At 39.1% G+C, this 144179-nt stretch overlaps 1 long non-coding RNA gene across 3 annotated transcripts; it reads left to right on the top strand.

The window, feature by feature from the left end:
• The first annotated feature begins 65209 nt into the window (after positions 1–65209).
• Positions 65210–133034, top strand: LOC144240821 (uncharacterized). Of its 3 annotated transcripts, none has more exons than XR_013337861.1 (6): positions 65210–65333; positions 73941–74121; positions 116051–116331; positions 121281–121324; positions 123610–123843; positions 132523–133034. It is a non-coding gene; the product is annotated as an uncharacterized LOC144240821 (long non-coding RNA). The 3 variants fall into 3 exon arrangements; XR_013337859.1 differs by having other exon boundaries at positions 116048–116331; XR_013337860.1 differs by lacking the exon at positions 65210–65333 and adding an exon at positions 71842–71954 and having other exon boundaries at positions 116048–116331.
• The last annotated feature ends 11145 nt before the right edge of the window (positions 133035–144179 follow it).

Raw genomic sequence — 144179 nt, 5'->3', positions numbered from 1 at the left:
ACAGGATGGGACTCTGATTAAATATATGGGCACAGCTAATGAGAAAACGTGCTTCCAGTGGGACAGAGGTGGGAAAGAAGCATCTATGAAAGCATAAACAGGAGAAGCAAGAATGGTGGGACCTATCTAAGAATTGGCTAATAGGGAATATTAGTTGTCAGGCTTGACATCTTTTTAGTCACATTGGGAAAGTAATCTTAAGAGTTGGATGCTTTAGAATCTCCTAGCTCTTTGCCATTAAGCCCTGTTTCATCTAATTACTCTTGATCTGCTTCATGCTCACCAAACGATGTTCTCAGTTCCTCTCTGATCCCTATACACACCAAGAAAGTGTACTGTATGAACTCCATGTGTTTCCAGTGCATGGGCAGTGATCTCTTACGTAGAGAGAGTGACTTTGCAGATAAAGTGACTTTGGATTATGATTGGCTCCCAGGTAGTCTGCCAGGGAGAGAAGACTTGCATCATGCCAATGAGAGCATTCCTAGTCTGTCTGACAGATACACTTGTCAACGTGAATGAATAAATTGGCATTCTGAAAGCTATTCCAGTCCCTCATGGGTTTTGGTTAGTGTGAGCTAGGGGGTCTGATCAACCTTGGTTTGTATTCATTAGGTTAACTAATAACATTATCTGCTGAAACAGAAACTTTCTAAACATAGTGATTTAATGAGAAAAGTGTACTTCTCACTCATGGCATCCTAGTGGCTTCAAGTTGGAGCAGGTGAGAACTCTGCCCCACGCAGTAACCTAGACCTTGCTGTGAGGACACCTGAGGTGTGTCTTCCTTGTTAAGCTCGCAACTGTTGAAAGAAAGAAATTTTGCTTTTATGAGGAAGATAAAAGGAGCTGAGAGACACATATGGGTCTAGACTTGAATGATTTCAGTATCATGATGTGTAAGAGAGAAAAATGAAAAACACATTTAAAAACATTTTAAGTGTAATAAACATTTATTAAATATCGAACACTATTCTAAAATTTTTTGAATATGAATTCATTCCATCCTATGACAACCTGAGTGTTCTAATGTGGGTACTAATTTAATCCTCATTTTACTGACAGGAAAGCTGAGGTGTAGAACGGGTAAAGAGCTGGCCCCAAGGGCATGGAGCTTGGGTTCAAACTCAGACAGGTTGGTGCTAGAATATATATTATTTCTCTCTCTCTCTCTCTCTAAGATTTTATATTTAAGTTATCTCCACACCTAACATGGGGCTCAAACTTATAGCCTCAAGATCAAAAGTCACTTGCTCTACCAATGGAGCCACCCAGGTATCCCTAGAATTTTTTTTTCCTTTTAAGCTGATTTATTTATTTTTGAGAGAGAAAGAAACCAAGAGTGGGGGAGAGGCAAAGGGAGAGAGAGAGAGAGAGAATCCCAAGCAGGTTCCACAATGCCATGTGGAGCCTGATATGGGGCTCAAACCCATCAGCCATGAGATCATGACCTGAGCTAAAGTCTGACACTTAACTGACTAACTGACTGAGCCACCCAAGCACCCCCAATACATATTCTTAATCACTATGCTAAACGGCCCATCACATTCATTTTGTATTTGCAAAATATTAGTCCTGGTTGACCCTCTAACCTAAACAACATTTAACTGCTTGTCACATTTTTCCAAATGCAATACATCTAACATGGCAAGTGAAGACTATTCTCTAGCACAGGGCAAAAATTCCCAAGACCAACCCTAGTGTCCATGATCCATGATAATTTGAAAACCCAAGATCCATAAAATGTGACATAGGGAGCTTTGAAAGAATTGCAGTTTCTGAGATTTTCACCAGCTTTGAAGACTTGGGAGGAGCGTGGGTTCTTTCCCTTTCTCTGGATTCTCTCAGCTCTCTAGTCTAGAACTTTTGCACATGTGTGTGAACTTGAGCATGCACACACAGGCATCACATGCTCACTGGCAGCAAATCCACTCTGGGCAGCAAATCCACTGACAGGGACATTTTGGAGTATGATGCTCAATTGTAAGATGTCATTCAAACAGCAAAGTACAACCTTTTTGAATCCCTATTTCACATTTTAGAGATGGATGTGAGTTCTAGTCCTGAAATCACATCATTCTCGCCCACTTGCATTTTCTCTTTTATATAGGAAAGAAGGGAGAATTCCAACCAGTGAGGCAGGAATCACACAAATCCTGCAGCCCATCTCTGCCTCAGGTCAGCAAACAAACTTTACTGCTAGATTCCTCATAGTCTCAAAAATTATTTCTCTGCAAACCTCCTCACCAAAAATGTGGACTTCAGTCAGATTGCCAGGTTACTGGGCATTTCCTGAAAATTTTTAGCTTGGGGTTGGTATTTGCTCCTTAAACATAAAAGCTGATGGGGGTACTGGGTGGCTCAGTTGGCTAAGCATCTGACTCTTGATTTTGGTTCAGGTCATGATCTCATGAGTTTGTGAGATTGAGCCCCACATCGGGCTCTGTGCTGACAGTGCAGAGCCTGCTTAGGATTCTCTCCCCCCCTCTCTGCTCCTCCCCTGTTTGTATGCTCTCTCTCTCTCTCTCTCAAAATAAACATTTTTTAAAAAGACATAACAGCTGGTGATTGGCAGATTCTGTTAGCCCTTTTCAAAAGTTAATGTTTCATGGAACTATCTAGGCCCAAAGCAAAGATTTCTTGTGTGAAATAAACTCAGAAAACTCTCAATTTTCTTTTTCCTTTGAAGTTTCACAATATGGGTCATCTTATTAAAGGCTCCAGAACAACGACAACAAAGAGAAACCTTATTAATTTTACATAAAGTGCTGTTCTCCAAACTAAGATTTGATCAAGAAACCCTTCAATTTTTCACTCTGTATATTGCCACACCACACAACCAGTGTCCCATTGAGTGTTGAGAAACCGTGCCATTAATTTCCAAAAGAGACTCTCTTTTATTGTGAGAGTGTCTCCATGGTAGTTAAAAGGAAGTCACCTTCTCATTGTATAGACCAGGAGACACAATTTGTACTTGTTCACAGGGTTGTTAGACAGGTAATGACCCTCCCCACCACCACTGGAAGAGAATGAGGACCCTGTGCATGAAGATTGGAGGTCTCAGGTGATCCACGTGCAGAGAAGACATGGCAGCTTCTCTCTACCTTTCCACATCCCAAACCCCTGCTACTCAAGAATTCAAGCCCAGCTGGAGGTAGTAATATAGGATATTTACATAAAGACTCTAGCTCGCAATGTTTACCATTTCTTAGGCACCTCTTTTCTCCAAGGTAATTTATTACTGCTGTTACTAATGAAGATATTACAGAGGATAAAACACGTGGCTGCCACTTCCCACCACGGAGTTGTGCAGCATCAAATGAAACAAAACACTCCTGAAACTGACAGCTGGCGAGAACCTTGTCACCACAGTCACCATGTCGAGTGTGGCGTGACACCTTTGTGTGTGTTTTCTCTGCACCTAAGAACTTCTCTGCCAATATGGAGCAAAATAATGAAAGAAAATGGAGGTTTGCTCACACAGGATTAGCTGTACTGCTGCGGAAACTCTAGAGATAGTTGGCATGGGAATTGTGATTAGAAACATTTTCCCTCCAAGGAATCTGCACAAAGTATTTTTCTATGAAGGGTTTAAATAGAGTTACTTTTCCTCACATTGGTCATGGAAGAGAATTAGGACGTTAACTGTTGATCCAATTTATACTGCCATTTGATCCCGTAAGTGCTATACAGGACTTGGTTACTCATGGAAAATGCAGTCTGCCAGATCAAACACTCTCAAGGCCAAAGTCACAGGATTCTGACTTTACATGCTCTGCTCTGCCTCCGTGTATTTTGCCTCTTGGATTGTCATGAATTCCCTGAGCAAGGAGGTCATCCACCGTGCGGTCTAATCTTTTGCCATGAGAATTAGTATCCATGCCCCTGAGGTTCGTGCAAGGACTTTCCTCATGAAGATCTTCCCAAGTAGAATCAAAAGAGTGCTTTGCTGTATCCTCTTCCATTCTTGTCCTATTCATTCATATTTTGGAACAAAACTGAAAGCTTAACCCTGTGCAGAGGGAAATTGATCCCTAATAATATTTGGTGTGTCTTCAATTTGTGGAAAGGGCTATGAGTGCAGGCGCACATGTTTATTTAATTCTTGCACCCAACAAGCATCCTTCTTTGTGAAACACCTGTGGACTATTGATGTTTGGATGTCATCTCAGATTTAAAATTTCTACAGGGCAGTATAGTTGCCTTTAAGCCTAACTGGCACTGGATTGTGTTTCCCTGTGTTCTCTAGAACATTTGTAGCCATGAAAACTGAAGTTTTATGATGAAAGGTCTCATTTTCAAATAAGTTTGAGGAACGGTATTTTCAGCCTTCTCTTCTTAAGGGGCATAAAATTCTTTAACGCTGAAAACACCTGCTGTACCCATCATGAAAAATCATGTTTAACTTGAACTCAGTGGGTCTCTAATTTATTTGTCTATGGAATTCAAAATTCTTCTAAAAATCCACAGGCCAGGCAAGATTTGCCAACATTCAAGATCTTTGAAAAAGAAAACACATAACTGGGTAGCTGGGTGGTCTCTCTCCTTCTAATGTCCTTGCCTCTATTCTCTCCTCTCCGCCATCCTCAGCAAGATCTTTCTAACTCATCGCTCTGCTCTTACTCCTCCACGAATTAGGGTACAGGTTGGTTGCTCCTATAGAGACATCAAATGGCAGGGGCTCAAACAAAACAGAAATTTATTTTGCTTTCACCTCACAGTCTTTTCATTAGCAGTCGGGGATTTGAATGGTTTCTCTGAAAAGACAGAGACCCAGGCTCCTTCTATTTTATTCTTCTACCATTTGCAGGGTGTTTTCCCATCTATGTGGCCTGAGTCATTTCATCTCTGTGTCTACATTCCAGGCAATGGGAAAGAGGGAAGGAGCAGGGGAGGGAATTCTCCCTTTCAAGAACATCATCTGAAAGTTGCACTTATAACTTCTGCTCACATGCCACTGACCAGCACTTTATTGCTTGATCACACCCACATGCAAGGAAGGCTGGAATATGTAGTTTTCCTTAATCTGGTGGTGACTGCTAGACTACAAAATTTCTACGGTATAAGAGAAAGAAAGAAGAGCTAACAGTCTCTGTCACCTATAGGACATCCCATTTGATGCTTATCATTTTTTTGAGGTAAGGAATTTTCACCCCAAGCCTAGAGATGAGAAAACTAAGACTCAGAATGCATAAATAGTGTTGTAAGAAAGGTGAAAAGGTTTAATCTGCACATATATAATGGAAAAAATGAAATCGTGTCATTTGCAATGAAAGGAATGGAGCTAGAGAGTATAACGCTAAGTGAAATAAGTCAGTCTTAGAAAGACAAGTACCATATGATTTCACTCATTAGTGGAATTTAAGAAACAAAATGGAAAAAAATGAGAGAGAGAGAGAGAGAGAGGGAAAGAGAGAGAGAAGGAAAGAGACAGAGAGAGAGGTATAAAGAGAGAGAGACCAAAAAACAGACTCTTAACTGTAGAGAACAAACTAATGCTTACCAGATGGGAGTTGGGTGGGGGATGGGTGAAATAGGTGATGGGGATTAAGAGTACACTTATGATAGAAAAAATAAAATAAAAATAAAAAAGCAAAGGTGGTCAGTTTCTCTGTTGAAAAGACAGACCCGTGAGAGACCCATGGAGAATTTTCTCCTAGCTCACAGCTAGCCTTGTTATTTCAGTTACATTAAAAGCACTTCTTCAATTGGGGTGCTTGGGTGGCTCATTCGTTTAAGCGTTCAGCTTCAGCTCACATCATGATCTCATGATTCTTGGGTTCGAGTCCTGCATCGGGCTCTGTGCTTACAGCTAGGAGCCTGGAGCTCACTTCAGACTCTGTGTCTCCCTCTCTCTGCCCCTCCCCTGATCACACTCGGTCTCTTTCTGTCTTTCTCAAAAATAAACATTAGAAAAATTTTTTTATTAAAAAAAAAGCACTTCTTCAACAATTCCCCCACAGTATACTAAACATTACCTCCTCCTGGCAGTTCTCACCTTTTATGGTCGTTGTTCACACCTCTGGCTCTCTGCCCTAGAATGTCAAGTCCTTGAAGGCAGGGGCCATGTTTTAACTTTTATATTTCCTAGCACTAAACACATGATTTGAAATACAGAGCATGTTTAATAACTATTTTGAATCAAGCTTTATGACTACAGTATGTTAGACTGAGGCTTACCTCAGAGATAGAACACATCAACCACGCATGTTATCAGACTCAGGTAAGGTTCCTCTTGCATAGATCTCAGGATAGGTGGCCAGTTTTCACGATTCAGTCCTCAAAAGTCACTCCCCTGATCACTCTATTGCACATATCACTCTACATAAGGCTTCACAGCATTTATCAATATCTGATATCATCCTGCTTGTTTCTTTACCTGTTTATTGTCTGGCTTTTCCTCTGGGGATATAAACACTAGGACCATAGGGACTGAGCTAGCTAGTTCATTAGCATATCCTTACAAACCTACAACAGGGTTGGGCCAAGAATAGAAGTTTCATGAATATTTTTGAATGGGCACATGAATGAATAAATTCATCAAACATTTGCTAGGAACAAAATGCTTTACAGCGTCTAGGGGCCTCTGAGGAATGTTGGTACTTCCGGTGGCTGAAATAATTCTATACTAGAGTTGAGTTAAGTGGTAGAATCGCTTTGGTTGGGGCAATGGGCTTCCAGTCCTCAGCACAGGTCTTCCACCATCAGCTCGTGCTGAGCCACACACTGCCTTCACCCAGCCCCGCTGGCCACTGTGTCCTGTGCCAGCAGGCAGCTCTAGTGCCACCGCCTCCTCCCAGGACATCTTCTGGCTCCTCGGGTGGGCATCCTTTTTAATGGACACTGTCAGCTCTACTCAAGTAGCCTCAGAGACCTTACTGGTAATTCTGCGAGTCCTACAGACCTAAGGAAACTGAGTTCTTGCCATGGGGAGTAGCCTCGTGTTCATGGCTCATTTTTACTTATTGAACCCTCTGCCTCCTTTCTTCCAGCTCTTCTTCAGCCTCCCAGTGATCTCCTGCTGCGGCCTTGCCCACACATCTTTCCTAGGGATCCTTTGAGAAACCCTGTTGAGTGCCCCAGAGCTGCTCTCCTGAAACAAAGTGGCCAATTCTCTTTGTAAAAATGTATCAATACTCATTTTGTTCTTTAACCCCGACTTCCCAAACTGACATGGAGCAGAAAAAAGTCAATCATGAACAACAAACAGTAAAATGTATCAATACTCGTTTTGTTCTTTAACCCCGACTTCCCAAACTGACATGGAGCAGAAAAAAATCAATCATGAACAACAAAAACAGTAAAATGTATCAATACTCGTTTTGTTCTTTAACCCCGACTTCCCAAACTGACATGGAGCAGAAAAATGTCAATCATGAACAACAAAAACAGTGAGGGAGAGATCATTATGATTTGTTTAAACACTGACAAATGTTGATATCAATGGTGAATGTGGAGATGGGGCATGAGGGGAATGACCATAGGGAAACTACTGGTATATTTAATTGTTCAAGCTGCCATTGATTCCAAGTGAATTATGATAGTAGAGCTTTGTAAAGAAATTAAAGTTCACCTGGTAATAACCACCATCAAGCATTTTCCCATTTTTATAGATGAAAAAATTACTTCAGAGTAGTCACATAATGTATTTGGAGTCACAGCATAAGCAAATGATAGAGCTCAAGCTTTCTGACTTCGTGTCCATTGAATTTGCCCCTTCCGAGATTACTAAAGCACCGAGAAGGTGAGACCAGAAGAGCTGGAAACAGAGAATGAAGCAAAGTTCAAGCGCAGAGGTGTGAGGAAGAACAGAGTGTGGCTAGTGGGGTATCTTAACAACAAATACAACAAGGTTGTATTCAAAATTGAATATACCCCCAAACTATAGGTATGCTAACTAAAAAATTTTTTAATAGAAAGCAGCTCAGGCCCGTTTTATTTTAAAACTGTGCCAATGATAAGAATTATCCAAATCTCAGTCAGGGACAATTTGCATCAGAGAATGAGCGTCAGAAAAAAAATCTCCAGGAAAAGATTTTTGCAACTCAGATACACATTTCCTCCTAACGTTACTATAACTTAGAATTAAAGGGGAGCATTTTTGGAAGAAACAGAATAAAACTGAGTAATACCCTGAGGTAAATGACTTAAAATTTTTTTTAATGTTTTATTACATTTTTTTTTTTCAAGAGAGAGAGAGAGTGTAGGGGAGATGCAGATAGAGACAGAATCTGAAGCAGACTCCAGGCTCTGGGCTGTTGAAGGGGGCTCAAACTCATGAACTGTGAGATCATGATCTGAGCCGAAGCTGGACACTTAACTGACTAAGCCACCCAGGCGCACCAATTTAAATGAGTTTTTAACAAAAATTCAATGGACTCATTCACTTTGAGCTCGTGTTTGCATGTGTCATGAAAAGAGTGTTATTTATGACAATATACAGATGAACAGTTCTCAGGGGTTGGCTTTATTACAGTACATTAATTAAAACTAATTTGCCATCATTCCTACAGTTATTCTTTAGTCGTTTCCTGAAGATCTTCAAATACATACACGCACACAAACACATGCCTGTGCGCAGGCACGCGCAGGCACGCACATGCATAAACCTCACACACTTCCCTTCCACAGAAGAAGGGTAAAAAACATTTTACCCTCACTCCTCACCACTGGGGAGAGGACTGACATGCAGTTTTACAGGTAGGAAGGATCGAAAGATAAGGAAAAGTGGTCATGCCATGCAATGGAAAATGTATGGCCAAGGCCATGTAGAAAGGTAATGTCTGTGTTTTTCAGATATTCAGTCCCTCCCTGGGGTTTTCATCTGGGTGCTTTAAACTATAAAAAATACATAACTCAAAACTCAATAGCCAAAGAGAGATACTGTTTCAATTTAAATAAAGCCTCAAAAATACAGGCTCCTCTGCTTCTATTTCTGGTGGAATGTTGAGATTTGCATTCTCGTTTCTCATTTAATGGCAGTCTGGCATCAAAAATTCAGAGTCCACTCTAGCATTGTCACTAGATGTATTTTGATAATGTCTTTTACAAACCAGCCAAAGCATAGAATGTGTGTTGCAGGGAAGGGNCAAGAGCCTTTTTTCACCTGGTATGAAATGGCAATGCTGGGTTCTGTTTCATAAGCAAAAAAATTACAAGGGTTGGGCTGTATGTATAGAGTTAGCCTTGATTATTCTCATCTGCCAAGCCAAGAAATTATCCCGACCTTAATTTGGCCCAATTGACAGGACCTTGCTTAAAATCATGAAAAAACAGTTATAAATTTATTTTCTAACTATCAGAAAATATCTGAGAAGGAGAATTGACTCCGGAGACATAAGTGGCCTAATGGATTAATTAAAATTGTAATTAAATAAAAGTAAGTCATCCCAAGCCTACTTAGCTCTATAATTCCCTCCAGGGTTATTGTGGCATTTGAGGGAGAAGGGAAGAAGAAATTGCTTTTCAGGATTTTCCAGTGTAAGGGAATCTTCCAGACTTTCAGAGCCTGAGAAAAGACCAAGAAGAAATAAATACCAGGGTAGATGAGGCTGACATTACACCCCTCCCTAGTGACTCCTACTTCATCACTGATGTCTGCGTGTCCAAGGGAATTCACCTTATACTCTTCATCTTCAAATGCCTCATGTCCCAAATTTCTGGGACATTAACATGCATCACAACATTTTTGTAAGGATTAAATAATGTGTAATAAGTGCTATGGGATTATTTGGTATTTAGCATCACTTTTAATATGAGTAACACATCAAACAGTGAAGTAAAGAATATTCCAAGATGATGATAATAAATACATTCAGTTGGGTGTTAACCATGGAAGAGTTTCTGCAGAGAGCTGGAAGTTAAAACTGGGAACAGAGAGAGGAGGTGAGGCCTCCAGTAGCTTCTTCTCTCTTGTGTTAAGTACAGATTCTAGAAAGCCTGTCACAGATAAGGAATAGGATGATGAAAGAGGGAAGTCTAATGAGGAAAGGGGTTTCCATTCTGTGGGCCACATAACCCCTCTCCCAGTGTCCTTGCTGCATGTCTTTATGTTATTGTTTAAAAATCAGTAGCTACCACACTGACTAGGATGTCTATAATCACAATGAGAGGCAATACCAAGTGCGGGCAGGGCTGCAGAGAAACCAGAACCATCAGACAGTGCGGTGGGAATGTAAAATGGTACAACCTCTTTGCAAAATAGTTTGAGAATTCCTCAAAAAGTTAAACGTAGAGTTATGTAATGATTCGATAATTCTGCTCCTAGGTATATACTCAAGAGAGTTGAAAACAATATACATGCAAAAACCTGTACATGAATGCTCACAGAGGCATTATTCATAATAGCCCCAATGTGGAAACAACCCACATGTCCTTCAGCTAATGAATGGATAGACAGAGTGTGGCATATCTATACAAGGGTATATTATTCAGCCATAAAAAGGAATGAATATTTACTTTGAAAATAGTATGCTAAATGAAAGAAACCAAACACAAAAGGCCATACATTGTATGACTCAATTTACATGAAATGTTCAGAATAAGCAAATCCACATATACATAAAGTAGATCAATAGTTGCTGGGGGGCTGGAAGAGAAGAGGGGAGGGGATTGGCTGCTAATGGGTGTGGGTTTCTTTTTGAAGTTGATGGCAGTGTTCTGGAATTCCATGGTGGTTATGGCTGTGCAACTTAGTAACTATGTTAAAAATTAAATTATAAAAACTAAAAAGGTTAATTTATGATACATGAGTTAGATTTCAATAACAAAATCAACTGAGAGAAAAATCAATTGCTGATTTAACACATGATTCTAAATGACATTGAAAGTAAATGGGAGTTAAGTTTTACAAAGGCTTTAGTGAGCCTGCATGAGTCACACGTAACTCCTCTCTGCTTTTGCATTTCCTTTATCGGGAGGAAGAAACAACACCTGCCACCCACACTTGTGATAAGTAAGACCTAAGTATTTTTTTTTTTAAGCCTGTGTTTTCCAGCAAAAGGTGATATATAGACACAAGTCTACAAATGTAGGCAACATTGAACTCTACATAGCTTTAAATAGAGTCTCAACATAGGAACCGAATCTCAAACATATGGGCAGGTATGCATTTCTCACAGCCAGGGAGTGGCCTTAAGTTTAGGCCTTGGCTTTGAGTGGATCACTGATGAGGGCAAAGCCTGAGACACCCACTCCCCTACCCATGCGCACACACACATGCACACACGTGCATACTTGCCTGTACACACGCTCATGCACACGTACACACATATGAACTGCTTTGAGATTCATATAGTGATTCATAGTGATTACTCTAGTCATCATGGTCTCCTGAATATTAAATTCTGTTTTCAAAACAGATAATCATGACAAATTGTCAACTCTGATGACTCTTTTAGAAAAGAACACAGGACATTTTTCAATGACTGGGAAGGAAAATGATGCTGATGAGGTGCTGTTCAAATCACTTTTGGTGCAGTCAAAAGGATCTCAATCCCTTTCCTTCAGATTTCTTTTAAGATAGCAGACAGGAAGAATAAGATACTGAAATAAGGAAAGGGCACTTTACCCCATTCTAGATAGTAAACATTGTTAGCTGAGCCTTCTATAGAAGGGAGGGCAGTCTAGGAAGAGCCGTGCCTTGAATCCTGAGTTCCAAACAGCCATCGCAGGCTGTGAGTGCCTCTCCTTAATTCACTATACAATAAGCATATTTCTAGCAAAATAATCCTTCCTTCTGCTCCTTATTCAGAGTTTATACAAATGGGTGTAGATTCACACAGTGTAAAACCCAAAACAGGGAGGAGGCAGAACTGTAGTCTACTGTCCCCACACGGTCTCTTTATGCCACCCCTGTCCCTCACTGCTACCCAGAGGCCATGGAAGGGAGCACGTGCACCTTCACTGGGTAGAAGAACACATGCCTGCTTCCTGCATCCTCTAGTTGATACTCAGAGCCACCAGCTAAAGGAGAGGTAAGGCTGAATGGCATGTTGGGCTGAAAGGCACTGGATCCAGTGACCCATCTCTTCACTCCAGTCCTTTCCTCACTTTAAAACTGCCAGAGGGGGAAAAAACTGCCAGAGAAGTAGAAACGACAGACAGGACAAGACTGATGTGGAAATCTCAACAAACACGATGAAGTTGAGGGTTTGAGTCTTTGGGGACATGTTCTCTTCTTCCTGCATTCCCCTCTTAACCCACAGAAAAATTTCCACCAACACTACCCCCTTAAAAATAATATAAAGGAAATAAATCTCTTTCCCCTTTGACCTCTCTTTAATTCTTCTTCCTTATGGAAATGGACGTGATTATCATGAGATAAGATCCTGCTGCCATCTTGGATACCTAAAAGCAAATGGGGCTCTAGATTTTTACAAATGCTGAATACATACATTCAGTGATGGTGGACATCCTCTGTGCTTCAATTCTCATGTATTAAGCAGATCAAACACAGGGTTTATTGGCTGGAGATGAGAGGCTAAAAAGTGAGCAAAAATTGGGGGGTTTGTGGGGGAGGGAGAAGAGGAGAAAAAGAGGCAGGATGGAGCTATTTTTGGTTATGTGACTTACATATTTTTTTTTTGCAACAGATACAAGTTTACTTTTCTTCCTCACAAATAGTGAAGATAGGTAAGCCAGGACTGTTAATGTGCTCCACAGTTATCAGAGACTGAGGACCTTTCGATTTTCAACTCTACATCCTTAGCTTATAGCTTCTACTTTCTTTCTTTTTTTTTTTTAATGTTTTATTTATTTCTAGGAGAGAGAGAGACAGCGTGAGCAGGGGAGGGTCAGAGAGAGAGGGAGTCACAGACTGAAACAGGCTCCAGGCTCTGAGCTGGCAGTCAGCACAGAGCCCGACGCGGGGCTCGAACCCACGAACCGCGAGATCATGACCTAAGCGAAAGTCGGACGCTTAACCGACTAAGCCACCCAGGCGCCCCATAGCTTCTACTTTCAAGATCACCTTGAGGTTGTAAAGATAGCAGCTTTACTATAGCTATAGCTATAAACATTTGGAAAGAAAAAGGGACAGAAACAAAGGATACACCTCCCAGAGGTTCTGGAGGAAGGCCCACAACTTCTGCTTATATCTCATTGGCCACTTCTAACTGTAGGGGAAGTTGGGAGGTGTAATCTATTACCTTCACATAGGCTGGCTCCAGTAAAATCATATAGGTCACAGCATATTATTAGCAGACAAGTACAGAATGACTGATGAGTCTCAAGGACCAATCAGACTAACCGCATCTTATCCCCCGGGGAGATAAAAGTAGATGATGGAAAGAGAAGATTCACTCCCCAATGTATCCATGAGAGAGTAAAAGAATTGGTAAACTTTCCTTCCCCCATGATCTAAAGATAAGTAGAGGAGCACCTGGGTGGCTCAGTCAGTTGAGCATCAGACTTTAGCTCAGGTCATGATCTTGTAGCTCATGAGTTCAAGCCCCACAGTGGGCTCGCTGGTGCGGCCTGTCAACACGGAGCCTGCTTCAGATCCTCTGTTCCCCCATTTCTGCCCTTTCCCTGCTTGCTTTCTCAAAGAAAGAAAAGAAAGAAAAGAAAGAAGAAAATGGAGGGATTTCTCTGAATAAAACAGGACCACCCCGTGTTACATGTATGCACACACACACGTGCCCATGTACAAAAATGGGCCCATTTTTCAGGGGCAAACACAAAGAAAGAAACATGGTTGGGAGGGAAATTCTCTCCTTAGCAGCTGTATCTTCCAGTTAAGCACTGAGGGTGTGTGTGTGTGTGTGTGTGTGTGTGTGTGTGTAAATGCAGTCTAGCCCTACTGAGCCCCCACTGTAAAAATTAACAACCGAATTTGTTCTTATACAAGGACATTCCCAAAGAACAGATGGCGGTCAGCATTTCCCCTGGGTCCTCTCACTAAGTTAACTCCCGGAACTCGTTCTCATGGGGTGAGCAGCCCATCACAGGACAAGGCATCAGCGTGGAGGCTAAGCTTTAGAAAACAATGGGACAGAGACAGCCCAGACAGGGCCATCCGGAACACGGGCCAGAAAAATTCCCACCCCCTCTGCCAGCTCCTGAACTGCTCACAGAGGGGATTTCTGCAGTTACACAATCAGCTGGTTTATCCTCCCTGCGTGGCATGTTGAGAGGAGGCTGTTTAGGTGTCCGCCAAATCAGCTTCTCCAGCTACTGAAATAGCAGCTTTCATAAATGTAAAGCTGAAAATTACTGTTAAAGCTTGAGCTATCAGTTACCCTTTTCAGGAAAATGATGAATCATATTGTAAACAGGAATAACAAATGTGTCTGGGAAGAAATACAGCAGAGACGTTCCCTGGGACCCTTTGCAGAAGGCAATGAGACCCCTTCATGACCACTGTCTCAGACGTGAGAGGGCATCTCTCTGTAACTCTATTAATACAGACACATTACATTGTTACTGGAAGTGGGGTGTATATGTACACTTAGGCATGTGCAAAACTGGTCCATTTTAAAATGAGCAAAAGCCAAGGCATAAAAAAGTTTATGATCCATAATGGATGATGTTTATCCACTGTTTCAAAATGACACAAACACTTACATCTGTCTAACAGGAATTTAATTTTAAGAAAGCTCAGTTGCCAAATCTTATAAAAGTTAAAAAAAATTTTAATGTTATTTTTGAGAGAGAGACAGAGTGCAAGTAAGTGGGGGAGGGACAGAGAGGGAGGGAGACACAGAATCCAAAGCAGGCTCCAGGCTCTGAGCTGTCAGCACAGAGCCTGATGCGGGGATCAGACCCACAAACTGCGAGATCATGACTTGAGCCGAAGTCAGACACTCAACCGACTGAGCCACCCAGGTGCCCCACCAAATTTAAAAATTGTATAGGGACACCTGGGTGGCTCAGTTGGTTGAGTGTCTGACTTTGGCTCAAGTCATGATCTCTCAGTTTGTGGGTCTGAGCCCCGCGTCAGGCTCTGTGCTGACAGCTCAGAGCCTGGAGCCTGCTTTGGATTCTGTCTTCCTCTCTCTCTCTGCCCCTCCCCACTCACGTTCTTTCACCTTCTCTCTCTCAAAAAATGAATAAAACACTAAAAATAAAGTTGTATTAATTACTCCTGTTGGTTTTCCATAACTAGGAATGTGGGTGTTTTTCTTTTTCTTCTTAAATGTTTATTTATTTGAGAGAGAGAGAGAGAAAGAGAGAGAGAGAATCCCAAACAGACTACACACCTCAATGCAGAGCCTGACCTGTCACAGGGCTCAATCCCATGTACCACAAGATCATGACCTGAGCCAAAATCAAGAGTCAGCTGCTTAACCAATGGAGCCACCCAGGTTCCCCCAAAATGGGTGTTTTTAAGAGTGTCAGCTTTTGAACTCAGGGTTCTTATTATTAAAGGAATAACAGTGAAAGACTTGCTTCACATATTTCTAGGTCTGCAGAAACTACAATTGCCAATATAAATAAAAATAAACAAAATAAAAGAATTTACAGTGCCATGCATCTCTGACAATACCTTCAATGTCCGTATAGATTAAGGATCAGATATTCTGTGCCTTCCCTCCTACACTGCTGGTGAGAATGTAAGCTGGTGCAGCCCCTCTGGAAAACAGTGTGGAGGTTCCTCCAAAAATTAACAACAGAACTCCCCTAGGACCCAGCAATAGCACTGCTAGGAATTTACCCAAGGGATGCAGGAGTGCTGATGCATAGGAGCACATGCACCCCAATGTTCACAGCAGCACTCTCAACAATAGCCAAATCATGGAAAGAGCCGAAGTGTCCATCAACGGACGAATGGATCAAGAAGATGTGGTTTATGTATACAATGGAATACTACATGGCAATGAGAAAGAATGAAATCTGGCCATGTGTAGCAACATGGATAGAACGTGAGGGTGTTATGCTGAACGAAATAAGTCAGGCAGAGAAGGACAGATACCATATGTTTGCACATATAGGTGGCTTAGGAGGAAGCTAACGGAGGACTATGAGGGAGAAGAACGGGAAAAATAGTTGGGGAGAGGGAGGAAAGCAAACCATGAGAGACTCTTGAATGCTGAGAACAAACTGAGAGCTGGTGGGGGTGGGGGAGAGGGAAAGGGGCGTGATGGGCATGGAGGAGGGCACTTGTCGGGATGTGCGCTAAGTGTTATATGGAAACCAACAATAAACTATTTAAGAAAAAAAAAAATTCTGTGCCTTGAGTGGCTGGAATCATCTCTGGGTTGAAGTAGGCTGACCTATCTCAGTGCCTGGGGTTATCCCTCTAGAGCTCAGCAAGAATTAGTGCTCCCAACTTCATCCTGGTTATACCTAAGATTGCCCTGAGGTATAAGTCAACTAGCCAAAGTAAAGGACCAAGCTTGTCAGTCTTCTTTACATTTGGCTAAATCCTGACTATTCATTTGCCAAAGAAATGATTTGTACAAATGTAATCGATGTGTTACATCAGCAACTGAATATTTTTAAGAGATGTCCTACCTCTAAGATGCATGTTGAAGTGAGCTCCATAACACCAACTACGAGACACAGTGAGTGCTAAGTTTAGATTTTTCCACAACTGATTTAGATCTGTCCATATATAATCTCTGATTCAGCAATGTTTGGAAAAGGCCTGTGGTCTGGATGGAGGTGGAAGAGATCATCAGTTACAGAAGTTGGCACTCTGCTTCTTCTCTGGGAATTGAGTTGTCTGCAGCCAGGTCAGAGCACCAGAGTGAGAAAGTTACCATCTTTTCTTTTAATGGAAATGACGTAAATAGTTATCCTGCAGGATATGTGTTTTTAATTGATATCTCTGGGGCAGAGATAAAATGAATATACTCAAGGAAGCAAAGAACTAGGGTCCCCAAAGTTATCACTGGTCTCACCCCTTACTAGATATGTGGCCCTAATCAAGTTTCTTAATTTCTCTAAAGCTTAAGCTTTCTTGTCTCTAAAATAGGAGTCTTGGTGGTATTGCAATGTTTGAAAAAAATGGTTTAGACGCAGCCCTAGAACAAAGTGTAGAGTGCCAAATAAATGTTAAGTTTCCTTATCTCTCTTCAAGAACATTCATTAGATCAGAAGATAACTATAGCTTGCCCCACAAGGCCAAGGTTTCTCTCTAACTTATCAAATTGCTTACGTAGTGGTACTTATACCAGCATCACACGGAAGCCTTGTTAAAAACACATTGCCTCCTAGGGCACCTGGGTGGCTCAGTCAGTTCAGCATCAGACTCTTGATTTCGTGATTTTGGCCCAGGTCATGATCTCATGGTTCGTGAGATCAAGCTCTGCATGGGGTTCTGCACTGGCCGTGGAACCTGCTTGGGAATCTCTCTAAACAAACAAACTTAAAAAAAACAAACAAACACATTGTCTCCCCACACGAGGAGGTTTGGATTCAGTACGTTTGGGAGGAACCAGAATTCTAACAGCCTTGCTGATGATTGCAAAGTACCCCAAAGCTTAAAACTCAGTAGGTTAGGATGATGTCGATATAATGACAGAAAACAGTCATTTTGTTTTCTGTTGTTTGATAAAACAACAACTTTATCAGTAAAGCAGATCAAAGGATAATTAAATTTTACAACTCTAGGCTTTTAAACACTCTATGTAAATGTTGCCCCAATCCGAGTGCTTCCATGTAACTAAGCCACGACGCACAAACTATAAAGCTTCCGGACTTCACAGACAGTAAGATTCGAGTTCAAATGTCATGCCTCTGAAACCTCCCTGACAATCTTACTGTCCCTTATAGGATTAATCAAATCTCTTGGTTCTTGGCTCTCAGCAAATTGTATTTAGATTCACCGTATACATGACCCCACCAAGTATAAGCTTCTGGAGGTGAAGACACCAGACACGCTAATACCTCTTCCTTCAACATAGTAAGCATTAAATAAATGTGTGCTATATGTCACTGGAAGTTGCCTAAAGTAATTTACACTTATTTTATAAAATTACAACTATTATAGAAAATGTAAACATAACTTGCAATAATTCAAAATATTTGTTTGAATTTGCAAGTCCATTAACCTCTTTAAGAAAATGTTTCTTAATCTCATGACTTCTCTTAGAAAGGAAAAGTAAAGTAATTTGCTTAAAATCTCCTCCTGAAGTTAAATATTGATTTAGCATCTCTTAAAAATGTAATCGCCTCTTCTCTGCTGTGTGACTGTGTGTAAACGGATTGGCAATAGATGAATAATAAGCAACCCCTTTTACAAATATTTGAAGACACCAAAGAAATAAAACAAACCTAAAACAAAAACAAAAAGAAACACCCCTCTTTTCACGTTAATTTAGTGAGCCCTTATTATTCTTTCTGAGCACATACTATTATACAACACAGAACACACACAACCAGTTTTATCTCTTGCCGAAATGACATGGGAGAAGATTCTAGCAAAGTGCTTTAGAGGAACCAGTAATTGCCGACCGAATTGCTCTACACTGCGTTAGTGCCACATGGTGTCTCTACATTAGAGCCGAAAGCCAAGTGGCCGCGGCAGCAGCATTGAGTTTTTGTGGAGCTGGTCTCCCTCCTTAGGGAGCTCACAGTCCGTGAAGAAGGCAGATACATAAACAAATAATGACCAAGGACAGGTGCAGCTGTGCTAGGGGAATGACGGAAACCGAAGGGCTGCATGGGGACCCGGTTTGACAGACTAGAAAACATTTTACCTGAAACTTGAAGGATAAATAGGTGCTCACCCAAAGATATTCCTAAGGGCAGGTATTGCGTTTATCAAGTTTGCTTTTTAGGTAGTTTGGGTCAGCGCCCTCAAAAAAGAGTCTTTAACAAAATTGAACAACAAAATATATGAACTAATAAAGGCCGAAGGGGAGTAGAGTTGCCTTAGCAGATGCTAACAGCCTGGCCAAAACGTTTAGACCACATAAAATCTAATTATGCTCATGAAAATGCAGGCAGCAGGATGTCCAATTTAATAGGAGAGAAAAAAGGAAGAGCACATAAACTATAAAGGATTTATTCTTTTCCCCAATAAAGACTAAGCCCTCTCACGTGCTCTTGTTAATTCATGAACTTTCCAATTCATATTCCAGGGACTCATCCGGCTGTTTTGAAATAGCTGTTACAGATAATCTACAGGATTTTTATTTAGGCCACATGACCTTAATTTTTATTTCTACCTCATTTAGTTCAGGGTCTTCTCATTTGTTGGAGTCATAAATTGGTATTTAATTAGATTACTTAGTGACACCTAGTGGCAGAGACGGGAACCAAAGGCTATTGTAAGGGAAGTTTGTTCCTCTTTATCTTTATACTTGATCTAAGAAAGCCCTCATTTTCCAACTTCTCTTTTTAACTCATCTCCCCCTAATGAAATGTGATGGTTAATTTTACGTGTCAACTTGACCGAACTAACAGGTGCTCATATTCAATCTGATTTCTGGGTGTGTGTGAGAGTGTTTCAGAGGAGATTAGCATTTGGGTGGACCCCCGTAAGGTAAGTAGATTGCCCTCTCCCTTGTGAATGGGCACCACTCCTTGAGGACTGGAATGGAACAAAAAGGCAGAGGAAGGAGGAATTAGCCCATCCTGCCTGAGCTGGGACATTGCTCTCTTGCCCTTGGACTAGGGTTTATACCATCCTCAAACTGGAATTATACCCACTGGCTTTTCTGGCCCTCCAGCTTGCAGACAGCAGAATGCGGGACTTCTCAGCTTCCATAATTGCATGAATCAATTCTCCATAATAAATCTTTTCAGATATATGTATATTGAAATGTATCTTATAAGCTGGTTTTGTTTCTCTGGAGAACCCTGACTAATACATGATACTAAAGCAAATTTAGGCAAGCAATTTGACCTGAAAAGCAATGCTTAGAAAGAGGAAAGGAGAAAGAGGAAGATAAGAGGGAGGGAGAAGGAAAGAGATGGTTGGTTGAAAAGGTCCTTGAAGAGGAGCCAAGGGCGGCCAGGGGGTTATGTATGTATGTGTGCATGCATGCATGTCTGTATTTGGCTGTGTACATATCAAGAAATAAAAAGGTAAGCCCACTCCTTGATGCAGAAGCCGTAAGGACACCCTGTGGTAGTCTGAAGGAGAAAGGGTCAATCAATACTTTGATTTTGTCTTTTCCATTCAGAGTTGAAAGTATAAGATAAACATATATATGATTATTTTGAAGTCCAATATACATCCACATTTAGATGTTTTTTAAAAAGAAGTTCTTATTTTCATAAGTTATAACTTAATAATTTTCCACTTCTCAATTTCTGTTCCCTTCATCCATTATTTATTCACCGTATCATGTCACCCTGTTTTTTCCACCAAGTGATCCATTGAGATGTGAACATAAGTGCCATTTAGAGCAACATTGTGTTGCTCTAAAATATAAAGCAGTGACCTGCTACCCTAGCATACATTATTAGAAAGCTAATCCACCAAAGTAATAAAAAGCAAAACAAGCAAAATAAAATAAATTTTTAAAAATAAAAATATAACTAACCTACTAGAAGAAAGTGCGAGTGCATGTGATAGCTCTAAATGAGCTGAAGATGTCAATCCTAGGAAATTTTCGACCAAGGGATCTGAGGGAAATCACATGAGAAACCAGTGCCACAAATCTTTGAGAAAACACAGGGAACAGAAATAATGCAAAAAAACCAGACTCAAGTTTAAAAACTAAAATATATTATCAGGGGTGCCTAGGGGGCTCAGTTGTTAAGTGTCCAACTTTGGCTCAGGTCATNGCAGCCCAGGGAGCCCTCAACCTTCAACATGAATTTAGGGCAGCTAATTGAGCAGTGGTCTTCCCCTGATTTTTATGGTCTAGCCCCCTATCTAACAATAGCACTCACCACCTGCAAGTTGCTTCCCTGTAAGGCTCTGGGCCCATGGGGAATTTACCTGACCTAAAGAACCATTCGCCCCTTGAAGGTTCACCATCCAGAGATGGTGTTGTACAGAGCAGCCCTGATTCTGATGCCCGAATGCCTCATGGGCTCCCTTGCTCTCCATCTCCAGACAGGACACTGGCCAGTTTTCACTCATCTGTTCTTTGTCTGCATTCTTTCTTCTGTCTGAAGTGTTATGCAAAGAGCCTATTACCTCCTTTGGGAATCCTTCCCTAATTTATCCTACCGAGCTATTTATTCTTTCTCACACAGTTACCCAATTATTGTACTTGTAATATTTATTATTGTGTGTCTTTTGTATTAAATCATGACTACTATCTGTAGAGCCATTCAGTGTAGGCTTTACCTACCAGTCCAACCTATTTAGCTATTAATTGAATATTTATTGAGCATCTAGTATATACTGTATACTTAGATGGGCTTTAGGCATACAATGAGGAGTCAGATGCAGATCCTATCCTCAAAGTGTTAATAAGCTGGTGGGAAAACTAAACAGGAAAATAGATCATTTTGGTATATTCAAGTAAATGCTAAGTTTGGGGTAAGCACAGAGTTCTGGGGTTCTGCACAGAGTTCTGCACAGAGTAGGACCATTTAGTTTAAGAAAGAGTCTTGGAAGGCTCCCTGGAGGAGATGAGGGTGAGACAGCATGGGAAGGGCATCCCAAACAGTGGAAAAGCACAAAGGCACACACCAGTGCAAAGTGTGAGGCATGGTGGTCTCCTTGCTACTGTCCCTGATCCTACAAATCCAGCCCCCGCACTGTCACCAGAGTGGGCCTCTTAATATGAGATACAAAGAAGGTCTTTCTATGATTATGTTTCTTTAATGGCTCCCTTTCTCCTTTAGGAAAAACCTGGCTCCTTAAAATAACCTGTGAGTCTCATCATGCCTGACCTCAGTTTTCTGGCCCATCCTGGCACAGGGTCTAGTACAAAATATTTTTGGATGAACAAATAAATGACTAAAAGATTGAGCAAATGGTTAGTGAACTGCAGGGGGAAGAAAATAGGAAGGAATAAAAGAAACATTCCACTTTTATAGTTCATAATTCTCCCATATACTATCTTCACAGAGGTTTGTTAGGTGTCTGAATAATGTTTGTGTAGCAGAGTCAAAAATATTGATGATAAAAATTTTTAATTAATTAATTAAAAACTCACTTTATTTTGGAGATGGCTTAGAGTGCCTGGAATAATATTGATGCTTTAACTTTTGTTTTAAGCTTCCATTTCTTGAACTTACTGTATACCATAATTTATTAGGTACTTCTCAAGCATTTATCTTAGGAAAAAGTCATAAACATGCATGGAGAAGGATACCCTTGTTTTCTACAAGCAACTGAAATTTAAGGAGATGAAGGCACTGGCGAAACGTCACAGTCATAAGTGGTAGGGCCAAAATTTGAGTGCAGCTCTGTTTGACTACAGCACCCATGTTCTTACTACCCTGGGTGTGCCAGACAGATTAATTTGGTCTAGATCTTCATATGGATCAAAATAGAAAGGAGGAACCAAGATCACTTAGGTTATGAGATGGGGATTGGCTCCCAAAAGGGCGACAACTAGAAGCTTACTATCTATTGTCCCAAACCTAGGCCCCATTCACATTAGCATCAGCATGTACATGCAAGTGAATCTAATCCAATGGCTGAGCCTATGGGATGGAGAGAAGTCCAAACATAAGCTGCCCTCAAGTTTATACTAGTACTTGAGCCACAGTTTAAGTGACATATCTATATAAAGTGGCAACTCCAAAGTGAATTGAGATTATGTCACCAAGGGTTTGGCCAACTGATACAGAGAAAGAAGTAAGGGAATCAGTACTGCCCTCCTCCACATCATTAAGCCAACTTGGGATTTAAGAAACTGGAGAAATAGGCAGAGAATTAGTGTGAGAATCTAGTCCATACAGACAACAACTACGCGGGAGCTTGCATAAGGCTCGATTTAGTGCGCACATAGGTGAATCCAAGTATTTTTAAGACAGCAAAATACCAGGCAGCAAGGCTAATTCTACCTTCCACCTGTTGTAGCATCTGTTGGTGTCCCTATCCTGGTCAGGTTGTCCAGGAGGACAGAGGAAAGCAGAATTTCTTATCACTGAAGAGTCATAGCGTTTGCATAGGATCTCCCCAAAAGTCATGAAACAGGACAGTGGATTTCAGACAAGTGTGGAAGATATTTGGGTGAGAAGAGAACTACTGTATGGTGTCCTTAAATAAAACCAATACCAAAGCGCCTTATTTTATGAAAACCATCTGTTACTTATACTTTCAACTATTTAAGGGCACAAGAACAAAACTCAGATGCATGCTAATACTTTCAACTTCCTACTTTCAACTGGTGCTTCATCCTAAACGATACTGGGCAAGTAAGTAGCAATCATTTATTAATATTTTTGGTCAAAAGGTTTATATTTTCAAATTGTTATAAAAGTAATTAAATGTTAAAATAAAAATATACATTATAGTATACAGAGATTTAATGCCAGTCCTTACATTTCCTAACTAGCAAAAGATAACATTGTTTTATTTTCCTTTGAAGGGAATCTGACCTGTGGAATCTTTTCCCATAGAGTAATTTTTTAAATGTTTACCTATTTGTTTTCAGATAGAGAAATAGAGAGTGAGCAGGGGAGGGGCAGAGAGAAAGAGAGGGAGACAGAATCCCAAGCAGGCTCTGGACCATCAGTGTAGAGCCTAACGTAGGGCTCCAACTCACAGCCATGAGATCATGACCTGAGCCAAAATCAAGGGTCAGTCACTTGACTGACTAAGCCCTGAGGCGCCCCTCCCATAGACTAATTCTGAATGAAGACTCGCTTAACTGAATGACAATATGCAGTTGAAATATTTTGTCAGCATTAACATTAGTAACAGCAATAGCATTTATTAAGTGCTACTGTAAATATATTATCTGTAATGTGTAAATATATGTCAATGTGTACATATACTATGAAATGCATCAAAAGCACGGTTGATTAGGAGATCATGGGAGAAATGGCAGATGAATAAATACATGATATTGACAGCAGAGTAAGAGGTAGACTCTAGGTGGTGGGTACCTGGCTGTGTCCTTTAAAATTCTTCTAACTATGCTGTGTGCTTTAAAATTTTCATCATGATCTGTGGGGAAAAAGCATCATTGGGAAACAAAACAAAATAGTTCAATTTATTCAAAATTGTTTTTACCCAATACTTAAATAAAAATAAAAAATAATATCAAGAGCTCATTCCAATTTCAAATGGTGGGGGAAAGGGAGAGANGAAAAAAAAAAAGAGCTCATTCCAATTTTAGAAGGCCAGTATGTATATATGTATAGTATGCGTATGTGTGTGTATTTATATACATATATATAAATAATCATCTGTGAATTAATGTGTTCACCTTAATTATCTCTATAGATGTATATGTGTTATGCTTACATTCTCCCATTTGGTCCAGCTCTGTTTCATCAGTTGAAAGGATGTTGTTTCCTCCAAAGCTCCAACAAACCATTATTTCACACATATACATATACATGCATGCATATGTATGTATAAGAAGATGTAAAGAAAGAAGAGGTATTAGAGAATAAGAGAAAGGAATCATGAAAGATGGCAAAAACTTCTTAAACAGATGTGAAAGATGTGGTTTGACCCATTTTAGAATAGAAAAACAACCCCCCAAAAAGGTCCTATCTAAAATATGTTGAAGAAAATCCAGGATGGGGCATCTGGATGGCTCAGTCAGTTGAGCCTCCAATTCTTGATTTCGGCTCAGGACATGATCTCAGGGTCATGAGATCAAGTCCTGCGATGGGATCTGCACTGAGCATGGAGCCTGCTTCAGATTTTGTCTCTCTCCCTGCCTCTCTACCCCTCCCCTGTTCATTCACATGCTTCTTCTCGCTCTGTCTCTCCCCCTCCCCCCCCCTCGGAAAGGAAGGAAGGAAGGAAGAAAGAAAGAAAGAAAGCCAGCCAGCCAGCCCAGGATGAACTGTTTGGTAGCCATAATGGCACAAGATGAATATTAATAAGCCTACTCTACAGTTCTTTAAGAAAGGGCTATTGGGGTTATAGAGATTTAATATTGATTTGTTCTCCCTGGCTGTGAATCTGATGCCCTGGTGAGGCTCTAAAAAGGGACAGACACTGGAGAGTTCACGCTCTAAAATGGATTCAGGAAGTCTGGGATGGGACTTGGGCATCTGCATTGTTGTTAATGCCGAGGAGATTCCCTTGCTCAGCTGGTTTTGAGCACTGTTTTCTTGCCTCCACAGCTACAGACAGCAAATTACTTGTTAGTCACGGGATCAGCGGACCTATAAATTTCTCTTTAAATTATTAGCCTCACTGAGCTCTCCTCCCATTTTGCTCAGCTCTGTTTTTAGTTGAAAGGATGTTATTTTCTCCAAGTCTCAAAAAAACCCCGTCATTTCGCACTTGAAGAAAATACATTTATAAGACCTAATTGTGTGGGGTTTTTTCCTCAAATGACTTGAAGTAGAAAAGAGGAAGCTGATGGAATGGTGTTTCCAAAGAGGACATGAACAGAGAGATGGGAGGGTAACAGTTGTACTAGTTCACAAAACACTGGGGAAAGAGGTTTCTCTCTTGCTATTTTGAAGAAGTCTTCAAAGGTAGGAAGCAGAACAGATGGGCAGAATGGAGGGCAATCACGCATTGCCCTGCGCCTGTGCAACTATCATTGTTAGCAAGGTCCCTTTTCACTCTTAAAAGTGCCCTGGAGTATAGACTATAAATTATACGTTCACCCTAAGGTTAAGGAAGAGTATTTGGGGACTAAATTTTAAACACAGATTTGGCAAGTTTCTTAACTTCTGAGCCTTTGTACCCTCATTTGTAAATTGTGAGTGCTGTCTTGAAGACTGTCGTGAGGGTTAAATGAAGGTGAGGTGCCTGGCTGTGAGTCTGGCATGGCCTGCCTGAATTTAAACCAAGACTCCACTGCTTCTGAGCACTGTGACTTAGAACAATTTTCTTGTCCTCTTGATTCCTCAGCTGCTTATCTGTAAAAGGGATATAAGGAGAGTCCTTGTTTAACAGAATGTGTTGTAAGGGTGAAATGCATTAGAATATCCATGGTGCTTTGAACAACACCTGAGATGTTGTAAATACTCAATAAATGGAATGTATTATTATTTATCCAGAGGAATATAGATTTTTAATCTCACATTGTGGGCAAAATGACATTTTAATTTGAAGGTGGTTTTTTGTGGTACAGAAATATTTATGGTAAACCTAAGACTCAAACTATTGGCGTCCATTTTGACTTTTGCCATTCTATCTAAACTGGGACCCCACAAGGTCTACATCTGGGCATGACTTCGGGGTCCCTGCCTTAATCTTGAAATGAAGGGTTGGGGAAGGAACAAAAGAGCATGAACCATGTGTTAAACAGGAGACTGTGCCCAGCAGGAAAAGGGAAGTTGACAGCAAAGCCCTTGTTTCAACCAAAGCTTTCAGTCAAAAGGAGCTAGAAAGAAACACACAGCATCTAGGAACGAGACTTAGGGTGGTAGGGAGAAGGGAAGAGGAGGTTTAGAATTTTTCATGAAAACTTCCAAACTAAAGTTCATAACTAACATCTTTCCGTATAAGTAAAATAAGATGGTAGGCTAATATCACAGATAGAGTAATGTTTATATATATATATATGTATATGTATATCTTTCACCACATGGTCAAGTGGAAAACAAATACAATCAAATATAGCAAGATTTAACTTGCCAAGCAAAAACATTTTTATATTGTTTTGTTAGCTCACATGGAGCTATCAGTATAGCTACTTCCGCTGAATCAAATAAACATATGTGACTTATAACCAGTTTATTGAAAGAGCCAAACTTTGTGGGATGCAAGCAGAGAGGAACTTCACTTTTTTTTTTCTTTCTTTTTTTTTTTAACATATCCTTTCAACTTGCTCTTCCCTACTCCTGGATGAAACCTTGGCCACTCTCAGATAATAAATCTTCAGTTTAATTTTCAGTGCAATAAAAAATACCCTGCTGGAGTAGTATGAAAATTTCAAACACTCATCCAATTTAAAATTTCTTCCTTTCCCAGGTCTGGATCTGCTTTATGTCTGGAAACCTGCCAAAGGGGCAAGTAGGGCATACAGTGTGTTGGTTGATGTTCTGTAACAGCAAAATCCTGAAACATCAGTGGCTTAATATAATGGAGATGTAGGTTTCGCATATAAGGGTAGAATCAACCGTGGTGGGGTGGGGCACTATGGTGTCCGTCAGAGGAGGGGGTCTGTTCCATCCAGTTAATCAAAAGATCCAAGATGTCTAAGGCTCAGCTATCTTCAGTAAGATAGGGGACTGCAAAGTAGCCCTGTTCTTAGTTTGGGCTTCCCCAGAAGCAGATCCTGAAATAAGGATTTAAGTAAAAGTGTTTTTATTTGGGACACAATCACAACCAATACTAAAGGGCATTGAAGTGAGATAGGGAAAGGAAACAAAACAAGAGTTACATAAGTTATAACTGAGGGCAACTAGAGCTTAATCCTAGTGGGAAACAGCATAGAATATTTGCCTCAATGTTATCTCATCCAAGGAAGAGGAAGCTGGGGGTATTTATCCACCAACTCCAAATAGTCATTGGTTTAAGATTGTTCACCTATTGGGGGAGATGCTAATTCCCTGGCATTTCCAGCCTTCCATGTATATGGGCAAAGAAGGTTCTAGCGCCTAGAGAAAGCCTTCAGGCAAAGAGACTTAGGTACAGACCGTTGGAATATGGGTTAGTGTACACTTAGATATTAAAGGCTAAGGGCACCTGAGTAAGGCATTTGTAGTGTCTGCTACATCCTGGTTATCAATACCCAGTGAACAGAAAGGGGGAAGGGAGAACATGGAACATTTTATAGAAGGTTAATGTGGGCCAGGGTAGCAAGTAACACACATTACTTTCATCCACATTCCCCTGGGCTCAACTACATGCAAAGGGCACTGCCTTTAAAAAGCTAACCCCACAGCGGATAGTCACATTCCTATATGCTCTACTTACGGAAGTCCATCGTGGACCACTAACTAGCTGCCTCTACCACACCTGGCTGCTTCTTCTCCATTTCTTCATCTTGTTCTCCCACTTTTAATCTCCCATTCACACAGCTGCACTTAGTTTCTTTAGAGTTGGACTTGAAGGAAGGAGAGAAGGCACAGGGCAAAGACTTCTTACTTGATTGGTTCCATTGATATCTGTTATCAGTGCTCTCTGGATGTGACGATGCCAAACACTGACTTTTTCTCCATAGAGTAATTTTGTGGATTCTTTAGGGCTCACATTGCTGGTGATCTCTCACCTACAGTTTCTCTGATGTGGGCTACAACCCCTCTGCTAGGTCTTATAACTTCTCTAAGCTCCTAGTTGCTGGTGGCCCCTCTCTCTTGAGGTCAACTTGAACAAATCAACAGTGTCTTGAGCAAAGTCCCCTTCATGACCATTCATTCCCATCTGTGCAATCCATGGCAAATTCTCCAGCATTGGGACATTCTCAACACTGCCTCACCCCCAGCTCAAGAACAGCTGGCTACATATCACATGCCAAACTTTAAAAGCTTTTTTTGTTTGTTTGTTTTTGTTCTGTTTTCATTTGGTTTGGTTTGGTTTTTTCATAGACACTCTCATTTGTCTTAGGGAGGGAAAGCTCAACTATCCCTGCACTGCTCTGGAGAAGTTACGTGAAAGTTCTCAGCACTTGTTTGCTCTCACTAGGGAACCTCTCCACCAGCAGCTTCAACATCTCAATGCTGTTTTTCATCTTGTCTTATATGGCCTTACACAAGGTGGGGGAAGAGCTGTTGTGGCATAACTTACTCGGGATCATGTTCTTTGCTTATTCACCATAGGTGCCTGGCTCTTCCTTTGGAAGTTAGGAGAATATATTAGCAGGCATTCGCAGGCTTCAGAACCTCTGTGAAACTCAAGACAATAGGAAAACTTGGACTCAATATCCTGTTAACAAGCTAAGCAATTTCTCCCAGTGTCTACACTGCAAGGACATCAATGGGTTGTTGCAATAATTGGTGAAGAGAACTCTGGGAATTATTAGGTCTGCCCCTTAGATTTTATTAAGATAAGTTTCAAAACCATAGGTATGATCTCATGGAAAGTGATCTTAAAGGGGGATGTGGCTCAAGGGACATGTTAAGTCTAAAAATAAATGACATTTTGAATCTCGAGTCTCAATGATAAAATGAAGATGGCTGGGGGGAACATTTAAAGAGAGTAGTATGGTCATACAGAAGGACCTCTCTGATGGACTCATGTTTGAAAAGGACATCCTTACTCATATAAATACATAACAGAGGGAGGGGACGAGAAAGCACAAATGCAAATGAGAAAAATCAATCTATAAAAGTAGCTTTCAGAATATTGAGGCTCATCATGAATCAAGGTTTAAGAAAAGTGCTAAAGTAAAACATAGGGATCATTTTTAAAGACTACATTTGGAAAATAAAGGAAACAAGGGAGGAATAAGTCCACTGTGTAGGCAAGATAGAACTCTGTTAACAAATAACAGAGTAAAGGCAAAAGGACTGTACTGCTTATTTTATTTTAGCCAGAAGGATGCTTTTTCAACTGAAAAAAATTATAGTAAAAGTATTTTTAGGAGTAAAATGAAGACCAGAATAGATGACAAGATTGTAAGGGAACACTCAGTTGCCTTAGAGGAGTTGAAGTTTCCAAGTCTAAGGGAATTATATCTCCCAATACACAAGAACATACAGATTTGACCACAGAGCTATTTTTAGGTGCCATTGAGAAATTGCCAGGAAGCATTCCCACTTATAAGGCTTTTGAGCCTAGTTTGTTCCCTCTACTTGGAGTACCTGTGCCCCAAACATTCCCATCTGAATAATTAGTATTTATACCTGGAGGCACAACTGAGCCACTGTCTTCTATAGGAGTCCTTTCCTGGTTCCCAAGGCTAGTACAGATGTCCTTGGTAGGTGTTCCTTGACCTCTCATTGTACTGTCCTCAAAAGACCCATCACCTGACCATTCCTGTAAACTGTCTGTAAGAGGATGTTAGCTTTTCCTTTTTGCATCACTTGGACTTGGCATGGTGCCAAGGACTATGCTAAATACTCAATAAGTATTTCTCCAATGAATGAATCAACTGTATCACTGTATCCTTCTTGGTCCTTTTACAAAGAAGATTTTGCCTGCTCTGAGGCCAAAGATAAATAGATCATTTTGTCTGTGCATGGGGCCATTATTGTCTGAATGATAAAATACAGAGATATCTGGCTGGACAAATATATACTGTGCAGAAAAGGTTCTTTGGTAGCTTTAAATCTGCAGCAGTGATATCTGGAAGAATATCCAAATACTTATACCAGTCAGGATGACAACAGACAACATGCCACAATAATTTCCCCTTAATCCAGAATTTAGTGTTTCAGGACCTATACAAAATATTTTAAAAACTCTCTTAACAGTTCTGAGATGTAGACATTATTCTCTCCCATTTTGTAGTTGAGGGAATAGTCTCTGAGAGGTAAAGTATCTTGCCCAGAACGATGTAGATGGCAAGTGAGAAAAGTGGTATTCAACCCCAGTTCTGCTTAATCCACAACCTTGTACCCTGCATCAGTTTCCAAGGGCTGCTATAGCAAAATACCACAGCTTGGGGAGGGGGTGCTTACAAACACAGGAATCTATTCTCTTACAGTTCCAGATGCTAGAAGTTCCAAATCAAGGCATGAGCAGGACCATGTTCCCACTGAGACTTTGGGTGGAAACCTTCCTTCCTTCTTCCCAACTGCTGGCAATTCCTTTGCTTGCTGCTCCCTCCATCATCCATCATCACTTGGCCCTTTCCTTGTGGGTCTGATTTCATATCATCTTTCCTCTTTTTGTAAAGATACCAATCATTTGGGTTAAGGCCTGCCCTAATGATCTCATCTTGACAATTACATCTGAAACAACCCTATTTCCAAAGTCATATTTTGAGAAGATGGTGGTTAGGACTTCAACATATCTTTTTGGTGAACCCAATTCAACCCATAATGTGCCTACTCACTATTACGCTGCCTCTCTGAGAAATGGGGGAGTGTTTTAAGCCTTTAGGGCACAGAGACAAATTATTGTGAAGATGCACAGCAGAACAACACAACAAAGTAGAAAGAGAATCCTAAAAAGCACATCTAAACAATTGTATTATTTCTGCTTTCTGTCATGGAATTTTATTCAGTAAAATATGTTCTTTAAATTATTTCCATCTCAATAGAGAGGCGGCTGCCATAATGAAGCTTAACAGAAACAAAGCCTTCCACTTAAAAATGTTGACTTTTACATTAGAGATTTGACTTCAACATACAATAAAACAAGGTTAATTTGACCAATGTTGGGAGTGAAAGCAAACAAGTGAGTCAGGATTTGTGCAGCTGATTGTCTAAGTTTAATCAAAGGGTTTACAGTACTTATTGTAAACAGTGTGTTGGAGAAAGCCAGCTCTCCACATGCAATCTGTGTTTCCTCTTCCAGAGAGAGGAGTTGTCGTTCAACCGGGGATTATGTGACAGCTTCTCACCAATGGAATGTGCATTGAGTGATGTGTGTCAGTTATAGGTTTCATGATCTTATTTTCCTCGAGTTGGTTGGACGTGGGGATACCAAGGCTATAGTGGCATAAGATGGAAGGAATCTAAGGTCCTGAATTACTATGTAAAGGAGAACTGCCCTACCAATCAGGGCACTCACTGGACCACTATGTTAGTCAGCCATAACTAACAGGTTAAGGTCTATATGTTACAGTAGGTAGTGCCATTCTAATTAATACAGAAAGTTGCACCTTAACATATATTGCTACTACAACAAAAAAACATGTTACACTGGGTTAGAGGTCAAGTGTAGGCCGTGAGGAAATAAACACAGAATAAACAAAGTGAAAACCAATACTACATGTAGGATAGATACTTTGTAAAATCGCTACCTGTCATAACTCACACAGACTAAATGCCTACTGAGCCTGTGTTATTAGGGGGAGTGGCTGTAACAAGTATTCATATGTGGTGGCTTTTCTTGCTGTTTTGAGCAAGGTATCACAAAACAAGCAAAAAACCATCTTACATAAAAATTGGCTGATTGGAAATCAGCAAGTCACAAAGATGAAAAATCTCACTCTTCTCGAATCTAAAAAGAAAAAAAAATGAAAAATAAAACCTTTGAAAAACAAAGGCTTGTTCATATTCCTTAGTTAGATACAGTAATTCAGTCCCATGGCAAAAATAAGCAAAGTCTATTGAAAGTTAACCAGACCTATTATTTTGAATGTCTCCAAAACCTGACACCATCAAGCTGAAAGGTGGGGACTTGTGGAAAGGAAACAGATTAAGCAGTCATGTGACCTTACCTTTAGACAAGGAGTCTGGGATGTGATTCTTGATGTGGAGACTGACTAGAAACAAAGGGATCAGAAGTCTACGATCTTCACTACCAAGGAAACCACAAAGTCCACTGATTATTTAATGGACTTGAAATCCCAAACTTTTATGGGAAAAATATAAGCAGCAAAACCTCTACAGATCTCTTGAATAAGTCCTAATGCCCACTTCAGATGGGCCATGGAAAATATAATTTAATAAAAATAATTTTTCAGAAAATGAAGCCAGGCTTCACAGAGAAGCGAGAGTTTCTCCCAGAGAGCAGAATTAAGGATGTAATCCAGGAATTCCTTTCCCCTTCAAGCTGGCTCCTAGATCCTTTTGACATGACCCCATTATTTTTTTTATAATGTTCTACTTTTTGTGGCTCATCTTGTACTTTTCCCTAGAATCAGTTAATGTTCCAAGGAGCTCCACTTTCTCATAATGGGAAACGGCATTTGGTAACTAAAATCTAGTGTGCTCTTTGCTATGGGGGTGTCTTTATTTCTAGGCCTTTTCTACAGACATGGTGGGATGCTGAGAGGGTGGGAGATATACACACATAGATCTATTTATCTCTATGTATCTGTCATCTGTCATTCATCTGAAAATCCACGAGTTTATGCTGGTACCTCTAACTGCAGTCTAGCTCCAGACGGTTCAATCACTCTTCTATCCGTATTACAATGTAGCTCTTATTCAAAGTGAAAAATTGGCTCCCATTTCCTCAGTATATTTATTCATACCTTCAATCTCTATTTTACACCAAAAGTTTCAAATTGCTATTCCATATGACTGGGAAAAACAAACTAATTAGAATTTATTTTTTTTACACTTATTTTTATCTTCAAACTGAAGGTATAATGTCAATGTACTGTATTCAAAAATTCATTTTCTCCCTTCAGTGTGGTTTTGTTATTAATCTGAAATAGAGTCAAATTCATATGTTTCTGTTTATATTCCATTTTGGATAAAATAGAGCATGTTAACCTAATAATATAGTGTGCTAGCTTTTACATAAGGGAAATAAAAATATACATGTAGAAAGATAGATCCATACTATATTTTATTATCTTATTAAGATCAATTAGGTTTTGTGCTTTGCATCTCCATTTCCTAATATGCCATGGAAAACACTCTGTGTCCACTCTTAAAGATATTCCCTGTTACTTCTTACGTCCACATAGTCCTCAACTGTATGAATGTTACTATAGTTTATTCAGCAAGTATCAGGACAAACTGATGGTTTCCAGAGGTGAAAGCGGGAGAGAAGGGCAAAATGGGTGAAAGGGAGTGGGAGATAAATCTTCCAGTTATGGAATGAATAAGCCTCAGGTATAAAAGGTACAGCATAGGGAATGCTAACTAAAACCTTGAATTGTAACTTGTTCTGCGAGTGTTCTGCAAGATGAGCAAAAACTTCTAATAAATTTTAACTTGATAAAGGAGTGATGTCTGCAATATGACTAGTTGGGACACCGAATATCACATGATCACAACTGAGCCAATGGTTCTTGAAATTCACTTGATATATGACTGCTTTAGATTACAAGCATGTTTCCAGAACGAATTACACTCACAAGCCAAGGTTTTACTCTATAGTTAGTGGCATTCTAATAGCATTGTATGGTGATAGATGGTGGGCATAGAATAATATACAGTTACAGAATTGTTATGTTATATACCTAAAACTAACGTAACAGTATAACATATGTCAACTACACTGAAATTTTTTTAAAGACCTACTGTGGCATTAAATGGAAGAGGCAAAGCTCAACATTTAATATTGTAGGTGTAGGAAAATTTACTACTCTTAAAAATAAATATTTTATTCTTTCCTTCCTATAACTTTAGAAAGCTAGAGAATTTCTGCCTATCTTTTCCTTTGTCTCCATAGACAAAAGAATGCTAAAAAATTGTGATATCTTTAAACCATAAACTCTTGTCTTTTGCCATGGTACTAGAAACACAAATATATCTTGTTTTTCTCATAGAATAAACATAGACAATTTACACCAGTGTCTATAATTTCTCGTTTCTGTAATTTTCTGATCCCTATTGCCCTAACAGAACAAAACTGTAATACTTTTCCTGAGGATACTGAAATGATTTATCAATCATTTCTGTAAAAAATAAAATACTAGTTGCCATATCAAAAAATATATATATATATACACATGTATAGGAAGGGTAAGCAAGAGAGTAATGAGATTGATTAACTTCCATAAAGATGGTCTTTCGTCTTAAAATTCTGTTTCTTTCTTATTCTTAAGATATATACCTCACCTTATGTTTGTTGTTAATATTAGCTTTGTAGATCTTTTCCCATCATATTAGTCTCACATTTTTTTGTGTGTGGAAACCATGATAGTGCACTACTCACTCTCCCTGCAAGGAAGCCTATGGCAGGTAAGCAGTGGCCTGACCAGCTCGGCCTGCCACACCTCTAGGTCCACCACAGCATTCCCACCAGGGACATGCTTCCCCTGGGATGCTCACAGCCAAGGCCTGAGAACAGCAGGGGGTAGAGAGGATGGCCACTGAAGACCAGTGTGATCATTCTAATGACCTATCTTTACCATGCGCTCCACTGGTCTGGCTGAAGCTTTCTCAGAGCTGTGCTGTTGTCTGAGGCTCCTCCTTTCCAGCTCTCCTCACTCCCCTCTTCCTTTTGACATGTGTCAGACCTGCCCCACTGTCGGAAGGCTCTCTCCTCATGTCCCTAACTCCCTCTCCCTCAATCTTTCCCAAGCATTTCCCCCAATAAATCTCTGCGTATCCGATCCTGTCCTTGTATGTGCTTCTCAGGAAACAATGGACACTGTAAGAACATGCTGTATACCTTGTAAAATAATTTGTATCTGGGTTTCTAATCGAATGTGGCTTTTTAAAACACTGGCTACAATGTTGTAGGAGAGTCCTTATAATTACTATAGTTGGACTTGTTTCTATCCTTTTGCACTTGATTTCTATGCATCCTGCTTTTTGTAGGATTTGATTGTTCAATATCCCCCCTCCACCACCCTTTTTTTTTTTTTTTGTCATTTTCTGTGTGTGATCAGGAAATTTATATTCTATTTGTTTGTTTCACTTGAGGTGTCCAGTAGGTCACCAAATGCATATTTAACATCAGCTCTAAGATTAAACATTACTTTACTCTGCTTACTAAGTAACGCAGGAATCTCTAAACATTCCATATCTTCTCCCTGTACTTCCAATTTATTTACCGTCCCTGTCCAGTACTTGAGGTTTGCATTTTAACCTGTCAAATTAGTATGCAATGTTTACTTTAGATTTATATCTATATTTATCATGTTCTTGGTTCATTTCCTTCCACACCAGATATTCCCTCTGGGATCATTGTCTTTTCAGAGTAGATGTTTTATAAGGTGTTTTCATAAAGGTCTGCTGACGATAAAATTCAGTTCTTGTTACCGGCAATATATTTATTTCCCTTTCATTCTTAAAAGAGAGTTTTGATGGGTATAACAGTTCTTGGTTGACAGTTATGATCTCTCAACATTTTAAAGACATTATTCAACTGGCTCCTGGCTCCCATGGTTCCTGCTAAAGTTTGCTGTTGGGCTGATTCTTGCTCTCTTGTGGGGACTAATTCTTGCTCCCTTGTGGTGATTGCTCTTTCTCTCTGGCTGTTCTTCAGTTTTGATAATGATCTGTTTCATTATGATGTGTCTGGCTATACAGGTCTTCTTTATCCTGAGTAAATCTCTGAACAGTCATGATCCCTTTAAATATTCTTCTTTACGTTATTCTTTTCCTCTGAGACTCTGATTAGATATGGTGGAATGTATTCTATATTCCATAGTTCTTACCTTCTTTTTAATAGATTTTGTATCTTTGTCTCATTGCGGTATATTCTGGATAATTTATTCCGTTTTTCTGAGTTTGCTAATTTTTTAATTGTACCTAATTTGCAGATTAACTCTTCCCCTTCATTTTTTATACTAACAAATATTTATTCATTTATAGCATAACATTATATTTTGCTACTGAGTTTTCTGTTGCTTGCTCATTTTTGTGATTTTATCTTTATTTTTCAAGTATTCCAGAAGCTTCAAAATCTGAAGTTCCCAGAGATCTCAATCTGTTAAGCGCAGTTCCCATTGCTTATGGTGCCTTGCTTCCTTGTGAGCTTGGCAATCTTTTACCACTATCTCCTATTTGTCTTATTATGCAGGCCAAAAGTGGATGTATTTTCCACCAGAGCGTGTGTCTATTTCTGGTAGGACCAAGGAAGTACTACAAATCTGGAAACACTTTAACTCCTTCACTTTTTCTTTCTTTTGTTTTTTTGTTTTGTTTTGTTTTGTTTTTACTAATTGCTGTATAGACTTTAACTTTATTTTTTATTTCTTCTTTGATATGAAGGTTATCCAGGAATACATTTATTTCCATTTATTTCCAAGTATAAGAAATTTTTTTGTCACCTTTTAAATATTTGTTTCCCACTTTGTTGAATAGGAGCGGAACTGTGACCAATAATATGTATGCTAATACTTATAGTACAATTTTCTTTATGGTCAAGTGGATGTATAATTTGTATCAAAGTTTTATGAGCATTGTAACAAATGCACTGTCACTTATTTGAGTTTCTTGATAAATCAATGTATTCTATATTGTTACTTATTTGGGCTGTTAGAACCTAATTCTGAATAAGATGTGAAGATTTCTGTGTTTTTGTCATATGCTCCTTGCATTTGTAATTTTTCTTCTATATATATTTAGCTGTTGGATTGTTTAGCTGTTGGATTGTTAGGAGCAGAAAATCTGATGAAGAGTGCATCGTTTTAAAACTCTCTCTCTCTCCCTGTGTGTATAAACTATCTTGAATTCTATAAATATTTCCATCCTATCTTTCATAATCAGATTTAAATTTCCCTAAATGTTTGAAAATAAGATACCAAATATTATTCCCTGCTTCTCCCTCAGTACTCTGATGAGAACTTTGTTTGGATAACTTTACTTTCTCCTTCCCCACTGACCAACTCCTGGGTTTGTTTAATTTGTCTGTTTCTATGGTCTTATGGGAATTTTCCTTGAGGATTTTCCCCTCAAAACTGAAGAGGTTTTAGTACCTATTATTATACTCCCAGGTAGTCTATCATCTATGTAGATTTAACTGAGTTTCGTTGTTAGCTACTAGGCCTACTCTAAATATTTGTGGGACTTTGGACAAGAGTACAGATGGACATCCACACACCTTATGTATAAATAGGCATTATAATTCAAGTTAATAAACTGTTAAGTAAAATATGCTGTTTATTCCAATGTTGGAAATATATACCTATAAAATGGAAAAATAAAATATAGGTGACTCTATGGTTTAAATCACCAAAATTTAGCAAACCATAAAAAGCAACTGAATCCAATTACTGCATATGTCTAAGTTTTCTGTTGAAGAATCAGTAATATTGTAAAATAAAAACACACATGTTCATAAATCATATTTTTTCTATAAAGTTTATTTTCTTGCTTATATTTTAGAAAACTACTTATCATGGTCTTATAATAAATTATCGGATAGACTCCCAAAATGTGATTTAATTACAAATGCAAAAAATGAATAGGATTTCATCAAAATGTAAAACAAGTAAAAAATAATCTAAAATATTTAAAAATATTCTTCAAATACATTGAAATTATCTGTTAAAATTAAAAATAAAATGCAATTTGTTGAGGTTGCTGGGCACTGGGGGAATAGGTTAAATCAATGATGGGCTATTAAGAGGGGCACTTGTTGGGATGAGCCCTGGGTGTCTATGTAAGAGAGGAATCCTTGGCCTCTACTCCTGAAGCCAAGACTACACTGTATATTACCTAACTTGAATTTAAAGTAAAAAAAACATAAAAATAATATTGTACATATAGAATTTGTAATTAAATGAAATTTTTGAATCAAAGTTATGTTTAAAAGGCTGAATTTTCTCTTAAAATTTTTAAAAAATATTTATTGATTTTTGAGAAAAAAGGCACAAGCAGGGGAGCGGCAGAGAGAGGGACAGAGAATCTGAAGCGGGCTCTGCACTGACAGCAGTGAGCCCAATGTGGGGCACAAACTCACAAACAGGGAGATCATGACCTGAGCTAAAGCTGGATGCTTAACCAACTGAGCCAGCCAGGTGCCCCAAGGCTGAATTTGATTACTCTATATTTTCATTTTTTAATGTTTGTTTATTTTTGAGAGGGAGGGAGAAAGAGAGAGCGCAAGCTGGGAAAGGGCAGAGGGAGGAAGACACAGAATCCGAAGCAGGTTCTGGTCTCTGAGCTGTCAGCACAGAGCCCAACATGGGGCTTAAACTCATGAACCATGAGACCATGACCTGAGCTGAAGTCAGATGCTCAACTGACTAAACTACCCAGGCACCCTGAAATTTGGTATAATTTCAAACATTTAACAAATCTTACTCTTTTTACAAAAAAATTATTCCTGATTTTAGTATTCAGTATCTGTCTAGTGTCAATGATTTCAATATACATCTCATGCTTCCTTCATTTTATGTCTAATCTACATATGTGCAAATTAAGAAGTAGTTTGCATTGTTAATACTGAAAAATATTCTTCAGCTGTAATGTGAAACTGTTGCAAATAGCATGCTAATTTTTTAGTACTTCTAGTGTCAGGATTTGGAACAGGAAAAGAAGAAAAAAATAGACCCTTCAAACTAGTAGATTGACATTTCATATGGAAGAACTATTTCATTCATGTTATCTGAGAGGAAGGATCTGACAAATTATTTAAATTTTCTTTCCTAAGTATTTGTTGCTTATATCTTCCATGCCCTGGAAAAGCTCTGGAGAACCATTTCCCTGGACAATGCTCATCTCCAGAGTGAATATTTACAGTGATGGTTTGTACTGTGCCAGCTATGAGTACTAGCTCTTGATATCTGGTGGTATCTAGACTTAGGGGTATCCAAATGTCCTTCAATACATTTATTTTTGGTTTGCTTCTGATCAGAGGGATGCTGCAAAGCTTGGGGCCCAGATGAGGTCCCTCTCACCTAGGTGGAAGATGAAGTACGTCTCTATTTCCTCTCCTTTTCACATTTCTTTAAGATAAGAAACATGTATTTTTCAAAACTCCTCAGATGGGGTATGTGGCGATACATTTTCTCAGTTCTTACATAGTCACAGACATCTGGTCACCAGGACAGAGCAACTAACTGGGTATGGGATTTCTGAATTTTGTTCTTTTTGCTGCAAACAATTTTCTTCTGACTTGCAGCTTTGAGATAATCTAGGAGTAATGGCAACCACAGGCATTGCTGCTCTAGGCCAGGCACAGTTCGAAGCACTGCGTGTTAATGAACTATTAGTTAAATTAATTCTCATAAAATCTCATGAATTAAGGACAATCACTATCACTATTCCCAGGTATGCTCTTTTGGTTTGGTTTATTTTTTTCTCTTACCAAACCTGCTTGGAATTAACCATCTTCTTTCAAACTACAAACAGGTTTGCCTTTATTCTAGAGCATTTTTCATCTATTATCTGTAAAGTTATTGCCTGTCATCCATCTTTTATCTCTGTCTCTTTGCAGAAAACTTAGTCATATACAAGATCTCTAGACTCATTCGTGTCTTCCCATCATCTTTTCATCTTTCTATTTTTGTTCTGTTTTTTGAGTGATTTCTTTCTCTTGGCATTTCTTGTCACTAATGCAGGTATCAAGAGAGTCCATTTTTCTTTTTTTGTTTTTGGGTTTTGTTTGTTTGAAAATCATGTTTGTTTTTTCAACTCCAGAAAACCTGTGGAGTGGGCTCAAAGCAGTCTCCTCAGAGGTACTCAGGAGTGTGATTTCTCTGGGCGCCTACCTCTTTGGCTTGGTCTTTCTCTGAATGAGAGCACCGTATAGCTGTATTCTTGACTTTTCTGTTGTTGGCTTGTGGAGACTTAGGTCTGATCGTTCTGGTACCAGGTGGTGGTGGCCCATCAAGGAGAAGGCAAAGCATTTTCTAACTCTGGGGACTCCAGGAGGCAGAGGAAAAAGCTAGAAGGAAGCTCCACACTCTATTGTTTCCTCACACAGTACAGACCTAGCACAACCACTCAGTGTTCTTTCTACTTCTTGGGGATTCTGAAGAACAGATGTACTCATATGGAGCCAATGGCAGTGTGGTACCCGCATTCCTCAGGGAACCCTGGTTCTCTTCTTGCCTTGGGGCTCCCCAGTAGGGATTTATAGGCTCTAGCTTGACCCTCAGGGAGAAAGTCCCACACCAGCTTCCTGAGGAGCACTGACGTAGAGCCCAAGACCTCTCATTCAAATCCTATAGTTATTCAGGACTGGGCATAGAAGAGAAGGGGGAGGCACTTAGGTTGGCCATCATGTTTCCAGAATCAACCTCATATTCAAAACAATGTACATAAGAATCAGTAATAATGATCAGATTCACATTATATTTTCCTCCTAAGATCACATTTTCATTCATCTATTATTCAGACATCTCATGAAATTCCACTGCCTTTTTATGTCTTTAAAATTCTTTTTAAAGACTTTTTAAAAAATTTTTATTTATTTTTGAGAGAGACAGTCTGAACTAGCTCTCATCTTGTAAGCCCTCTCTGGGGCAGGCAGAGAGAAGGGGACAGAGGATCTGAAGCAGGCTCCATGTTGACAGCAGTGAGCCCAATGTGGGGCCTGAACTCAAGAATTGTGAGATCATGACCTGAGCTGAAGTTGGATGCTTAACCAATTGAGCCATTCAGGTGCCCCAAATCTTTCAAATTTTTAATCAGTTAGAATATCTTGATTATGAAAACCTTAATATAAATATACATATCCAGGAATATACAATTTAAGTGAAGATAATTTTAAGGGACAAGATCAAAGAATGGAGTAAAGAATGAAGAGAATACAAAATAAAATCTCAATAAAACTACTATAAAATTGTTTAACTTTATGCTTTCAGGGGTATTTTGCTCCATTCAGTTGTTGATAACCTTACACCTTAGGTGTAGACATCTCTCAAAATGTAAAAATGGTAAAATTTTCCAGGCCCATATAAATTAAGGCAGGGCTTAAAATTCCTGTACAGAAAGTCAAAGACTGCCAATATCTTCACCAAAAGCTGGATAACTTTGAACTGGTATCAGGATTCTTTTTGTTTTTAATGTTTTATTTATTTCTGAGAGAGAGAGAGACAGCATGTGCAGGGGAGGGTCAGAGAGAGAGGGAAGCACAGAATCTGAAATAGGCTCCAGGCTCTGAGCTAGCTGTCAGCACAGAGCCTGATGCAGGGCTTGAACCCACGTACTGTGAGATCATGACCTGAGTCAAAGTTGGACACTTAACTGACTGAGCCACCCAGGAGCCCCTGCCACCAGGATTCTTAAACAGTCACTCCAGAAAATGGGCTGATGATGGCATAAAGAATCAGGCAGAGTAGAAGAGAAGGCAGACAGAAGGGAGGGAAGCAGTGATCAGCAGTAGTTGGGAAAGGGACCCTAGACAAAGAAACAGATTATTATTAGAGGAATATTCCAATCACCGAGGACAAATTAGAAAAAACCCTATAGAATGGAGGTTTTATTTATTTATTGCCTACCTTAGGCAAAGAAAAATTGAGGAGAGTTCTTAATACACTGAATCAATCAGGATCACATGATTAGAAGTAAATAGGAAGGAAAGAAGAGAAACATGCCCTGGAAATATACATGGCTGAGCTCACAGACCTAGGTTTGGATTGTGCAGCTGTTAGCTAGTTGTCTGACCTTAGGAAATTGGCACAGCCTCTCTAGACTTCTATCTCTTCATCTGCAGAGGCTATTAAAAGGGCCTGTATCATAAGGTGGCTGTAATAATGAAGTGATAAAAACAGACCTAAAATGTTGAACACATCACCATGACTATAAGTACTCAACACTATTAGTTTTTATCTTTATTTTTTTATTGTTTTAAGTCCCCTCTCCCCCTTGGCAAGTACCCAGAATGCAGCTATTCTTCTTTGCCAACTAAATAAGACCTACTAGAAAATTAAGCTGGGGCAGAGCTGAGATCCTCCTGAAAATATAGAAGTGCTTAGGACAGGTCGTTTCTTAGCTCTATTTGGAGGTGAATAAAGTTAATATCTACATGTCAGGCCCTAGCAACATTTACTGAGTCCACTGTAAACCAGAGGTGAATGAGAAATCAAAGCCATAGAGTTTTGTATCATGTTCATAATTTTAGCCTAGAAAAATTTTAAGGAAAATATAGGTAGACAACCACTCTGACTACATAAAATCCCATAAGACACCCATGGTACTGCCTAGCATTAAGCAGTGATATTTCCTGGTATAGTGTCTGAGACTATTTACAAAATATATATCATGGAAACCAATTAGATCATTTTCTCCTTGTCATCTTATCAGAAAGGCCTTTCCACTTCCACTCTGTTTTTCTTCCTAGCACTTGTCACCACCTGACACATACATTTACTTGTTTATATGTGGATTGGCAATCCCCCATCCCAACTAGGACGTAAGCTCTGTGACAGCAGGGACTTTGTTTCATATACTGCTACCTCCACAGTGCCTAACAGAGTACCTGAGCTGTGACAATATTTTCTGAATCGGTGGCCGACCAACTGACTGACTGATTATCTGCACAACAGGTAAAAGCTCTGTTACATATTCACAAACAATGATTTTTGTTTTGAAATATTCAATTTATAACATTTCCTTCCTTCGCTGATTAAGTCCACCCCTGGACTGTGATAGAAGACCCCATCTTCTGTTTTTAAGGAAATTGTTGTTTTTACCTTTATTGAGGTGAGTAGGGCCCAAAGGTAGAGAAAGTGTGCATCAGGCTATCCAAAAGGAGTTCACATTNAAAAAAAAAAAAAAGAAATGATACTTAAAAAGGGAGGCCAGAACATATGTGTGAAAGTACCAATAATCCATCCAGAATCCTTCCTTTTTGTCCTTTCTGTCATTGTCCTGCTCCTCTTTCTTCCTTTCTGAGATCCCAGGCTATTGGGCACCACTCACTTGATACATCTTGATTTCACCATTGTAAAAGGGAAGAACAAAGTTGCCCTGTTTCAACTATAATTTTCTTCTGTCAAAAACTTTTACAATGTACCATATTATATACCAAAATAATTTATCTCAGAATTTTTTAAAAGCACTGTTTTTTTAATATTAACATTTCTCTGATGACCCAACAGCAGTTAACATGAAAGACTTATAAAACAAGTAGATCAGACACACTGCCCTTCAGAACACGATCATCTACAGAGCTTAGCTTATCAAGGTTAATTTCACTAATGTCTCAGGGAATTGGTGAGGTTGAAGCAATAAGAATTATAGAGGTTCTAGAAAAGTCATACTCTGATGGCCTTTTAAACCATTCTGGTAGAGAATCATTATTTAATACAATATGCAGATGTATTACTGCTTCTGTTAGACTCAGTTACTGACAGGTTTTTTTACAAAACCAGTAACTTATGTAAGTTAATCTTTTAAAGGATCTGCTTTCCAATTCTTCATGTATTTATGGGTTAATGACACACCAGGTCAGTTACCAATAATCTTCCATGTAGTGAAAGCAGTTAAAAACGTTGGCTTCAGAATCAGAAGGCCTGGGACTGAATCCTGCTTCTGCCATGTAGTTGCTGTGCAATCTTGGGTATATAGTTTAACCTTTCTGTGCCTCCATTTCCCCATCTACTTAACAGGATGATAATAAAAGCACTCACGTTTTTGGATTGTTGAAAAGATTAAGAGTTAATTCATCTGAGACACCCTTGACAATGCCTGGCCTATAACAGTAGAGTGTAGGGTTTTTCCGGGTTACTTTTGATTTTGCAGGAGGAATGAAAAGGCTTTCAAAACTATAATATATGGGATTACTAGAATTAACTGCATCTTCTTCATAAAGTTTCATGTAGCAGAATAGATTCTAGTTTAGGTTAACTGGTTTTGAAGTTTCCATTTACATTTAATTCCTTAAATTGTTCTACATGATTCTCTAGAAAGCAGGAATGACCCTTCTAATTCACCATTTGATTGGCAAAAATCCCCACGATCTGGCCCTGGATGGAACAGATTCTGATTAGGACAAGGATATTGTGTTTTTGTAGAAAGAAAATATCTTGTGAAGTTTAGTTAAGATTAGATGCCTGACAGAGTCATTGATTTGTTCATTTCTCCTTGGCCAATGCAAAGAAGGAGGTTACATTTGAGACTCTGGTCTCCCCAAAAGAATGTATATTTCATATTTCCTTAGAACTTTCAGATGTCTATTTAAACACACTGTCCTCTAACAACCAATTAGTATGCAATGATTTAGAAGATGGTGGGTCAGCATGGAAGTTCTCTGCTTCTCTCATCTCTGAAATGCAGCTAGATTAGCACCAAACCATTTTGTACATCTAGAAAATTGATCTGAGTATTAACACAACAATCGGCCTAACTTGAGCCACAGCACTTGGCAGGTACATGGTGCAAAGAGGTGAATTGGGGGGGGTGGAGAGAGAAGCTGTGGAGGGTAGGAAGCTGTTTTTGTGGAGAGAGGACAGAGAAACGGGGGAGAGTACAGGAAAAGCTCTCTCCCCAAAAGTAGCTGGAGAGAAAGAGAAAGAATGGAAACACCCACAAGTGACTGAATAAGAAAGGGAGAAAGGATGAAGGAGAGGGTTTCAATACCATCAGGACTCGATAAACAGGAAAGAAAAGACTCAGAAATTCTGCAACTCAGTATGTGGAGGTACTCTACTGGGAAGGGAAAATTCCCAGGAGCACGCAGTGAGGCCCAAGGGGTCCACCAGCAACATGGGGAAAAGCAGTGTCCCTGCTATAAAGGCATTTGGTAGGGGCCATCTGGCCTCCCCACAGGCACAGGTCCCAGCAGACTCCAGAGAACAGCCATGTTTGCTGACCTTGGAACAAAGACGCCAGGGTGTGGTGAAACCTGGCACCAGTTGGGTGTTGTGATTTACAATCCCTGAATCTCTGGTGCCACGTGACTGCACTAACTTTTTCTGGGGCAAGTCAGTACCCAACCAGTCTCTGAGCCTCTGCAGCAGCACGATTGCACAAACGTTCCTGGGAGCAAGCCAGCACCTGGCCATTGCTTGGTGAGACCCTCTCCCAGAGGGTCAGAGCAGGTCCATACTATAGAGCCTTCATTAGTGAGGGATTTGGAAACACAGGCCCATCTGAGATAAAATTCATGAGGGAGGTGCCACCTTGCAGGCTGACAGCTTGTACGTGGACAGTGTAGAAGGAGGGAGTTGACAGAGCCTAGAGATAAAGGAGGAGTGCTTGATTGCCGGTCAGTGAGAGTACAGTGTTCCTGTGCCAGAGACTGGAAAGCTGGGGGAAGCCATTTTCACCTCTCCTGTGCATGTGCATACACTGCTCACGCTCACTACACCTATCCACCACAGTAAGCTAAGCAGTGCCAACTAGTGGAGAACGGAGCCATTACAACAAGCCCCATCCAACTGCGCCAACCAAGCCCTAGAGGAGCACAAGTCTCTCTGCTTGCTTAGTGTATGGACTATAAAGTGCTCATATTTGACTTCTAGGGGAAACTATATGATCTCATTTGAATTTCCTTCTGTTCACTGGTCCATCTACTCATTTTTTTCTCTTGTTTTTATTTTCTTATTCTTCGATACAGAAAGAGAAAAAATTTTTATTTTCTGTTTTTATAAAAAAAATTGAAATTTTTTACTACATTTTTATTTTTTTATATTTTATTACATTTTACTTTCTCCATTTTATTTTATTCTATTTTATTGTATACATTAGTTTTAATTTTTAAACTTTTTTTTACTTTTTTCTTTCCCTTTTTTTTCTCTGTCCTATCAAACTTCTTTCAACAACCAGACCAAAACACACCAAGGATCTAGCTTTGACTTTTTTGTGTTCTTTTTAATTTTTATTTTATTAATTATTTTTCCTCTTCCAAAATGATAAAATGAAAGAATTCACCCCAAAAGAAAGAACAAGAAGAAATAACAGCCATGGACGTAATATAGATATTAGCAAGATGCCTGAACTAGAATTTAGACTCATGATAATAAACTAGCTGGGGTAGAAAACAGCATAGAATCCCTTTCTGTGGAGATCAATGAAACTAGGAGCTGGTTCTTTGAAAGAACTAACAAAGTTAAACCCCTAGCCAGTTTGATCAAAAAGAAAAAGGAAAGGACCCATATAAACAAAATCAAGAATGAAAGAGAGATCACAAGCAACACTGAAGAAACACAAACAATAATAAGAGAATATTATGAGCAATTAGAGGCCTTTAAATTTGGGCACTCTGGAAGAAATGGACAAATTCCTAGAAACATATAAATTACCAAAACTGAAACAGGAAGAAATAGAAAATTTGAACAAATTCATAACCAATAAAGAAACTGAATTAGTAATCAAAAATCTCCTAAAAAAACAAGAGTCCAAGGCCGGTTGGATTTTCAGGGGAATTCTACCAAACATTTATAGAAGAGTTAACACCTATTCTTTCAAAGTGGTTTCAAAAAATTGAAATGGAAGGAAAACTTCCAAACTCATTCTATGAGGCCAGCATTACCTTGATTCCAAAACCAGACAAAGATCCCACTAAGAAGAAGAACCATAGACCAATCTCCCTGATGAACATGGATGCAAAACTCTCAACAAGATATTAGTCACCTGAATCTAACAATATATTAAAAGAATTATTTATCAAGACCAAGTGGGATTTATACTGGGATGCAGGGCTTGTTCAATATCTGAAAATCAATCAATGTGATTACATCAATAAAAGAGAGGACAAGAACCACATGATCCTCTCAATAGATGCAGAGAAAGCATTTGACAAAATTCAGCATCTGTTCTTGATAAAAACCCTGAAGAAAGTAGGGATAGAAGGATAATATCTTAAGATCATAAAAGCATACATGATTTCGTGGTTTTTGAGTTAAGGCCCCACATCGGACTTTGTGCTGGTAGGGTAGAGCCTACTTGGGATCCTCTCTCTCCTTCTCTCTCTGCCCCTCACCTGCTTGCTTGCTCTCTCTCAAAATAATAAACTAATCCCAAGATTAATGCTTATATTCTAAAGGACGGTGTCCAATATTAAGTCCAGTTATTTCCAAAGGAACTTTTTATAATTAAAAAATTTTTTTGTGGCAAAAATACTTAACATGAGATATATCCTCCCAACATATGTTGAGTATATATTATTGGTTTGTTTTTTTTTATGTGAAAGATATGGGGGAGGGGTAGAGAGAGAGAGAGAGAGAGAGAGAATCTCAAGAAGTCTCCATGCTCAGCAAAGAGCCTGATGTGGGGCATGATCCCACGACCCTGGGATGGTGACCTGAGCTAAAATAAAGTCTGATGTTCAACTGACTGAGCCACCCAGATACCTTGACAATACATTACTGTTAACTAGAGTTACAATATTGTATAGCAGATTTCTGCAGTTTATTCTAATCTTACATAACCATAACCATATGCCTGTTGAGTAATAACTCCGATTTCCTCTCTTCCAAGTCTCTGGTAACCACCATTCTAGTCTTTGATTTTTATGAATTTAACTATTTTAGATATTTCAAATGTGATCTAGGACTCAATAAAGGAGGACAGGAGACAGACTTTAAGAAAGGCTCATTAAAGCTACTCCCCTCTGCTTCTATATTCCTATGACCTTGAGTGTGTCTGTTGATGTGCCATTGGGTTAAAATGGGTCACATGGAAATAGGAAGCTAAAATATTTACCATGGAGCTGACAAACATTGATTTTGGCAGGGGATGTGGGAGATGTTGCCCATTGCCTATCTATGCATTCCCACCTCATTTCCTCAGGTAACAGACTCCCGTCTTATGTAAATAGAGAGCTTCCCAGGAATGAACCATGACTGATCTAAACCAAGCATTCTAGTCTTATTCTTTTGGGATGTGATTGTTGATGATGGGCATGTGATGTAGTTCAGCTAATGAGATGTAAAGAACCCTAGAGAGGACTTATTTGCCTGACTAAAAAGATAAAACTCTGTGAAAATGAAAACTTTGACTTTCTCTCTTTGTTTGTCTGGAACATGGCTCTGGTTCTGGCAGTACAACAGCTATTTTTTGACATGAACAAAAAGCTTACAGATGATAGTTAAAGACGATAAAGCAAAAAGATAGAAAGAATATAGTTCCTTGATGGGATCATCAAACAGCTGAACCCATTCTATAGAACTGTCTGCTACTGGAATTTTTGTATTAGAAAAATATCAACACTTTTTTTCTTTTTTATTTAAATTCCAGTTAGTTAACATACATTGTAATATTAGTTTCAAGTGTAGAATTTAATGTTTCAACACATACAATACTGTGTACTCACCACAAACACCCTCCTTAATCCCCATCACCCACTTAGCCCATCCCCTGCCCTCCTCCCCTCTGGTAATCATCAGTTTGTTCTCTATTAGTTAAGAGTCCATTTCTTGGTCTGTCTCTTTTTTCCTATGTGTGTATGTTTGTTCCTTAAGTTCCACATATTAGTAAAATCATATGGTATTTGTCTTTATCTGACTGACTTGTTTTGCTTAGCATAATACTCTCTAGCTCCATCCACATCATTGCAAATGGCAAGGTTTTCTTCTTTTTTATGACTAATATTCCAATGTGTGTGTGTGTTTACCATATTTTTATCCATTCATCAGTTGATGGACATTTGGGCTCTGTCCATAATTTGGCTATTGTTGATAATGCTGCTATAAACATTGGGGTGCATGTATTGCTTCTAGTCAGTATTTTTGTATCCTTTGGATAAATATCTAGTAGTGCAATTGCATGACTGTAGGGTAGTTCTACTTTTAGGATCACTTTTTTTTTTTTTCTTAAAGTATACTTCATGCCCAGTGCAGAGCCCAATGGAAGGGTTAAAACTTGCAAACTTGAGATCAAGACACTTAACTGAATGAATTACCCAGGTGCCCAGTTGTTCTTTAAAAATGTTTTAAATGTTTATTCATTTTTGAGACACAGTGAGAGAGCATTCATGGGGGAGTGGAAGAGAGAGAGAGGGAGACAGAATCTGAAGCAGGCTTCAGGCTCTGAGCTGTCAGCACAGAGCCTGAGGTGGGGCTTGGACTCACGAACTGTGAGATCATGACCTGAGCTGTAGTCAGATGCTCAACCAACCGAGCCACCCAGGTGCCTGATTGTTCTTTTAACTTTCTGAGGACGCTCAATACTGTTTTCCAGAGTGGCCGCACCAGTTTGCATTCCCACAACAGTGTAAGAGGGCTCCCCTTTCTCCACATCCTTACCACACCTGTTGTTTCCTGTGTTGTTAATTTTAGTTATTCTGACTGGTATGAGGGGATATTGTCATTTTGTAGTTTTTATTTGTATTTCCCTATTGCTGAGTGATGTTGAGCATCTTTTCACATGTCTGTTGGCTATCTGTATGTCTTCTTTGGAAAAATGTCTATTCATGTCTTCTAATTTTTTTACTGGATTATTTGTTTTGAGGGGTGTACTATAAGTTCTTTACATACTTTGGATACTAATCTTTTATAAGATATGTCATTTATAAATTTATTCTCTCCCATTCCATAATTTCCTTTTAGTTTTTATTGTTTCTTTCATTGTGCAGAAGCTTTTTACTTTGATAAAGTCCCAATAGTTTATTTTTACTTTTGTTTCCCTTGCCTCAGGAGATATATCTAGGAAGAAATTGCTATGGCCAAGGTCAAAGAGGATGCTGTCTGTGTTCTCCTCTAGGATTTTAATGGTTTCCTGTCTCATATTTAAGTCTTTAATCCATTTCAAACTTATTTTTGTGTATGATGTAAACAAGTGGTCCAATTTCGTTCTTTTGGATGTTGCTGTTGTCCAGTTTTCCCAATACCATTTGTTGAAGAGATGTTTTTACTTGATATTCTTTCCTGCTTTGTCAAAGATTAATTGACCAAATAGTTGTGGGTTTATTTCTGTTTTTTTATTCTGTTCTGTTGCTATGTATGTCTATTTTTGTGCCAGTACCATTGTGTCTTGATCATTACAGCTTTGCAATATAACGTGAAGTCCAGAATTGTGATGCCTCGAAGCTTTGCTTTTCTTTTTTAAGATTGCTTTGGCTATTTGGGGCCTTTTGTGGTTCCGTACAAATTTTAGGATTGTTTGTTCTAGCTCTGTGAAAAATACTGGTGGATTTTGATAGGGACCCCATTAAATGTGTAGACTGCTTTAGGTACTATAGACTTTTTTGTTTGGTTTGGTTTTTTTGTTTTTTTTGTTTGTTTGTTTGTTTTGGCACCAACAGAGTTTATTCCAGGAAAGGAGGAAGGAGAAAGCAAATTTCAAAAATACGTAATATACAAAAGTACACACAATGCAAAATAAGAGAATGGCTATCAAGCAAATCACACATTTTCCAGAGATGATCCTGCTTACGCACTTTGTAGATTTTTTTAATAGTTTATTGTCATGTTGGTTTCCATTCAAGACCCAGTGCTCATCCCCCCAAGTGCCCTCCTCCATGCCCACCAACCCCCTTCCCCTTTCCCCCATACCCATCAGTCCTCATTTTGTTCTCAACATTCAAGCGTCTCTCATGGTTTGCCTCCCTCCCTCTCACCCCGTGTCCCCCCTTCTTCTCTGCCACAGTCCTCCGTTAAGTTCCTCCTAATCCTCATATACGTGCACACATATGATATCTGTCCTTCTCTGCCTGACTTATTTCGCTCAGCATAACACCCTCAAGATCCATATATGTTGCTCCACATGGCCAGATTTCATCCTTTCTCATTGCCATGTAGTATTCCATTGTATAGCTAAACCACATTTTATTTTTTAACAAATAGTTTATTGTCAAGTTGACTTCCATATAACACCCAGTGCTCAACTATAGACGTTTTAACAACTTTTGTTCTTCCAATCCATGAGCATGGAATGTTTTTCCATTACTTTGTGTCCTTCAATTTCTTTCATAAGCCTTCTATGATTTTCAGAGTGCAGATATTCTACCTTTTTGGTTAGGTTTATTCCTAGGTATTTTATGGTTTGGGTACATTTGTAAATGGGATTGACTCCTTGGTTTCTCTTCCTGCTGCCTCATTATTGGTGTATAGAAAAGTATTACCTTGACACCAAAACCAAAGACACCACTAAAAAGAAAAAAATGAAAACAGAGGGCAATATCTATGATGAACATGGATGCAAAAATTCTCAGTAAAACATTAGCAAATCAATTCCAACAGTACATTAAAAGAACCATTCACCACAATCAAGGGGGATTTATTCCCGGAGGTTCAATATTTATATAAACCAATCAACATGATACCACATTAATAAAAGAAAGGATAAGAGCCATATAATCTTTCAATAGATGCAGAAAAAGCATTTAACAAAATACAACATCCATGTATTATAAAAACCCTCAACAAAGTAAAACATTGTTTTCTAGAAAGTTAATGAAACTAGGCTTGCTGTTTCTTGCAACTGTATGGCTGATGTAGGTGGATTCTCTTGAAGGTTGTTGTGAGACCCCATTGCTAACATAGTGAGAATTCTGCTATTTCCATTTGGGTTTCCTTGAAAGTAGACTCTGAGACAAGGATTATGGTGCAACTAGTTCATTTCAGAATTGAAAGAAACATCAATAAGTTTAGGGAAGTGAGACAGAACGGAAGGCAGCCAATAAAAGGTGCATTATCAAACCAGCTACAACTGTGGGAAACTTTACAAACCAAAAGAAAACATATGCCACAAGGGCCATGAAGCTAGGGTGTTTATACATCAATTCCTATCGTTCATTAGTTGATGCTCCCAGGGATAATTAATTCCCTGGCATATCTGTCTACCATATGGAGGCATATTCAGCTTTAGTAGTCAGAATAAGCCCTCAGGAATAGACATGTAGGAACTGGTAGCTCGAAGTCCAGCTTGCATGCAAGCATGCAAGGCCTAGGAGATATGGATGAGACACCAATGGAATTTGCCATAAATAATGAGCTGCTGTTCCAGGCTGCTGTTCCAGGCAGATAGTTATTGAGTTAATGGTTAAAATCCCTGCATTGATCTCTATAAGGAACATTTTAGAAGCACTTAAGAGACAAACTGTCTCCCTGCTAACATAAATGTGTCTCAACTAGAAGTCATTGGTTATGGTCTTCCTTTACTTAGGCTGATGATAAAATGGAAAAAGCATGTATTCAACATGACCTTTGGTTATGAGCTTGACTTATGAACTTCAGAAAGAGGATTGAGATTGGAGTGACAGGTAAAGAGACAATTTCATCCTCCATCTGTATCCACTCTCACATTCCCTACATATCCTTTCCATCCTGGTTTCAAGAAGGACCACCCTACTGTTTCTAAAGCTTATTCATTTCTCTTCTGTCTCTCCACCTCTCCTTAACACATTAATAAAACTTGATTCTCCTGTCTCATAATTTTTATTGCATACTAAAAATGAAAACATTATGACATGTTCTACTTCACTTATGTTTTGTTGGATTTACACATTTTTTGGAAGTGGCGTGATGTATATGGCTGATAAAAAGAGCATTGGACTAGAAATTTTATGAATTCTAGTACCAAATTTACCAATACAGGAGTTGAATGGTCATATGCAATTCATTCACCTTCCCTAAGCTTCAATTTTATGATGAAGAAAATTCAAGTTTTGACTCTAAGGACCCTTCCAATTCTGAAAGACTAATTCTTCCGTTGACTTGGAGCCTTGCTGCCTCTGTCAATATGAAGTCTATTTTATTATTTGTCTTAGATTTTTTTTCCTCCTAAAAGGCTTTCTCTAGAATTAGACTCACTAGAGAGTGAAGCAAGAAGCTAATCTCATGGTTACATTATGAGGAAACTAAGGGAATCTTTTCTTCAAGTTTAAATCCTACTGCATGCCATTCTACTTAGTTTAATTTTTCACATTGCAAAGGCTTAGCTAATTTTACTAAGTTATCACATTGGGGAATTAGGCTTACTACTTAATGAACAGATACCTTAACAGCTGACACCATAGCAGAACATGGTGGGTGGGGACAATTATGACAGGTAGGAAAGTAGAGGAGCATGAACACCAGGAGAGAAAAATAAATAATGAGGCTAATAGGGAAGATAGAGGATGTGGGAAGACAAACGGCTTAATTCACTGTTATTTTCTTTTTGGCTTGACATCCTTTTTATACAATGCCCAGCAGAGTTCCAAGTCCTGTTTGAGTGGGTGATTTTTGTGGAATATTTACATGACACTTCAGACAATGGTATTTATGAAGGCCAGAATTTATTTGGAAAGAACTATGAAGTTGAATTAAAATAAATTATTTTTAAGTTTATTTATTTTGAGAGAGAGAAAGAGAGAGAGAGTTGGGGAATAGCAGAGAGAGACTATCCCAAGCAAGCTCCATGCTGACAGTGCAGACCAACACAGGGCTCGATCCCATGAACCATGAAAGCATGACCTGAACCAAAACATCCATATTTTGTATATCTACCACCAGAAACTTAATGGTAAATAAATAAACTTACTTTTAAAAAACACAGCTTTCAGCAAAATTTATATATATTTATTAGTTTTAAAGTTATTAACAAGGTCTCTCGTTTCCTTATATAACTCCTTTGCTTCTATAACTCTGGTCATTTTATGTCTAAACCAGCTATATGTGCTTCAAAGGAGAATAGCCTGCTATTTAGAGCCTCCTAGCTATCATCACACAATCAGACTGCCACTCAGCACACTGTCAACCAGACAGAAAAGAAATGCCATCTTATCTCTGCAATTTGCCACCCAAATAGCTCTCTGAAACTCCCTTTGCTGCAGAGTGAGGGTGGAAGCTAATCCACCCAACAAGCCAGACATCATTTTCCTAAAAAGGTCAACTTGATATGCTCCTAACAGAGACCATAAGTATGCCTGCAGCGAGCTATCAATAGTCATCTTAATATTCTTCCAGTACTGTCACATTTGCACGTGATATAAGAAATTAGCTCAAGCACTGGTGGTAAATCTGTGGGCTGACAGATTCTCCTATCTGCAGTGAAAGAAACCACGAAATGTATCTTGGATCCAAGTTCTATTTGTGCAGTTGGTATGAATTTTTAGTTGGCCTTCTGTTCCCCAACCACAGCCTGAAATCGTAGAAACATTTGCTTCAGCAGGACAGCTAGCTCTTCAATGAGCACACTGTTGAGCTTTATGATCATAAACATGACACTTGTTTGTCTCTACAGTACTCCCCATCTGGATTATTAGAGACAGGCAGAATGCAGGTGGAAAGAAAGGAAGGGCCCCCTCATGAGAGAAAGCCTCCCTTTCCAATCTACCTGGGCAGTGATAGATTTACTAGAAGGCTGAAACTACAGCGACCCTTTATTTTTTGGAGCTTCTTATAAATATTCAGTTACATATGCTTATATTTGTGATTTTTTTAACTTTTTTCGAAAAGAAATGATAAAAGCTTGAGGACCCACAAATTTGGTTTCATCTCTTTTACTGGGGAATCCTAGCACTCTGAATGGCCTTTGTCACTACCTGATTCCTGAATTCTAATTTCCACACTGCTGTGTAGAAACAAGAAGCCATAGAGAGAAGCTGAATTGTACAATTATCTGGTGTACTTTATTAACAGTGGGAATTGATGTGGATAGTTAACAATCTAGGCAATGTTTAATATTTAACAAAAAGTTACATATACATATATATGTATACACACACACACACACACACACACTTGACTTGGTCTATGTAGAGGAAGCTTTCAAGGAATAGTAACTGTGAAATTTTTAGATTATTTTTTCCTATGTTATGTCCATGAAAACTTGAGGACTCAAGTTTATAGAGTTTGGCAATATGTTAGAGAGATATTCATCTCCTAAGCCATTGCAAACGGGATGGGCAGTAATGATAAATTTATCATAAAACAAAGATAGTATATTAAGAAGCATTTCAAAATTACAAAATTCTAATCTATCTCTTTCACAGATTGACTGTGAAATACATCCCAATGGGGGAAACTATTAGTAAAAAAAAAAAAAAAGACATAGTATGCTGACTTTGGGTATATTTTATATTGAGCAAGGCTATTTAAAATTCTTCACATAGCATGTTCAGGCTGCATTTTAATTAAATGTCATGCAGAAGTATTCAGCTTTTGAACCATGTGATATTCCCAGGACAATAGTAAGTTTCCAGGGAAAAATTGAGCTGCTAAAAAGTCATTTATGAAATTGTCCTTTGTTCCTTATTATTTCAAATTAATGATCTTGCTACTCAAAAAATATTCATTAAAATATTTCTCTAATAAATGATCTTGTTTGATGTCAAATGTCTTTACAGCATAATATTTGCACCAAATGATGTTATTTCAAATAATTTTTACATAATTTATCTCATTTAAACATCACATCAAACCTATCTGTTTCATTGCCCTTGGTTTTCAGATAAGAACCCCGAGACTCACTGGTTAACTATTTCTAAGTCTCAAGTCAGTATATCACAGGGCCAGAATTTTAACCTCATTTCTAAAATTTTCTGTTAAATCCTCAACTACCCTTTAGTTGAATTATGAATGATCCTTTGGCATAAGCCAAATTTTTAAAGTTTGCTGCCACAAGCACTGTTGACACCTCTGTGATACTTGTGTTACTTTCTTTTCGTCATCTCAAAAAGCAAGGCTCAAAAGAACAACTTTTATTTCCAACATTGATAGAGCGATACCAAATAAAAATAATCAGAAAGTGTAAAACCAAGATAAATATCATACAGCTGTTAAAAATCATGTTTTCAGAGGGAAGAAGAGGATGAAGAGTTATGATGTAGTTGACAGAGTGTTTGAGTTCTACAAGATGAAGAGTTCTGGAGACGGATGGTGCTGACGGTAGCACAGCACTGTGAATGTACTTAGTGCCACTGACCTGTACGCTTACAAATGGTTAAATTGGTAAATTTTGGATGGTAAGTTTTAAAAGTAGTTTTTAAAAGATGAACAGATGCTCATCCTTTGAAAATTTTGAACTCTAGGGGAAATAGGAATAACTGCTAAGAGTCCTGATCCATAAAGGTAGTTAATTATTTACGTTTGGCTTGTATAATTACAGTGGAAGCAATCTTTTAAAAATCAATGACATGGGAAAATGGTCATGATGTTATACTAAAGTGAGGGGGAAAAACAAAATGCAGAACTATATTGAATAATAGCACAGTTCTTTTTAAAATTTGTACATATACTCAATAGAGATTGAAAAAAAAAGTACCAAAATAATAGGGTTAGCAAATTTTTTTCTGTAAAGAGCTAGACAGTAAATATTTTAGGCTTTGTGGGCCACAGAATGCCTCTGGTGCATGTTCCTCTGGGTGTGTGTGTGTGTGTGTGTGTGTGTGTGGAGGTGGTGGTTATTTACAACTCTTTAAATATGTAAAAATCATTCTTAGCTTAAGGACAAACAGAAACAGGCCTTAATCAGGACTCAACTCTCTAGTGATTCCTCTTGAATGATGGAGTTATGGGTAATTTTCATTTACTTCTTCTATGCTTTTCTACATTTTCAAAATATTACACTGTGGGCATGTGGTAGGTTTCTATAATTGAAAAATAAAACAGCATTATGTTATGATCTTAAAGATCTCCTCATCTTCTGTATGCAATGTTTTTCTTCTTTCTCCTGAGAAGCTCATAAAATTAGTAGGGTGTGGCTATCATCTGTTATTCTTAAGAAAATTACCCAAGATCTGCGTGCCTCTTCTGAGAGTATGAACCACACAGAGACAGGAGAAAATGACAAATTCAGACAAACTCTAGTGTAAAGCCTTTTTGGAGACTGTATTACTTTGACTCCTGTGATTCTATTAGGAAAAGGGGGAGGGGGTGGCTAGATGTCACCTTTCAACCAGGATGGAAGCAGAAGGCATAACATCTGGCTTTAGAGCTTAGCATTGCTTTCATAATAAATAAATGGTCAAGGAAATAAGCCAGAAAAACAAGCAAAGCCTTTGTTTGCGGTCTCGTGGTGTCATGAAACTCCCCTTTTACTGTGATGAGAATATGGAAAGTCAGTTTTACTTCAGATGGGGAGTGGGGGAGGGGGTCATATCATTTGGGCAGTATCTTGCCAGTTTAATTTCATGCTCTCTCTGTCCTCACTTCTGTGATGACTTCTGTACTAGACTATAGGCAACTCAGGCCTAGTTTGTTTCCTCATCTTCCTCAATCTCTCCGATCAACTTCTGATTCTCCCCCACAACTTTCTTGCTTCTCTATATTTTCTATCCTCAATCTTTACTTTCTACTTTTCCTAAGTATCCCAATACAAGTGATCAGAAATTCTTGAATCCTGGAAACTAAACTGTTGTGCTTGCTAATCCAGTTCTACAAAGGGATGTCCCTGACGACTCGGGCTCCATGGAAAGAACAGCAGACAGGAGTGGAATCATGTATCTTAAGCCCTCTGAGAACATGGGAGTGTCCATCATGGGTCTGTGGTGACACTAACTACACGGTGTCCAGACTTTCCCAGGTTTCCTCTGCAGGAGCACAAGGTTTACTTACAGCAAAGAGTAAGTGAGGAGCCATCTGACGTGGATGGTAATTAAGCATTTACTTACAGGTTCACGGTTTTGTGAGTTTTTTGTTTTTTTTTTTTTTTTGGTAATATTAATCACAAAGNTTACATGGCCCTTGTGTCACCATCTCTACTATGGGCTAAATGCTTCTCCCCCTCCCCAAAATCAATGTTGAAATTCTAGCCTCCAACATCATGGTATCAGGAGGTGGGGCCTTTGGGAGATACTTAAGTCATGAGGACGGAGCCCTCATTAATGAGTTTGGTGTCTTATGAAAGAAGCTCTAAATAGATCTCTCACCCTTTTTCACCATATGAGAGATTTGTAGCCCATTTCCACACAGTGAGGGGTTCAGCTATGAACCAGGTCACCAGAACTTGACCATGCTGGCATCTGATCTTAGACTTCAGCCTCCAGCACTGTGAGAAATAAATTTCTGTTGTTGATAAGCCAACCAGTCTATGGCTTTTGATTACAGTAGCCCAAATGGACTAAGAAAATGCCCTTGTGTGCTTTGGTTGTATAGGATCTGGAGTTTTGGAAATGCCACTATGATCAGAGGTTCTGAAGAGGACTGTATTAACACAACTGACTTAACACCACTGCCAACCAAAGATGTTCTCACATATCTTCCTCCTTGACCGTTCCTTGCCATTCTTTTAAGATCAACTCCTAATACTTTCAAAACAGCCTGTTCCTGGCCTGTGCAAGAGAACATTCCTGCTGTCGCTGTACTTAAGAAAGAGGGAGGTGGTATTGGAGGCTAACGTCAGTAGATGAATCAGATGTGGGCTCCAGCAGGCATGGGGGCAGGAGACTCCACAGTGCACTGGCAACAGACTGAGTGTAGTCAGATGGACTGTGCTCAGAGTTTTACAGGCTCACTCACAATTTGGAAGTTACTATCTCAAGCATGTCTCTGCTGTTGTCTCATTAAGAAGCAACTTCTTCCTCTGTATTTTTTTTTTTAACTGTGCTTTAAAGCTTGAAAGGGAAATCAGTTTTGTCACAGATATGCCTATAGAATACACAGTGCTTTATTGCTCCTATTTTCAATTAATCTTTGCTGCTGTGCTGGCCTAGCGGGACCGTGTTCTCTGGCTGTGTTCCAGAAGACTAAGACTGACACCATCTACCTGTAGTCGTTTCCTTGGTGGTTTATTTCCCTCTGTTTTCCCCTGGCGGCAGCAGCTCTGTTAATTGAAGCCACCTGTTTGGTGGCATGTCCTCTATTCCCCTAGAGGGGCTGCAACTCTATGTGTTACTCCATTGTTAGCTCACCACTGTCTGCGTATGAATTCGATTGCAGAAGAGGAGCGCAGGGTCAACCTGAATCCAAATGGATTCTGCTGGGGGTTTGCAAAACTTGCCATTGGAACAAGTGCATAGATATTGCTCTGGATCACTAGCGTGCCTTGATTTAAACAAACTGAAGTGTGGAAAAGCATAATTTAGAAAACTGAGAAATCTGAGGTGATGATTCTTAGAAGCATAACCTCTGAGATAAAAGGAACAGAAGCCACTTAATTCAAGCCTTTATTTAATGATTCCTTCTTACAAAATCTCTTATAGGTGACTCTCCATATTTGGAGCATCCAGTGATAAGAAGCATATTCTCTCAAGAAGTGGTTCATGCCATTTTCGGAGAGAGAATGAAATTTCTCCCATATATTAAACCAAAATTGACTCCCCTATTTATTCAGCCCACTTGCTTGAGTAGTCACACTTGCAACTACAGATGGTCCCTGACTTATGATGGTTCCATTTATAATTTTTCAATTTTATGATGGTGCAAAAGCAATACACATTCAATAGAAACCATACTTTGAATTTCTGAATTTTGAACTTTCCCAGGCTATTGACACGTGTCACAATATTCTCTCATGATGCTGGGCAGTGATGGCAAGGCGGCTTGCAGTCAGCCACGTGATCATGAAAGTAATCTACCAACACACTCACATTCTGTCCCCATACAACCATTCTGTTCTTCATCGTCCGTATTCAATAAATTGAGATATTCAACACTTTGTTATATAATAAGCTTTGTTAGATTATTTTGCCCAAATATAGGCTAATGTAAGTATGTTGAGTATATCTGAGGCAGGCTAGGCTAAACTGTGATGTTTAGTAGGTTAGGTGTATTTTTTTTTGGCAGATTAGGTGTATTAAATGCATTTTTGACTTATAATACATTGAGCTTACAGTGGATTTATTGGGATGTAACCCCATCATAAGTCTGGGAAGATTTTTGTATATGAAAATTAAAATTCTACTCAAAATTTCAAATATTGGAAGACAACTAGGATACTCCACAAATATTTTTTCTCCAGGCAAAATATTCTCAGTGTTTTCAACCTTTCTTTATAATATCATGATTTTTAGATCTTTCTTTTATCATATTGGGATTTTTTTTCTTTCACTGACAAAACTGCCTCTCTTAAGGGGTGGGTCCCAGAACTAGGCTGTAATCTGAATGCTAGATGTAGAAGAGAGCCTATCATATCCCTTAACCAGAAACTGTAAGATAGACAGAAAATATTTTTTTTATTTCAACTTTAATCAGTAATAAGTTCTTCCTATCAGCAGTTACTTGAAATATAAATGAATTAAACTTCCCAATCAAAAGACAGAAGTGTGGGGCCCCTGGGTGGCTCAGTTGATTAAGCATTCGACTCTTGGTTTCAGCTCAGGTCATGATCTCACAATCTGTGAGATCAAGCCTGACATTTTGGGATTATCAAAAATAAATAAACATTATACATATATGTGTGTGTATATATATATATATGGGATTATCAAAAATATACATATATGTGTATATATACACATATATAATACAAACACACTAATAGAGTAGCTGAATGGATGTTTTTTAAAAAGGCAAAACTATATACTATCTGCAAGAGACTCACTTTAGATTTAAGAACACACATAGGCTAATAGTAAAGGGTAGAAAAAGGTATCCCATGCAAATATTAACCAGAAAAGAGATGGTCAGACAAAATATATTATCAAAAACTGTCACAAAAGACAAATATACAATAAAAGGGTCAAATCACCAGGAAGATGTAACAATTATCAATATATACACACCCAACATAAAAGCACCTAAATATATAAAGCAAATATTGACCGAACTGAAGGGAGAAATAGCAGCACAATAATGGGAGATTTCAATGCTCCACTTTCAATAATGGATAGAAATCCAGATAGAAGGTCAATAAGGAAACAGAGTACATGAACATTATAGACCAAATGGGCCTAATAAACATACATAGAATGCTTTACTCAGAAGCAGCAAAATATACATTCCAAGAATGCAACATACTCCAGGATAGTTCACATGCTAGTTCATCAAACAAGTCTAAACAATTTTAAAAAGGCTGAAATTATACGAAGCATCTTTTCCAACCACAGTGGAATGAAATGAAATCAATAACAGTAGGAACACGGGAAAAAAATCATAAATATGTGAAAATTAAATAACATACTTTTGAATAATCAATGGGTCAAAGAAGAAGTCTAAAAGGAAATTAGAAAGTATCTTGAGACAAATGAAAAATAAAACACAACATACCAAAACTTATGGGATGCATCAAAAGAGTACTGAGAGGAAATTTCACAGTGATACTTACATTAACAAAAAACGTTTCAAATAAGCAACCTAACTATACAGTTCAAGGAACTAGAAAAGAAGAGCACAATAAGCCTAAAGTTAGCAGAAGGAATAATAAAGATTAGGGCAGAAACAAATGAAATAGAAAACAGAAAAAGTGAAACAAAACTAAGAGTTGACTTTTTAAAAAGATCAACAAAATTGACAAGCCTTTAGCTAAACTAACTACAAATAAGAGAGAGAAGACAAATAAATCAGACATGAAAGAAGACATTACAAGTGATGCCATCAAAATAAAAAAGATTTATAAGAGACTACTATGAATAATTATATGCCAAAAATTTGGATAGCTGAGAAGAAATGGATAAATGTCTAGATGTATAACCTATTAAGACTGCATCATAAATAAATAAAAAATCTAAAAAATAAACAGATCTACAACTAGTAAAGAGATTGAATCAGTAATTCAAAACCTTCTAAAAAAGAAAAACCCCAGGAACAGATGGGTTCACTGGTGAACTCTCCCTAACATTTGCAGATTAATATCAATCCTTGTCAGAGTCTTTCAAAAAACTGAAGAGGGAGGAATGTTTTCAACCTAATTTTATAAGGCCAGCATTACTCTGATACCAAAGACAGAAGACACTATGGAAACTACAGACCAATGTCCCTAATGAATATAGATGCAAAAATCTTCAGCAAAATACTAGCAAATCAAATTCAACAGCACTTAAAAAGAATCATGTACCATGACCAAGTCATGTACCCATGACTTCCTGGGATGCAAGTATGGCTCAACATACAAAAACTAATCAATGTGATACACCACGTTAACAGGACAAAAGTTCAAAAAAACAAGATATCTCAATAGATGCAAACATCATTTTGTATATTCAACACCTTTTCATGATAAAAACATTTTAAAAACTGCAAATAGCATGAAATTACTTCAACATAAAAGTATCATGTATAAGCAGTCCATAGATAACATCATATCCACAAGTAAAAACTTGAAAGCGTTTTTGCAAGATCAAGTTGAAGGCAAGGATGCCCACTTCTGCCATTTCTCCCAACATAGTATTGAAAGGCCTAGCCAAAACAATTAGGCTAGAAAAAGAAATGAAACACATTTAAATTAGAAAGTAGTAAAATTATCTCTGTATATAACATGATCTTATATGTAGAAAACGCTAAAAACTGCACCAAAAACAAAACAAAACAAAACAAAAAAAACCCACCCTGGTAGAATAAACAAATTCGGCAAAGTTACAGGATAAAAAAATTAACATACAAAAATCCATTGTGTTTTACATACTAATAATGAGCAATCTGAAAAAGAAATTAAGAAAATAATCCCATTTACAATAAATAAATAAAATACTTCAAGGACTTATACACTGACAACTATAAAAAATACTGCTGAAAAAAAATTAAAAGACACAAATTAATGGCAAAACATCCTGTGTTCATGCATTGGAAGACATCGATAAAATGGCTGTGCTACTCAAAGCAACCTACACATTGAATGCAAACTCTATTAAAATCCCAGTGGCACATTTTACAGATACAGAAAAAACACTGCTGAAATTGATATGGGACCACAAATGAACCTAAATAGTCAAAACAATTTTTAAAAGGAACAGAGATTGCATCACACTTTCTGATTTCAAAACATATTATAAAGCTATGGTAGTCAAAAAAGAATGGTCCTGGCATAAAGACAGACACACGGAACAATAGAACAGAAGAGAGAGCCTCAAAATAAACCCATGCATATGGTCAACTGAATCTCAACAAGAATGCCCAAGAATACACAATGGAGAAGGATAGTCTCCTTAACAAATGATGTTGAGAAAATTGGACAGTCACGTACAAGAGAGTGAAACTGGACCACTGTCTTACACCATACACAAAAATCAACTCAAAATAAATTAAGGACTTAAGCATTAGACCTGAAACTGTAAAACTCCTAGAAGAAAATACACAGGGAAAGCTTCATGACCTTGGTCTTGGCAATGATTTCTTGGATATAACATGAAAAACAACGAAAGCAAAAATAGAGAAGTGGGATTACATCAAACTAAAAATCTTTTGCACAGCAAAATAGTCAATAGAGTGAACAGGCAATCTATAAAATGGGAGAAAATATTTGCCAACCGTGTATCTGAGAAGTAGTTAATCTCCAACATCTATAAAGGAAATCCTACAACCGAATAGCAAAACAAAAAACTCAATAACCTGATTAAAAACTATGCAAAGGACTTGAACTTCTCAAAAAAAATGAAGCACATAAATGCCAACAGGTATATGAAAAGATGTTCAACATCACTAATTAATAAGGAGATGCAAATCAAAACCATAATAAAATATCACCACAGCTATTAAGATGGCCACTGCTATAAACTAAATGTTTGTGTCCCCCACCCCCCCGCCCCCCCGATTCATATGTTGAAGCCTAATCTTTGTTGTGATGCTATTTGAAGGCAGGGTCTCTGGGAATTAGGTTTGGATGAGGTCATAGAAGTAGAGCCCCCATGATAGGATTGGTGCTCTTATAAGGAGATGTGGAGCCCAGAGCTCTCTTTCTCTGCCCTATGAGACCACAGTGGCAACTTTGTATGAATCAAGAAGTGGACTCTCACCAGACTACAAATCTGCCAGTGTCTTTGTCTGGGACATCTAGGCCTCCAGAACTGTGAGAAATAAATGTTTGTTGTTTAAGTCATCTAGTCTGTGATATTTTTGTCATAGCAGCCTAAAATGATAAAGATAGCCATTATCAAAACAACAACACCACACCAGAAAATAAGAAGTGTTGGTGAGGCTATGAAGGAATTGGAGCCCTTGTGCACTGTCGGTGGGCATGCAAAATGGTGCAGCTGCTATGGAAAACAACATGGAGGATCCTCATAAAATTAAAAATAGAACTACCATCTGATCCAGGCAATTCTACTTCTGAGTACACATCCAAATGAAATGGAATCAGTATCTCGAAGAGATATTCACACTTCCATGTTTATTGCAGCATTATTCACAATAGCCAAGAGGTGGAAACAACCCAATGAACATTCATCTGCGCACTGACAGATAAATGGGTAAAGAAAATGTAGTATATATATGCATAATGGAATATTAGCCATAAAACAGAAAGAAATCCTGTCATATGCTACTATATGGATGAACAGTGAAGACATTATACTAAGTGAAATAAGCCAGTCACAGAAGGACAAACATTTCATGATTCCACTTAAATGCATTATCTAAAACAGTCAAACTCATTGAAGCAGAAAGTACAATGCTGGTTGCTGGGGGGCTGGTGAGAGGAAACTGGGAGTTGCTGTTTCACAACAACTAAAGTTTCAGTCACACAAAATGAAACAGTTCTAGAGATCTACTATTCGCCATCCTGTTATAGTTAACAATACTATATACTACATTTAAAAATGTGTTGAGGCCGATATTATGTTTTACCACAATAATTTTTAAAAGCCTACTTGAATTTCCATGCATATCAATAATCAATATTCCCAGCAAAAAGAGAAAGCTGCATAGGAAAAAAAATTAAAAAGCTATGGATTTCCACCATGCCCATGGATACACCAGGCTTTGTAAATAATCTTGCCATTTGGAAGCTCATTCTTAGTCTTCAAAGTACTTAAAGGCTTAGCAAAAGTGCTCATAGGTGAAACAGCAAGAAGCATCTACCACCATTTCAGAGGGAGTCTTCTGCTTCCAGGAATAAAGTCACACATTTACAGGTGCTTCCTGTTTTTTCAAACACCTTGCCCACCTTCTGCACACCAGGCTTGCATTCTGCAAAACGTCAGCCCCACAGGAAGCTGCCTGCAAACTCAGGGAGCTCTTCTGACTCTTAACAAGGTCTTGAATATACTTTCAGAGAAATGCCAGCAAAAACTGTAGTCATGTGGGGAAGAAGAAGTCTGGAAGAAAAATACACAGAGGACTAGCACCAAAAGGGTGAGAATATTTTTCTGTGAAAATGCTGTCTGTAACTTACATATTTAAACAAACACATGTGTTTTCTTTATGTTTTGGATTGCTGTGGGTGGAATTAGGAGAACTGACTGCAAGTGGGTGGGGGCTGTCATTTCTCTGTTGTGAGGGAGGAAGGGGAAGGAGGAAGGTGGAGAGTAGGAAGGAGGGCTAGATGACTGGACTGCCCCAACTAAGCTCAGGGGAAGAATTACTAGAAGAGTTTCTCTATTTCAGGACACTCACAAGCTTGCCCTGAGATTTCAGAGCCACCATCTTGAAATGAGCACACAGAGTGTTGATTAAATTGTGATAGTGTTCACAGTGAGCTTTGATTAAACTATGCTGGGAAATGTCTTCTTAACAGGTTCACAGGTGGACTTGGAATGAAAAGAGCAGGCTCCGTACTCAGTTTTCAAATGGGTTCAGAGAAGTTGTTCAAGGTCATGAATGACAAGTCACATATTATAGGCAATGAATAATCTTGGGTAATAGATTGATTTTTTGTGTGTAAAATTCAAAACTGAAGAAATTAGTAATTTCTAGTAATATTTGTTTAGCTCCCAATTTATATTTTTATATTTGCTTTTGTTTTTTCCATTTTCAATCCATATTATCAAATTAAGTTGCATTGCATAAAAGATTTTTGCTTATTAAATTGGCTCTTTGATGCTCTTTTTTTCCACAATAAAATTAAAAATCAGCAACCACAAAGGTACGCTTCTTCCGGATAACTGGCAAAAGGGTCAGATGGGAGAAGTTTCCTCTGCTGGGATTCAAACAAGTATCTGTAACCTATACTGGGTAGAATTGGTCCATGCACATCCTAAAGAAGACCACCCCTAGCAGTAAATTAAAGGAACAAAGCTAAGGCTGATTAACTTCCTTTTGCTTGTAATAACAAAGATGGAAGAACTAGAATGTATTATGCTAAGCGAAATGTCAAAGATAAATATCATAATTTCATTCATATGTGTAATTTAAGAAATGAAACAGATGAGTATAGGGGAAAAGAAGAAAAAACATAAGATAAAAACAGAGAGGGAAGCAAACCGTAAGAAATTCTTAAACACAGAGAACAGACTAAGGGTTGCTGGAGAGGTGCTGGGTGGGGGGATGGGCTAAATAGGTGATGGGCATTAAGGAGGACACTTGGGATGAGGACTGGGTGTCATATGTAAGTGATGAATCACTGGGTTCTACTCTTGAAACCAATACTATACTGTTAAGTAACCTGTATTTAAATAAAATTTTTTAAAAAGATGGAAACACTTAAATCTTCTATAACAAAACCTTTCAAATACTTTTGTTTAAAAAACTTGATACATCTAAGAGTTTGAAAAACAATTATTTTTAAATTGTAAAATCTGTTACACAAGGATTTATTTCTCTTCCTGCTGTCTAATGTAGTTTGGTAAAGCATCTTGTCACTGTGGGAGAGAATTTATTGAGAATCCCAACATGCAAATGCTACAGATTCAAAGATGTCCTTGTCCTGAGGAAACTTACTTCCTCTTTGGACATACATATAACATAGTAGAAAAATACCAAATAATGACAAAGGCAGGCAGGATCCCAGTCATTTGGCTCTGTCATTAAATGTCTCTAGGTTTCAATTTTCTCATCAGCCAAATGAGAAAATTGGATTAGGTATTCTCTGAAACCTTTCCTAGTTTTAAAACATAAGGATTCTGGGGCACCTGGGTGGCTCAGTCAGTTAAGTGTCTGACTCTTGGTTTCAGCTCAGGTCATGATCTCATGATTCGTGGGTTCAAGCCCCGAGTCAGGCCTTGTGCTCACAATGCCACCCAGACACCCTGCAGCTTCCAACTTTCAAGGAGGTCTATAGGACTCCTACTCTTTGCCCTTTGACCCCATTCTGTTCTCTTAGTTCCCTTATGATCTCTCTCTTGCTTCCAGGTCAACTCAGGCTATATGGCCAAGTATTTCTAGTATTAGCTCCCATGATCCCATTTCTTTCTTAATCTGCCACTCAACGATCGCATTACTTTCTCTCCCCCATTCTACTCCCGAGATACTGAGCACTGTTGTAGAAAATCAGGACTGTGCCGAGTGTGTCTTCCATGCATTTGTTCTTTTTAACTCTGATTAGACTGTCACTGCTACTCAACCATTTTTTAAATTCTTCCATAATCACCGTCTTAAAATTTTGGCCACCATTCATTTTCTTTATCCTCAGATTCTTATTATTCTACCTTTTACCTTCTGAAGGTATCTTCAATCCCCCAGTCTTAAAAATTCTGATGTTACCTGATACATACTTTCTCAACCTTTCCTATCATTTCATGTCAAATTTATGCTGTATCTTCACCCAGGTACCCATTTAGCTAACATGTAAAACATTTATTATGATCCATATGATATTATGATATGTAATATGACTTAATCTTTTCAACAATTTTGTGAGGTAAATACTATCATCTATTTTACAGATGAATAAGATGTGTGCCCAACATCACCCAGCCAGTAAAGAACAAAGCCAGGATTTAAATTTAGGCAACTGCAGCTCAGAGCCAACATTCTTTCCCTCACCCTGATGGGAAATAAGGGAGAAGTGTTTGTGTTTGGGTGGGAGGTGGGATTTGAACATAGATATATATTATCTCATATCCAAAATTAGTCTGTCTCTTCTACCTCTGTCTTCTATGGCATCCTTACTCATCTATTCAAGGACTTTGTATCTGCTGTGTCACAAATCACCTCAAAACTTGGTGGCTTAAGACATCATACAGCGTTCCTCACAAGTCTAAAGGTAAGCTGGATGTTTCTGCTCACATGAGCCAATGTGGCTAATTATAGCTGTACTCACTCACATGACCAGGTGGAGGCTTGCCTGGGACTTAGTGGTCTAGAATAGTCTTATTCACATGTCTGGAAATCAGCCTGATGTCAGTTGGGTAACAAAAGTGGCCAGGCCATGTGTCACTCATCATCTAGAACATCCAGGGACTATTCACATGTTAGTGATTGCAGGAACACCCCCAAGGGCCAAAAGGGAGTGAGCCTCTGTGTACAAGCACTTGACATGTCTCTTTGCCTCACGTGTGTTATTGTCCCAGTAGTCAAGCAAAGTCATGGTGAGGCCCAGAGTCAAAGGGAGCCACAACTACAAAAGCCTACAGACTTTGACGAATTATATACCATGACTTCTCTTTGATCCCTCCCATTCTACTGACTCCTTCCCTTTATCTAACAGTTTGGTATAATACACTGTTTTAGAAAATTTCCCTTCAATCCCATTATCCCCTGAGGTACTATGTAGCCGACTCCGTGAGTATTAGAGATTGACTGAATCACCAAAAGTTCTCTGAATTAACTTCCATAGAAAACAATGATATTGAAAGGATGAGGTAGTTCAAAAATATACAATTACCACACTAATCATAAGAAACTTAAAAAGACTTTCATTCAGGGAGGAATATTGTTTAGAAATGGTGGCACAAAGTGATAAGAAAGCAGAATGACTTTTAGTTGGTTATATTTCTGTTTTTATAGTCTCTATAGACAATGCGCTCTGCATTACCTGTGCCTGAGAAAGATGCTTCCTCTGCTCAGCCCTTGCACACCAGCATGCCAGAATCTTTCTCCTGAGCCTCAGTGAGGATGCAAGACATTTGACCCTGAATGTTTTTACATCTCATTACATTTAAAAAAAAAGACAAAAAACACCTTAAATTTTTTCTCTGGCTTTCACTAAGCTCCATTTAAGAGCATATATACTTTCAGCTTTATGAGAGAGTACATAACTGCCCTGTGCTTTTCCACACTGTGTGAGAGTTTCCATTGCTCCCCATTGGTTTTAATCCTTTTCAGTTTAATAGGTATAATAACATAGCATATATTTTAATTTGCACTTCCGTGCTCTGAAAGCCTTGTATACTTCATTATACTGAACACTAAAGTGAAGTTTTTTGGTTTTTCTTGCTACATCCCTCAACCTAATTTCTTTTAGGACTAATCTCATTCCTTTCAGCTGTGATCTTTCAGGTGACAAATTAGTCACCAGTATTTTTCTGGATAAATATATCTCAAAGCAGGTGTTTACTTCACACAGCAACAGAAAAGGTAGACTATTTGCATAAGTAGAGGTAATATGGCTGTGCCTATTCTAAGGTTCAGAGAATGTCTCATAATTTTGTCTCTGATTTTTGTTCCCTGATGTACCCCCACCAGCTGGTAACCACCAGGAGCAGCCAAAGCACTGTGTGGAAGGTTGTATTTGTGATATCTGCAACTCAGCCTAAGAAAATGAAGTTGCTGTAAATCTGATAAAGATGTGTTTTTGTCAGTTTCCTACCCTTGCACAGCAGTGAGGGATTTTAGACGTGAACAGAGCTCCACTGGACTTGAATCACTTTGATAAATCCAGATAAGCATCTGAGTTCTGGGGCCTTTTACAAAACAGGAACTTCTTTTCCTTTATGTTTTAATTCCAGGATTTCATTGGGCAGATGAAGGTTGCTTCATTCCTTTAGAAAATCTCCCTCTGTGTTTATGTAGCTCATGATTGACTTTCCTCTCTTATTCAGACAAGATTTGGAAGCACAAGCTGGTGTTCAATTCAGTGAAAGCATCAAAATATCCAGCAACGTCAAATCATTAAATAGAACATTATGTAGTTATCAATAGACATTTTGAAGCCTTCTTAAAAAGGTCAATGAAGAATCTTAGATGATCTACAAATGTCCATGAAATAAGGTTAAGTCAGTGTTAATTTATATCTTTATCTATAGATATTTGGCAGTTATGCTTCTATCTTACAATGTGTCTATCCAACTATCTAGAGAAAGAAAATATACCAAAATATTAACAGTGAGTATCTTTGGGTGAAGAGATTATGAATTAGTAAACACTTAAAAAAATATTTTTTCCAATAGTTTGACCACAAGCATGTATTATTTTTGTAATCCAAAATGATTAGAAGTAGTACTTATTAGTAAAAAAGATAATGTGGCAAAAGTTCTGGCAAGACTTAGTCTTATACTATAGAAGCTTTGAGGCAGTAATTTAATATGTACAATTAATTTTCCTTTTGCTTTCTTGAGTTTGACATTGGTTTGAGAGAATAATGGAATTACCAGATTTTATAAACATACCATTCAATAAATTCAGACATGTACAGGCAAGTTTGGTAGCCTGCTGGGTCTTTCTGCATGAAGGAAAGAGGGTCTAGGTAATGAAAAGTTTATTATTTTCTTGGAGTTGATGGTTGGTACCACAATGCCATCCCCAAACCCCATTCACTGTGGCATCAGGGAATATTTTAGCCTCTCAGGCATTGGGTGGCATTCCAGGTGACAAAGGCACACATCATTACAGGAGAGTTGGAGTATAGAAGCTTAGTTGGGGGTGACCTTGGGGGTAAAGAAGAATTCAGTTATACCTTCATACAATAACACCAAGTTTCCTTCTCCTTCAGAGAACAGCCGTTGCCCTCAGGAGAGGAAGCTATGAAAGATAAGGAGTTAAATTAATGCTTATTAATCAGCTGATACAAAGCAAATAGGTCAAAAGTCACTCAGTTTCATTAATATCATCAGAACACCATTACACCCATGTAGAGGCCTGTTAGAGAAGAGAGACAGTTGATGGGTGATGTCATGAGGATCTCCTCCCCTTCTTGAGTTCCTACTGTATTATATAAAAAAAAAAACAAATTCATTTCTTAGATCAAATTTAGAGATTTTAAAAATATGCTACTTTATTTTAACTTATTAAAACCCTATATATAGTTTCCTAATACTAGGGGAGAATTTAAACTTTGCAAAGCAACTGAGCATGTTTTTATGAAACGTGTCTAGCACTATACTCCATATTGTGGAGGCTAAAGAGAGAAGACATTCCCTTTAAAGAAAGATCTTAGGACCTTATTGGGAGGATAATAATAGACATGCACATGGCATACAAAATACTACACAGTCCAGGAGGTATGGTAGGATGAAGTATTGATGAAGAAAGTGGTCTTTTGCGATTTTAGAATATAAACTCCGGATTTGGCCCCCCTGAAAATCTAATCTCCCTTCCTTTTATTACTATGGGAAAGTTACTTAACCTCTGTATGCCTCAGCTTCTTCATCTGTAAAATGGTGAAAAATTAAGTCTGCTGCATAAAGTAATCCATATGCCCTGTATTCAGAAGTGTTTCTAACACATAGATGGAGCTCAATACAAACTAGCTCTTACCACTGCCAAAAAAAAAAAAAAAAAAAAACAGTTCAGAGAAGACATCTGATACTTGTAAATTATCAGTTGTCAGTGTTGGACCAGGGTTTTGACAGAAATGGCATGATCAGCTTTCAAAGAACATTTTTGGGTTTGCAGTTTATAAAAGGCCAGGAATTGTTCATTCCAATGACAGCTTCAAATCATTCCCATACAGAAAGCAAAGTGGAAGAAATAGGTCAGTTGATTATTTTCTTAAATAATCTCTGATCACTGATTTGAGGTTTCTCTTGGAAGTTTGAAAGTTTATGACCATCCATGGCTCATGATGGTGACAATCCTGAGGATATAGGAAACTCACTTCCCATGCAGGAAGAAAACATTCTATGGAAGAGATAAGAGTATGCAATGGAATCAAAAAAGGTAAGAAAATAATATCCATTCAGTCAGTCAACATATGAAGTACCTACTATGTAAGGCATGGCACTAGGATCTAGAATCTAAAATTAGCCTGTATCCTCAAGAGTTTAATGACAATTCAGTGATAAAATGGAACATGAAAAAGGTTAGAACAAGTCCATCCAGAAGGCATGCAAGGGGTATTTGTGGCAGGGATTCGGATAGGCCTCCTGGAGAAGATGCCGTCTGAATGCGATGCAGGGGGCCAAGTACTGCAGGTATTCACGATGGCTAGAGTGTCAGTGTGGGAAATCATGGCACGGAACTATGCCTGGAGACTGAAGTAGGGGCCACGTGAAGGTCTGCCTTTATTCAGACCCCAAAGTGAGTCCACTGAAAGATTTAAAGATGGGGGATGACATTTAACTATTTTCATTTCTGGAAGATCACACTGGTTGCACACTGGAAGCAAACTGGAAGGTGGAAAAGAACTGAGAGTTTCTGAATTTTATAGCCAAAAATCTTGTACCGTCTTCTGTGTGTATGAAGTCTGTAAAGTGCAGTGAGGCTCGCTCTCTTAAGTCTACGTGGCTTGCTGGTCCAGTCCGGTGCTATTACCCATCAGTCAGTCTTTGTCAGCCTCCCACTCAGCTCCCTATAATTAACGATACAGCTGCCACAGTAGACAAACAGGAGGAGAATGAGGTATGGACTTTTTTTGTTTTCCTCCTCTCATCTAGTCAATGTAAGGAATTTCACTAGGAATTTTTCTCTTTTGGCGAAAGCATTAATTTATTAACCTATCAGCTCCCCCCCCCCCAAAAATCTTAACATGGTATTATGGTCTATTTAAGTGGTTACCCAAAATATTGCATTCCTGATGTTGAACTATGTAAGAATGATCCTGCATGGTTCTTAGTTGCAATAAAACAAAAATGAACAAAAGCAACCCAAATATCTATCAAGAGAAAACAGATAAATCATCTTTTGTCAAATCATACCATAGAATTTATATATGAGCATAAGTGAGGGAAATACAGTTGCATACTTTAGGAGAGATGACTCATAGGTGTATAATGTTAAACGAAAACCACAAGTCTCTGAGGGCCACACACAGTATAATAGCATTTTTATCTCACCCAAGAACAAATCTGAATTACTTATTACTAAACAATATATGTATATGCAGGAAAAGCAAAAATAAATAGCCAGAAAATGATAATCAAGTCAGCATATTCCTCAGAAAGAGGAGGAAGGTAGGAGCACTGGGAAGGAGCACACAGACAACCTCAAGGCATTGACATTGGTAAAGTTGCAGTTCTTGCCTTTTGCAATGACATTAATTTCTTAATTTTGAAAACTGTGCTGTATTTAAATAAAGTGTTAATATTTAGGGAAGCTGAATAAAAGGTTATAGAAATTTTATATTGTATTTCATACCATCGTTGCAACTTTTTTGTTAATCTGGAACGATTTCAAAAGAAAAATTGAAAAAAATGTATATTAAAAAGAAAGAAAAGCCATTTCAAACCCCTTCCATCTGTGGTTACAAAATTTTGCTTTTATTTTTGAGAGCAAGAGAGACAGTAGAAGCAGGGGAGGAGTAGAGAGAGAGGAAGACACAGAATACGAAGCAGGCTTCAGCCTTCCAGCTGTCAGTACAGAGCCTGATGCAGGATTCAAACTCATGAACTGTGAGATCGTGACCTGAGCCAAAGTCAGACACTTAAGTGACTGAGCCCCCAAAATTTTGTTTTAAAGGGACAACTTAACTCTCTCAAAATAAGAGGATATTTTCTTCTCAAAATAAAGATGTTAAAAACATTCTGCTTTATGAAAAGGTAAAAAATATACATAGAAAGATATTATATGTATTATATATATCCTCACATTTTCATAGGATATGATCCAGGTAGTGACGTATTTTTTTCTATGAATAAACTCCTTGTGGTTGGACCCCAATGGTCATTGAGTGTCTTACAGTCTAATTTTACGTATATGTTGTTCTAGGCAATAGATCAAGGAGTTCTATTTCTGCCCAAGTCATTAGAGGTCATTGAACAGTAAAGAAGAGTTGGCCCACATGTAACGAGTACTTAACGTGCAACTCTGAAGTTTTCTTCTCGATTTTAAAGAGGAAGGTGGAGAAATGAAGAACAGGATAAAGGCCTGAAATCCCTTCTCCAGAAAGGTGAGGGCAATTTGGCCAACTCTAAGAATCTTCGGTACTCTACACTTACTTCCTATTCTGAGTCTCAAATTATGCTGAAGCTCTTTCGTTTCTTAAAATATATGTATTTACAACAAGTAGCTAATTATGATGAAAGCTTTTTAAATTCATTTTAATGAAATGTTTTGCTTTAGAGAATTCAAGTGATAACACAGCAAGTCCCCAGATTTTACCACCAGAGGGCATAAGACATTAAGAAATAGGGCAAATAAATAAAAAATAAAGCACACTGGCTTCTGAGACTCTCTGATTTTGCGGTTTGAAATCTCTAACTACTTCCAGAAATAAACTTATTCAGAAGACAAGGTATGTGCAAATGAGGACAGGAAGAGATTAGGAGGGAAAAATTTATTTTTTTTAAGAATGAAATTCTCAACCTTGTTCTCAGAAGTGCTCACCTACATTCATTTATTAATTACACTATTGATTCAGGTTAAACACTCCACTCAACATTGAAATAGGTTGGCAGTAATAAATTGCGATGTTTTCTCTCCTGGTGATGTTTAAGAAAAATGTTGGCTGGCTAATGCAATCCAATTTAGGAAATGAGGGGTGAGCTAGTCCAGAATCAATGAGGCCAAGGTCTCGGAGTTCAGTTTGTGTTTGGAACAGTGGACATCTCTCTAAATCAGGTCCACTCCCTCACTCTGACCAGTGGATGCACACTGCGGGTCACACAGGGTATGGAGAGAGAGAGTCCATATGTACAGACACCAGCCCAGCCCTGCACTGGAGAACCGAATCAAAATGAGTGTTCATCCTACTGATGTGAGGTTGAGGAGATCTCCGTATGTATGTATGGTATTTTGATCTTGAAGTTAGAAATTACTTGGAGTAAAACAATTTAAATTTTCCTATTCCTCCTACCATCATTCCCCCAACTCTCCCTTTCCTATTTCTATTTCCTTTCCCACCTAAGCCCCAACCCCCTCCTTTTTTTCCCCTTTGATTGATTACATACATGGAAAAGGTGAGGAGTTTTCATTTTAATGGTTTAAAAATTATTTCAGTCCTGCCAATAGCTTTTGCTGAAACAATGTGAATGGGCAGGTGAGAGGAGCCTTGGACTTGGACCCAACTGGTCTATCCCTATCCTCTGCATGAGGTGGCACCTTACTCAGTCATTATACTGAGGTCATTTCCTCCACAGTGCATGAAAATGCCTACTGTTCATTTCATAGATGAGGAACTTTGAGAGAAACCGTGCATGTCAGTTGGAATCAATAGGATATTTCTATATCCCAAACCATCCGTGTTGGTCTGAGGATGATCATGACTAACACTGCATTTGTATAGCTGGAAATACCAGTGCACCACATCTTCCTCCCATGAGGCTTCCAAATCTAGTAAAAGTAAACTAGAGAGCTGAGACAATTACCTTGACAATTTAGGCAAAAACTTCTCGATATAAGAGCTCAGGGTCAGGAAGGATTGTGTGCATTTATTTGTTTATTTGGAATTTATATGGAATACTTATATTGTTCACACATATTTATATTGTGTGCATTATTTGCAATTTATATGGAATACTTATTTATATTGTTCTCACATATTTGAGATAATTGCAATGTTGCTTTTTTACTTTTTCAAAAATAGTCCCAAAATGCATTGTCTAAAATACAGTAAAGTCTATTTTTTTGTTAATAGGGTTCATTATTTCATTTCTACTCTATCACCTTCAGCTCTCTAATCAGTCATAAGATTTTGTTTACTTCTGTAGATTTGAGGGTTTTTGAGCCCTAGCTCTAACTGATACACGGAAATCATCTGTTGAATCTGCCAATTCTGACTGTTATTACTGCTGTGATACCTTTAAGAGCCAAATTCCTTTTGGAGCACCTGGGTGGCTCAGTCAGTTGAGCATCTAACTTCGGCTCAGGTCATAATCTCATAGTTCAGGAGTTAGAGCCCGCACTGGGCTCTGTGTTGGAGCCTGCTTCGTATTGTGTCCCTCTCTCTCTCTCTGCTGCTCCTCTGCTTGCACCTTCTCTCACAAATGAACATTTAAAAAAAAAAAAAAACTTACATAAAGAGCCAAATTTTTCTTTAATGGAATTGAGTGGAGTTTTCAAAAACAAAACCTGCCTCATTACATTTTGGCCCACCCAGGACCCGCTGCTCAGTGTGAGCCCATGGAAATTAATCCTATTCTTCTGCTTTAAACATCTAACCTCTGAGTCCATAATGGAAATGACACAGAGAAAAAGACCATACCATGAGCTTAATAGAGGTCACTTTCCCATCCCCAGTCACTCTGTGGTCTGCCCACGTGCCCCTCAGGCATCCCGTATCACACCCTTTCCTGGACTCAGGTCAGATGGGTTTTTTCCCCTTTCTCCAACTTGAATGCCACCTTTGCTCCAGTGCTTACAGAGTTCTATTGTTTTGGGAATCTCCAAGGCTAAGTTAGTTTATAGGTAGCAACTGTTTGTAGGGCAGCAAAGTTTTGCTGACATCCAAGAACAAAATGTCAGATACTGGATCTACCTGGAGAGAACCTTGCCCTAAGGATCCAGATGGAGTTTGAAGGTGCACCCCTCACACCTAGGTAGGCTTCAATACATCCCTCAGGTAGCAGGGCTGGAAACTCCAAATACTACCTACATATATGAAGAATATGCAGCTTCTTTATTTTCTATCACAGTTTAATACTCCTTCATAAACATCACCTCACTGGGTACCAGGGGATAGAAAACACTTTTTTAAAGTTGCCAATATTATTATTCTGGTCTCTTCTCGTTTTAAATGGATTCTTCTTTTTAACTTCCCCTCTCTTCCTCTGCTCTTTCCAAAATGGGGAGGAGGGGGCTGATGTGATCACATGGCAGCAAAGGTCAAGGCATGACAAAGCCCTCTAGATCCTCAGTGAATGGTTTGGTCCCCTCCGAGCTGATGGGTCACTGGGTCTAGAAGGGTCTTTTGAACATTTTCCCGGCACATACTCTGGTCCTGACCATTTGTCCCTGGAGTGTCTTCTCCACTGCAGTTCTTTGTGCATCCTCAGGCCTCTGCCAACTCTCTGGTCTTCTAAGCACCAACACATTCACTCAGTGAGGCCTACAGGAATTTTTAGAACCCCCAGGAGTCAAAGTTCTGCCTCATCTATTTAGCAACTTGGCAAGACCCAGTTATTCAATCACTTCACATGTTGGCAAAGAGCCTTTGCCAGAATTTCAAGCAGTAATGGGGGGAAATGGGACTCTTCTGAGCAGGATGCATATACTGAAAACCTGAGTCCCTGATTCTCCTTTCTTGCTTAGCAGTCAACAGCATAGAAGGGAAAACCTCCTATTACCTGTAAGGAATTGCTTTTTAGATCTTCTTTGTATACCCTCTTTTTATGTCCTTTCTGAGGTGGTATTTTGTAAGTCGCTTTTTCTAAAGCCATAGCACTGGACAGGTTGCAGAGAGAGAAGCTAGTTGATCCACAAGGAAAGATGCATCTGGAGAGATTCCAAAAATATTCTCCCTGTCACACCTAACTTGTACATAAGCTTCAGTTTCCCCAGCAAAAGAAAAAATTATATATAGAGAGAGAGACAGACAGACAGAGACAGAGACAGAAAGACAGAGAGAGAGAAAGACAAAGAGAGAGAAAATAATACCTGGACCCACCCTCCAGGGATGATGAGCTTGGTTTCCCTCTTGAAATCCACCTGGGTAAAAAGTCCAGGAAGTAGAATTTTATAGACATCCATATCATAGAGGGTTTGTAACAGCATGTGACAGATACACACACATGGAACCATTCTCCACTTGTATCTTCCCTCTGTTTGGAAATGTCCTTCAACCTGTGTTAGGCTCAAACAGCAAGATGCTGATTAAAATTTTAATGTAGTTACAAGCCTAATGAGTTGGCTTTTCTTAAGGATTCAAAAACCTTAACAACAAAACTTACAAACGCAAGAACCATTGAAAGACAATTACTTATTCATTCAGTAAATATTTTGTGAGCATCTACTATGTGACAAGTATTGTCTTGGGTTCTTGCATACATCAGTGATCAAAATAGACCCAAATATCCACAACAGAACAAAGGAGGCAGGAGGAAGCTTTTGGAGATGATGTGTAAGTTTATAGCATTGATTGTGGCAATGGTTTCACAGGTATATACTTTCCTCCAAACACATCAAACACATCAATTTGTATAGCTACACTTTTTTGTATATCAATCATACATCAATATAGTGGTTTAAACCCTATGATTCTTAACCTCATGTTTGACAAGAATGGAAAAGGGTGAGAAAAAGTAGGCAGATGATAATATATTAAAAGTATACATATATAAACAATATTGTACATTAGGAGCAGACAAGCAGGTTAATAGGAAAAGTAGAATGCAAATTACTACAATGATAGTTATTGTTGTACCCTCGTTCAGCATATTAAAAATTATTGGCTCACTTATTCATATTTCTCAGTTAGTTTAGACCTTCCAGTGTTAAGGTAACTTTTAACCAACAGGGAAAGAAATACAGTCTCAGACCACAAACGTTACAGTTTCCAGGTTATGATCAATTAATCCTTAGTCAGGACCTGGGCCCTGGTTGACATTTCCAGAGTGATTTAAACTAATCCAGTAGCCATTTTTTGCCTTCCCTGCCTGCCCCCCTCCCTCTTTCTAGAGTCACAGGGCATTTATCTTGTCAGTGGGTCTTTTCAAGACCACATCTTTCACACAATTTTGGGTTTTGGCCATTTGTCACGTTTTCCTGAAATGATACATTCTTAAAGGTTAACTTGGCCTGCGATACATACTGTTTTCCTTTCATTATTATAATGAATTTTGGCATGATTTGTTAGCATTATGATCAATTTATGATCATATGTTAGTATCTCTTGATAATTAGTACAATCATCCAAGAAGCTTTGTTTCCTAGAAGATGAAGACTGAGTTTAATTCTGGGTAATGTGGCGAATCTATCTCCTTTCAACCCTCAATTTCTACACGTTTTCCTACACTTCTGGTCACAATCTTTCTTATTCTTGGCATGCTTCTTACTTTTTCATAACTCCTGGTATTACTCATAATTCTCTTTACCTTGCTTACATACAGGAAAAATATGTATCTAAGTTTAATAAAGGAGCATATATCCAATAAAAGAAACAGAACACTCACCTATGTCAATACCACCATTCTCTTACAATCAATAAAAATTGAGCACATCTAATGATGTTCAACCTTATTTCACATCACAATGTCTTTTGTGAACTTTACCTGTTCCCATTTTGATTATCATTATTGATTCATGGAATCATGAACTTAACTTGTTTATGACTAATCATTTTTTAATGCTCAAATGGTTTGAGTTAGATAGTGGAACTACCTCCAAACTTACTCCATTGTCCTTTCAACATTATTCTGGGTATGTTTAAAGCATCCCTGCATTCACACAAGAATTAAATGTTTACCTAGTCTTTAAAGAGCTCTGGCTCCTTTTAGGGGAGAGTTAGAAAAGAACAAAGTCCCGGACATTAAAGAGCATGTTTGACATTTATTTCTCAACCTCTTTAGTGACAGAACATGTTAAGAGTCCACATGTATATTTTTAGTTTAACTTTGATTTCCTAAATCCATTTTATTTTCTTCTAAAGTATTTTTTTCTATAACATACTTAAATCCAGAATGAGATAGGACCCTTCAGAAGGGGCTCAGATCAGTATTATTCCCCCATTCCACCCTCCAGCTGAACCTAGAACTCAAATCCTTTTTCTGCAGCTTTTTTATTTTGGCTTGGAAATAGGGGAAAGTTTCAAAAAAGAAATAACAAGAGAGCCAGGTCTTGAAGAACCAGCAAATATACCAGCAGATTGGTAGTTGCTGGGGGTGGGGTGGGGAGATATAAAAGATACTCCAGATAAAACTGACCATATATACATAGGCACATCATGTGCAGTGATCCAAGGCATGAGGGACATGGGATAGAATGATGGGAGGAAAAGGCAGTGAGATGAGAGATAAGGGCAACATACTAAGTTTGGTTAGTGCAGGAGGGATCTTAGTTTGCCACATTAAGTTAAGTAGTTTGATTTTTATCCAATGGGTGATCATAGGACAAAAGTAACTAGGTGAGTTTAAGGAACGTTCTGGAAAACTAGTCAAAGTAAATTTATAATAAATTCAAAAAAGTTATTTATACCATCCACCTTCAGTGATAAAAAAGTTCTAGAAAAGGGTTAAAGAGGGAAATTTTTATGTATAAAACTTTTAACAAATTCTTGATATTTTTGTAAGCTGAGGTTAATTAATCAGTTCTTTTTAAAAATTTTTTAGGGGCGCCTGGGTANGGAGCAGAGAGAGAGGGAGACACAGAATCAGAAGCAGGCTTCAGGCTCTGAGCAGTCAGCACAGAGCCCAACAAGGGGCTCAAACCAATAGACCATGAGATCATGACCTGAGCTGAAGTCAGATGCTTTACCAACTGAGCCACCCGGGCACCCTATGAATCAGTTCTAATGGAGATATCATCTTCTAAGACAGTACTTCTCCATCCATTTTCTTCACCCACAGAAGAAGGGATCAGACATTGTGCCATTGTGATAGGCAGATTTCTAAAATGGTCCCTGTGATCTATGCCCTTGGTGTTACATGCATGATTGAATTCCATTTTTGATCAGGTACATTATAAGGCAAGAGTGGAAGGATTTTGCAGACATAATTAAGATGCCAAATTAGTGGCGCCTAGGTTGCTCAATCCATTATGTGTCTGAGTCTTGATTTGGGCTCAGGTCATGACATCACAGTCGTGAGATCAAGCTCTGCATGCGGCTATCTGATAAGCATGGAGCCTGCTTGGGATTCTCTCTCTTTCTCACTTTCTGCCCCTCCTCCACTCACATCCATGCAGGAGCCTACACACTTGTCTACTCTTTCTCTCAAGATAAACATTTTTGAAAAAGATCCCAAATTAGTTGACACATTCATCAAAAGTGGGATTACCCTGAGTAAACCTGACTTACTTAGTTGGAAGCCCTTTAAAAAGGATCTTGGACTTCAATGAAGTCAAAGTGATTCTCCTCCTGGCCTTGAAGAAGCAAGCTTCCAAGATAAGTCCTACAGCTATAAGGAAATGAATTATGCCAACAATTACACGAACTCAGAAAAGGAATTTGAAACTTAGATGAAACCCATGACCTGGCCAATACCTTGACTATAAGTATTGTGATACCCTAAACAAAGACCCAGCTAAGCCAAATCTGGATGCCTGATCCATGGAAACTGTAAGATAATAAGTGTATACTGTTTGAAGATCTGAAGTTTCTTTTATGTAATTTGTTATGAAGCAATAGAAAGCTAATATACTTGTAGAATAGAAGGAAAGGAAATTCACATAGAATCAATACTTACCTATTAAAATAGGCTATGTGGATATAGTTAAAGGCTACATGGGTTCATATCCCAACACTGCCATTGACTTGCCATGTAATTTGGGCATCTTTCTTCATGCTTACATGTCTTGATGTCCTCATTTAGGAAAGGAGGATAAACATAGGGCTTAACCTCATAGGATCATTTTGAGGATTAAAGGACTTAATTTATGCAAAGTCCCTACAAGAGCACCTGGCATGCAATAAGCACACTATAAAACATTAGTTATCTTTATATGATGCTTCTCTACTAATTATCAATGAATCTAGATATAGCAAAGGCTTTCTTCATGCACACCCCTCTTAACTAAGAGTATATCCTATTACAAATATTCAAGGCATCTGATAACAAGATCAAATATCACTGCATTGAGTTTCCATAGTCAATTTCAGTCAAAAAAAAGTTAAATAAAGGATAACATAATATAAGGATAAACTTAACCAAAGAGGTAAAAGATCTGTACTCTGAAAATTACAGAAAGCTTATGAAAGAAATTGAAGATACAAAGAAATGGAAACACATTCCATGGTCATGGATTGGAAGTATAAATATTATTAAAATGTTGATACTGCCCAAAGCAATCTACATATCCAATGCAATCCTTATCAAAATAAGACCAGCATTCTTCACAGAGCTAGAACAATCCTAAAATTTTTATGGAACCACAAAAGACCCCAAATAGCCAAAGTAATATTGAAAAAGAAAGCCAAAGCCAGAGGCATCACAATTCAGGACTTTAAGTTGTATTACAAAGCTGTAATCATCAAGACAGAATGGTATTGGCACAAAAACATACACATAGATCAATGGAATACAGAATCCAGAAAGGGACCCACAAATATATGGCCAACTAATTTTCAACAAAGCAAGAAAAAGTATCCAATGGAACAAAAGACCATCTCTTTAACAAATGGTGCTGGAAGAATTGGACAGCAACATGTGTTAGAGTGAAACTGGACCACTTTCTTAAGCCATACACAAAAACAAATTCAAAATTGACTAAATACCTAAGTGTGAGATGGACTAAAGACCTAAATGTGAGATAGGAACCCATCAAAATCCTACAGGAGGAAACAGACAGCAGCCTCTTTGACATCAGCCACAGCAAATTCTAATTTGACATGTCTCTGCAGGTAAGGGAAATAAAAGCAAAGATAAACTATTAAGTTCTTATGAAAATAAAAAGCTTTTGTACAGTGAAGGAAACAAAAAACTAAAAGGCAACTGATGGAATGGGAGAAGATATTTGCAAATGACCTGTCTGATAAAGGGTTAGTATCCAAAACCTATAAAGAACTTACCAAACTCAACACCCAAAAAACAAATAATCCAGTGAAGAGATGTGCAGAAGACATGAATAGACATTTTTCTAAAGATGACATCCAGATGGCTAACAGACATGAAAAAATGCTCAACATCACCCATCATCAGGGAAATACTAATCAAAACCAAATTAAGATACCACCTCACACCCATAAGAATGGCTAAAATTAATAACTAAGGAAACCATAGATGTTGCTGAGGATGTATAGAAAGGTGAACCCTTTTGCACTGCTGGTTGGAATGCAGCCACTCTGGAAAAAAGAATGGAGTTTCCTCAAAAAATTAAAAATAGAACTACCATATGACCCAGCAATTTCACTACTAGGAATTTATCCAAAGGACACAGGAAACTGATTCAAAGGGGCGAATGCACCCTAATGTTTATAGCAGTGTATCAACAATAGCCAAATTATGTAAAGAGCCCAAATGTCCATCGACTGATGGACAAAGAAGATATGGTGTGGGTATGTATATGTGTGTATATGTGTATCTACATACATACATATGTGGGTATATATACATATATATACAGACCATGGAATACTCTTTGGTAATGAAAAAGAATGAAATCTTGCCATTTGCAACATGGATGGAACTAGAGGGCATTATGCTAAGCAAAATAAGTCAGAGAAAGACAGATACCATATGATTTCACACGTATGTGGAATTAGAGAAACTCAACAGATGAACATAGGGAAAGGCAAGGAAAAATAAGATAAAAACAGGAAGGGAGACAAACCATGAGAGACTCCTGGATACAGACAGCACATTGAGGGTTGCTGGAGGAGAGAGAGAGGAGAGGTTGCTGAAGGGATGGGTTGAATGGGCGATGGGCATTAAGAGGGCACTTTCCAGGATGAGCACTGGGTGTCATACGTAGAAGATGAATCACTGGCTTCTACTCCTGAGGCCAAGACTATACTGTATGTTAATTTACTTGAATTTTAATTAAGATAAGAAGAAGAATATAAGCAGACTATAAAAATAGCTAGGGGAGGCCTTACCATATCTGGAACTCTTAATGCTCCCCCAAGACTTGGAGATCCGTTTCAGTGTCAAAGTAATCACCAAAACACAAAAATAGCTACTGAGTTCTTGTGTTGTAACCGCTGTATGTCATTTGCAAGGAATTGTACAATGCAAGTATTCTATACCTATACAGTAAAATTGAAGGAGAATACTTTGGGGAAATCTACTTAGCTATGGTAGATAGAAAGCTATGGTAGATAGGTAGGTGGATGAATGGATGGACAGACAGATGGAAGGATGGAAAGACTGAAGGAAACAGATGACCTAAAATCTTGATCATGACAAGATACATCTTAAATTCCCTAGGTCAAATGGACTGAATTTTAAATAAGATATCAAAAGAATATGTGAAACTTTTTCTGAATCAGTAAAAACTGTTGGCCTATAACTTCTTTTAAAATTCAGACATAATTGAAATTGGAAAAACCTTTCCCCAAGATATACAACTAAAAGGACTTAGCAAGGTAAGGGGAAAGAAGTCAGTTGTGGAATGATGTATATAACCGTCAAACACCAGTTACATCAGAATTACTCAGGAGACTAAATTTTAAAGAATTATAGATACTTAAGCTTCATCCCAAAAATTCTAACCCAGGAGGTCTGGAGATCAGAAAACATAGCAGGAAACTATATTTTTCACTATATCTGTGGAGATGAGGCAGGCTGTAGCAACAAACAGATTCCAAAGTGTCAGCCGATGAACACAATAGAAATTAATTTCTTGCTCATAAAATGGTTTAAAGGGAGATTGCTATAGGGAGGTTCCTCTCCATACAGTCATTCAGTAACTAAGACCCTTTCCATCTTGTAGTCTCCTCCAAACCTTAAAGTTTAATTGCTTTTTTGCTTCCATCTGACAGAGGGAGAAATAGCATGAAGGAGCACATGTGGGAAGTTTTAACGGACCAGACTGAAAGTTGCATGAACTTTCCCTTTGCTCTTATTCTGTTAAGGAAAAGTCAGTCACATGGCCAGTAGGAAGAAGTGGATTTCAGTGAACAGAAAGCAGTCTGTGCCATAAGCACACCTGTGATTTGGATGCGCAAATGGTACATGGTTGAAAATTTACAGAAGAAAATATAACTTTTGAGTCAAAATAATCTAGTTTCCAAACTTAGCTACTTGACAGTTGTCTGATCTTAGGCAAAATATTTCCCCTTTCTGTGTCTTAATCTTAACAGTTCTGCATCTTTTAAATGAGGATTTGAAAATCCTACAATTTAAGATTCTTAGGAGACTGAAATGAGAGATGTCCAAACTCATTACAATTTATTCAATGAGTTATGAATATGTCATTCTTGCTGTATTGTTGGTTTGGGAAGACAAAGAAGCAAGATGTTCTATTATTTGAACTAAGAAATCAAATGTATCAGCATCAGAATAATTATTCCAACTGAATTACTGGATTGAGAACATTTTAAAAGGTAGAATCTTCACACAATAGAAGTTCATTTCTTGCTCTTGTAAAAGTTCTTGAGCAAGTGTTCACATTAGCAAGCATCTTTCTTCCATGCAATAATTCAGAGATCCAGTCTTTGTCCATCTGGTGGTTTTCCCAGTCCCTAGGTCTTTATCATCATTTTATCCAGTATGTAGAGATTAACCATGGAAGCAATAGGTGATGCGGATAAGGTGATGCGGTTTGAGCTACAAATTAGGTGTCTCAATAGAATATTTGAAGCCCACAGAGAGAAAAGTTACTCTAATTTTAAAATAAAATGAAAGCAATCTTAAAATATTAAGGAATTGAAAATGTTGGTAGTATAGCTCTAGAGCGGGAGAGTCACAATAATCTAGTTATCACATATTTTGATTCGGGTTGTTTGAGATATTTTTAGATTTAACTTTTGCCACATATAATTGTGTGCCACCAGGGGCACCTGGGTGGCTCAGTCAGTTGAGAGCCTGACTTCAGCTCAGGTCACGATCTTACGGTTTGTGAGTTTGAGCCCCACATCGGGCTCTGTGCTGACAGTGTGGAAACTGCATGGGATTCTCTCCTCCTCTATTTCTGCCCCTCCCCCACCGTCTCTCAAAAATAAATAAACTTGAAAGTTTAAAAAAAAAATAGGTACAGTGCACATTTAAGAAATTCCATGAACACCCAGGTCCAGCACTGGGCCTGAGCTTTGCACTGCTTATCCTCTGATACAAGTGACACTATCATTGATTAGCTGAATTCTGTATAATTGAAAGGAGTAATTTACAGAGTGGTTCTGAAATCTGGATTACTGTGAGGATGCGGTCTAATCAATGCAGTTATCAAGAGTCGAGAACAGCCCTTGTTCAGTATTTCCCAGAGTTGAGCTATATACAGACTTCTTTCACAGAAAACTAATTTTCACTAAGCCACAAGAATATTTCCATGGTTTCCCATCTTCAGATTCCAACCTGAGGAATATATCCTTTGGTTAAGGTTGTATTTGCTCAAAAGAACAAAATATGGCCCTGCATGCATCATCTTGGTTTCTTCATATTCTGATTTCCATGATTTCAAATCCCACTTCCTGTACCCCCTCAGCACACTCACACACTTTTTGTGCTGTCCTCTCCAACAAGCATCTCAGAACACATCCCTGTTCATCTGATCGCCTTGATTCTACCCATTTACCTCTTAGGCTTTGTTCTAGTTTGATGAACTCTTGCTGACCTGATAAACCTATCAGAACATGTGCCCTCTACCCCACATGCTTTAGTCACAATAGGGAGTCCATGTTCTCACTTCAGTACGTTTCCCTGCTTCTAAGTTCTTACTTTGGCTGGACTCCATATTAGAGAAGGGGGACAAAGGACACTCAGGGTACCGTCCATGTGTCAAGCCTCACGGCATCATTTATTGCCCTGGTGTCCTTAGGAAAATACTGGAGCCTTTCAGCTTCCTTTCCCACCTCTGCAAAATGGGAACGGTAACAATTTCCTAGGCTCAGATAAAAGCCCCTTGTTATTTAGGTTCTTACTATGTGCCTGCTTATATGGAAGTATTAAATGTATTATCTCATTTAATCCTATGCCATTCCCTTTCTTAGTATCGTGTCCACATTTTTAGATTAAAAAAATTGAGGCAAAGAAAGGGTAAGCGAGTCCATCAACCTCGGAGCCTTAGTTTCCAGTTGATATCAACCCAGTTCACTTACTTGCTTCTGAAAGTACAGTAACAACAGAAGTTATGACTAGAAGCACATTTACAATAAATAGCATAATCTCGCTGTGTGTGCTCACTAGAGCAGCACTCCTGTGGTGGTTCTTTGCCACACCAGCCCACTTTACCAAAAGTCAGGCAACACAAACATAAATTTGACCTAGTTTAATCAAAATGTGGGCTGTGGTTCAATTATTTGACAATTGGTTACTAGGAATTTAAAGTGTCTAACCACCACTATAAATGCAGTCTTTCTCTTGTGGTCTCTCTCAGAAACTAACATTGCCATTTCTCACTGCCATGTATACCATGTAGCTCCTCCCAAATAACCTGCAAATGCAGAGGGAGCTGTATCCTCACAGATCGCATATTTCAGGGGGTGGATTTAAAAAGGCATCACGTGATGGATCTTGAGACGACATTCCAGCCAATCTCCAAATCCCAAATGTTAGCGTTTATGTGTATTGTCTGCAGGGTAGCAGTGGTGGCATGGGAGCCTTGATCCTCATCAATAATAGTCTCTATTGTCTACTTCCCATTTAATGAGCAGTCAACCCCAAGTGGAGAGGAAGGCAGACTGAACTCAGCAGTGGTGGTGGTGTCAAAAGGATGGTCAGACCACAGCAAGCTGACACCCACCGGCTGTTCCCTCCGCTACCAGTACCATGGGCCTGAAGTGCAAGGATCAGAGGTGGCCTGACCTTGTGGGAGCCAAGACTCACCCCTGCCCTGCTGGCTACACCCCAGCTCAGTCTACAAGGCAAGAAGAGTTCTGAATAATAGACAAAGATTATACACCAGACTCCAATGCAAGAGTGAGCAGTTCCTGTTTAGGTCACAGGCCTCCTTCAGTTACTCTGGAAGGTTAAAACAAGCAATCTGTTTTGTGTTTAGAAAGGTCTGATGTTCCTTTATGTGGGGGTGTTCACTTTATAAGAAAAAGAAAAAAAAGCCAGCCTCCTGCTGTCAGCACTGTAGTGTGGAAATGTAGCACATCCTACTCTGACATTTCTTTTCTGCCTCCTGAGCCCCACTCGTTAGATTGTGGTTTCTAGGCTGTTTTGCTTTTTATTTCTTTCTAATTGGTTTTACTCTTCATGCCAAGTGTCTCAAGTCACATTAACTAAAGATGTAACATTTTTGAAGTAACAGGGAAAGCTGGGATCAGCCTCCTGCTGGGACAGGACGGATGGGTTTACAGAAGCTTTGCCTCATGTGAGGCCCTCTTGCTGATATTCCCAGAGTGGTGGGTATTGCTAGCATTGCCCCCTACCTCCATGGCTCCCATTCCCTAACGCCAACAGGTTAAAATCACTGCCTTCTACTGACCTCTCAGGGAACGCTGGAATCTTATCCAGACTTCCCAGACTTATCTTTTCCAACCCTTGCAGCAATGACTTTGCTGGGAGTGCCCAACATAGGAGGCTTTGAAGCTTTAACAATGGTCATGTCTACTTGGCAATTACCTCTGCTTGGGACCCTAAGCAGTTTGCATAACCATAAAGGTGTGAGAGAAATTGATATTTTTGGAAATGTTAGATGTTCCATGTCAATGCTTAAGAAAAAATTGCTGTATCTATGTCAGTCTTCTCAAGCAAATAGCATTGCTTGACTCATTTACCAAGTATTTACCTCTTGCCTGCTTTGAATGCATCACCACCATAAGAGAATAAAAACAATGCAGAACAACAGTGGCCAAGGCACTTGACATAACTTAATGCTTCCCAACCTATTGCTATTTGTAGTCCCATTTTACAAGGGAGGAAACTGAGGCCAGGAGAGGTAAAAACCTTTGCCCAACATCACACAGGACTGTCTGGCTCCAGAGTCCACACCATAACCACCATGCTAGGCTGGCTCCATAATCTCCCAGAGTTAGAACACTCTTAATTTTTTTTAATGTTTATTTTGAGAGAGAGAGAGAGAGAGAAAGAGAAAGAGAGAGTAAGGGTGGAGAGGGCCAGAGAGAGGGGGGGAAGAGAGAATCCCAAGCAGGTTTTGTACTGCCAACACAGAGCCCAGCATAGGGCTCAATACCATAAGTGAGGAGATCATGACTGAGCCAAAATACAGAGGTGGACACTTAGCCAACTGAGCCACCCAAGTACCTCAGCACACCCTTGATTCTAAGGCAGGGCATCAATCTTGAATTATTGTTTTGTTCTACACTAATGAACTGTTTGGAAGGACCCAGAAGGAAACCTACTTTGCTTCTTGCTCTTCCTGAAAGGCCTGTTCTGAAAAACTAACAACAAGCCACAAGCCTCCTGCTTTTTCCTTTCAGTGCCATACTCCCAGCCTCTGGTATCAGGGCAGCCTGCTCTGTCTTGACCCAGGCACCAGCCAGAACCAACCCTAGATCTGGCCCAAACCAGATCCCCAAAGGATCACTTCACCTCAAAGCCTCAGGAGACTTTGCCCCCTCTATTATTTACAACCCTCAGCCCTCTAAACAGCATGCACCTGCACCATTGCCTTCCCAGCCTAGAGACAAGCAGGGCAGAGCAAAAGAAGGCAGTGGAAGCCATGAGCATGGCCTTCGTAGTCTGCTGTCCAAGGACAGTTTCCACCACACAGGATTTTGGTTCCAATGTCTCCATTAGAAGTCTATGGTTCTTTCTTCATCTACCTTGTAGGAGGTTAGAACAACAGCGGTCCTCTGAGAACAGCTAGAAGTTTTAAGCCCCTTAGAGGATCTACATTTTTAAAAGAAAAATAAGCAGAAGAAAAACAATCTCGGAGAATTTACTTAATTTCAGAGATGGAAGAGTTCCAAGTTGTTAGCAGTGCAGTGTCTTATCATAGGAGTGGGTTGCCATGGTATAGAGATCGGAGCCATCAGGAACCACAGAGCTGGGTGACTCATCCTCATGAATAAGGAGGCATCCAGGTGAAAGAACATAACTGAATGGAAGGCCCTCTGCATTCAAAGGAGTCACCTTGAGTCTGATACATGACAGCCATGGGACAAGTAGAGGAAAGGGGTATATGTAGATGTGTCCATCTCAACAGGGAAGTTACTATTGGGGGGTGCAAGAGGCTATGCTAAACTCAAGGAAATGCTGCCTCTACTTCTCCCTAAATAAAGGAAAGGGAAGGAATGAGAAGAACATGTAAAACTAGCTTCCTCCAGAAAGCATTTCAAAGTAAGTTATGTCAAAGCCATGGACCTAACCTGGGCCAGTGGTTAGAGGAGGCAGAAAGTCTAGATTCCCCAAGTTGGTTTAACTTGTACTAAGTCAATAAAACTCAACAAGCATATATTTATACACAACTAATAACATCTATTATCACTTCATGTACACAATTCCAGCCTATGGGTAGTTTAATTAGGAAAGACAACTAATGGCACATAGCACAGGGGGAGAAAGACTTTGCCATCAAGTAAAGGAGAAAAGCACCTACAAAGAATACAATGAAAGCTTTGCTCTTTCTGTGGGATAACTCCTTTTGGTGAGAGCTCCCTTAGGTATTTGGAAGAAACATCGTTTGGCAAAAGAGGGAGGTTAAATGGTGTGGGACAGAGAAGTGAAAACAAAATGGAAAGGAGCTATCAAGGAAGACGACGATGGTAGAAGTGGAAACACCAAGCGCTGCTCGGGACAGCCCAACCTCATTGCAACATGGACATGTTAAGCCTTTGCCTGGGATTCACTTGAAAGCCTGTGGACAGCTAAACATAAAATGGTTGTCTTTACTGGATTAGTTGATAGCACATATTTTTCACACTTAGACAAACATTTCTTTGCAATTTAGATCTTGAGAACCAGGTTCAGGGTTTGGAATTCCAGGCAAATAGCTTCCTCCCAATGTGTTGGTAGAGGAGGTAGCTGTCAAGTGAGGCACCACAGAGTTAGGGCTGCCCTGCCTTCATTGGGCAGCAGTTACATAAAGGAAGCGATTTTCTTGACCTCAGGAGTTCTCTAAGTCTTTAAAAGGTGAGTTCACAATAGGACACTCCAAGAGGGAGGTACAGTAGGTGACGGGTCACATAGATTTCTAACCATTGAAAAATCCCTCCCTTTATTTTTCATGCCAATCTATTAACATCTATAATAATGATCTGTTGAATCCAGTTTGAAAAAACAAGAAGCAGGACCATTAATTTTATGTATTAACTTGGCTGGCCACAGCATCCAAATATTTAGTCAAGCATTACTCCGGATATTTTTGTAATGATGTGTGGAAGAGATTTACATTTAAATCAGTAAACTCTAGGGGTGCTCGGGTGGCTCAGTTGGTTACGGGTCTGACTTGGACTCAGGTCATGATATCACAGTTCGTGAGTTCGAGCCCTGCTTTGGGCTCTTGTGAGTTCGAGCCCTGCTTTTGTGTGGACAGCTCAGAGCCTAGAGCCTGCTTCATATTCTGTGTCTCCCTCTCTCTCTGCCCCCCTACTCTGTCTCTCTTTCTCTCTCAAAAATAAACATTAAAAAAATGTCAGTGGACTCTAAGTAAAACAGATTGCCTTCTATGATGTAGGTGGGCCTCATCCAATCAGTTAAAGACCTAGATAGAACAAAAGGATGACCTCCCCTGGGCAAGAAGGAATTCTGCCAGTAGACTGACCTTTGGACTTCGTCCATAGCACTGGCTCTTCCTGGTTTGCCAGAAGGCTGCCTTTGCACTCCAACTGCTGCCTTTTCCTGAGCCTCCAGCTTGACAAACTTTCCTCTCAGATTTTCCATTCCCAAAGCCTCCACAATCACATGATCCAATTTCTTAAAGTGAATCTATATCTAATTTCTGTATCTATACATAAATACAGAACCCTAACACACTAAACTACTATAAATTTGGAAAATAGAATGGAGTCTTATTTCCAGGTAGTCAGGTTGTTATTCATAGTTTAAAGAGGAAGAGGAACATATATATTTTTAATGTGCCATACAAACAGATTTTGAGATAAAGGGCAGTTAAAAATCCAGGCACTGAGACTGAATATGAAACATGTCAGCACAAAGTGAATCTTAAAAGCAAAAGCACCAATATAAGAACTAAAGGATCAAAACATCAAATGAAAAAAAAAATAAATAAAATCCTGGATTCTTCCTGAGGTCTTATCTAAGGCAAGCCAGACAGACATAAAGCTTTGAGCTGACATGCAGGCAGAGGCTTCAACTCAGTCTGGCTTATGTGTTCATGCTCTAAAAGCAAAGCCACAGAAAGGGGGATTTGGGGTCACATGCTTCTGCATGATAAAGGCACAGCCAGAAAAAAACTGAAGAGAAGCCACCTGAAGCATAGAATTGGTGTTAGGTTTAGAAGGGAAAGGCCCAACACAAAATCCCAGGGTCCTTACTGATCCCACCCAGCATGAGACAAGGAGCCAGGAGCAAGTCATCCCACCCTTCTGGGCAAAGGCTTCACCTTCTTCTTACACATGCTACTTTGAAGCCTCTAAAGATATTACAGCTTCTATTAACAATTTCTAAGCATCCACAGCACAATTCTCCTTAACCATGCTTATGGTCTACCTATTACCTGACACACTGACTGTATTTATTTGATTTCTAAACTATGTGGTCTCTTAAAAATAATTTGATGTTTATACTAAAAACATAAGGCTATGCATTAAAAAGGAGTCCAAGACAAAAGTCAACAAATAAAGGAAAAAGGGAAGATTATATTCTGTTTTTTTCTTAATGTTTTATTTATTTCTAGGAGAGAGAGAGAGACAGCGTGAGCAGGGCAGGGTCAGAGAGAGAGGGAGTCACAGACTGAAACAGGCTCCAGGCTCTGAGCTGGCAGTCAGCACAGAGCCCGACGCGGGGCTCAAACCCACGAACCGCAAGATCATGACCTAAGTGAAAGTCAGACGCTTAACCGACTAAGCCACCCAGGCGCCCCAGATTATATTCTGTTTTAAGAGAAGACAATAGAAAGAATAGCTAAATTTGAAATTCAATTCAACAAGCATTTACTATGGACTTCTCCCCCAATCTAATTTCTTGACAAGCATACCACAGAGGTTAAGGGGGCTGCCATTTACTTGCTGTGACCTTGGGCCCAGTTATTTAACTGCTCTGCAACTCTTTGTCTATCCATAAAATGGAGAACGGGGGGGGGGGGGGGGAGAAAAGTTTCCCAGAAATTAGCACAACTTCAAATTACTACCTATTTCTCCTATCCCTGACCTCGTGAAAGTTTCTGAAAGAAAAGTCGAGGAGAAAGAGGGCCAACATTTATGGTGCACTGACAATATGTTAGATGAGGTAGCTTGTGAGGTGCTATCACCAAAGCTTGTGAGAAAACATTTTTATTCATACATACATAAAATTAAGTTTTAGAAACCCCAAATCTTAGATCAGAAGCTGTGAGTGAGTAACCTAAAATCTACTCTCTTATGAAGCATGGCATGGAGTGGTGCTCCACAGAGTAGGGTCCCCAGGTCAACCTGCCTTAGAATCACTCAAAATTCTTGTTCCTGGGCCTTTGAGACCTGCTTTACTTCACGGTCTTGATAGTAGCAGAATTTCAGTCTCTTGGTGATAGTGGGTTTAATAAGCCACTCACTGCCATGATTCTTCTGCATACTCAAAAGCCATTAGTGGGGCACCTTGGTGGCTCAGTCAGTTGAGTGTCCAACGTCAACTCAGATCATGATCTCACAGTTTGTGGGTTTGAGCCCCCCTTCAGGCTCTGTGCTGACAGCTTGCTCAGAGCCTGGAGCCTACATTGTGGAATCGGAGTCTCTTTCTCTCTCTACCCCTTCCCTGCTTGCTCTGTCAAAAATTAAAAAATGTTTTAAAAAAATGTAAAAAAAGAAAGAGCAATTGGTTTATCAGTTGGGAACATGGACTCTGAAGTCAGGCCTGGTCCTGGTTTTGCTATATTCTAGGGATGTTGGGCATATTACTAATCTGAGATTTTTTTTGGCACTTACCCAAAACATGGAGATAATAGAAACTCGTAAGTTTATTGCAATGATTAAGTAAATGCTTAGTGCCAAGTTCAAGGTTTGGAACTTAGTTATTATTTCCTCCACATAATATTAACTCAATTTCCTTTTTGCTTCCTCATTTTTATTTCTTTCCCATCACTTAACTGAGACAAGCCAAGCAAATATCACCAGCAGCCTCCTTGCTAAATGCAGTGACCTCTTTTCCAATGTCATGCACCTTTGAATACATTTTATTCATCACTTCTGTATCATGACTGCATTGTGTCTGTTCTGAGCCATACACTGGGCCAGGCAGAAGGTATACAATGAACGAATACTGTGAGTTCAATACCTACCCACATGGAGCTTTCAAGTTTGTGCTGGGGATATAGATTTCAATAAGTAATTATATTTATGGATATTAACAAATGGTAGTATAAAAACAGCCTGTCCTAGAAGAAAATGACAGAAGGAAGATTTTGTCAAGGAGTGTCAGGGAAGGTCTGAAACCTGAGAAGGGGCCAGGTATGAAAATAATCATTGTCACAGAAGGGACAGGAGAATATGAGAACACACTTAGGTAGAAAAGAGCTTGTCACTTTGGAGGAAGTAAATCCTCCATGTGGCTGGACAAAAGGAAGGGCAATAAGAAATAAAGTGGGAGAACAGGCATGGGCTCAGCCATGTAGAGCTCTGTAAGCCATGATTAGAGTTTGAACTGAATTCCTAGGGCAATTTGAGGCCATTGGGAGACTTTGAGCCAGAGGATGGCTGTGATGTGGATGGATTAGATGAGGGACAGAAGACAAGTTGAGAGAATAGTTGGTTTGGATAGCTTAGATTTGGGTGTTGAAAGTAGAGGTGGGCATACAAATGAAGAATTTAAGATGAAATTTTTGATGGAAAATTGAGAAAATCTGGAGATGCCTTGAATACAGTAAAATTAAAAAAAAAAAAAAAAGAAAGAAAAAGAAAGGTGCCACGAACTATTCTGAAGCTCAGGTTTGAGCAGCTGGTGGGGTAGTAGAGCCATATACCAAGAAGAGGCAGGAAGTCACTCCCTAGAGGAAATGCCATGATCTGTCCATTTGTAGAACTCTCCCTGGTGATTCTAATGGCTAGCCCTTGTTGGGAAGAGACAACCTAGAGAGGTGGTATAGAAAATAGTAGTCAAATTTAATGGTAACAATTATATCTTTCTTTGGAGGTAGTTTGCCTTGTTTAAGTCTTGTCACTTACTGGCTATTTTGCTGGGCACGTGGTTTCTTCACCTATAAAGTAAAAATACTAGAACCTGCCTCACAGGTGCCATAAGGGGATTGTCTTCTAAATCATTTAGAACACTTTCAAGCTACCGATTTTAGATCGGTTGAATAAACCAGATGCATTCACATCTCTAAGCTCTTGCCCTGCTCTTCAGTTGATGGATTCATCTCTCTTTTGTCCATGTGATAGTTTCCTATATTCTCTTCATGGATAGCTCGTCTTGACTACTCCCCCTACCACTAACGACCCCAGCCAGTCATCTGGGCCATTTTTCCTGCTTGCACAATCATAGAACTTAACACGTCATATCACAGTTATACTTATTTGCCTGTCTTCTGACTAAGACTTTGAACTCCTGGAAGTAGCTGGCCTTATATAAATTTATATCCACAGAAAATTAGTCTAATGTCATGGCTCAAAGCCCAAAATGAATTTGTTAGATTTAAAAGAATTTAGCCGAATTAAAAGCAAAAGACCCTCAAAGAATGCATCTCACAAACAAGTCTATTGTTTAATTATACGGTATCATATGGATGCAGACACAGCAAGCACCCTAAATGGCTATTTAGGCCCAACCTTAAGTCTAAACCAGTCATGCCAAACATAACACCTTTCTTATCTGCCTCTCACCTCCGCTTTGTTCTTCCTGAGCAATGTGGGGCCCATGCCTTTCTGTAGAACAGAAGAAGGGGGTAGAGGAGTGAGGATGAAAACATACTCCTACAACTTTACAAAACTTTCCTTCACCCCTAAATGGGGGAGAGAAGGTAGAGAGAACTGCTAATGTACGTGCCAGAACAAGCACGCTCAAGTTGCTTTGAGTTCTTTCTTACCACGTGGCCTGGTGTATACAGTCCAAGCACCCGTAGGCAAAAACCAACATTAACGTTGGAGTGAGCCACTCTGGAACAAGCTTTGTAGTAGGACTGGTGTTTTTGCCATGTTCTCGTAGGGAAGTTCAGCTTGGTCTCTTTCATGCTAATGCTTCTGGAATTTTCAAACCCCAGGAAGTATGTGTGACATGCTGGCTGTGCATTTCAAACCAAAATAATTCCAGAATTTGGTCTCTCTCATGTTCAGGTTGCTGGAGACTTCAATCTCCAGACATTATGCAGGCAGATACTCGTCATGCACTTTAAAATAATTTGATCAAGGGTTTGAATTTCTGAGGGAAAAGATGGAAACGTTTTCACTCTATCCCTTAATCTCAAGGCAAATGGGAAGAGCAGGACGCAGTTTGACAGTATAAGCAAACAGTTTTTCGCACCAAACAGTCCCGTGTCCAAATCCTGACTCATTCACTTCTCAGTTCTATTCTCGTTAGAGTTAATAAAGTAGCTAACACTTAAATGTGTTAACCACATCATGCTATGTTTTATGTGATTTATATGTAGTGACTTATTTTAATCTTAAGATAAAACCATGAGGAAGATACGATCATATTTTTAAAATTTTTTTTAATGTTGATTTTTGAGAGAAGAAAGCTGTCAACACAGGGACTGATGTGGGGCTCCAACACACGGACCACGAGATCATGACCTAAGCCGAAGTTAGACGCCCACTGGACAGCCACCCAGGCGCCCCAACACTACTATCCCATTTTACAAGGAAGACAGCAGAGTCACAGAAAGGTTTAGTAACCGTACAAGCTAGTTAACAGCAGAGCCAGGATTCAAACCCAGGCAGTGTAACTCTAAATCCATGTAGTCTCCAGGTACCTGAGCCTGTCTCCACTGCGTTTCCCTGCCCCCAGCTGCCTCAGGAGCACATCACACTTTCAGAACCTCAGTTTCCCTGTCTGTAAAGAGGGACTAATGAGGTCAACTGCAGCGAGGCCTGAAGGAGATCATGTAAATCGAACCCTAGACACAAAAGGGGCACCCATACTAGGTCATGTGCCTTTAGTTTTCAACTTGTATGCTCATAACATTGTCAGAATTCTAGATAAGTTCTAATCCAAGTCAGAATCTACAGGGCCTATGAACAGCTAATGTAATGCATGGAAAGGACAAATTGGAGGCTTTAAAGTGTACTTTCCCAAAACTTGTATTAATTTAGAAGGCAGACAGTCTCTGAAGCCAACTATCTCAATACCTCTAAATAAACTTTGGCCTTTACTGACAGAAGCCCACCAATGGGTAACAACGAGCCAGAGATACGAGTCAAAAGCTTGGAGAGCCCAGAGGGAGACCAATTATTTAGGGTTGGAAGGGCCAGTTAGAAAAGTCCTTGAAGCATGGTCAGAACATTTCTAGGGGGGGAAAAAAAAAGGCCAATGTCTTGAGAGGAAGTATATGATCAATGGCACTGAGGTGTGAGAACTCCCCACGCACAGTGTTAGAGTGAGCGAGGACTGAACAGCAGCAAGAGTGAAGGAGGCCTGGGAAACTTGCCTGGGAAGAGGCAGGCCTTGAATGTCACGTGATAGAACGTGGGCTTGACTCTGTGTCCTAGGAGCCATCAAGGGTTTTTTTTTAAAGGAGAGGACATCATCAGAACTGTGCTTTAGTGAGACACATTGTGTAGTGTTGTGTGTGATTTAAGGTGAAGAGCACAAACCTCAGGGAGACCGAGTTTGAGGTAGAGTACAAAAGAATATTTGATTTTCTTTGTCAATATATTAAGATATACACCAAAATACACCAATATCTTAAAATCTTGAGAGAAGGGCCGAAAGTTACCGGTCACTGGACTACAAGTGGAAATACAACATTACAACTCCTAAGGAGGACTAAACTTAAAAATCATCATTGTTAGCAAACTGCCACATGAAATTTCAGATGTAAGAAGAAATGTAATTGTAGAGTTACGCACATATTTCCACCAGAGAACGGAATCTTGACAAAGCGTGTGACGTAAGCAAAGAAGTAAACAAAATGTTCAAAGCTCAAGAAGTGCCTTTACTTTTCACCAATAACGGCCAATGTTGTTTTCTTCGAATCAGCTTTCACATGCCCTTGAAGTGAGGCAGATAGTGTTGTGGAAAACTCAACTTTTGAGATCGCGACAAAAACTGCAACTCTACATGAGAAAACTGCTGTTGTGTCTAAGTGACAAGTTCCTGAACTTTTGACCCACACACCCAAGAAAGTGGAGTGAAAGAATCCTTCATAAGAATCAAACAAGAGTTGTAGAAAAGAGCACATCACTTCCCCACCAGACATACTGGACATTAGGGGCATGGGAGCAGGATGATTTACTGTGTTGTCCACACTGACCAGGGATTCTCCCACGCCATCCCACACGAAATACCATTTCTTCAAGGTCCCTCTCCAGACTCTCCTTTTAAGTGGTATGTCCCCTATTAAATATCTTTCCCCATATGTACTTGTATGTGCTTTTCTCAAACACGGCCTCTTAACACTTCTTTAAATATTTTATGCATACTTTATTTACTCAATTTAATTGCAAACATTTTAAGATTGGGAATATTTGGGTATATTTCTGTAATTTTATCATCATGCTTTACATGATGATAAAACAACCAAAAACAACAATAGACTAGTAAAATAATAGCTGAGGCTTTTGAATGCTAACCATGTGCTCAGCATTGCTGCAGGAGTTCTACGTGTACTAACTCATTTAATCATTACAAGGATAGGAGGTAGATACCATCACTGCCCCCCAGCTTCCACTTGAAAAACCTGAGGCATGTGAAGGCTAATGATCTTTACCACACGCACACAGCCAGTAAGTGTAAGATCTCAGGCAGTCTGTCACAAGAACTGTACTCCAAAGAGCCCTTCAATAGGTTTTTTTCTTGAATTCAAATCCTGAAAGAAAAAGAAAAATGAAAATCAGAGGGCCTAGCTACGAACTACAGATAAAATTGGAGATCAAGTAAGGTTTGGCTTTTTTAAAATGTGGGCAACAATCTTCCTATGGTCTCTGCAAGATTTTGTGGCCCGTCAGAGTTTGGGTCATCTTTGACATTGACACCAAAGGAAACATGGCTTCCTGGACCTCTGCCTTCACAGTAATGCCTCTATCTTAATTTGCTGCCACTTACTGGGATCTTAAGATAAATGTGAGTAAAGTAGATACAGTGGTGGTAAACAGAAGAAGCATCTCCAACAGAAAACATCTCTATTCTTTACTGAAATAGTGACCTCTTTTCTCACGTTCTGGTTAGTTAAGAGCTGTGGTTGGCCTGTGAGAAAAGGGAGGAGGAAGGATTTCAATAGCCCAGAAGGTTTCAGAGCAGAGAACAGAGCATCATCAGTCAGACACTGTCCTTTGGTACCAAGTCCCCCTGTCAACCACTGTAGTAAGTACTTGCCTGCCTTTGGGTCCGGTTAGCCCACACAGCATACTCCACTGGAAAGTAGGGCTGAGCTCTGAGTGCTATCAGTATGATCTCCATTCTGTCATGGTTCTTGAGACTTTGTGTTTCTGTGGAATCTACTCATTGCATTTCCACTTTGACTTCCCCAATATGGAATATACATTGGTTTCTCTCAGGTCTCAGAACACTCTCTTTAGTCCCATCCCTATGATCACTTGCTGTCCACTTGGCCAGCTACCTAGATTCTCACAAAGGGAGAGTTTCACAGTAGGGAAGATCACATCAGACTCTGGAACGATCTGCACCTTTACTCATTCTTACTCTTTCCTTACTCATCACTTACCCTCGTGGATGATGCATAGGCCTTATTCTGGGCAAAACTGGGGATAGGGAGATTGTTACGCATCTGAGGTCCTGTTTGGTAGGCCTCCAATAATGATATGATAAATGTCACATCAGCCCATTGTTTGACAGTTTACAAAGTTGGCTTCAACGATTCTTCCAATTCTTGTGCAATGTAGCTTTTTCATTACTTCCACTAAGACAGAGTCTATTTCCCCTCCCCTAGAATAGAAGCCGGCCCTGTGACTTAATTAAGCAGAAGGGGCACCAAATGACTTCAGAGTCTTGGCTTTAAAAGGCCTTTCAGCCTTTTCTCTCAGCCTCTTGCTGCCCTGAGACTACCACCTAAGAAAGCCTGGGCCAGCCTCCATGAGGATAAGACTCCAAGCCTACAGGTAGCCCTGACCTCCAGACATGTGAGGCAGGCTCTCCAGCCTCAGTCATGCTGCCCTAGGACTACAGCCAAATTGGTGACACCAGGAAGACCAGCAAAAGAATTGCTCAGCTGAACCCTGCCCAAACCATTAAAACACAGCAATTTTTGAGCATTAAAAAAATATTTTTTAAAGTTTTGGCAAGGTTTGCTTTGAAGAAACAAGTAACTGATGAAAACTCCAATGAAAATTGAGACAAGAAACAATACCTCTTCTAGCACCACGATACAACATACTATCTTTTTAACAATCACAAGTTTTATATATTGTCTAACTGCCCTTCCACTATTAACTCCTCCTCCTCCTATACACACACACACACACACACACACACACACACTTTTCAATCTCCCACCTTTTCGGTTCATATGCTCTTTTGGGCATTTCAATTCTCAGTGTCCATATTAGTGCATTTCCAACTCAGTTTTTTCTAATTAGCCCTGTTCCCATAAATACAGCTCCTCTGGTCCATGAAGAGTAGCTATCATTTACTAGGTGTTAGAAACTGTTCCTTACAGAAACCTTATCAGGCAGAACCACCATTATTCTGCTCATTTTATATATGAGAAAGATGAGGTTCAGTAGATTAAGTCTACTCAAAGTCACAGAGCTCATCATGGGGGAGGAGCTAGGATTTGAATCCAGGCAGGAAGGCTCAAGTCCATGCCCTTAAAAACTACTGTGCTGTACTATACTCTCCCCTGACCCCCAAGCACTCCAAGCCTTTTGTGTTCACAATAAAAACCATTGTTCTTCTCTCACAAATCTCATATTGCCTACTTTGTCAAGTGATTACCACTTACATGCCCAACAAAAACTCTCCCACATTTGAGAAGCCACATTCTATGGAATTTTACTCTCATCCATCTCACTACCATTGCCTTACATCAGGAGATCACGGTTTCTATCTTATACAACTTCAAGTAGGCTTGTTGTTATGTTAGTCTCTTTACCGGTGATTGAATGGGTCATTCTCCTTTTCCTTTTTCTTTTCCCCCAATCCAGGTCTACATCACTACTAAGATGAATATACATGGTCAGTGGAGTAGCTTACCTTGAGAGGTACAAGGTAATTAGTCATAGTGGTAGGATTATGATTATGTGGGATTGTTAGTGCTTGTGTGTGTAAGTGTGGGTCTGTAGGGGGTGTTCCTTGAAGACAGGATAACTAACTCATTCTAGTTTGCCTTAGACGTTTCCTATTTTAGCACTGAAAAAGTCCTGCATCTCAAAAAGACTGTTCAGTCTCCAGTCTGCAAACTAAGACAACTGGTCACCCTTCATGAGGGAGATGTTTAAGTGATTGAGTGTGGGAGGTTGTGCTGATGTCCTGCCTCCACTAAAGCCAGCTGGACTTATGGCTTTTCTCTCTTCACAAAATTAACCAGAAAGAAGAGATAGTCCTACCACTAATTTTTTAAAACCCTCATGTAGGTCAACCTACCAACAGCTTTTGAAACAGATGACTGTCCCTTCCTCAAAATATTTTCTTCACTTGGTTTCCAATCATTACACTCTCCTCATTTCTTCTAGCCTTAATTTTCAATCTCCTTTAGTGATTCCCCTCCCTCTGCCACCATCTTACTATTGGAAAGCCCCATGTTTCTATGTTTGACTCTATGATTTTCTCTATTGGTATGCTATCTATTAGATAGATAACCTTATCTAGTGAACCCTAAAGTTCACAATAAATTTCATAGTATATACAGAGTCAAAGAGAGATCATAATGTCACCTCTATTACTGGTTTTTGAAATATTTATGTTGCAGAATATAAAGCAGGCAAGGCTCAATTCTGTGTCACAACCATTGCATGTGGTGGCCCTTGTCATTCTGCCTGGAACTCTGTGAAACAATTTTCTCCCTTGAGTCAGAGTAACTAGACTTGCTACTATCTTGCTGACTCTCTTATTCAATCACAGAAATACTTGGATAACCACAGGCATCTCCCAACACAAACTGAGTCTTAAACTCCCATCATGGAAGATTAGAAAATTTATATTCTCTGAAGGCAGACATCCCAAACAGATACAAGAAAATTAATGAAACTTGGTTCTTTCTCCCAAACTCACCAATCATTTATGTAGTCTCTCTTTCCGGGAGGGGGATTAAGAGAACAGTGAAGTCAGGACTGGAAGACTGAGGAGGTTCCTCCTAGGAACACAGAAACTGGGGAATATGTGTTCTCCCAATAACATTATCGTGCTTATGCTAAAACCTTTCCAATAGATCTCCAGCTTCCATCTGTTCCCGGAGCTTATATACCCACCTGCCTGCCTACTTGGCCTCTCTGCTAGGGAGTCTAACAGGCATTTCAAACTCAACAAGTCTAATAGAGAACTTGATTTTTTTCCCCCACTCTCTTCATTTCTCTATTAGTTTGCTAGGTTTACTAGGGTAGTATTGCTGCCACAATGAAATACCACAGGCTGGGAGGCATAAACAGAAATTTGTTTTCTTACAGTTCTGGAGGCTAGAAGTCTGAGATCAAGGTGCCAGCATGCTTGGTTTCTCCTGGGATCCTCTCTCCTTGGCTTGCAAATGAGGACCTTTTTGCTGTGTCCTCACATGCCTTTTCTGTATGTATACCCATCCCTGTTTTCTTCTTCTTAAAGACACAAGCTCTGTTGGATTACAACCCTACTTTTTTTCACTCCATTTAATGTTAACTTCCCCCTTAAAGGCTTGGTCTCCAAAGACAGTCACCTTGGGGATTTGGGTTTCAACATAGAAAGTGGGATTTGGGAAAGACAATTCAGCCTGTGACTAATCCTTCTCTAGTCTTCCTCCATTTCAGGAAATGGCTCCACCATTGACCAATTGCTCTGGCGAAAACCTGAGGAATCACACAGGATACCTCTTTCCCTCACACTCCACATCCAACCCATCAGCAAGTTATGTCAACTCCCATATTCCACATCCTACCACCTCCTCTACAGACTCCAGGGTCAAACGTGATCTCATGCCTGCTCTACTGCAATAGTCTCCTAGCTAGTTTTATTGCTTCCTTTATTGCTCTGCCACAGTCTATTTTCCATATATCTACCAAAGGGATCTTTAAAAGGAAGTTAGATTATTGCCTCCCCAATTGGGACACCCAAAAGGCTTCTCATGACACTTAAAACCCCACTATAGTTTATGATCCACCATCATCTATCCCTGCTTACCTCTCTGTCTTTACTGCATATCTCTGTCCTGCCTTTCACTTACCTCCAGTCACTCTGGCCTCCTCGATTTTCTTAAAGCAAGGTTCAATTCTGTGTCCTAACCAACGTACATGCTGGTCCTACTCCTTCTGCCTAGAATTCTGTAGAACAGTCTCACCCATTTTATATGTGTGTGTGTGTGTGTGTGTGTGTGTGTGTGTGTGTATACACTCAAATGTGACTTTCTTCATAAAACATTGCCTGGCCTCCCTATTTAAAATATACCTCCATTCTCTGGACTCCCTACCTTCCTTTATTTTCCTTCAGAGCATTCACCACTACATAATATAAACTACACTTTAGTTTTATTTGATTATTGTTTATGGTTAGTCTTTTCTACTAGACTAGCTTCATGGATTTTTGCTCTCTGCTGTACTATCAGCACTGAGAACAGTCCTAGGTGCCAAAATAAACACTCAGCAAATATTAGTTGAGTGAAAATAACTTATGCAATATAAATCATTCTACTTTGAAAATCTGTCATGCCACTTCCTTTCTCAAGCCTTTCAGTGACTTATTTTTGCCCTCTGGGTAAAATCCAAATATTTTGCATGGTGTAGAAAGCCCTCCTATCTTTCAGGTTTACCTCGTTACTCTCATCATGAAGCTTGAGCTCCAGCCCTTTCAAAGTCCAGAGCTGTGCTTCTTTATTTTGGAATCCCTGGACTCCAGCACAGTGCCTGGCACATCGCCTAGCTACAAAGCACCTAGCATTAAGTGGCAAGAATTGTTACAGAAGTCAGAAAGCACAGAGTCTTGATTTTACTAGTTGATAACTACGCTGATAAAATGGTGGTAATAAATAAGATCAGCCCTATCTTACAGGTTTCTATTTTTAATCAAATTCATTTAATATTTATAAAGCACCTACTATGTTCTTGTCACTATCTCAGGTGCTGGGAATAAATTAGTAAAAATTGACAAAGATTTCAGCCTCCATGGGATTTATGCTCTAGTAAAAGAAAGACCTTTAGCTAAATACACACACACACCCCCCACAGTACAATAGAACTAAATCAACAAAGAAGGGTGAAGAGTTATCTGGTGTAATGCATATGCATATTTTGTATTTGGTCATCAGAAAAGGCCTCACAAAGAGGACTGCATTTGAACAGACATGCAAGGGGGGTTGAGGCAACTAGCCATGTGTCTATCTGGGGCGAGGGAAGAACGTTATAGTCTAAGGATACAACAATTGCAAAGCCCTGAGACAAGAACAGGTCTCTTAGTTTTCAAGGCCATATTCTGGGTAATAAGTCTCAGTAAATTTAAAGGAACTCAAATCCTATAAATTATGCTCTTAAATTACATTGAATTAAATTAAATTTAGTAAATAAAAATAACAAAAAACATCTCTGGATAACCCTTAAGTATTTGGAAACTAAAAACACTTTAAAACAACCCACAGATCAAAGAAGAAATCAAAATGGAATTTAAAAAGTATTTGAAACTGAATGAAATTGAAGATACAGAATACCAAAATTTATAAGATTCAGTTAAATTTATAGGAATAAAACACCTATATTAGAAAAGGACATATGTTTGAAGTTAAGGATTTCAGCTTCTACCTTAAGAAACTGAAAAAGAGAAAATAAAACCCAAAATAAGGAAAGTAAATGATAAAGATTAGAGTAAAAAGCAACGAAATAGAAAACAGGAAAATAGGGGCACCTGGGTGGCTTAGTCGGTTAAGCGTCCGACTTTCGCTTAGGTCATGATCTCGCGGTTCGTGGGTTCAAGCCCCGCGTCGGGCTCTGTGCTGACTGCCAGCTTGGAGCCTGGAGCCTGTTTCAGTCTGTGACTCCCTCTCTCTCTCTCTCTGGCCCTCCCCTGCTCACACTCTCTCTCTCTCCTAGAAATAAAATAACAAACAAAAAAAAAAAAACAGAAAAATAGAGAAAAGTCAATTAAATAAAGTATGTGTTCTTGAGAAAAGTCAGTGAAACTGATAAGCCTCTCAGAAGATAGACCATAAAAAGAGTAAAGACATAAGCTACTAACATCGAGAATGAAAAGTGACAGTACAAATTCTAATATTAGAGGAATAAAGAAATGTTATGAACAACTTTATGCCAATAAACTCAACCACCTTAGTAAAATGCACAACTTTATTGAAGAGCATGAGCTACCACAGCTCATTCAGGAAGAAGAATTAGATTTTGAATAGTCCTGTATCTATTAAGAATAGATTAAAAGTTAAATCTACTTTTAACTGCAATCTGTTAAAGAAATTGAATGAAAATCCTTTCCGCAATAAAAATTCACTGGTGAATTTTACCAAGCACTTAATCAAGACAGAATATTTAAACAAGCTCTTCTAGAAAACTAAAGAGGAGGGAATACTTTCCAAGTCATTTTTTGAGACTAGCAGGAGTCTAACACCAAAATCAGACAAAGATAGTCACAAAAACTAAAGACCAGTCTCTCTCAAGAGCATAGATGAAAAAAGTTAACAAAACTTTAGCAAGTTGAATGTGACAACATAGAAAAAGGACCACAGCCCAGGACCAGGTGGGGTTTATCCCAGAAGTGTGGTGCTGGAAAAAGAGCAAAGAGACCGGTGTGGCTAGACTGAATGAGCTGGGAGCTAGGGAAGTGGGAAGAAATCTGAACAGTAAAGAGATAGAACATGTTCCAGATCATCTGACTTGATTGTTCCAATAACCCTGAACTAAACAGGCAGTACTAATGGGGACCATCTTAAACCCTTTTATAGGCAGACAAAGAAGATTTGGGGAGGAGAGTAAATATCACAGAGAGATTCTCAACCTTAAGAATGTAGATTTTCAGTACCAGCAAGAGGTACCTGGGAAGCCATTGCAGAGGCTTGAGCAGAGGAGTGATATGCCATCATTTGACTGTGTTTTAACAGTCTATTTTGTTGAGAACATATTTTAATAGAGAAAGGTTAGAATCAGGGAGGCTAATTAATACATAAATCAAAGTACTTGTAAATTATAAATAAACCAATATTAATTGGTATTGCAATAAGTCATTTTCCTAGTGTGCCATTTCTTTTATTTGAGAGAGAGGGAGAGAGAGAGAGAGAGAGAGAGAGCGCACGTAAGTGCAAGCAAGTGAGGGAGCATGAGCACGGCAGGGGCAGAGAGCTGGATAGAGAAAATTCCAAGCAGGCTCTACATTGACAGCGCTGAGTCCAATGCAGAGCTCAAACCTACAAACTATGACATCATGACTAGAGCTGAAATCAAGAGTCAGTTGCTTAACTGACTGAGCCACCCAGGTGCCCCCCTAGTTTGCCATTTCTGACAAGCTTCCCTATACAGACTTCTAACAAATAAGTGTTTTTGCTAAAATACATTTTGGTGGGGAGGGCTCTCAGAAGAATGCAGGGAACCCTGCTTGGATGTATACTGAAGTACAATGGAGCTCATCATTCATTGTCAGAAACAAAACATCATGCCAAATGACGGGACCCTAGAATAATATGGCAGTCCTTAATGTGATGTGCTTGGTTCTGACTTAATACCAGAGATACACAGATTTAATATTTTCCCAGCCTAAGTGTCCATCAATGGACAAATGGATCAAGAAGATGTGGTTTATCTATACATGGCAATGAGAAACCATGAAATCTGGCCATGTGTAGCAACATGGATGGCCCTTGAGAGTGTTATGCTTAGCGAAATAAGTCAGACAAAGGAGGACAAATATATGTTTGCACGTATAGGTGGATTAGGAGGAACTTAACTGAGGACCATGGGGGAGAAGGAGGGAAATGGTGGGGAAAAGGGAGAGAGGCAAACCATGAGAGACTCTTGAATGCTGAGAAACAAACTGAGGACTGATGGATGTGGGGGGGAGGGGGAAGATGGGCATGGAGGAGGGCACTTGTGGGGATGAGCACTGGGTGTTATATGGAAACCAATTTGACAATAAACTATTTGTGAAAAAAAAAAAGATTTAATATTTTCCCAAAGAGCTGGACTCCCTTGAACCACCCACCTGCAGTCATTGTTACCCTGACTGATGCTATCAGAGCCCCCTTGTAGGGTTTAATTCCCACTTGTGCCAAAGTAATCCAGAAGAAGCCCCATCCACTACTGGGGCCAAGGCTATGACCAGGTAAATGGAACCAGAGATCAAGTCCAAGACGTGAAGCACCAGTGGTTAACAAGCTCATGTTGAGGAGAGACTGGAATTAGGATTGTGTTTATGGGCAAGGTTGTGAATATGGAATACACAATAGAAAATTTTTAACAGATACATTTGAGGGTGGGATGGCCATTGGTACCAAGTGGTTTAAAAATGCATATAATCCAATACATGCCTATATGTATTATACTTTACATCATAATGATTTAATTCATTTTAACACTCTTAAAAGAACAAACCAATGGCGAGAGGATCTGGCTTCTTTACAGGCGGACAGGAAGATTTTCTTTTAGAGGAAGTATTTACCTTCACATCCACACATAAAGTCAATTCTGCTGACACATAAATGTTTTTCAGAGGTAGATGCTGCAGTTTCTATTTAGCACATGGGCCTTCCACCTGGGAAAGTCCAGTTTGGCGATGACATTTCGGTCCAGCTCACAAAGTTTACCGATTGGCTGCTTTGTGCTTTATAGTGCTATTTTCTAAAGCTAAGAATTATTTGGAAAACAAAAGTGATGAGCCAACTAACCCACATATGTCATATTGAAATCTTAGGAGGAAATTCTGCCTACAAAACACATATACACATATAACCAGTTTTTAATATTTGAGTTTTCACCACGTTCTATTAAATGGCTTCGGAATGTTTGAGATGTATCAAAACTTTCCGAGAAATTTTTATTTCAATGTTTTTCCGATAGAAATGTTTGTGAAATAGAAATGTTTTTCTTTTATTCATTCATATACCCATTCGGTAAACACTCACTGAAGTCTATCCTCAATACATAACACTCAGCGATGTAAATGTAGATTCCCATACTCAAGGACTTCAATTTAGTGAAGGATAGAAAGCATATGCAAATAGCTACAACTCAAAAGACAAGCTGATCAGAGAAATAAAAACAAGTACTTGGGGTTGAAGAGAAGGAAGTGACTAACTGGCAGGGTCTTTTTTTATGTTTTATTTATTTCTGAGAGAGAGAGAGAGAGAGAGAGAGAGAGAGAGAGAGAGAGACAGCGTGAGCAGGGGAGGGTCAGAGAGAGAGGGAGACACAGAATCTGAAACAGGCTCCAGGCTCTGAGCTAGCTGTCAGCACAGAGCCTGACGCGGGAATCGAACCCATGAACCGTGAGATCATGACTGGAGCTGAAGTCGGAGGCTTAACTGACTGAGCCACCCAGGTGCCCTTGGCAGGGTCTTTCAAGATCAACAGAGCGTGATGCATGACTGGGATCTTGAGGGACTGGAAACAGTTTATGAAAGGGAGAAACAGAAACAATGACAGAAGGAACAAAGCCTAGAAGTATAAAAGCACAGTTAGCCTTCTACCACAATGAAGAAGTTTTCTGCCTTTTGGTACTCCCAGTATCTAGCACCTAACCAATAATTGTAACCTGTTGACCTTATGACTGTGGCTAAAAATATGATCACTTTCTGTTTATTATGAAATTATGATGGTGATAATAATGACACAATAGGATCTCACTGTGGAGCCTGACCAAAGTGTCCAGGTGGTTGTGCTAACCAGTTATTTACCATATTAATCAACCCACTTGCATTTTCCATTTCTAAACCCTTCACTGTACTCTGATAAAGTGCCAGCATATATTACGGCTATTGGTTGAACCTGAAAGATTAAAGAAGGTTTTCTTCCTATAAAGACACCAGTTCTTCCAAAAGAAGTTTATATGTTCTAAATAATTCCCCTCAATTTTTCAACACACACATACACACACACTAAATTATGCTAAAATAAATTAGGAAAGTAATACACATTAGAGAAGAACGAGTAAAAAAACTAAGAATGGACGAATCCTGTCATCTATTATGATATGTTCTATAGCATCTGAAATATATATGCATTACTAGGTTAAAAACTGTACAGCCTAAAACTAGAACCTATTATATAATAGCACCCTAGTATTCAATAAAGGGGCCAACATCAATGAGAAAGTGAAGTTTTAGTCAATAAGTGTCATTTGAGTGCTCAGTTAACAATTTGGGGGAAAAAAGTCTATTTAGAAATTCATTTCCTGTCACACACCAAAATAAATTTTAGATAAATTAAGAAGTAGACATGAAAAAAATCAAACAAATTGGTCGAAAAAAATTAAAGTGAATATATATCAAACATCTAGAGGCAAAAGGATTTACTAAGCTTAGAAATGATGAAAGAAGGAAAAAAGGAAAGATTATACTATATGAAAATGTAAAACTTCAGTACATAAACCAAAAAAATCATTAGACTAGTATCAAATTGTGATAGACTGCTGAAAATATTAAAAACATTAACAGCTTACTGTATTATGAGCTTGGATTAACTTGACCAAAAACTTCACAGAATAAAAAGGGGGGAATTCAAATAAATGCAAAATTAACTAAACATTAGGGAATATTTAGTTAATGCAAACATTAACATAAGGGAAGTTAAAAACAATAGTATTTACTAATTATAACTAATCAATAAACATCTACAATCTAATAGAAACAAACTAAAACAAATATTGTTTTGCTCATATGAATAGGATTCTTGTAATAATATTAAAAACAGACAGAGATGTTATAGTGGAGATTCTTTGTGTTTGGGTTACGGGGCTGTCATTACTTTTATCTTTTGGGGTTTTTTTTAAATGTCTTATAGTGATGTATTACTTTTAAAATTAAATAAAAGGGACACGTATTTCTTATTATAGATATTTTCTCCAAATTGAGGCAAAAATAGAATCCCATACATTGGGCAAGCAAGTTTCCGAATCCTCACTGTCTGCTTGTGAGCAACAGGACCTCTCAGTAAGGAAGGGTGACTTCATCTATCAGCACCTGCTGAGGCAGCAGGGTAGAGAACTATGAGTGATCTATCAGCTCAAAGTGCTTAATAATAAAATGGGTGTTGCTATATAGCCATTTTGAGTCAAAATAGGCATTTTAGAAAAGAACATACAAATAACTGAAACGTGTATATTCCACCGAGATTTGTGCTGTAGAATTCTAGGCTGGGAACACTGTGACTGAATTGCTAGGAGCTTTGCCTAGAAGAGCGCATGTGTGGGAGTGCTTCAGAAATTTTTTTTTAAAGAGAAATAGATGATAAGAAGTTGACAGAGGCATTTGAGTTCATTTCAATACAGTTTTAAATACTTAGAAGATCACTTCTACATAGTTTATTGGCAGTGCGCTTTGAGAGCTATTCTTGACAGCTCGCTGAAATCCACAAGGTGGACAGATAAAATGATAGATGGGAAGTACAATGTGCTGATGGGACAGAGGGCCAAGAAGTTCAGCACAGGTTAGGGCAAGAGAACGGTCATGAAAGATCACAAAAAACTCCACGTGGTAGTTCATTCCTCGAGCTAAAAATCATTAATGAGTTTCCTCATGTCCCTCCACCTTGCATAACACATGTAAGAAATAAATCAAGGTCCTTTTAAAATTAGCTCACAGAATTGTTGAACCAGCTATGCTGAATAATTTACATTTGTCTTTTTGTAAAACCTATTTAGACTACAGTCTTGTAAAGCTGTTTTGTAGACTATAGAACCATTACGACCAGGCCACTGGAACCCTCATTATAACCTAGGAGAGAGGGTAGTGGGGATGGTTGAGGCTGGCCTCCCAGGAACTTAATCTGACCATGCAAATCCATCCTATAAAACTGAAATAAACCTACCTTCCTTGGCTTCTATCCACCTGATACACAGAACTTGCCAGTGGGTCCTCATGCATCAGCTGCTAGATATTTCCTCCGCTGACCATGGGAGTTTCCACTTCAGGAGGTTGGTGATCATGCTGTCCTAGACAGAGAGAGCAGGAGGACCTGGTCCCACAAGTGCTTATGCGTTGCTTTCCTTTCCTACCTCAGAGGTTGGAAACATGCTTTAGGAATGGTGATTAATGAAGGAGGAGTGAAACTAATTTGAACTTGATTGCAGGAAGGTTTTTCATTTACTAGATCCTTTCTGCATCTAACTCAGGGTTAAAGCGTTAAAAGAAACCACAAAAATTTTCCAACAAAGCTGAAGAACCAACACTAGAATATATATATTTTAAGCCACTTGATTTTAAGCCACTTGATTAAGTGGCTTGATATAAGATAAATGAAAATCAAGACTTTTCTTTATAGGAGCATTAACCAGTTAGAAAATAAAAGGAGAAATAGCCTATCCCCCCACCAAATAGGAAGGAGGATAGGAAACTCTACAATTATACTGAAAGACAGTGAACAGAAAGACAGTGTTGTAAAGTTGTCAGTTGTGCCCAAATTCGTTTTAATGAGATTTAGATCACACTAAAATATTTTTGGTTTTTAAAAAACCAGATAAAAGTTGTAAGTTAATATAAAAATAAGTGTAGGACATTGCCTGTAAATTTTTATGAAGAAGGTTTTATAAAGAAAACAGAGCCAGGCAGGGGGAGATACATGCTATATAGCTATTAAGACCGTCTCAAAGGTACTGTGATCAGATTACAGTGATACAATTGAAGAGACAAATTACTAGCATACAGAAAAAAAGATCCAGTTATCTATGGTAACTTGATATAGGGCAAAATTGAATTTTCCTAACAAAATTGAAAATACTAATCTATTTAACAAAGTTTTAGGATTGTCGATTCATCTGAAAGAAAAAGTTTGTTTAATCTCTACCTCACAACTAAATGCAAAAGATTTCTATATAGGAGGAGGGCACTTTGGGGATGAGCACTGAGTGTTATGTGGAAACTAATTTGACAATAAACTAGTTGTAAAAAAAAGATTTCTATATAGATCATGTATATATATGTGTGTATATATAAAAAGTATACATATGTGATTTTTCTCATTTGCATCTTGGACTTTTCTCATCAATATACATCTATCTGGTTCTTGTTTAATGGCCTTTGGATGTAACAGTTTAATTCTTTTAATGGACACAGGGATTGGTTCCAAATTTAAGGATATATTCATAAAAGCAGAAGTACTAGGCAAAAAAATAGGAGCATTTAAAATTACTAGTTATTGCTAAATTTCTGGCACAAAATTTTTAAAGAAATTTTTCATGTGGTTTCTTTTTAAAAGGGATTATTTTCAGTTGATTACGGATGTCTTAATTTGCCCACTAATCTACTTGATCAAGATAACAAGTATTAATCAAGCACTTTGCTTCTGACAATTAACTAAGGACTGGGCCAGAAGGCATGCGATGGTCAAGAGATACCGTAGGAAGTCCTTACCCTTAAGACTGTCTTTTAAAAGTAAAGAAGAATTAGGGGGTGCCTGGGTGGCTCAGTTGGTTAAGCGTCCAACTTCAGCTCAGGTCATGATCTCGCAGTTTGTGGGTTCGAGTCCTGCGTTGGATTCTGGGCTGACATTTCAGGGCCTGCTTCAGATTCTGTGTCTCCCCCTCTCTCTCTCTGCCCCTCCCATACTCATGCTCAGTCTCTCTATCAAGAACATTAAAAAAAAATATTTTTTCAGATGTTTAAGTACCAATTGGGTGATAGGGTCTACTATATGGGTTTTAGAAGAATCAGAGATAAAATCGGTTAAAGGTTTTTAAAGGATAATATTTGGCACTTTTCTGTAAATATGTTCCCCCCAAATGATTACAATTCTAAATCCATTTGGATCTTAGTATTTATGGTGATTATTATTGATGTCCATAACTAAAATAAGTTCTTCTACAATGTAAGCAAGTTCAAAACACAAATGATCCTGAAACAAAGCTAATTAAAGGGAAGGATGTACCCACTTATCTGCATGTACCATATGCCAGTTGCTTTGATTAGTCTTTTTCTTTTTAAGCTCTGGCTTGACTTGAAAGGAGGCTCCTTTAGCAATGATGATCTACAATGAGAGACAGTTCTAGGGACAAAAGGTTACAAAAGAAAAGCTGGCATCTATAGATCCCCTATCTGCCTCACACTGTGCTAGAATCTTGAAGCACACTGCTTCTGTTTCACACACTCAATACTCTAAGGGGGGGGGGGCACAAAGATACCTCCTAACTGGACACCAGAGGAGGAAGTACTAAGGATAGAATGAGGTCCTCGAGGACATGAGTTTCCATTTGAGGAGAAGTTAGAAGTACATGAGAATCGCCCTTGGCTGACAAAAGTCACCTTACTTACATATGCCTGGGAGGCTACCCGACCACCAAAACAACCGCCCCCTGCCCCCACAACTCCTCATCAGCCAATGGTGGACTGTTTGAAATATGGAAGGCTGGTCTGCTTCAAATAACAGGAATTCTACTGTACTATTTATGCTTCAGGGCCCCCCACCCCCACCCCATCAGGCCAACACTAAACTTCACCTGTGACTATATCCTTGACGAGCAATTTGTTCATAGTTGTTTTTGCCTCCCTCTCTCGGTTACTGGATTTTCCTGAAGAGCACTCTCTCAATAAGTCACTTGGTCTGAGTCTGTCTCTGCTTCTAGCAAGCTCAACCTAAGAAAGGACATTTGGGATCCTGTTATATTTCTAATTATCATGCCCAACAATTTCTAATCTCCACAATGACTCTTCAAAGCAGGTGCGGTTATTCCAATTTTATGAATTGGTACATTATGACTGGCCCACTGAGCCAGATTCAGCAAAGAGGCAGCTAGATCCCAGAGTGAATAGAAATCAACTGCTTACATAGTTTCCCAAAAGAAACGCCAAAGGCTGCCTTTAATAGGGAGGTATCCAGCTGTCTCACTCTGGGGCCATCCATTCTAACTATCTACAGACTTTCCCCATCAGAGGTAAATCATATGAGAGGACACAAAAAGTACATTTTCCAATCCATGTTATTTAAGTCAATGTTATAAATCTTTAAAATTTCTACTCATTTATCATATCTGGCATGCAGAACATACTAAATATTTTTCAAATTAATGCATGTTTGAGCACTCAAAGATCTAAATAACGGTATCATTTCTCTCAGCTTGGAGTCTTCATTATTTATGCCTGCCCTACAACTAGAACCCCTACCCCGTTAGTAAGCTTGCTAACCTGAATGCTGATTAACATTTCTACCTCCTCTTCCAATTGTGTGGGTCTGAACCAACAATACATTCATAAACAAACAAGCCTGGAAATCTGATGGCTGAACTCTAAACTGAATGGTTTAGAACTTTCTGGACCAATCTTGCCTTGCGGCAAGACTCCATGTGACTAACAACTGGCAAATAGGTATGAATGGGAAACTATGTCACACCTGACTAGGTGAAAGAAAACTTAATTGAGCACAAAGTAGAAATTTTAAAGTTTAGGTTATGGGGTGTTCTGGTCTACTGGTTGGCTGACTTTAATGAAAGGATCTACCTATTAATGTTGACAACTAAATTGGAGCTCCTCTCTAGAGATGTACCCAATTAGGTCCTGCTGTTTGAACTTCATAGGCCTCAGTGACCCTTTAAATACTGCCTCTAAATCAGAGGAGGGGTCTGGGAACTCTATGGTCTAGAAAAATGAAGCGTAATAGCTGGGAAGTACACTTATGAATGAAGTAGAAGTGTCTTTGGAGATAACCCAACACTCTACCCCAGCCCACCCTCACAGCTAGCTCTCAAAGCCTATTTTCCACTGATGAGCTACAGATTCATAAATGTAGTGAAACACTGAAAACAATTGTTTCAGGAAGACTTCTGAAAATTCCTCCTGACACTACACTCATAAGACCTGGTCTTCAGCTGCTTCAACATTTCAAGTTTTCTGAGACTTTCTGGACATGCCCACCATGCCTTTAATTCTAGAACTTGTGTATTCCCCCCGCTTCCAAATTATTTCTTTACAAATGTCACCATGGAGCAGGGATGTCAGAGGTGGAAATGATTATATTGTCACAAAGATCAGTTTTTTCTTCCCAATGCTGGAAAGCAGAACAAGGAAGAAGCCCTGACATTAGTCTAGGAGACAGGAGATTTATAACTACAGGTTTTTAAATCACCTAGTAGAAAATGAAGAGGGAGAAATGGCATGGCAGGTGAATGCATTTGGAATAGATTACATGCTAGAACAAGAACAAATTACTAGGTCTGTCAGAATAGATGGATCTAGAAATAGTTCAGTCCTCAGGGTCAATGTGATCACAGTAATTTGTTTTTCCCCACAGGTCTCAAGCCTATCTATGTTATTTAAAAAAAAACTGAACAAAAGCAAACTTGGGAGGAATCCAAATAACCAATATTTAAAGAATATGGGATATAATATAAGTACTACTTAATAAATTCCAATTTCCCTGCTAAACCCATAGGCCAGTATTGCTTGCACCAAAACTGCTTAGATCAGAATCACCCTGGAAGGCTTTTAAAACAAGAACAAGCAGATGAAATACAGTTAATCATAAGGGAATCTTCATCTAAAATCCTCTCCCCCAATGATCTAGATTCACACTGAAGTTGAAAATGGTGATTTTGCTCTCAGCAACAGGGACTAGAAAGGCAGGAGCTTGAGAAACGGTATTTTGATCTAAGAACCCTTATAGAGGATCTTACTGCCACGCTTGACTCTTTTCACTTTTTACATAGCAGCTGACAAGTCAGCAGGTGCACAGCTCTTATTCCAGAGAAGACCCCCTGGTGTATCAACTTGGGAAGCCACCTCCTCACTGGCATCCTCTGGCCATAGCCCTGGACCTCGAAGTTATACAAAGACATTACCCACTTGTGTGAGGTCGTTTACATACCTCCCATTCCCACCCACCAGACAAGGGAGCTTAAACCTCTGTGAGGTCTCTGAATGCTCAACACGGAGTGGAAGACCGAAGGAGTAAAGCTGGAGGTAGTGTGTGGCAGGTACCACAGTGCCTCAGGTGAGGTCATAAGGGTAACTTTGCATGAATGTCAATGTTTTGCTTTAATTTTCCTTTCATGTGCCATAGAAAACTAGAATGCCCGGAGATAAAGGAAGGACCTGTGAATGTTGGAAACAAGTACAATTATTGATTATGGGTTTGGGGCTGGCAACTTCTTGATCCCCATCTCAATTGCTGGCAATGGCTTTTCACTACACATGCTTTCCAGGAATTTCTGAAGATGAGCTAGAGGGGTTTCTCTGCTATGCTTCCAAAGTCTTTGCAAATGGCCAAGCACATACCACCTATATTTATGATTCCCCATTCAACTTAAGCAGCTTTATCTGTTTTACATAAGAGCTTTCTGTTTCAGATTGTATTTAAAGGGCTCCACTGCCTGCACCTCATTCAAGTTTTGAAAAGCATTTAGATTCCTGGAGTCACCATTGTACTAAGTAACAGTGCCAACCCTGTGCAAGCCAGAGCACCAGTAGCATTTCATCTCAGAAAATAGAGAAGATGTGCTTTCTTCTTTGCAGGATAAGGGTGATGGTGAATAAGATAAACACTAAAATTACTCAGAAATAAACACTGCATATTAAGTGTTATAACCACACATCAATAGACTCCAGTTTAGATTGTGGTTTTAGAGTGTTCACATATTTGAACTCCATTTGCTTAGCTGATTAATCTACCCCTTTGTAAGACTGGTTCTTCTATTTTTCCTGCGTAGAGAAGTAAAGAGACAAATGAATGCATGAGCTTATCATTTAAAAAATCCTTCAGTTTACTGTGTAGAGAATAGATTAGTAGGTGGGAAAAGACTAACAAGTAGAGAAACCAGTAAGGCAGCTAGTGCCATAATCCGGACAAGAGGTAAAAACCCACACTGCAAAGCAAGTTTATGTTTACAAGCTATGGGGATAAACAAGTCCTCACATGGAAGCCTAACGGATCCACTTTGCCACATGAGGAGAGAGGGGCGATAGTGCAGATCTAGAACAAGACTGCCTCGGTTCTAACGCCAGCTTTGGCCATACAGGACTTTGGGAAAGCTACTGGATTCTTGTAGCTCTATTTTCTTAGGAGACTAAAAGTGGTACCCACTTCAGAAAATTGCCAGGAATAAAGGAGTAGGTGTATATGAGACGTTTAGAATAGTTCCCACCAGGCAGTAAATTTTTTGCAGGGCACACGAAAGATCTAAACGGGGCCCCTAGAGGGCAGCAGAGGAAAAGGAACAAAAGTGGAAGTGCAAAGTGCCAGATTCACATTAATTGTCAAAGAAAATAAACAACTTGATGGGGGGGGGGAAGAGGGAGAGAGAAGCCTTCCATGAACCATGCAACATGGAGGCGGAGCTCAGTGTACAGGCTGCTATTTGTCCTTGCCAAAACTTAAAGACAGAAAAATTTTAGACGAAAAGCAAGGTTATTCAAGCAAGTCTGGTAATGAGAAGGATCTGGGTGTTCATCTGGGAGCACACTTTTAAATGGCTTACTCAGAGCCAGCAAGTTGATGCTGGATGCTGGCTGGGAGTTCAGCTGAGGCCCACTCTTTCTGAGCTTTTCAGTGCAATCGAACATGCTTCCTGTATTTGGAGAACTGCCCACCTCCTTTGTAGCTAGGACACTGGGCTAGGACAGAGTCGCTGATAATTACACACACTTGAACAAGGGTTTGAATCAGAAGCAGGTGTTGCAGAGAAACAAGTGCCGTCTGGGGTCCATTCTGAGGAGAATGGCAACAGGTGAATCAGTTTCCAAAGGGAGGGATGGTCAAGGTCACATGCCAGCGATGTGCCTATGCCTGGCAGAGGAAACAAAGCAGTTTCTACCAGAGTAGTTCTTTGGTGTCATTCTTGGCATTTGTCCAGGCCAGGGCATCCTAACCTGGCTTCTGGCCTCCTAGAAAATCTTATAGTCTTCAGTGGATTCTTTTCTGCTTGTACTAAATTTCCATTAGTAGTAACTGAATAACAGGTAGGGTGTTTACTCCCAGTCGGCCCCACAGATCAAGCCTGACACCTCTGGAGAAAGAACTGGAAGCCAGATGGCAGAAATTATGTTAATAAGAAATTCTGTGATATTCAGAGTCTGAACAGCAGCACTTTGTTTCCCAGGCGACCAAGTTCTACATGGAGCAGGACAATGACGGCTCGTCCGCTTTTCCCTGGAACACGACAGAGTCCTGGCCTCAGGGAGGCCCTGGGAAAATAGTCTTCAAACATCTGTTACGAGTTCAAATTCTTCTTTAGTGGGATCAACTTAGAAATGCCCCCTTATGAACTAGATAGAAGTAGACTGTGTTGGTCAAAGCAGGACTTGGAGCTCACTGAGGGCCCTAGAAAATCCCTACACCCCACTCTGAAGTCCATCTGCAGGACTCAGTAACGGGGCCCGGCAGGGAGGCTCACGGAGTCTGTGACACTCAGGAGACCATGAAGAATCTCCTGGAAAAACACTTTGCAGGTGCATGCCAGAAAGCTAGCAAGTCCCAGGTGAGCACATTTATCTCTGAACGCCTTCCCTGAAGGCTCCTAGAAGGATTGGGGGCGGGGTGGTTGGGAAGGAGACCTAGCAGGGACTTCAGGTCTTGTTACAGAAACTGGGGAAAATTCAGAGGGATTTGAATATTACAGTGTCTTTTCTAATGCCATCTATTAATGAAACCTGGAGGCGTTTGGGTTGCACACCTTTTTATTCAGTTATGTCTAATTAGTGGTAAGTTATGCATGCTCAAGTTGCCTTAAACCTTAGTAAACCTGTTTATTGGTTTCTGTTGTCAACCTTGTGAGAGAGCAATTTAAGTTAATCAGGATTCCTCTCTGCCTGGATCTCCAAGGGTCATCCCTACCCTTCCATCCACCCCATTGGAAGGACCTCCTCCAGAAGGATCCCACCAGACTGGATTAGGTAACCCTTCTCTGCACTTCTAAGCCTGATACGGGGCTTCAACTTATGAGCTGTGAGATCATGACCTGAGCTGAAGTCAGCCGCTCAATTGACTGAGCCACCCAGGTGCCCCCAATAAATCTTTTTTTATTATCTACTATGTGCCAGGCTCTATTCTGGGCACCAGGAAATCAGCAGTGAACAGTTAAAAAGCTTTTGAGGGAGAATTTGGGCAGCTTTTGTGTATATTTTGAAGTTACAACTTTCAGGATTTGTTAAGGAACAAGACCTAGTGTATAAGAGTCAAATCCTCCCGAGTGAATGGAAAGTCCAGGAGAGGAGCAAGTTAGAATAGATCTCTTTTGAACATGTTGAATTTGAGATACAGTTTAGACTCCCCTGCAGAGTTTTAGTTCAGGAGAGGATTCAGACATATGGAGATTCAGAGACTGGGGAAATACAGAGGACCAAGCAAAGGAGTTGAAGGTGGTCACTGAGGTAGGAGGAAAAACCAGGAAAAAGTGTTTTGTAAGGGACTAAAGAGAATCTAAGAAGCAAGGAGTGATGGGTTAGGTTAAATGTCGCTGATAAACGGAATAAGGATGGAGAGAGGACCATTGAATTTGGAAATCCTGGCACTTATCAGAGACTCCTGTGGGGAGGTGCCATGGGGAGAAAGGCCTGATTGAAACTGGTTCAAGAGGGAATGGGAAGAGGGGCACCTGGGTGGTTCAGTTGGTGAAGCGTCCGACTTCAGCTCGGGTCATGATCTCATGGTTCGTGGGTTTGAGCCCCGCGTCGGGCTCTGTGCTGACAGCTAGCTCAGAGCCTGGAGCCTGCTTCAGATTCTGTGTCTCCCTCTCTGACCCTCCCCTGCTCACGCTGCCTCTCTCTCAAAAATAATTTAAAAAGAGAGGGAACGGGAAGAATTGGGACAGGAGTATAGCCAACACCTTTGCTAGGTTTCACGTTCAATGTGAAAAAAAATCAGGGCTATAGCTACGGAAAGAAGTGGGGTTAAGACTTTAAAATAGTGAAGATCTACTGAATGCTAGAGAGTTCGTTACTAAGGAAAAGTTGCAGATGAAGGAGCAGGAGGAGACAAGGGCCCGAGCACATCACCACGGAGTCAGCAAGAAGGAAAAGGATTCTGGGCACAGGGTGGGTACCAGAGCACAGAGGCAGATGGTGAGGAGATGCGGTGTGAGAGTGGGTAGAAATTCACCCCCAATGCTTCAGCTTTGCCAGTGAAAAGCAAGAAGTTCATGGTTGAATGTGAAGCCTGAGGAGGAGGTCTTGGAAGTAAGTGGAGAGAGGACAAAAGCAAACTAGCCACCTGGAAGACTGGGAGAATACTGCTCTAGGCACATGTAGTGTGGCCACAGTGCAGCCCTCAGATGCCTTTTGAGATTTAACCATCACAGGGTTGTTTCTCCCACAATCTGTGCTGTACTAACAAAGGAGTATGCTAACGAAGGAGTGAAGGACAGGAGAACAGGATTTCAGCAGGACTCTGGTTTTTCTAGATGAATATGAGAAGGCAAGAAAAAGACAGGAGAGCCGAGCGGGGATAGTAACAAGAGATTTTACTGGCGACTCGTGGCCTGCTACCTCACAGCCCATGCTCTTTTTGATTTTTTTTAATTATTTTTTTTTTAATTTCAGAGAGAGACAGCATGAGCAGAGGAGGGTCAGAGAGAGAGGAAGATATAGAATCTGAAGCAGGCTCCAGGCTCTGAGCTGTTAGCACAGAGCCTGACACGGGGCTCCAACCCACGAACCATGAGATCATCACCTGAGCCGAAGTCCACCACTTTACCAACTGAGCCACCCAGGCGCCCCCAGCCCATGCCCTTTTTAAAGCCTTCTGGAAGTCCAGCTGTAGTAGTTTCCTATCACAGCTGTAACAAATTACCATGAATTTATTGGCTTTAAGCAACACAAATGTATGATCTTACCGTTCTAGAAGCTGGAAGTCTGGCAGAGGTGTCCTGGGATAATATCACTGTGTCAGTAACGGCATGTCCCTTTATGGAGGCTCGAGACAATAATCTGTTTTCTTACCTTTTCCAGTTTCTGGAGGCCTCTTTCCTCTGTCTTCAGAACGAGCAACACAGGTAAAGCCTTCCTACATTGTATCACTGACCTCTTCCTCTGATGCCCTCTTCTACTTTTAGGGGCCCTGTGATGACATCGGGACCCCCTCAGTAATCCAGAATCATCCATGTAAGGTCAGCTGATTAGCAACCTTAAATCCATCTGCAACCATAATTCCCTTTTGCCTGTAGCAGCATATTCACAGCTGCTAGGCATTAGGATGTGGCCATCTGTGGGTTTAACATTCTGCCTCCCAGAACGCACAATGCCAAGGTGTCCTGTACAAGCATCATACTCCAATCTAGCATGAAAAGGACTATTCACCACTACTTTGCTAGCTCTAGGCATTGTGGTTTTCTTTTTTTTTCATTTAGCCAATTGGACAGTGGACAATGATATCACACATGGTTTTTACTCGCACCTACTTGATTACTAATAGGTCTAAATATATAGATGAACTTTTCTTCTTGGGTGAAGAAAACTTGTACCCTTTGCACAATTTTTAAAGGTCTTTTTTGTTTGCTTTTCTAAGAGTTAAGAGATATTGAACCTTTATCTTGCATATATGCTGTAAGTGTGGGGTTTTTTTTCCAGGTCATCATTAGGTTCTCAACTTTTTTTTCTTTTATTACCTAGTCAAATCTGTCAATTTTTTTTGGGTGGGTGGCGGTCCTGGCCTTTGTGTTCTGCTTAGAAAAATATTCTCCACTTTGGGAGAAGAAAATTTTCCTGAATTTGTTAGTGCTTTTGTAAAATTCCTAAGCCTCCTAAGACATGGAAATATATATGATATAGGGAATGTTTATCTTCACTTCCCCTGCACATACCATGAGAATTAGATCTGTAAACATTTGTCTTGTAAACTGCTCTAATCCAAGAGGACCGAACGGCTCTAGCCTGGGCTAGGTACCTGGGAGAAGCTTCAAGGGGTCAGGGAGCTCTTTCTCCCCAGGTAATTACATTTGTAGAAAGATGAAGCCCAGACTTAGAACACATATCTAGGTCATAAAAAATGTGGACACCCACCATTTCTGTGCTTCTTTGGAAGACGTATTTATATTCCAGATTAGAGTCAGAGCCCAGAACCTTTTCCATACCTTCTATGAGGAGCAAAGGATTTTGTTCTCTCTCTCTCTCTCTCTCTCCTTTCTGAAGGGGAGAAGAATGGCTGTCTTTGCTCCAGTACATAAATACAAAAAATCCATTATAGCTGACTCATTGTGTCCTGCTCTTGTAGGAGTCTGACTTGGTTTCCTCACATACCCCAGGGGTAAGGGCTGGGATGAGTAAGCTTTCTCACAATATTAACTCCATGGTAATTGTAAGAAACCCATCTTTACCCAGAACACCTCATATGTACACTCAGGTTTAAATGAATAAAGATGAATATTAAAAACCCAACACCCACTCCAAAATGATAAAAAGATTCTATCTTTTGGTAAAATAGACAGTTTCATCTCATACATTTCAATGTTGGCCCATCTGTCTCTTATTTGGTATATAGGTAGAGTGAGATATGGATTTAGTTTTTCCCCCACAAATCGCTTACCAATTGCCATAAGTTCATTTCTAGAAAAAAAAGCAATTTTTCCTCTTTGATTTGAAATTTAAGTGGGGTGGAAAGCACAGAGATCATTTTATTATGATTTTATAATTAGGAAATCCAAGGGTCAAAATGGTTAATTGATTTAAGATTAGTAAGACCTGTTCGTAAAGCCAGGGCTAAACGTTTAGTCACAGTTCTCTCCTTCTCACTCCCTGGGGGAAAAAAAGAAGGAAAAAAAAAGGCATTTCCACAGTCTTTTTCTAGAAACCAATGGGTTGTTGGACCTAAGAAAAATCTACAGCAAAAAAGGATTGGAAGATGATGACGTGGTGTGATACGTAGCATAGGTCACCAGTCTTAGGACAAAACACAAAATCAGTAGCACTTTCTCCTTACTACAGATTCTCAAAACCAGTTCAAAAGTGACTTTGTGCCATTTTCCTTGCCTAGAAGCTATTTCTCCCAATGGTAAAGGCTTAGGAAATCTGTAAATATCCAAAGAAACCACAATGCCCACTTAAATATAAGATTAAGAAAGAAAACTGTCAAGAACTTTGACTTCTATATATTAAAAAAAAGTAAGCAATTAAAAAAATTAACCTATCGATTAACTTTTTACCCAAGGACCATTATTCAAAACTCCCTAAGAAAAAAGAATTTTTCCCATGACCAACTTCATACAACAGATTACTGTCTTGTTGCTAAACCTTTAAAATGTGTTTAGTAAGTCTGGTAACTTGTTTACATCCTTTCCTTAAGGATCCCTGAAGACTTCAACTGAAAAGGAAAAAAAGGCATCATGAAAATGATCTTGCCCCAAGCTGAATGTGAAGCTTGTAGGGGCCACCAACTTCACCGAAACTCAGATACTTGTGTACTGAAAAATACCACAGCCTGCTGAAGGTCACTGGCCATGTGCTTTGTGGCTGTGTGAAGACCACCATCCATTTGTGCCTCTGTCCTCATGACTTAACTTTTTAACTCACAAAACTGGTGAGTTTTTGCTGGCTTGCTTTTTCTATTTGTTTAGACAACTTTCTGCCAACATCAAAAAAGATTAAATTAAATAGAAAAACTACATATATATCACCCTTATAACATCGTGTTTTTATTTTTTTGTTTTTAATTCATTCAACCAAGGTCATTGAACACATTTTGTTTCATATTTATTTAGGTCTATTTATTTTATAGAACTGTAATTAGAGAATAAATGAAATGTTTTACTCCCTTTTTCATTTAACATTACTTTGAGCATCACATTTTCCTCAGTTATATTTTTATTTGATCATAAATTCAGTGGCAATGAAATAGTCCATTTTACTATAAGATATAATTTGTTTAACTATTTCCCTTCTGTGTTCATTTAAATTGCCCTTAGCTTTTTGCTAATGTAATGTAATATTATAATATATAATAATACAATGTATGTATAATATTACAGTGCTCCTGGGTGGCTCAGTTGGTTAAGTGTCCAACTCTTGATTTCAGTTCAGGTCATGATCTCATGGTTCCTGAGATCAAGTTCTGCTCTGGGCTCTGTGCTAACAGTAGGGAGCCTGCTTGTCATTCCTCCCTCTCTGCCCTTCCCCACCTGCATGCACACATAGCCACCAACAAAGTATGAATATACCCATTTCCCTGGTAAATCACTGGGTTTGGGTTTTAATATAAACTCTTGAAATTTTTAAATAATCCTCCATTGTCTGAGTGAATTATTTTTAATTACTGGCAAATTTGAATGCCTTCCCAATTATTGTATTTTCCAAATTTCTTTTTTGTTGTTTATCTATTTTTGAGAGAGAGGAGGCTGTGCACACACACTGGGGAGGGGCAGAGAGAGGGAGACAGAGGATCGAAAGTGGGCTTTGAGTTGACAGCAGAAAGTCCAATGCAGGGTTTGAACTCACAAACTATGAAATCATGACCTGAGCTAAAGCTGGACACTTAACTGACTAAGCCACCCAGGTGCGTTCCAAACTTCTTTTAAGGTTAATTGTCCATGGCCTTTTTTCCATTTATCTATTGGAATATTGCTGCAGTTCTTGTAAAGTTGTATGAGCTTTTCACATATCACAGAGCAGAGCTTCTCATCCTTGGTACTATTGGTATTTTGGGCCAGTTTGTGTGTGTGCGTGCACACATGTGTGTGTGGATGTGTCCTGTGATTATAGGATGGTGAGTATGTCTCTATCAACTAGATGACCATAGCACCACACCACCCAAATTGTGACAGTCAAAAATGTCTCCACAAATTGCCACATGTCCCCTAGAGGCAAAACTGCCCCAGGCAAAGGAACACTGTCATAGATGATAACTGTTAATACCTGTCAGTTGCTGAACAGTCACCATAAGTCTGACCCTGTTCTAAGTGTGTATTCTATACTCCTGCATCCCACACCTACAACAATGCTACAAGTTAGATACTATGTGCCTCAAGTAGGAGAAACTGAGACACGGATGAATTAAATACCTTGAACATGTTTACACATGGAGTAAAGGCTGGAATTGGAACCATTGGACTGACTTCAAAGGCCCTGCTTTAACCACCCTTCCTGGACCTTGCCATTACCAGCTTTCATTCTTCCATTTTATCAAATCCTCTTTTTTTGTTAGTTTTAAGTTTATAGACAATTTTACCTAATCAAAATTGTCCGTATTTTCCCCCATGATTTCTTCTATTGCTTTAATTCTCTCTCAAAAATGCCCATCTCTTTGACATGTCTGGGAATTACTCTCTACTTTAAAAAAAAAAAATTTTAATGTTTTAATCTCCTATGTTATATTTTGGCACATACCTCTAACTTAATTTTTTTCCATATTACTATCTACTTATTTTAACATTTAATCAAGTTTTCTATAGTCTAAACTTGATCATAAATCTATTGTTATAAACTAAATTGATTAGAATTTCTACATTTCACTAAACACTTTGGATAAGTAGATAATTTTAGCATTTATATTATACTATTTATTATTGTTATAATATAGTATCTGTTAGGAATAGTTCTCTTCCATTATTTTTAATTTTCTTTGAAATATGCCTTGATGTTTTTCTTGTTTAATTTCCAATGCAATTTAAAAAAACAGTTGGTCTAATTCTGAAAATAATGTTAAAAATTTTGTTTGATGTTAAAGCTATGAACTAACTTGATGGAAAATTGTCATTTTTATAAGGTGGCATCTTATTATCCAAATGTATTGGGTAATTTTACAATATAAGGAGAATAAAACAATTGTATTCACATAATACATGAACTTAAAATAGGCATTATTCAAGCTAGAAATGTAATGTCCACAATGAATCAATATATAAACACCCTGACTTCACAATTTGAGTTCTGAAAATTCATCTGAAAATTGATTTTTTAGACATCAAAATTTTTGTTCTGAGAAAACAGAATTACACAAATGATAATTAGTGAGTTCCTGGGTAGAACCCCCGCACACGCACACACACACACACACACACACACACACACACAGAGAAAACCACAATATAAAACAAAAACTCTCTTAACATAAGGAAATACTTAAAGAAGACCATTACTCTGTGTAAAGGGCACTTGATGAAATGGGTACTATTTGGAAGTTTCCAGAAATGAAAGTCACATCTTGAGACAGGGGGGCACCTAGGGTTTAGCTCCTGTTGCCCCTGAGAAGTCCACAAACACTGCCTTAACAAGACACTTTTAGACTTCCACCCTCCAGAATCAAATAAGGCTTCTGTTATACTCTTGGGCTCTATTACACTAGGGCGCATAATGGGAAAAGTCTGCTGGAGCTTCATAAGCTTTTTGATTGCCCCATGTTGTATTTGTTATCCTCCAACTTCTCCCTTCTATGATTAGATTAACCCTTAAAATGAAGAGAGATTTTCACTGGAGCAACAATGTCTCCCTCCCCCCGCCCCCCTTCACAGCATGGTGAGAAGAGGCTGAGGGGTGGGTAAAGAATCTCTGGAAGCTGAGTGAACAGTGGTCTTGCAAAGATGGAAAAGTTGATGTGCTTCTTGGACCTGTGGCAAGCGAAGATAATGATATCACCCACCTCCCGGGGTAGGGCTGACGATCAAACTACTTAATATATATGAACAACATGTAGAACAGAGCTTGGCCCATAACTGGGGCTCCGTATAGTTAGTTGGAGTTAATTAGGAGTAATTATGAGGCCTTAAGGGAAGATATATCTTCCAGACTCTCCCCACTAAGGTAACTGAAATTAATTTGTACTCACCCTTTAAGTTGACCCAGAGGAACCGTGGCTTCTTACACTAGAAGAAAAGAAAGGCAAGATGAAGTCCCATATATCAGTGTGCCCAGCTCCATAGTAGGCACCAATAGTCATTAATTCATTGATTTTCTATGGCCTTACCTCCCTAGAAAGCCTCATTTTATCTGATCTCTGAAGTTTAGCAGGATCCGTCCTGCCAGACCCCTTGATGGGAGCTCAATCTTACACGATTGTATGGGTTAGTGGTTAAGTGCAATTGTGTGACCATCAGAAACTTCCTAAAGTCTCTCTGTCTCAATTTCTTCATCTGAAAAATGGGGTTAACAATGGTTCCCGCTTCTCGGGGTTCTTGTTAGGAGTAAGTGAAACAATACATATGCCTTACATACAGTCTATAGCCATTGAGGGTTAGCTACTATTTTCAACATCATCATTCTTATAATTCCCAGAGTTGGAAATCATTATTTCCATTTTTAGAAGATAGAATAGGCTCAGAAAAGTTAGATAAATTTATCAAGTCACATAGCCATTAGGAAGACAAGCTTGTATTTTATCTCCAAACTGATTTTAGAAGCCAGGTTTTGCATTTTTGTATTTTTCTTTTCTTTACTTGAATTTCCTTAAGGGAAGACTTGCAGGAAGATGTAAGAGCTGTTTGCAGGTGTTTCAAGGGTGAGCTCACAAATAGGTAGGGCTAGACTCTGTTGCCTTCAAAAACAAAACTGAATCTCATGAGTAGAAGCTGCAGAAAAGCTCTTTGGGTCTTACTATAAGGAGAAATATTTTACCAAAAGGAAAGAAATTCAAAAGCAGATTTTTTCTTTAAAGGGGTAGTAAATTCTACTACTACCTGAACCTCTTAGCCTCTGTCAGTATGCAAACAGGTTAGACAGCAGCTTGTTGAGGATATTGCAGAAGAGATTCCCGTTAACTGCCTCCAGGGCACCCCGATCGCCTGTCCTCAGCAATATTTGGGGGACCAACCTTCTACCACACCAGGATACATTTTTTCTTTTGTTACAAGGGCAGATGGACTAACTGGCCAGTATCTAGGACCAAGGATGAGTGAGGCATCGCTGGCGTCTCCAGGGAGAGATAAGTCTTTCTCCTTTGCTCACTTGAGATTATCTTGCACTTGAGATTATGCTGACAGGACCCTTCCTGTCAGCTACCCTAGCTCAGACTCTTACTGCAGGGAACCCTTGAGGAAGGAATCCCCATCTCTCAGGACCTGCTGACTTCTATACTTTGTTCTGTCTGGTCTCCTGCTAAGGGTCTCCCAGCAGACTCCGCTGCAAGTACAAAAAACACCGCCAGGTCTGGCAGAACTGTTTTCAGGGAATGACCATCCCAAGCCCTCAGGAAGTTGTGCCATGTTCTGGGGCCAAATGGGGGCAGGAAGAGAATGATGCATGACACAGTTCAGTATTTAGCTTTGTCATCGGTGCCCCAATGCAACAGTGCTTGAGCCCAGATACTCACAAGGCTGTTACATTAATGTGGCATTTTATTGTTCACAAAATGTTTCCCAATATTTTCTCTCTTATTCCTCTGCACCCACACAAGTATTATTACAGATAAAGAACCTGTCAATTGTGATTAGGTCAGAAATATATAAGAGAAAACTCAATCAACATTAGGTTAACCAAATTAGGATTGTATTTTTGTCTCATGTAAACAAGAAGCCTATGAAAGCAAGGCTAATCTGGTGGCTCCATTGATATCAGGGACCCAGACTCCTTCTCTCTTTCTGTTTCATTATTTTCAGTGGCTGGTTTCCATCTTCAGGCTGACCTCACGGCAACCTTAGGTCTCTGGGACTATGGCTATCACAATCTCGCTCTGGGTGGAAAAAGAAAGGGTATATCTCCTACCTGAGCTACTTTCATTTATAGATTTCCCATTGGCCACTCACATCTGCAAGGAAAGCTAGGAAATGTACTTGGAATTTCTTTTTCCTTAATCTGGACACAAATGTATCCCTGTCAACATAGAAGTCTATTGCTGAGAAAGTAAGGGAGAATGACAATTGGGTGGGAAAACAGTAATCTCTAGCCAAGGAAATCAAGGCTAATTGGAATTAAATGGCTTGGCCAAGGTAAAAACAGCTAATTGCTTGTTTAGGTCTATTGCTGCACAGCCCTCAGGGACACAGTGGCTTCACATTCTGTGTAAACAGAACCCTATACAACTTACAGTGATGGGGTGCATGACTTGTGCCATTACATATGGGGACCCGACTCCTCCTGTACCTGGTGAAGTTTTGTGTGTGAGACCTCTCACCTCCACTCCCAGGAATCCTGCCTACTCTGCTGTAGTCAGCTGGAGCCTAATATTTATTACTGTATATTTTACTGGAGAAGTAAGGTCACTGTCCATTTCGTGGAGGCCCTCTTTCTGCCCAGGGGCAGTAAGTCCTCCTCAAGTCTCTGCACACCTTGTCAGGACCTTCCCAGATTAGGAGTAGAAATGGGAAGAGGCCACCATCTTTTCACTTCTTTGATGGGTAAGTCAGGGAATTCACACTTGCAGGCCTCTTTTCTTCAATTTGTAGGAAAGAAACTATATATTAAACACCAGTTTTTGAGGACCTTGTTTGTTTATGAGAATCTATTCCATTTTAGGCATTAAAAGGCTTTTGCTAATATATTAATGAAGTAATACTTCATCCAAGTATGATCCTTGGGTGTATGTTCCCCTATTTAGAACCCTGATGGATGGAAGGAAATGGCTAATAATACCACTTTATTACAAACAAAAGGAACTAAGTTTGAGGTCGTATGTATTATAATACGGCTACATATCAGATCATAGAACACTTTAAAAGTAAATAAATGTATTTCTGAAACAGTTGTGATCTGCTTCTTTCCCTAAAATTTGAGTTAGCAGGGAGGGTATACTGGTTAATGCAAGACTTGGGTTTGGTGGGCTCTATTACTGGGGGTTTTATCGTAACGAGTTATAAATGCAATAACCTGGGATCTCGCTTTCCTGATGGAATAGGACATGGGGATGCTTTCCTAAGTATAGAATTCTATACTTTGAGGACGTGATTGCTGCAGTCTGAAGTTAGAAAATGAGACCAGCAAGTCGTCCTCCAGCCATCCTGGGGTCTGTCAGTAAACTGAAAGTAACTGAATGAGAGAGGAATCTCCAAGAGAGGCCAGGGCAGCGCCACCAGCCCACCACTACAGAGAATTTCAGAGCTAAGCCACTCACAGAGAAAAAAAAGCTCAACCACAGAGCGGATGTGCTGCTTTTCACACCCAAGTCATTTATTTGAAAAGCAAAGGCAGTAAATTCTTGAAGCCTTCACTATGTTAGGATCACTCCAGGAGAAAAGATAAAGAAACACCGAGCTGCCCCTTCCAGTGTCTTATTTGCTCACTTGTTTCTCCCAAGTGAAACCTTATTTCCTTACTTTGCAAACTTAAGACAATTAAGAAATTAGGACAATGATTTTAGCCTTTAGAAGTATGCATTTGATTGTGTTCATTGTTATCTTCACTGTATAAAACAGGAAGAACTCCCTGGGACATGAGTGCAAGTTCCACATGGACCAGTGGAAGAGGATTGATTGGCTAACCATACCACTAAGGCTTTAGTTCTAATAGTCTGTTAAATAAATGAGTAATAAGAGATCCTGAAAAGAATTAGGCTGAGCTTCAAAAGGCCAAAGGAGTATAATCAATTAAGGCCCCAAAAAGCCAATTAAGTGAAAAAAAAGAGAGAGAGAGAGAACAGCCAAGCGTTCTTTGGCATGCTGGCATGCCGGTGCCTTGAGGTTTTCAGCGTGCTTCCTTACTGCCTGAGAATTACTATAGAAAATCTTTAAGGTCATCCTAAACCTGCAAGGTCTGTTTGGCAAGGGCAGAAGTTCGCTCAATTGTTTACCTGGTTTGGATAAGCCTTAAAACCTACTCAAAAGATTTCTGTCATAAGCGTACTCGAGTGGGAAGGCACTGGAAAAAGTTGTCAGGACAGGCCGTTGGGGCACCAATGATCACCGGACAGTGTCAGCACCATTCAACTCCTGCTGCAACAGCACTGATGGGAATGGAAATTCTATACATTCAGTTAAATGATTTGCATACTGGAGCAGTAAGCAAATACTGGAACGGAGGCCCCCCGCTGAGGTCTGCTGCATTTCCTACACTCTTCTCTGAACCCCTGTCTCACTTATGGTCAATACCACACAGCTTATTGCTTTCCCATGCAGGCCTCTTCTGTTCCCCAAGCAGCTCCATATGTGACAACGACCACTGTTATAGTTATTGTGTGTCTCCCACAATTCTTTGATGGAAGTGGCCATGCCTGCATGCACTTATTCATCCATTTATTCAACTAATGTTGTGTTGCAAGCCTGTCAGAATCCATTCTACACACAGGCTGAGCATATAGACTGTACAAAGTCTCTATTCTTGTAAGGCTTAAATGTGAATGAGGGGCGCCTGGGTGGCTTAAGTGGTTAAGCATCCAAATCTTGGTTTCAGCTCAGGTCATGATCTCATGGTTCAGTTCATGAGACTGAGCCCCACGTCAGGCTCTGCATTAACAATGTGGACCCTGCTTAGGATTCTCTCTCTTCCTCTCTCTCTCTGCCCCTCCCCTATAAACATGCACAAGCTCTCTCTCAAAACAAATAAACTTAAAAAAAAAAGAAAGTCTAATCAGAGTCCCTGAGAACTAGAAGAATAAAACTGTATATTCATTGGATTTCTATTTCATTAAATATATGTGTATGCTTCTCAGTTCACACATTGGTCTGTGAATGATCATATTATTATTACATGGAAAACTGAAATGACATCTGCCTAAGAAAGACTGTTATGTAATTGTCTTGACTTATGAAATACAAGAATCAAAAAATCTCACTGGAATCTTAAAGTGGTTCCCTCAAATAAATTCTATTTGTAGTTAAGTATAAAAAGTCAAGGAAGGCTTGAAGGAGTGGGATAATGGAGTCCTGTTCTATGTGAGAAAGTAAAATGCTTCTTTTAAAAAAGCTTATTTTCTAATTGTGTGAGTACAATAACATATTGTGATATATATATATATATACATATATATATATACACACACACTCTGCCTCTGTCCTCTGTCATGTGCATGCTTGCTCACTCTCTCAAAAACACACACACACACACACACACATACACACAACAACAACAAAATAAAGCCCACCTTGACAACACCTTTCAACCCCCCGCCTGTCACTAGACGTCACCATTTGACCAGTTTTGTGTGAATGTCTTGAGTCTCTTGCTTGAGTGTGTGTGTGTGTTTTGTACATGTGTGTGCATGTGTATATGCATATATATGGGCACTTGTGTGGTAAATGCAATTGCTGCCCAGCCTAGATCCCCTTTTCTTCTGCTGCTGGAGCTGGCTGATAGTAACTCAGCTTCCCTTTTCTCTGGACAATTGTCCTTGGCCAAACAGGTGCTGTGAGTACTCCCCAGAAGTCTGAGAGATTGGAGGAGGCCACATTTGGTCAATAATGGACAGACAGAGGGATACAAATGGCTTCAAGGTAGGACCCACCTTGGTGCACTCTGCCTCAAAGCACCCTTGCAGAATCAGCACTGGTCTCTGCTCAGAACCGCAGTCACCTTCTCCCCCTGCAACTCTCACTCCACTTCTCCCTGAATCGCTTGAAGGATCACCATCTCAGGCTCTGCTTCCACAACTAATACAGTGCATTTCTACATAGCCATACATGCATATGAGAGTAAATTTTATATAATGTTAACATTCTTAATAGTTTCCTTGAAAAGATGTTGTATCAATATGCATAGATTTATTCCATCTTATTAAGTTTTTTTTTATTTGGGGGGCAGGGGCAGAGAGAGGGGGAGAGAGAGAATCCCAAAAAAATGTTAAATAAATGTCATCCTTGGTTACACTTCCTTGATTACCAGAGTGATCTTGTATGTTTATGGTGCATTTGTAACTACTCCTCTGTGAATTATTTTCATATTCTTTCAGGTGGATTATTTGTCATTTCCGTATATATGATCATTAGTTCTTTATAAATTCTGAATATTGTTCATTTGTATGTGGTATGTTGAAAATACTTTTTACTCCTTATCATCATCTTTTATGGGGTTTTTTTGGTGTGATCCTTTGTATTCTTCAGAAGTTTGGTGATGCACTGAAAAACAATTTATATTTTATTCTTAATGCCCTTATATATTTACTTTCAGAAGTTCACTCTACCACAAAGTCATAAACATATCTTCCTATATTTCTTCTAATATTTTATAGTTTTCAGCACTATTTAATTCACCTGGGCTTTTTAATGAATAGTATTAGGTGTTGATATAATTTTATTGTATTTTTTTAAATGAATAGTTAATTCTCTCTTATATACACAGCTCATTACTGGGCTCTCAATCCTGTTCAGTTGACTTTGGGTTTTTTCCTACTTGGATACCATACTATTTTTACTACCATAGATTTGCTATATATTTTGATTCCTGGTGGGGTATGATCTCTTTTTTTGTTCTTTTTGCTTGTTTTTAAATCTCCTTGGCTATTTTGTGCATTTATTTTTCCATATTGATTTTAGAATTAGCCTATGAATTTCTTTTAAGATTTTGATTGGGATTTTCTCAAATTTGCAATGTAATTGGGGTAGAAGTCATATCTTTTAACAGTTATGGATCTTGTATATGTCTTTTACTTTAAATATATAAGGTCCTCTTCAGTAAATTTTATTAGTTTTTTCTTAAATATCTTGCATATTCTTTACTATGTTTATTCCTAGATTTTTTCTATAATTGTAAATATTTTTTCTTATATATTTTTAATTGGTCATTGCTGGAATTTTTAAAATTTTATTTGATTTTATTTTAGAGAAAGAGATCACGAGGTGGGGAAGAGGAACAGAGGGAAAGAGAAAGAGAATCTTAAGTAGGCTCCATATTCAGCATGGAGCCTGATTCAGGGCTTGATCCTACGGCCCTGGGATCATGACCTGAGCCAAAATCAAGAGTCAGACAGATGCTCAACCAACTGAGCCACCCAGGGGCCCCTGCTGGAATTTTTGAAAGCTGGTGGTTTTTATATGATTCATACCCCTTCTTAATCTCTCCAGTTTATTCTAATAATGTTTTTATTGGTTCCCTAGAAGTTTCTATATAGACTATCAGACATATTATATAAATAATAAGGTCTTGTGTCTTTCTTGATAACAATTATGTCTCTTACATATTTTTACTTCAGTGTTACATTGCATAGGCTCTCCAGTACAGAATTCACCAGAACTACGATACAAGTATCTATCTTGACATTGTTTCTAACTATAATAGAAATGAGTTGAATGTGGTATCCGTAAGCTTATGCTAATTTTAGGGTTTTAGTGTACTAAGAATTTTCTTTTGTTTCTAGTTTGCTAGAATATAGTTGTGTGTGCAGTGGGGGAGAGAGCATTAAATACAAAATAAATAAATAATTAAAATATACAGTATGTCTGAAGGGGATAAATGCTATGTAAAATATTTAACAGAGAAAGGAGGCGGGAATGCTGGAGGGGTAGTCATTGTAATTTTAAATACAGTTATCAAGTAAAGTTTTCATGTGGAGGATTTTGCTTTTCCTTCTTTCTTTTGATTGTTGTATCCTTAATGCTGTAAAATTATCTGTCATATAGTAAGTGTTCAACTCAATAGTATTTGTTCAATGAATGAATTAATAGTATTTTGCAGTTTCTCTAAAATGTCCAATTACGGATTTTTAAAACTTAATCTTTTTTGAGTTCTAAATGCAAACATGCATTGTATCAAGATCACCAGATGATTTGTATGAACATTAAAACCTGAGAAGCACTTCTCTAAGATGTATGCCTATGAGTGTAATTTGTGGGTCAAAGAATATACATACCTCTGCAGAACAATGCAGAATTGCTTTTCAAAGTGATTATGCTGCTTCCTCCAATAAAGTGTTAATAAACATTCTAATACTTAGTACCATCAGACCTCTTAATTTTTGTCAAATTAGAAGTAAAATTATATCTCAGTATACTTCTAACTTGCCTTTTCGTATTAGTGATGAGGTTAAACCCCTATATATATATAGATAGACAGATATATGTTTATTACACATATATGTTTAAACACATATATATGTTTATTACACTCTTCTGTCAAATACTTACTTTTCTGTGCTCAACTACTAAGTGAGTAGTTATTTCCTTATCAATTTTAGTGCTTTATATATTTAAGACACTAATGCATTGTTGGTAATAATACAGCTAGCAGCTCCTCCCCAGCTACAGTCTATAGTTTCACCTTCTTTGATGAATGGAAGTTCTTAAGCTTCACGTAGTCGCATGTATCATTCTCTTCTTAAATATTTCATGTTTTTATTTTAGAAATTTAAGATTTAAGAAAGTCTTCCCTACACATAGTGATAAAAGTTTCTCCTATATTCTCTCCTAAAGTTTTAAATCTTTGTTTTTCATATTTAAGCCCTTAAGTCATCTGAGAAAAAAAATCTCATGTATAGTGTGAGCCAAGAATCCATTCTCCTTTGTAAGCAATTGTCCCAGCACCACTTCTTGAGCATCCACAGCTCTTCCCAGTGATCTAAAATGCCAACTCTGTAACACCGAGTTCCCATATATCATTTAGTTTGTGGCTGGCCTCTCTTCACCGCCATTGGTCTTCTTGTTTTACTGTGCACAAATACTACACTGTCTTAATTATTATATATATTTATGGGTCATGATATCTTATAACCCACCTACTGGTAGTTCTTTAGCAGTGTTTTGGTTTTTCGTGGCCCTAACTTACCATATTCATTTGAGAATCCATTTGTCAAGATCCATTAGAAAATAACATCTGTGAAGTATCAGTTAAAATTTTANTGGGTTCGAGCCCCGCGTCGTGCTCTGTGCTGACTTCCAGCTCGGAGCCTGGAGCCTGTTTCAGTCTGTGACTCCCTCTCTCTCTGACTCTCCCCTGCTCACGCTGTCTCTCTCTCTCCTAGAAATAAATAAATATTAAAAAAAATAAAATAAAATAAAATTTTATTGAATCTATAACTTAATTTGGAAAAGGCTGATATATTTAAAATGGTGTGTCTCCTTGTCTATAATATTTAAAACCTAGACTCATTGCTATTATTGTATTAATGTTATTGTTGGCTAATTAAAAATTAACAGATAATAGCATGTTTTCTCTAAGTGAATAACCATCTCATGCCCTCATTGAACTCTTTTTTGCTTACGAAAGTGTCTTTATGCACATTTTCTCTTTCTGCACACTTTTAAACTTAGAGCAGAATCTGGAAGAGGAAATGATCATATCTAGATGGTGTGTCCCCCATACTGGGCTGGAGGTGAAGAGAGGAAACTAGAAAGATGTAGGCCTAGGTTTTGGAGACCAAGCTAGCTCAGGCAGCCAGCATCCTAAAATCATAATTACAAAGAGATATGCACGACAAATGCAGATGCAGTCCAAGCTGACTTCAACATGCAAGGGAAGCCAAGAGTAACCTATATTAATCAGAACGCAGGAGTCACCTGGCAATCATAATGCTAAGGGCCAGGTAAGTGGTGACATCGTTGTTCCAGAGCCAGCTTGACTTGCGAGAGTGCTTTATCCAGTGTTGAGGACTGGTAATGGCCAGGCAGGCTGCCAACCTCCCTTCCAAAAAGGACTTCATAGTAGGGTTCAGAATAGGGCTCCCAAAAAGGAAACTGGGGTATAATTTTTTCTCTAAATTGGCAAAAATTCAGCCATTCAGATCTAACAATCCCACCAAGGGTAGATAAAAGACTGCAGCTTCTGTGAATGCTAAAGCTTGTTATTTCCCTGTTTGGCACCTGACTAAGAAAAGAAAAGTGATTAATGAAGCCCTAACACTATTTTCTTTCAATAATAGCTTTAGGCACATAGTGTTAACTCTCTATTTTGGTGATATGATATATGATGTGATATATCACATGAACTTACACTATATGTGATATCAGTCTGACATGTGATAATCAGTCTGACTGTGGTATGCCCCAGGAAATCTGTCCATTTGTAATAGGAATTCCCACCAGAGGAAAAACCTGAATGTTAGGGAAAGAGGACTTGTAAGAACTAATCAAGGCTCCGGGGTTCTGGTCCATATGGGCTTGATGGTGGATCACCAGTCATAGAAGGGACTTTGAGCCACAAGGTAGGAAGGCAAGGCAGAGTAGAATCAAGGAAGAAGCTTAAGTCTGCCCTCTGGGCTCACTCGACATGAGGTCAAGTTAACTTGTTACTCAAAGTCTATTAAAACATGCAGAGTTCATCTCTGATATAGGAAAACACTAGTACAGTGGATATAGGGCCTGGTTAGTGAAGAAGAAACATTCTTCTCCTTACATAATGGTGTCACTGGGTTTGACATTTAAGATAGATACTATTAATGGAAGTGAGTGAAAACTTGCTGAGAATCATTTGTTCATTTACTTTTTCTCTGTATTGTTAAAGACGGAGGAGACTGAGCACATATGGAGGGTCAAAGAAATGATCTGTAGAGAATCCTAAGGAAGCCAGAAATGGGGCCAAGGGCACAGAGAAGAGAATGAGCCTTAAACAGAAGGGAAGAAACCTCATTGTCACAAGGGCTAATTAAGCATCACTTCATAAACCAATCTCGCCACCAGGACTCAGGAAGTAGAGTAGTTGATCAACAATTGCAGCAGTGTTACACAATGCTTGCATTCTATCTTAGACATAGATGACAATATGTCTGGGAGTCAGCAAACTCAACCTGATATAGATTCTTGGTCCTTAGATGGTAACTTAAAACCACATTTGAATGGTGCTGGGGCAACTGAAACAGCAAAAGATGCAAAAGAAGGAAACAAGACCACTATCAAAAGCAGACACAAACTCAAGATTTAAATGTAAGACATGAAGCCATAAATTTCCTAAAAGAAAACATGGACAGTAATCTCCTTGACATTGGTCTTAGTGATGTGTTTGCAGCTCTGACTCCAAAGACAAGGGAAACAAAAGTGAAAATAAATAGGACTACATCAAACTAAAAACCTTCTGCACAGTGAAGGAAACCATCATCAAAACTAAAAGATAACCTACTAAATGGGAGAAAATATCTCAAATCATATATCTGATAAGGGGTTAATGTCCAAAATATATAAAGAACTTATGCAACTCAAAAATTAAAAAATAAACAACCCAATTTAAAAATGGGCAGAGGAATCTGATCTGAGATTTTCCCAAAGAAGACATAAAGATGGCCAACAGGCAAATGAAAAGATGTTGCATTATCCAGGGAAATGCAAATCTAAACCATAACGAGACATCACCTCATATCTGTTAGAACAGCAATCATCAAAAAGACAAGAGATAACAACTTTGGAGAGAGTGTGGAAAAGAGAATTCTTGTGCACTGCTGGTGGCAATGTATACTGGCACAGCCTCTATGGAAAACAGCATTCAGATGCCTCAAAAAAATCTAGCATATGATCCAATTATTCCACTTCTAGGTATTTATCCCAAGAATACAGAAACACTAATTCCAAAAGGTATATGCAGCCCTATGTTTATTGTAGCATTGTTTACAACAGCCAAGATATTGAAGCAACCTCCATGTCCATCAATAGATGAATGGATAAAAAGGATGTGGTATATATATGCAATAGATGGTATATATATGCAATAGAATAGTATTCATTCTTTATTTTTTAAAACTTTTTTATGTCTTTATTTTATTTTGAGAGACAGAGTGAGTGGAGGAGGGGCAAAGAGATAGGGAGACACAGAATGTGAAGCAGGCTCCAGGCTCTAAGCTGTCAGCACAGAGCCTGACACAGGGCTCAAACCCACAGACTGTGAGATCATGACCTGAGCCAAAGTCGGATGCTTAACTGACTGAGCCACCCAGACGCCCCTATTCATTCTTTAAAAAAGGATGAAATCTTGCCTTTTGTGACAACATGAATGGACCTTGAGTGTATTATACTAAGTGAAATAAGTCAATGGAGAACATCAAATATTGTATGATTTCACTTATATGTGGAATCTAAACAAACAATACAATATGAAAACAAACTCACAGACACAGAATAGATTGATGGTTACCAGAAGGGAAGGGGGTTGGGAGGTGGGCAAAATGGGTGAAGGGGGTCAATCACATGGCACTGGATGATAACTAGACTTGGTAGTGACTACTCTGTAGTGCACACAGATGTCAAATTATAATGATATATACCAGAAATTTATATAATGTTATATACCAATTTTATCTCAATTTTTAAAAAAGCACACATTTGAAAAACAAAGGAGTTTCATATCATTTTTGCTAAAATATCAGTAAACAGAGTCCAAGTCAATGGCTTAAACCCAACAGCTGGGGTTAGGGATTTTCCTCTAAACACAATTACTTTGTTTAGTAATTTGTACCTTACTGTATCTTACTTTGGTCACTTATCTGTAACATGATAAATCTCAAGCAAAAGAAAAAATAATGAGTTTTTAAAAATCCTACCAGCTTTTTTTTTCATAGTTTCCTTGACCCTCATAGTATTATTTCAATGACAGCAACTCGGTGGCAATAGCTGGGTGGTGGTTGATAATTTTTCTCTCCTACAAGTTAAGCCCAAAGCACTGTGGTGGGACCCACTGAGAAGTTCGCTTCCTGTCAGTGCACAGTTTGCTACGAGCAAGCCTTTCTCTGGGCTGCCAGGGCCTGTGGTCTGAACTGTGTGACACTAACATTCAATTACGGTAAAATGTCTATTTAATAACTGACATTTCCAGTAAACTTCTTGTGAGCTCAGTATGCCTTGAAGCTAATTAGAAAAGTTCCCGAGGATACTAAGAAATACTTTGTTGACAAATAATTTACACTCCTTCTCTGATTTATTCTGACCGAAAATATTAAGGATTCTCCTTGCAGCTCTTTCACACATAGTCGGGAGAGATAGAAGTAGTAAGATTTTTTTTTTTTTTTTTTTAGTGTTCAAAGCCTGGGAGTTAAGGAGCCTAGCACTATTTTGGGGGCAGAAAATATTTTCAGCTCCTGAGTCCAGGTCTCCCATGGTCTGATGACAAATATACATCCTCCCGTGCTTGTATGAACTTTAACCAAACTGTGACAGTCCCTACAAACACTCTGACCTCCAGTCGCCAGCATAGCTCAAAAGAAAACAGACTTTGAGGCACTCTCCAGTTAAGATAATCGAGATTTGCGTCTTTGGGAACGAAGGTTAGGTTTTCCACAAACTTTCCAGCTTCTAGATATAAGTATTTATCTAGTTAACAGAATAATTAGAAACGCCTATCTTGTAAACTCTTGAGTTTTCTTAAATAGGAAATTTGAATCATTTTTCTTTTCTTTTTAACATCTTAGAAAGGGGAGATGCCCCTTCTCTTTCTTTCAGTTTTGATGGAGTTTTAAGCAAGGACACAAAGATTAAATCAGAACTGGCCACAGGAACCCATGGATCTTGGTTTCAAGAAATCAAGTGTCAAGCTGGAAGGCTGGGCTGGGGAAAGCTAACACAGGCTCATTCATTTTTCTATTCTTCTCCAGAGATATAGAGCTAATAACTTTAAATGAGAATGTGTAAATGAAAATGCATAAAACTTTGTGGGTAAATCTGTGGAGTTTATATATTATTTTTCACTGATAGCTTGGGAACAGCATGTTATATTATGTATCACTTCACAGTTCACTATTTGATGCCCAAACATCCCTGTTAGGTAGGCAAGATACATATTTACAAATCCATGCACAGATTGGGTGAGGAAAAAAATATTCTGGAGAGTTCAGAGACCAGACCAAGGGTAAAAGTTAGAAACTGAGGATTAAGAAGTACATTATAAGATTCAGTCTCTTCTGACTCTTCCAGAGATGAGAGATGCAGTCTCAGAAAATTTAATATGTAATTTACAAAAACTTAAAATGTCTATTGTATCAAGAAGAGTCTCCAAATCTAAGTTCTTAAAAGGACACATTAAACTGGCCTCCGCTCTACATGGGTACAGCTATACTCAGTACGCTCTGATAGGCTCAGCCCCTACACTGCACGGAAATTGCTCTCAATAAACTTTGTGACGACCTTCTTGTTGCCCAATTCAATGAATAACCTGACTTTACTCATAACTTTCTGTCTTGACCTTACTGAACTCATGGTTCCATTTGTCATTCACTCATTTGCAAAATTCCCTTTTTCTTGGACTTTTTTTCTTGGCACCACTGCCTCTGTGTTTTCCTAGGATAGGTAGCCTGAAGCAACTGAAAAGTCACGGGATTTGGAATATTATAGACAATTGGGTTACAAGTCCAACTCTACCACTTACCAGCTTGGGGTCTTGGGAAAATTAGCCTTAACAAGTCTCAATAAAAATCATTAGTATTACCACCATTATAGGGCAGTTTGGAAATCAGAGGTAGCACATGAAAGAAGATCGCGCCCAGTCCATTAGTGGATGGAGGCACCTCCTCAGCTTGCTTTGGTGGAGCTCTTTCAGTGACCACACAGATATCAGTAATATCAAGATTGTGACATATTTCAAACTCTGCTCTTTTTCACTCTGTACACCACTGCTGTCCAACGGAACTTTCTCTGACAACGAAAATGTTCTATAATCTGTGCTTGTCTACTATAGTAGCCACAAGCCACATGTAGTCTTTGAGAACTTGAAGTGTGGCTAGTACAACTGAGAAACTGAAATTTGTATTTCATTTAATTTGAATGAATTGAAGGCTAAATTTAAATATCACATGGGACTGTGGCTCCTGTATTGGACAATGTAGTTGTATACCTTCCCAGGTGGCTTCATACCACTCCATGTCTTCTGCCACTACCCATACACAAAAGATTCCCAGCTAAGATTCCAGCCTTGACTTTTACCTGCCTGTTAGCCATAACTGGGCATCTCACAGTCACTTATCATTCATCACGTTCAAAACGGAATTCATCATAATTTCCTTCACACCTGATCCTCCTCTTAGGTCCTATATTCCAATCAATAGCACCACAGTCCAGTGTCCAGCTCCATCCAGTTAAGTGTCCTACTTATGAACCAAGACATACTATACATAGTCTCTTTCTCCACCCAAACTCTATGCTTATCAGCCTACATTCATTTGTTCATGTTAAATATCCTTCTCTCACGGGGCGCCTGGGTGGCTTAGTCGGTTAAGCGTCCGACTTTCGCTTGGGCCATGATCTCGCGGTTCGTGGGTTCGAGCCCCGCGTCGGGGGGCTCAGCCTGACTGCCAGCTCAGAGCCTGGAGCCTGTTTCAGCCTGTGACTCCCTCTCTCTCTGACCCTCCCCTGCTCACGCTGTCTCTCTCTCTCTCTCCTAAAAATAAATAAAACATTAAAAAAATATATATCCTTCTCTCTCCAACTATGCTGTCATGGTCTTAACGCAAGCCCTCATTACTTCTGAGATTTTATAATGGAGTTCTAATTTGTTGGCCTACTTCAAGTCACACCTCTCACCCTGCCCTTGATCAGCTTCCACATGGCTGTGAGAGTGTTCATTCACTCAGCTGATCTTGTCTGGAATTTACTCAAAATCTTCCACTGGTTCAAGATGGTCCGACCCCTATGTAGTTCTCCAAGCTCATGTCCCATTACACATCCCATAAGGAGAAGAGACAAAAAGAGGCAGAAAACTTATTCAAAAAAAATAATGGCTAAAAACTGGGAACATATGGTTTTATAGGTAAATTCTATCATAGTTTTAAGGAAAAGGTGACTAGAATATTATTTAAACTGTTCCAGAGCATAGAAAAGGAAGAAAACCCTCTAAGTTACTTCTGTAATATCAGCAAAGTGAAACCAAATCTACCAAAAATGCTGCAGACAAAAAAAATTACTGGAGACAATATCACTTCTGGTTGTTATGAAGGGAAAAAAACCAATAATAGTAAATACTGGAAAATATCCAGCAGCACATTAAAAGAGTAATATATCACAAAAATGATTATCTTTATTATAATAATAACCCTAAAGTTCTAATCATCTATGGATCTAGGAAAGAATGGCTCTACTCCACAACTCCACATATTCATTGTGAGTGCACACTGATGGTGGGATCAAACTGCTCACTCCACTGTGGTCCATTCTGATGAGAGAAGTAGTAGCTACTTCGTCATTGTGTCTATTCTCAGCCTAATGTTATTAACAACACCTTTGGATAGGAGGCTCTGTGGCAGAGTGACTGAGAGCACTGCTCAGGATTCAGAGACTGACTAGGGGTCAAAACCTGGTTTCACTGCCATGGTCTATGCAACCTCCAGCTATTACATCCCTAACATACTCTCCATCCAAACTCCTTTCTCCCTTCCATGAGAATTCTAGTTTTGGTGACTATGGGCAACTTTTCCTCATTTACTATCCACATGCAATTGATGATTAAAATGTAAGAGTTGCTATGCTAGCTCGGAACTTTATTTTCTGGATTGAGAAAAGGAAGAGTATAAGCATTTTTTTTCCATTCAAGTTAGTTAACATACAGTGTAATCTTGGCTTCAGGAATAGAACCCAGTGATCCATCCCTTACATATGACACCCAGTGCTCATCCCAAGAATGCCCATTACCCATTGAACCCGTCCCCCCCCCCTCCAGCAACCCTGTTTGTTCTCTGTATTTAAGAATCTCTTATGGTTTGCCTCCCTCCGTGTTTTTCTTATTTTTGCTTCTATTTCCCTACAATCATCTACTGTGTTTCTAGAGTAGAGGTATTTTTAACAGAATGAGAGAAAACAATTAACTCATGAACTCTTATTCTTAACACACACACACACACACACACACACACACACATGCCCATCTTTCTTATTTCTTTTTGGTTCTGTCTCCATCTCTCTTGCTCTCTTCTCTGTCTCTGTCTTTTTCCTTTTCTCTCTTATTCTCTTACACAAACACACACATTATCATAGGTGATATAAATGTGTTCTTTTTCAAGGTGACCTATGGAATAAAATTATTTCTAGAGAGGAATCAAACCACATTCAATGCCTAGACTCAGCAGGATCTAGTACTGGTAGAAACTCAGTATGCATTTGAGGCTATCCTCTCTCCATCAACCCATAGTTTGTACTCTATCATTAAGAGTCTCTTGTGGTTGGTTTC

Source organism: Crocuta crocuta, unplaced genomic scaffold (assembly GCF_008692635.1).
Source record: "Crocuta crocuta isolate KB4526 unplaced genomic scaffold, BGI_CrCroc_1.0 scaffold97, whole genome shotgun sequence".
Lineage (NCBI taxonomy): Eukaryota > Metazoa > Chordata > Mammalia > Carnivora > Hyaenidae > Crocuta > Crocuta crocuta.
This window is presented reverse-complemented; position numbering and strand designations above follow the sequence as displayed.